At 42.0% G+C, this 144,179-nt stretch overlaps 1 protein-coding gene and 1 long non-coding RNA gene across 2 annotated transcripts; both read right to left on the minus strand.

Moving 5' to 3' along the window:
* Nucleotides 1–1,180: 1,180 nt before the first annotated feature.
* LOC121299113 lies at nucleotides 1,181–68,677 on the minus strand. The gene is made up of 5 exons (XR_005947365.1): nucleotides 68,489–68,677; nucleotides 53,772–53,860; nucleotides 31,448–31,579; nucleotides 15,031–15,186; nucleotides 1,181–1,220 (listed from the first exon to the last, which is right to left on the minus strand). It is a non-coding gene; the product is annotated as an uncharacterized LOC121299113 (long non-coding RNA).
* A 36,257-nt stretch (nucleotides 68,678–104,934) lies between these two features.
* LOC121299118 (alpha/beta hydrolase domain-containing protein 17B-like) lies at nucleotides 104,935–134,855 on the minus strand. Its single transcript, XM_041226674.1, has 4 exons — nucleotides 134,492–134,855; nucleotides 130,932–131,406; nucleotides 106,175–106,354; nucleotides 104,935–105,190 (listed from the first exon to the last, which is right to left on the minus strand). Exons 1-4 carry the CDS (start codon nucleotides 134,670–134,672, stop codon nucleotides 104,971–104,973), a joined length of 1,056 nt encoding a protein of 351 aa, XP_041082608.1. The 5' UTR covers nucleotides 134,673–134,855; the 3' UTR covers nucleotides 104,935–104,970.
* Nucleotides 134,856–144,179: the final 9,324 nt, after the last annotated feature.

The raw sequence follows: 144,179 nt of genomic DNA on the forward strand, positions 1-144,179 counted from the left end.
TAATGATCTGTCCCGCTGCTAGTATGGCAACGGGGCGGGGGCAGCACCTCTACCCCAGCTGGGGGCCAACCTTGGTCTCCATGGGGGGGAAGCAAGGTTGCCCATTGGGGTCGGCGCTCTAGGAGGTCATTGTCCCGGTCCTGGTGATAAGAGCTGGTGGAGCAGAGGGAGGAGGTGGGGCTCGCATGGTCCGTTGACCTGGCGTCATCAGTAGCCCAGTCTGGGCTGATACCAGGGAGTCTTCAAAGTCCTCGGCGAGTTTTACTGCCTGGTCCAGGGTGTCAGGGTTTGTGGCGCCGTATCCATGCTTGGGTCTTGGCAAAACTGCTCTATCACAATTGTCTCACCCATCTGTGCACTTGTTTTTAGCGCCGGGGTGAGCCAGTGTACCATGTGGTCACAGAGTTTCTGCGCGACCACCCTGGGGCGTATATCTGGGGACCTTTTATACTCCCTGACCCTCACACGGTGAGTGAAGGAGAAGACGGCGGAGAATGGCCAGCTTTACTAGGTCATACTGGGTGGCGTCGTCATCGCCCAACGCCTGGTATGCTGCCTGGGCTTCACCAATCAGACAGGGTCCTAGTTGGTTTGCCCAGTACTGTCGGGGCCATGACGCGGTGGTAGCCAACTGCTCAAATACCACCAAGTAAGCTTCAGGGTCATCCTTCCCCGTCATTTTGTGCGTCCTTGCCTTTGGCGCCATCATTGTTAGTTCTGCTGATGTGGGGGAGGTATCGCCAGCCCTACCCTCTCGATCAGTGTGGTGTACCTCTCCTCTCTCCTTCTCTCCTCCGCCTCCCGCCTGCTATCCAGCTGCTCCAGCAGCGCCGACAGTGCTGCGTAGTCCATCCCACTTCTGACAACCACGTGTGGCAAAGTGGTGAATACGTGCAGGTGAGTGCAGTGCAGAGTGGATAAATGACACAGACGATGATGTACAGGTGCAAGGGTGTTTATTAAATTAATTCAATGTCCAGAGCCTTATAGCAAACCTGCAAATAATAATAATGTTGGAAGTGGTACAGCGGCGTGTATCACTTCTGATTATAATCCCATGGGTTTGACCCATAACCCAAAGTCCAGTCCTTTCATCCACACAGTTCTGACAGTGCGTGATTTTAGTGCTCATGGTGCAAAAGACAGTTCCTGTAGTGGAAACGGTGAGTGGTGATATCTGGGTTTTACGCTGGCCTGCGGCTGCAGCTCCGGATCGTGCTCTGTATTATTGGTGAGAAACGACACACAAGACAAACAGTGTTAATACACAGACAAGCAGAACACTCACGGTTTTTTGTATAAACAAGTCGGGCTCCTTCTTGGGTATTTGGCTTAACCATATGCAAAAGGAACAGATCACAAAGCCACGCTCCCCTATTTATACCCTCGCCCATGACCGCTAGGTTAACGAGTGCATCCGCTCCTCCAATCCTCAGATGCCACGCCATTTACCGTCCGAGTCAGTGAGCTTGGGTGCCTTAGCTCCGCCCCTTTCCTAAACGGCCGACTTCCACCTACCCTTTGGAATAAATTGTCTTGCCATTTGTTTAAGGTTACTCTGTTCCTTCTTTCTAGTGCCCTCACAGGTCGGGAAGGAGATCTAACACCAAGTGCCATTCGATCTCTGTCACACAGACCCAAAGCCACAACAGAATCAGAAGACAAGTTTCTGAGAGTCAACAGCTTGCGTGATTGGCGGCTCACAGGACAACAGCTTCAAGCACAGCTTAACACTGGTCGAAGTAAGCAAGTCTCAGTTTCAACAGTGAAGAGAAGACTTCGAGCTGCAGGTTTGACAGGTCGAGCGGCAGTAAGAAAGCCATTGCTAAGATGGCAAAATAAGAAAAAGAGGCTTGCCTGGGTCATGAAGCACCACCAGTGGACTACTGAAGACTGGAAGAAGGTCTTATGGACCGATGAATGATCTGGGTCTCTTTTGCTGGATCCAGAGTCGGCTACTTGCACAGATTGATTAGCACCCTGAACCAAAATGGCTACCACAGCATTTTGCATCGCCATACCCTCTGGTATACGCCTAGTTGGTCAGGGGTTCATCCTACAGCAAGATAATGACCCAAAACATACCTCCAGGCTATATCAGAACTACCTTAGAAGAAAAGAACAAGACGATAGGCTTCAAATCATGGAATGGCCAGCACAGTCTCCAGACTTAAACCCCATTGAGCTGATTTGGGATGAACTGGACAGAAGGGTGAAAGCAAAGCAACCTACAAGTGCAACACATTTGTGGGAACTTCTGCAACAGTGTTGGGAAGAACTTTCCGAACAATATTTGATTTCCATTATAGAAAGAATGCCACGAGTGTGTTCGACTGTTATATCTGCAAAAGGTGGCTGCTTTGATGAGGCAAAAATTTAGATTAAATTTTGTTAAACAAAATGATTCCATGATTTCTTTTTTTATCTCCAATTGTTTATTTGTTCTATGCTTTAATTTCAGAGTACACTGAGACATTAAACTGTGTAAATTTCAATAAAAACTGGAAAATTGAAGGTGTTCTAAAACTTCTGACCGGTAGTGTGTGTGTGTGTGTGTGTGTGTGTGTGTGTGTGTGTGTGTGTGTGTGTGTGTGTGTGTGGTGTATATATATATATATATATATATATATATATATATATATATATATATATAAAAAATGTTATACTGTTATACTAAATATTATGTAAGATTTGTTTTAATTTCATTTTGTGGTATAGCTATTTGAGATAGAATAGATCCTAAAGTTTTTAGTCTATTTAGTAAGTTCGTTTTTTCAGTTAGAGAATGGATACCAAGCTTTTTTTATGAAAAACGAGCCAAAAGTATGCTGGCCTTGATACCAGACAACTCCCAGGACTCTGATGTTGATCTGAGTGATGACCAAGAAGAAGATCCAGACTACAACCCTCATCCAGAAGAACTGGATGATGACAAAATTTTTAACCTCTTGAGGAAGATGACGATGTGTTTTCTACTGTTTCTTGTGCACCATCTTCTAATCATGCTTCAACATGCACTTCTGCTCAAGCCCCTAAGAAGAGGAATAGAAAAGGCACAAACACCCTTGTAACAGTCTCCACGGAGATACCTGATGACCACCCTCACTCCAGCTCCAATAAGTCACAGTCCAGGGAGAGAAAGTTGATATCCCGACATTCCAGGTTCCTGATGCCCCCTACTCAGTCAAGTCCCCATATCAGTATTTCAAGATGCTATTTACTGACCAGATGATTGAGCATATTGAGCATATCAGTGAGTAAACCAATCTGTATGCTCAGTAGCTGGGATCCCCAATCAACACAACACCCAACAAGATTCAAGATTTTTTATCAGTGCTGCTTTTTATGGGTGTCTTTCAGTTTCCATCCTTGGATGACTGCTGGCACACTGATTCACGCTTCTCAGTTGTAGCTGATGTTATGCCATTTCTTATGCAGGTATATCCATTTCAATGATAATATGCAGTGTAATGACAGTCCTGACTGTTTCTACTAGGTCCAACCCATTTTTGATATGTTGCGCTAGCAGTGTCTCCTCATTCCGCCAAACAACAAACAGAGCATTGATGAGGTTATGGTGGTGTACAATGGGACCAGAGCTGGCAATCTCCAGCAATACATAACCAACAAGCCAGACAAGTGGGGGTACAAGCTATTCTGTCGAGCCAGTTCCTCTGGTATCATTCATGACTTTTTGCTGTACCAAGGGAACTCCACATTTTTCAATGTGTCATTGACGGAAACTGAGTAGGACCTGCTGGTGGGAGCCAAGGTAGTTACCACCTTTTGCAAGACAGTTGCAGAGCCAGCATCCACTGTTGTCTTCTGTGAAATTATTTTACTAGCTTCAACCTGATCCAAACACTGCATGCTAACTTGGGTATCAAATGCTTTTGCACTGTGAGGTCAAACCATACTGGTGGAGCCAACGTGATGAATGACAAGGATTTGTCATGACAAATGCATGGAACATATGATTACTGCTCTTCCAAGGGGTGATTGCACTTCACCGAACCTAAGAAAGCCAGAAAAGAAGTGCCGCTAAAATCCTAGAGTCCCAAAGCCAACACTTGATGTGCGATATGATAATCATGGTCACTGGCCAGGCTTCAGTGACCAGCGTGGCCGTTGCAACTTGTGCCCAAAGGGTGTGTCCCGCTGGAGGTGCTCAAAGTGTGGAGATGGAAAGCTTTTCCTGCATCTGAACAATAAGCAACAATGCTTTGTTGAGTACCACCAGAAAAAAAATAAATGTGATCCTTAATCCTACTTACTCTTGTATCCTATTTAATCAATTTATGTTTCCTTTTATTGCCTAAGGAGTGACATTTTTGTCAAAATGGCATATTATATATCAAGCTCTTGATGAGATCTATCTAGTGCCAAAAGGACCTAACTGAAATCAAAAACTGCATTGAATAAAGTGAGAAAGTAATAAAGACACATCTGCAAAATCTAGATAAACTTAGTGCCAGGAGGGCGTAACTAGCACACATACGCACTCCTGGTTCTAAGTGTTGCATTGTGGGTTGGCTGAGTGACAGCAGATGAATGAAAATGGCTGAAAAAAGCTGTAAAATAAAGCTTTGTTTAAAGCAATATCTAACTTTTGTGGATATTTCTCCCGGTTAAATTGAGGATTCAAGCAATGAATTCATTGCAGAATAAGAATAAGACCATGTCAATTGTAGAAAATATTATAAATTATATTTTACAACAGTATTTTTAAGTATTATTTAAGAAATATGACTGTATATGTGATGATTTATATTTTAAAGATACATATTGATTCATTAATTGTTATTAAATTGATGAATAACAAGCCTGGGATAGAACTAGTGAAGAAAACCACACTTATCTGCAATGGGTATTCATTTCAGTGTGTTATTATGAAAAAGCTAACTTTTAAGAAAATTTTTTGGTTCTATTCTTACTTTTTGAAGTTTCAAATTCAAAAATATTTTAAACTCTAATTTTCTTCATGCAGTGCATGTGCTGATAAATGGTAATTGAACACAAACAATCAAAATCTTATTTTTGTTCTCCTGTAAAGTTATGAATGTCACTTAAGCCCTTCTGGTTCTAAGCCCTCTAAATACAGTACTAAAACAATCAGTTTTATAATTAAACAAAAAACATTTATTTTTATTTTTAAGCTTCACTGAAGCTAGCAGCTTAAAAATACATTAGCCGACTTCGACCCTGGGGAAGACTGCTAAGGACTAACAAAAAACTACGGCTGAGTGCACAAACATGTAATTAGAAATGACCAAAAGCATGTAATTAATCGTAATAAGTCTAAAACACAAGCACAATCTGATAAAATCAGATATAAGTGATACTTATCTGTGCATAGATCTTATCTCAGGTCAGTGAAAGGTTCCTAATGGTAACGCACAAGGTAGCCTTGGCTTAGCCTTGTGGCATTCCGACTGGTCTGCAGTGTTGCTTTGCGACAGCTTTGGTATTTATACCCATTAGATAATGGTTACATTTCTTACTTTATAGGGAAAGTTCAGTTCCCTTTCAATTTGAAGATGACCAACAACCAATAATTTGGGGATATGCCTGCAACAAGGCAAGTATTTACTGAGCATTTTATGTCAGAGCTGCTGATAGGCCCCTCCGTGAGTGATGTCCTCGGTCCCGCCTACCGAGGGAATAAGTAGTCACTCTGTGGAGATCACAGTCTCTTTTGCTTCTCACAATCAGGTAGGTAAGATTGGTATAACTAACCTCTCCAGTTGCGTGATTGATTCTTGTAGCTCTCTGTGGCAGTGCGATTGCCCTGCACAGTGGTAAATTAGTGTTGGTGTGGTTTATATGTGGGAATGGGTTTATTTTGTGACGTTTTGGTACTTGATTAGTTTGATTGTATTATTGTTTACAGACGGGCGCTCGATTGAGACTTGCTGCCTGCTATGTTTGGTTGAGGGAAGGGCAGCAAGTGATTGGCTGTGCTGGTCCTCAATCAGCACGTGGGCGGGTCTCGACCGAGTGTCCGTCAGTTTAAAAACATCCGCGGGAGATAGCTCGGGGCTGCTGCAAGGCCTGCCGTTTTCACGGCACCTTTTGAGTTATAGTTTGGGGTATTGTGTTTTATTTTGCACTTTTTTGTACGGTTTACTGTATTTGTCCTCTGTGCGTTACCATCGCTGGTAACGTCACATGACCGCCTTTATTTTACTTTCGTTTTCTGTTTTTGTTAATAAATCCTGCGCGCCTGTGCCGGCGTTTCAACACCAACCTCTGTCTCTCTGTATGCTTGAACAGCGGCGACCCACACGCGTGACTCGAGGAAGACCCTGTCACGCGTGGTGTCAAAAGTGGGATTCACTGGCACTGCCCCAAGCAGTGCAGCTATAGAAGGAGCAGACGAGCCATGGATGCTACGCAGTTTGCGGCGATGATGGACCTCCTGCGCCAGACGCTCACCGCAGCAGTGCAGGGGGCGGCAAGACCCGCAGCTCCAGACCCCCAGTTGCAACGCCCCACAAAAATGACGGCCGAGGATCGACCTGACGCCTATTTGGAGGTGTTTGAAGCTATGGCGACCTCGGCCGGGTGGGATCCAGCCCGGTGGGCTAGTTACCTGCTTCCTCAGCTCACGGGGGAGGCGCAAGCAGCAGCGAGAACGCTGTCCCCGGAACGGATGATGGATTACCCCACGCTGAAAACCGTCATCCTTAATCGCGTGGCGGCCACACCGGAGGGGTATCGGAAGAAATTCCGAGAGGAGCAGTTTGCGGTAGGGGAGCACCCCGGAGCTGAACACCAAAGCCAGGGTGGTGGAGATGATCGTGGTGGAGCGCTTCCTGGAATGTCTAGCCCCGGAACCTCGGCTGTGGGTCCAGCGGCAGGCACCAGACACGCTGGACCGGGCGGTCGAACTTGCCGAGCAGTACCAGGCAGCGGAGCCAACGCCCGCGAAACTGCCCGGGAGGAGTGCGGCTACTAGATCGTCACCTCAACTGGCCCCAGAAAGGGCGAAGGGACTGGGGGGTAGGAGTAGTCCAGGATTTGGTCGGGGGGTGTCGGCGGGAGCTCCCGGCCCGGGTACTGGGGCAGGGTGGGGATACCCACGGGCTGCTGCAGTGTCAGACCGGGGTCTCGCGCGGACACCTTATCGGCGAGCCCCTTTTATGGCTCCTGTGTTTCCCCCTCTTTTCAAAACTTCGGGGAGAGAAGCCAGCCCACCGAGGTGTTGGACGTGCAGGGAGGTGGGCCACCTCTCCCGGGACTGCCCCGTGATGGAGTGTGACCTCAGCCGACCAGGTAGGCACGTTCAATTACCTCAGTCACTTCAGCACACGGGTTTTGTTATTCCTGTGACAGTGGATGGTACAAAAACCCAGGCTCTCCTGGACTCAGGGTGTGGTCAGTCTCTAGTACAGGAGAGCCTAATCTCACCGGGGCATAAACGTATATTGGGACGGGTGCATATTAAATGTATTCATGGGGATGTCCGCTCCTATCCCAAGATAAATGTGTGTATGACTATTGGCCAGCAGGTGACGCAGGTGCAGGTAGGATTATGTCCTCGATTGCCGGTACCAGTAGTTCTGGGGCGGGACTGTGAGCAGTTTAAAGATTGGTTGGCTGCTCTGACAGCCCCGTCTTCTTTATTGGCTAAGAAAGAGGAAGTAATTGGAGAGATTTTTCCCTTTCGCGATCCAGAATGGTTTTGCCATAGATTTAAACCCCGTAAAACTAAACGGGAGCGTCGGATCGCTAAGAATGAGGGCTGGCAATGGAGGGAGTCGGAGAAGTTCCAGGTGGGGGCGGTTGGTGAAGAGTCCGGGGGGGAGGTCGCGGAGCCAGCGCAGGGGTCTGGCTCGGCTGCCTCTGCTCGGGACCGACCTGACCCCGAGTTGGAAGCCATGGGAGCTGATTTCTTAGCTCGCTCCCGTGACTTCCGACTCGAGCAAGGGCGTGACGACGTGCTGGGCAGGCTCTTTGACCAAGCAGCGGTGGTTAATGGTCGGGTGGTCGAGCCCAGACGCGCCGCCACGTACCCCCACTTTGAAATTGATCGAGACCTACTGTACCGTGTTGATAAATTACCCCAGACCGGTGAAGTGCGTCATCAGTTGCTCATTCCTCAGCCCTTTAAGGAGGATTTGTTGCAGCTGGCTCACGCTATTCCCCTGTCTGGTCATTTGGGAAGGGATAAAACTAAAGCAAGGCTTGTGTCACGGTTCTTCTGGCTGGGGCTGGATGGCGATGTTAAGCGGTTTTGTGAGCGTTGTGGGGAATGTCAGAAGGCCAGCCCTAGAGCCGTTCCACGAGCCCCTCTGGTGCCTTTGCCCCTAGTGGAAGCTCCGTTTGAGCGTATTGGGATGGACATAGTTGGGCCACTAGAAAGGAGTGCGGCAGGATACACCCACCTACTTGTCATTCTGGATTACGCTACGCGTTATCCAGAGGCAATTCCCCTCCGATCTATGTCCGCTAAGTCTGTTGCCAACGAGCTTGTGAAGGTTTTCTCCCGGGTGGGGATTCCCAAAGAGATACTAACCGATCAAGGCACCAATTTTATGTCCCGGCTAATCCGCGGAACATGTAAGCTTTTGGGAATTAAGACCATTAGGACCTCGGTGTTTCATCCTCAGACCGACGGTTTGGTGGAACGCTTTAATAAGACCCTTAAGAACATGTTGCGCAGATTTATTCGTAGTGATGTGCGTTACTGGGACCAGCTGATTCCTCCCCTTCTCTTTGCGATCAGAGAGGTTCCCCAGGCTTCCACGGGGTTTTCACCATTCGAGCTGCTGTATGGGCGGAGACCCCGGGGCGTGCTCGATCTGGTCAGAGAGATGTGGGAGGAGCAGCAGGACAATTCGACCAATACCGTCCGGTATGTGTGGGACCTGCGCAAACGTCTTGAGTCTGTTGGGAAATGGGCGCATGACAATTTGCAGCAGGCGCAGCACAGACAGGAGACACAATATAACCGAGGAGCCCGGTTGCGCACATTTCAGCCGGGGGATAAGGTACTTCTTTTATTACCCAGTTCTGAGTCGAAACTCTTGGCTAAGTGGCAAGGACCCTTTGAGGTTACACGCCAGGTTGGGAAGGTGGACTATGAGATCTGCCAGCCGGAGCGACGGACAGAGAAACACATTTACCATATCAATCTTTTAAAGCCTTGGTTACAGCCAGAGGCATTGTTAGTGGCACATGCAGATGACGTCACGGACCTGGGACCTGATCTTTCTGTGTTGGCAAGAAAAGGGTCGGTACAGATTGCTGAGAATCTGACACCAACGCAGAAATGTCAGGCTCGCGGTCTGGTGGCGGAGTTTCCTGACGTGTTCTCTTCAGTCCCGGGGCAGACTCGAGTAGCCCATCATCACATTGATATTGAGCCGGGGGCGCTAGTTCGCCAGAGGCCGTACCATATACCTGAGCGTAAAAGACAGGTAATAAAAGCGGAAATTGACGAAATGCTGAGACTGGGGGTAATAGAAGAGTCCCAAAGTGACTGGAACAGTCCGATCGTTTTAGTCGATAAGCCAGACGGGTCAACTCGATTTTGCATTGATTTCAGATGAATCAATGAGAAATCGAAATTTGACGCTTATCCGATGCCCCGAGTAGATGAGTTGCTGGAGCGTCTAGGCACGGCTCATTTTATGACGACACTGGATTTAACGAAGGGGTACTGGCAGATACCCCTGACTCCGGAATCTAGAGAGAGGACGGCGTTTTCGACTCCCTTCGGGTTGTACCAATTCAGGACCATGCCCTTTGGGTTGCACGGAGCCCCCGCCACTTTCCAGCGGATGATGGATCGCATCTTGCGGCCCCATCAGCAGTACGCCGCTGCTTACATAGATGACGTGGTTATCCACAGTGAGGATTGGCCGAGTCATCTGTGTAAGGTAGCGGCGGTGCTGCAATCCTTGCGGGAGGCGGGGCTCACTGCTAACCCAAAGAAGTGTGCCATTGGGAAGAGTGAGTCGGAGTATTTGGGGTATCGAGTAGGGGGCGGCCAGATCAGACCGCTAGTTGCTAAGGTGAAAGCCTTGGCTGACTGGCCGGTTCCTACAACCAAAACCCAGGTGCGCTCTTTCTTGGGACTAGCGGGCTATTATAGAAAGTTCATCCCGAGTTTCGCTACGCTCGCTGCTCCCTTGACAGACCTCACCCGGAAGGCTGCCCCAAATACGGTTCAGTGGACGGAGTCGTGCCAGAGGGCCTTTCTCGCCTTGAAGCGGAGGCTGTGTAGTAAGCCAGTACTATGCAGCCCGGATTTTGGTAAGAGGTTCACCCTGCAGACGGATGCGTCAGAGACAGGTCTCGGGGCAGTGTTGTCGCAGGAGGTTCGGGGAAGCGAGCACCCAGTCCTGTATATCAGCAGGAAGCTCCTTCCCCGCGAGAAAAATTATAGCACCATCGAGAAGGAGTGTCTCGCGGTAAAATGGGCAGTCGAGTCACTCCGGTACTACCTCCTGGGGCGACACTTCACCCTGGTTACAGATCATGCCCCCTTAGCATGGCTTCACCGGATGAAAGATAGCAATGCCAGAATCACACGGTGGTACTTGGCCTTGCAGCCCTATGCCTTCAGGGTAGTCCACCGAGCAGGAAAGCTGCATCAAAACGCAGACTTTTTCTCTCGGGAAGGCATGGGGGTGTAAGATTTTCGAATGAACCGGTGGTGTCATTCTGAGGGGAAGGATATGTAACAGGGAGAGATCTGTGCTGACTCTGCTGGCGTGTTCACGGGCTGCAGGAAGAGGGCGGCAGTCGCCCAACAACCGCCTGTGAGTCATGGCAGTGACACGGGGAGGTGGGAAAGTGTGAGTGTGGACTTTCCCCCTCTCTGAATGGCCGAGAGGCGGGTCTTGGGTGATTGTCGGTCCTATAAAATAACGCTCTGTTGTTTCCTCAGGTCTGCCCACTTAGACGCGCTAAGGGTGCGGACACTTTGATTCGGGACCGGGAATCAGCGAGACAGAGAGAGAGAGCGGGGAACCCTTGGGCAGACCTCGGCGTATTGTGAAAGAGCAGGCGAGATAGCCGAGAGAGTAGGACGGTGATCCGGGTCGTGCGGGTAGCGGCGACCGGGATAACGCTGCCGAGTGCAGCACCTTTTATTTGTAGTTTTATTACTGTTTTATTTTCCCTTGTTCTTTTCGCCTTCTGTTTTCATTATTATTTCTTTGAGCACCTGCGAGTGCATTTGCAGTTCGTGTACCAGCTGTGGTATTTCCGTGGTGCTGTCTATCATCGTTGATAGGCAGCCCACGGTCAACAGTGCCCTCTACCGGAGAGAAAAATACAAGAAAAAAAAAAGAGCCGGTCTAAAATAAAACTGGGCACCTGTGTGGTGTTTCCCAAATACACCTGTCTGTCTCCTGGTCAGTGAATTACCCACACCCCTTCCACACTCTCACTTCTAATTTTTCTGTTAATTGCCCTGCAATTTTTCCCCGAAATAGGAAACTCGGCTTCTGAAGATTGAGCTGATACACTGTGCAACTCAGGTAAATTCAACAGCCTACATTGTTTGATGACTGTAGTCTGCTTTCCTAACCTGCAGCATCTGCTGTCTGTGTTTTTTTCCTTTGTTTTTTGCAGCTATATATATATATATATATATATATATATAGCTGCAAAAAACAAAGGAAAAAAACACAGACAGCAGATGCTGCAGGTTAGGAAAGCAGACTACAGTCATCAAACTGTCATCAAACAATGTAGGCTGTTGAATTTACCTTCTTCGCATTTTCCCACTTATGTGGGGTCTGCTTGTTTGCACAGATTTCTCCACTTCGTACGGTCTGCGGCGTCTCGGCAGGTGACTTTTGCGAGGCGCATGTCACCTTTCAGCCGATCCAGCCAGCGCGTAAATGGTCGTCCACGGGGCCGGCGGCCTTCCACATTCAATCGAGGGTGGTCTTTGCCATTGATGTGTCCTTGTTGCGGAACACGTGTCCATACCATCGCAGGCACGATTCCCTCATTTTCTCAGTGACTGGGGAGACTTTGAGTGTTTTTCGCACCTCTTCATTCATGACAAGGTTTAGTCTTGTCAAGCCGAGGGTCCATCGCAGCATCTTCATTTCCATGGTATGGAGTGCCTGTTCATGTTTCTTTGTCGTTGGCCAGCATTCAGTTCCATATAGGACCACTGGTCTGACCACTGAACGGTAGGCTTTGAATTTTAGGCACAAAGGAATCTTCTTGTCTCACAGTACTCCAGTGACCTGCCGCCATTTCATCCAAGTGGCACTGACTCGCGTCTTGGCGTCTTGGAGGGTAGTGCAGTCGGAGTTGACTCATGAGCCTAGGTACTTGAACTGGGTCACTTTGTTCAGTTGGACCCCACCAGCTGTGATTGTGCCATCGGTTTGATCACCACATTCCAGGTACTCCGTCTTCTTGATGTTCAAATTCCTTGTTGCATAGGATGTCTTTTGGCTTCTGCATCATCTTTCCATTTTCATCTTTGATGTTGATGACGTGTCCTAGGTTTTGTGTGGCGTGGTCGCATGCGTGGACGATTTTGTAGATCTTGCTTGCCCCACTAGGCATGTCCAGTTGGTCATAGAGATCCTGGTAGTGTGCCGCCTTTGCAGTCGCCACGGTTCGCTTTGCAGTGGATTTCAGTGCGCGGTATCGTATAAGATCGTCTGGGCATTTAGCCAGTTCTCGGCTTCTTGTTGATGGTCACCAGCCGGATCCTTTTTGGCTGTTGTTGATGATGATGATGATGATGATGATGATGATGGTGATGGTGATGGACTAGCTATTTTTAACCGGCTCCATCCTTGAGCTGGTAGCCTCGCCCATTTCTCGCAGCGTCCGGGCGAAGACATTGCGTTTTGCTTGCGGGGGACACCCTAGCATTTCCTGTATGTCATTGAGTTGTCGTGTGCATTTTGACGCAACAAGGAATTTTCTTCAGCCGGCTTGTTGCACGGCCTGTCGCTGAAGTCCATCCTCCTTTCACAGACAGGCTTGGGACAATCTATGGCGGAGTTAGCTATATATATATATATATATATATATATATATATATATATATATATATATATATATTATATATATGTGGTTAAAACAGGAATTTGAGTTTAGACTCAAAATATTGAAATGGTTCGCCTGGGGTTCACTAAATTATTAAAAATTTGTCAAAACTTTTGTTACCCTGTCCCCACAGACATTTGAATAATAAGTGTGAAATCTAATAATACAAGTAACCATTTGCCTTTATATACATGTGTGGTAATAAAAATAAAAGTGGTGCAACTTACACTTATTTCAAACCTAACACATGAAATGTTATTTCTGGGTGTAGGTTGCCATGGGATTTTCAGGAAGAAGCCTATAGCACTGGTATAGCGGTCAGCTGTAGGCACAAAACGTTTAAAGGTGCTTCTAGTGAGGTGTACAGGCCCATCATAGATCTGAAATCCCCTAATAGGGAATTTCCTGTCGAGGAGAACATAACGAAAATGGTTATACACACACAAAAACACACATACGCACGTACACAAACCCCACAACATAAAAACACACACATAGACCCAAAGCCTCCCCAGAGCATGTTAGCACTTAAGCCCCACATCAGAAAGAAAAAATAAATAAAAATGAATTACAAGGATTTGTCCTGCTGGTTTCAGTAAAATGTTCTTTCCTCCAGTGCAATGCAATGTCACTCTCTTCAGTATATCTGGTATGGCACTGCTGACTCGAAGAATAACAGCAGTGGCAGATTAAAGTTAACTGGAAACAGGGGACTGAACTGTTAGCTGTTTAGAAAATGTTAGCTGTTTATTATTCAATTTAGGTTTTGGTCTGGGTCCAATATGTATTTGTTGTTTGCTTTAAGTGCAGCTTAAAAGCTCTCTGCTATAATCATGTTAGTTCCTCCATGTATTTATTTTTGTTTTTAATAATTGGCACTGATAGCACTCTCGCCCTGTAACAGTAACACAATATGTTCATCTCAAGAAAATAAAAGGCAATAAAACAGTGGGAAATAAGAGCCTTGACAAACATATTCTGGCAACTTACTGTAATAGGCAAAACATAAATGGTACAAATCAGCCCCACTTCATTCAGGCCATTCCATGAGCATGTAACATTTATTACACTGGATAACCCCATCATCACCCCAAACCAGATACAGAAGCTGACAGATACGACACAGCCAGTTACCCAGGTGAAAAACTGCACTGCAGCGCTGTTTTTATTAAGCAAAAATAAATTAAATATTTAAACAAAAACACACTGCTCACAGAGTAACATAAAAGTTTAAACAAAACAAATCTTACCCACTGACACCAACAAGCAAAAAAAACAAGTATAGTGCTGGTGCTTCCAGCATGTGTAGCGATTGTTATCTTTTACTTATTACTTTTTAGTTTTTTATTTCTTTTTCTGCGCTTTCTCTCATACACGTTCCTCTCGAACACCCACCCCGAGCACGGAAAGCTGCAGGCTTATATACCGGTGAACATCTCCAGATTAGCAATAAAGTAATCAATGAATTATCTGGAGATGGTCACCTTCTACACGAATTTGGTGGATAGGCCTCTAAACCCCTTTACGCTGCCACATACAATAACAAACACAGTCGTATTGTTAAATCAACACAAAATGCATTTAAATCATACATTTTTTAATTATAATACACCATGTTTTAACTAAACACAAAATACTAACACCCATTTTAAAATAAACAAACAGTACATTTTAAATGATAATACAATTTACTTACAAGTAGGGCTTTGCCCTGACCCCTGTTAATGTGCAGGGCTTTTCTGATGCCCTGCTACAGAACCATTTTAAACACCAACCACTTGGAACCCAATTGCATTATAATAATATCTACTGTAGTAATCTATGTATTTTTTAGGTCTACTGCCTAACATATGGTTAGAGGTTTGCTTTCTTTATGCTATGTACTGGATGAAAGAAAAAGCTAAAAAAAAAATGTAGGCAAAACAGAATGGCCGTTTTCCATAGAGAAATGGCTGCATTATGTTCTCCCCATGCTATGAAATCTCTGCTGCTTACTTGTTCCTAGGAAGAGTCTTGATTTTGTTCTCGCTGCCTCCTGCTCCCCAGTACTTGTTCTTCCCGCCGTTAGTTCCATAGTTCTTGCTTTCCCCAATGAACAGCGATGCAGACACTTCCTGGCTTGAGCCTACGTCTTTTGGGACGCTTCCATAACTGCATTCAATATAAATAGGACAGGTGTCAGTGACTTAATTTTTCGATAACAATGCAGACAAAACTGCCCTAGGCAATATGATGAACACTGCAACTTTAATAAACATTTTCTACATTTTTATGACACTGACTAGATCTAGATCTACACGGTATTGATTCAGTCTGTCTGAAGCCCCAATTTGCATTTTTCTACCAGAATGTGGACCTTAAATGACTCTAGTGCCTTTATACTGTATATCAGCAAGTTCTAAAGGAGTGGGAGATTACTACCCACAAGCTTCAATTCATTCTTTGCACTTAAATGCAATTATTGTGTAAGAATTTAGTACCTTTAAGGTATTTCATAGTCCATTAAACACAGAATAATACACACATTTACCTTGAAAATGACAATCCAATGCCATTATCAGCAAACCTAACAAACTTAAAAGAAAAACATGAGTACAGAGATATTAGAATGCTTAAGATGTGCATCACATAAACATAAATTACCATGTTACATCATAGAGGACAGAACGTTCGTGGAGTACTGTAGTCGAATGTTTATGAGGATGGCCAAATGAAAAGTAAACGCAGCACTCCACGTAAATTCATGGAATTTAAATACTTGTTATATAACAAGTAGAATTTATGGCTAAATCTAAATTAAAAAGCTGGATTTAGGGAATTACTTTCTTGATAGCAGAACAGTACAATTTGAAAAGCCTTTTGTCGTGAGATGTGAAGAAATGCTATATATATATATATATATATATATATATATATATATATATATATATATATATATATATATATATAAATTATTAATCATAATTATTTCAATGAAATGGTCACCCAAAGCAAGGGGTTTTCAGTCTGAAGCCCAAGTCAGTTAAAAGTCTGAAATGTGTATAACACAGTGTTAGAACACTGTCCTAAGTATAAAAGTGTCTTTGTTAGATGTTCTCTGAGTTAACTAGCATGTTACCTAATTAACCTTTTGTCACCAATTATTGTTAACAGATGAGAGTCCATGATTACTATAAATATAGGTAGCATAGGCACAAGTTTATCATTCCTGAATGTAAGGGAGCAGAAAATGGCAAAATACGCTCAGTTAAGCAAAGAAAAAAGACAGTGTAATTACTTTAAGAAATGAAGGTCAATCTGTAAGACAAATCGCAAGAACTTTGCAAGTGTCTGTAACTGCTATGGCCAACACCATCAAAAGATTAGTATAAACTGGCACTCATGCAGACCTAACACGGTCAGGCAGGCCAAGGGTGACCTCAGAATCAGAGAAGTTCACTAGAGTCATTAAAGTCTGCGAAACCAGCGATTAACTGCCCCTGAAATACAAACTCAGCTAAAAAAAAAATAGAAGTACAGATGTTTCAACATCAACTGTTCAGAGGAGACTGCGAAAAGCTGGTCTTACTCGAAGAATTGCTGGAAAGCCTGTATGGGAGGGTGGCAAGAAAGAAGCCGTTACTCAAAAAGTACCATCTGAAAGCACGTCTGGAGTTTACCACAAAGCATGAGAGTGACCCAGCTGCGATGTGGGAAAAGGTTTTGTGGTCAGATGAGACCAAGATAGAGCTTTTTGGCCAAAACTCAAAGCGCTATGTGTGGCGCAAACCTAACACTGCCCATGCCTCAAGACACACCATCCCTACAGTGGGGGATTGGGCATCTTGTTACAATTGAAGGAAGAATGGATGGAGCAAAATACAGGAAAATACTGCAAGAGAATCTGCTTCAGTCTGCTAAAAAACTGAAGCTTGGGAGGAAATTCACCTTTCTGCAGGACAATGATCCTAAGCACAAGGCCAAAGCAACATTGGAGTGGCTCAAGAACAAAAAGGTGAATGTACTACAGTGGCCCAGTCAAAGTCCTGATCTCAATCCCATTGAGAATCTGTGGCACTGTCACAAAGACGGCTGGAGTGGCTGGCGTCAGACCAGAGCCAGGAAATAAGAGAGGTGGAGTTTGGTGGAGATGGGTGAACAGAACAGACAGAAAATAAACGGTTGTATTAAACGAAAAACAGAGGACACTGCACTGGTAGCCAGAATAAACAGACAAACAAAACGGACCAAAGAGACAAAACACAGTGAGCTTCTTTTAACGATTAATACTATTATTATTCTTCTCTTTACCTCAGTCTCCAATCCCGTTCTCCACTCACCGAATACACAACCCAGAGTGGGTGAAAACATGTTGCTTTTATGCAGCTGTATTGTGACTCGACTGCTACTCAATCATTCAATTGGAGTCACGGTACAACTGCACGTGAATTAATAAAGTGCAATTCCCCGTGCTCACATATTACATTTTACTTACATGTGAAGTGCTGTGCAATCCTCGTGCCTAAATACAAATATACATTTTCAACACTCGTGTTACACAGACCCATTTATATCCCGTGTACCAATGACTATACACCAACATTTAACACACCACACTCAACATATAACAGAAAATACACACAGGGGTGGACACTCTGTCACATATACCCCCCCCCCCCCCCCCCTCCTGTACAAAGCACACATGGCCTCAATGGCCACCTCCCCCCTTAAAAGCCCAAAAGTCCAGCACAAAGTTCTGGAGGCTTCAAGGAGCCCACAGGTCGTAAGGCTGTCAGCAGCAATGCTGACAGCGGGGTGGCATACTCCTGACACTCTTCTGCTGCTGGTGGCAATGCCGGCAGCTTCCCAGCTGACAGCGGAAATGCCATCAGTAGAGACAACTGCTGCAGTGGGAGCAAGTCTACTGACCTCCCCCACGATCTCCGGCAGTGAAACTGCTGCTGGGGTTGGTGGTCTCCAGACCTCCTCCCCCTTCTTCGTAGCCAGCAGCTCCCCTTGGTGGGGTTCCGGCCACAGTACTTCCTGCTGCGATGCGGAGCAACAGGCAACCCCAGGCGATGCAGAGTGGCTGACAACTCCAGGCGATGTGGAGCAGCTGGCAACCCCAGGCGATATGGAGCGGCTGGAAATCCTAGGCATTGAAGCGCCTGGCAACCCCAGGCGAAGCAGTCCCAGTGACCCCAGGTGATGCGGAGCAGCTGGCAACGTCAGGCGATGTGGAGCGGCAGGCAACCCCAGGCGAAGCATGGCAGACATCCATGGGTGAAGAGTGGCAGGCATCCTTGGGCGAAGCGAGGCAGGCATCCTTGGGCGGAGTGAGGCAGGCATCCTTGGGCAAAGCGAGGCATGGAGTCAGGACAAGCTGGGGTATGGGTGTTGGCCCTCTTCTCAACAACTGCGGCCGGGCGGTTCTTCCCTGTGCTTCCCAGTCCTGGTCGTTCTGGTGAAGGGAGAGGCAGCTCCTGCTCCTCTCCCCCTGATGATGATGGAAGCAGAGGCAGCTCCAGCTCCTCTCCCCATGATGGTGGGGGAAGTGATACCAGCAGACATTCATCCTCTGCTGGTGGGGGACGTGATACCAGCAGCAATTCATCCTCTACTGGTGAGGGAAGTGATACCAGCAGGTATTCATCCTCTGCTGGTTGGGGAAATGATACCAACAGGCATTCATCCTCTGCTGGTGGAAAGGAACCCAGCAGGCATTCACCCTTTGATGGCGGACAGGGACCCAACAAGCATTCACCCTCTGCTGGTGGACAGGGACCCAGCAGGCATTCACCCTCTGCTGGTGGACAGGGTCCCAGCAGGCATTCACCCTCTGCTGGTGGATAGGCAGGTATTTACCCTCTGCTGGTGGAGGAGGCAGAGGCAGCTCCTGCTGCTCTGCTTCTGGCGGTGGAGGTGGTGGAGGCAGATGCAGCTCCTGCTGCTCTGCGTCTGCCGGTGGAGGTAGCGGAGGCATGTAGTTTCCTGGCGGTGGAGGTGGGAGCGGCGTGTAGTCTCCTGCTGGCAGAGGTGGGAGCGACGTGTAGTCTACCCTTATTACAGGGGACTGGTGCGGCTCTCCCTCACTTGCAGGGGACTGGTATTATATATTTTGGCTTATATATTTTTTTTGTAAACCAATTTTTATTTAATTTTTTTCTAAAAATGCGGTTCCTGCTCTGGTCTGACGCTTGGAGGCGCTGTTGTCTCGGTTCTGACAGCACTTGTCACAAAGATGACAGGAGTGGGTGGCGTCAGACCAGAGCCAGGAAATAAACAAAGAGAGAGGTGGAGTTCGGTGGAGCTGAGCGAATGGCTTCGCTCAGCATTTAATGGGTAAACAGAACAGATAAATAAACAGACAAATAAAACGGACCAAACAGACAAAACACAGTGAGCTTCTTTTAACGATTATTACTATTATTATTGTTTTCCTTACCTCCGTCTCCAATCCCGTTCTCCACTCACCGAACACACAACCCAGAGTGGGTGAAAACAAGCTGCTTTTATGCAGCTGTACCGAGACTCGATTGCTAATCAATCATTCAATTGGAGTCGCGGTACAACTACACGTGAATTAATAAAGTGCAATTCCTCATGCTCACATATTACATTTTATTTGCACGTGAAGTGCTGTGCAATCCTCGTGCCTAAATACAAATATACATTTTCAACACTCGTGTTACACAGACCCATTTATATCCCATGTACCAATGACTATACACCAACATTTAACACACCACACGCAACATATAACAGAAAATATACACAGGGGCGGGCACTTCGTCACAGGCACTATTTGAAAATTGGGGTCCACAAGCGTCGTCCAACCAACCTGACCAACCTGGAGCAAATCTGCCAAGAAGAATGGGCCAAAATCACTCCGACACTGTATGCAAAGCTGGTACATACTTACCCCAAAAGACTTAAAGCTGTTATTGCAGCGAAAGGTGGCTCTACCAAATATTAATGTGTGGGGGTTGAATACTTATGCAAGCAAGATATTTCAGTTTTTTATTTTTCTTAAAAATATTTCCCAACATAAAACCAATATCACTTTACAATAATTGATTCAGTAATATGAGAGAATTGGTCAGGGGTCTGAATACTTTTGCAAGGCACTGTGTGTATATATATATATATATATATATATATATATATATATATATATATATATATAATATATGAATTTTTAAATTGCTTTATATATTTATTAAATATCACATGATTTACAACTACAATCTATACAGAGTAAAGCAAAAACTACGGTATGTATTGTAAGTAGGGCTTCTGATTTTCAGTGTTTTACCAGACTTTTCTATTCTCCTTTAAAAATGTAATTGATACGTGCTATTTGTTTATCTCAGTTACAACTATGAAATGCGTTAGTAGTAACATTCTTCTGTGAAATAACTAAATAACCTTTTAAATCGAAAGTCCTAAATACAAGGGCTTAAATCTCTGATACAGTTATCTTTCAAACTATGTTTAATCACTGTTCCAAATCAATCCGCCTGAAAATACGTAAATACAGTATTCATATTTTTCTGATTTTTGAAAAAAAATCTCCGTTCTTAAATTGTACACTTTCTCTGAATCTTGACCGTCAGTGTAGACCATACAGTAACCACAACAGCAATTAGTCTCCGGTTTGAACATCGAGTTGAAATCAAACAACTTGAAGCAGTCTGATTACTTTCAGCAACTTTATTTCAGCATATCACAGTAACAACACAGGCATGGTGCATCTAAGCCAGGAGAAGGAGGCTTTGACTTTATGAACGCACACTGTGAACAAGTTACTGAACAAACATTATTTTATTATTTACATGTTTTACAAACACGACCCTTGTTTGCTTTTCTGTAAGAGGTACCTGAACTGAAGAAGAGCTCCATGTAAGTAGAAGCTTTTTCATCCATTGCTCTGAAGCCCGACTGAAGGCTGACAGTGTTGCCAGATCCTCCCCAAAAAAACCTTTATATCTGCTGCACCCGTGTCTCTCACTCATATTCTTTGTAATGTGATACTTCTTAACAACTGTACGTCGCCTTGGATAAGGGTGTCTGCTGAGAAATAAGTACTAATGATGAATATATCTTAGGGAACAAAATTTTACTTTTGGAATATGCCTGCCACAGGTCAGGTATTTACTGAGCATTTTATGTCCTTTAGCATCCTCGGTCCCGCCTCCTGTTGAAACAAACAGTCACTTCATGGAGCTTACTTTCACTTTTACATCGAACCCACGGAAGAGACCGATACGACCTCACAACCAATACTTTTGGGACTAACAAAGCCGTTGCGAGGGAGTGTGAGCGGAGACAGCAGATGAGGGATGTCTCACTACTGCAAAAACTAGGTTTGTGATGCAAGCGTGCAATCTCAAGGACCCTTGTGCCTAATAACGGCATAGAGGGATCTATCACATTAAGTCGTTAGAACTTAGAGAAAGTATGTGGAGTAGCTCAGCTAGCCGCAGTACATATATCAATCAATGAGGCTCCTCTAAAGAGGGCCCATGATGTAGCTATCCTCGGGTAGAGTGCGCGGCCACCTGCCCAAGTGGTGGCAGGCCGGAATTAGTATATACAGTCAAAACTGCGTCCACAATCCAGTGAGACAGCCGCTGATTCGAGAGGACTTGACCCAGGGTCCTTACACCATAACAGACGAAGAGCTGGTCTTACTGACGCAGAGCTCTCGTTCCGCTAACATAGCTTCTCAACGCCAGGCAGAGGGAGTTTAGTCTCTGATCCTCCTTCAAAGAAAACAGAGGGAGATGGACAGCCTCTAGTTCCATTGACTGATTCAAGTGGAACGCCGTAACCACCTTAGGGAGGAAAGCAGGGCTTGTTCCTAACGACACCGTTTGCATCGTTCCAAACACGCATACAGGAGCTGTGCACTGACAGTCTATAGCTCACAGACCTTCTTAGTGGAGGGGATGGCCAATAAAAAAGCTGTCTTCATATAGAGATACTTCAACTCTATGGAATGCATAGGTTCAAACAGGACCTTAGTGAGAGCCTCTAAAACCACATCTAGACTCCACTCGGAGAGGGTGTCCTTTCCAGGAGGATGTACAGTACTGTGCAAAAGTTTTAGGCAGGTATGAAAAATGCTGTAAAGTAAGAATGCTTTCAGAAATAGACATGTTAATAGTTTATATTGATCAATTAACAAAATGCAAAGTGAGTGAACAGAAGAAAAATCTACATCAAATCAATATTCGGTGTGACCACCCTTTGCCTTCAAAACAGCATCAATTCTTCTAAGTACACTTGCACACAGTTTTTGAAGGAACTCGGCAGGTATGTTGGCCCAAACATCTTAGAGAACTAACCACAGTTCTTCTGTGGATTTAGGCAGCTTCAGTTCCTTCTCTCTCTTCATGTAATCCCAGACAGACAGACAGACTCGATGATGTTGAGATCAGGGTTCTATGGGAGCTATACCATCACTTCCAGGACTCCTTGTTCTTCTTTATGCTGAAGATAGTTCTTAATGACTTTCACTGTATGTTTGGGGCCGTTGTGATGCCTCCCTGATGGTATTGCATGATGGATAAGTATCTGCCTGTACTTCTCAGCATTGACGATATAATTAATTCTGACCAAATCCCCAACTCCATTTGCAGAAATGCAACCCCAAACTTGCAAGGAACCTCCACCATGCTTCACTGTTGCCTGCAGACACTCATTCGTGTACCGCTCTCCAGCCCTTCAGCGAACAAACTGCATTCTGCTACAGCCAAATATTTCAAATTTTGACTCATCAGTCCAGAGCACCTGCTGCCATTTTTCTGCACCCCAGTTCCTGTGTTTTCATGCATAGTTGAGTCGCTTGGCCTTGTTTCCACATCGGAGGTATGGCTTTTTGGCCACAAGTCTTCCATGAAGGCCACTTCTGACCAGACTTCTACAGACAGTAGATGGGTGTACCAGGGTCCCACTGTTTTCTGCCAATTCTGAGCTGATGGCATTGCTGGACATCTTCTGATTGCGAAGGGAAGTAATCATGATGTGTCTTTCATCTGCTGCAGTAAGTTTCCTTGGCCGACCACTGTGTCTACGGTCCTCAACGTCGCCCGTTTCTTTGTGCTTCTTCAAAAGAGCTTGGACAGCACATCTGGAAACCCCTGTCTGTCTTGAAATTTCTGTCTGGGAGAGACCTTGCTGATGCAGTATAACTACCTTGTGTATTGTTGCTGTGCTCAGTCTTTCCATGGTGTATGACTTTTGACAGTAAACTGTCTTCAGCAACCTCACCTAGTTAGTTGAGTTTGGCTGTTCCTCACCCAGTTTTATTACTCCTACACAGCTGTTTCTGTTTCAGTTAATGATTGGGTTTCAACCTACATATTGAATTGATGATCATTAGCACCTGTTTGGTATAATTGTTCATACACCTGACTATATGCCTACAATCCCTGACTTTGTGCAAGTGTACCTAGAAGAACTAATGCTGTTTTGAAGGCAAAGGGTGGTCACACCAAATATGGATTTGATTTAGATTTTTCTTCTGTTCACTCACTTTGCATTTTGTTAATTGATAAATAAAAACTATTAACATGTCTATTTTTGAAAGCATTCTTACTTTACAGCATTTTTTCACACCTGCCTAAAACTTTTGCACAGTACTGTAACCGCCAAGCACCCTTGAACCAACGTGTTGCTAAGATTCGGGAACACTGAGTCTACAGGGACATGGCACGCAGATATGGCAGCCACACTTTCAGCATAGAGGGGGAATTTACCCACTAACAGTTCTTGCAGGAATTGTAAAATGACTGCTATTGGGTAAGAGATAGGGTCATGACTCCTGGTCAGACACCAATCTTGAAAATTCCTCCATTTATACATATACAACGACCTTGTGCAGGAGGCCCTAGCATTTTGTCTTTTATTTAAATAAGAACTGCACATATTGGAAGGATGTATTAAAATGGATGCGAGTCTGGGCGGATATAGGATTTGGATTCGGTTCACCAAATCCGAAACCTACTAAAAAAATAGGTATTCGGGCAAAATCCAAAACCTAATCCTGGATTCGGTGCATCCTGAGTTTAAGATGTGATGTATTAGTCTATGTAAGCAATAAGGCATGGCAAGGTGTGTGATATACTCTAATATTACCACTCCCCGGGTGCGTTATTAATCATAAGGTGAATCCCGGGACGTGGCGATATTAGAGTATATCACACACCCTGAAGTGCCTTACTGCGCTTATAAAATGGGTTAACTAATCAACAATTAATTAATTAATAGAAAAGTTATTTTTTATCAAATATCCTTTCACCTAAAGCTGAGCTAAGAAAAAAATAGTTCCATATGCATTAACATTAAAAAAATGCATTAATTAAAAAAAAAAAAAAAAAAAACTTTCATAGATGTTGAATTGAACATCGTCATTGAAAGTGCATTTTTTCTTTATTTGATTCATTACACTTCTTGTAATTCTTGGTTTGTTCGTTACATTTTAAAGTAAAACACTACTGCTTATTTTCATCACGACACAGCATAAATGAGTCCGCCTTTAAATCATGCAGACCCTTCCTCGCAAGACAGGTGAGAGTGCTGTTTTTTTTTTTTTTTTTTTTTCAATTTTCCTTTGTTATCCAGGGTAGTAACAGGAGGTATCCATACCAGATTTGTGCTACTGCTTCACAGTGATGAGATTTAGCATGAATACCCAGTTACTTATCAAACTCACTTTGCACAACGTGGAGAACTACTGGACCAGTGTTAAGAAACAATTAAAAACAATGCAGGGCGCAGCAGAAGAGATGATACCATCGTGCCTGGACAATTTTAGTAAGCGAAGAGAAAGGTATGGCAGGAATTGTCAAGATGGATTTATAAATATTCTGCATCAGATCACACATCTGCGCAGAGGGTGGGACCAGTGACAGCAGGCAGGCAGGCAGACAGCCAGAGGAGAAGAACGTTAGGTTATTACCATAACCCTGGTTCCCTGAAAAGAATGACAACCATTACTGAATGGGAAGAGCCTCTCTGACCATCAATATAAATAAAAAAGCTGCCCTATCAGGGCCCTTTTGTGAGGAGGAAGTCCCTCCCACCTTCTGCTGAAGAGGGTCATCCTCACAGTAGCATATCAACATTTTCTTTCGAAGTCGGAGGTTAGCTGGGGACACGACCTCAAAGGGTAATGGTTGTCATTCTTTTCATGGAACCAGAGTTATGGTAATAACCTAATGTTCCCTTTCAAGTGAAATGACAACTATTACCAAATGGGAAGCTATAGCAAAGCTGTCTTGCCTCCAGATTACTGAAAGTACAGCCTCACGGCGATAGCTTCAGAGCCCTCATGACGCCTAAGGGCCCAGGGAAGGCCTTGCTCGGTTTGCAACTTCAAGGCAGTAAAAACATGCAAATGTCTGACTACCTGTCCATGCAGCAAAGCTAAGCAAAGCAAAGCTCATCCAAGCAGGCGCCATGAAAGAGAGCCCATGAAGTCGCTTGGCCCCTGGTAGAATGGCCCGTAATATCCCCCGGCATGGGGGAGTCCGTCTGTTCATACGCCAAGCGTATAGCATCTGCCACCCAGTGCACTAGAAATTGCTTTGATAGGGCCTGACCTATAGAGTAGGACCCATAGCAGACAACCAGCTGGTTGGACTGTCTCCAGGACGCTGTCCTATCCAGGTAACAGTGCAGAGCCCGGACCGGGCAAAGCGTGTGCTGTCTACGGTCCTCCTCTGACTCCTGTGGGGGAGGTCTGAAAGTTTCCAAAACCACTGGTTGGTTAATATGGAATGATGAGACCACCTTTGGTAAAAAGGCTGGGTTTGTTCTTAATGTTACCCGGGAGTCATTTCCAGTGAAAGCCATACATGTGTCATCAATGGACAGCGCATGAAGCTCACTTACTCTTCTGGCAGACGTAATAGCTAATAAAAACGCCACTTTGAGGGAAACAGGGCGCAGCTCTGCTGAAGCCATGGGCTCAAATGGGGGACCCGTAAGGACCCGCAGCACCAGTTCCAGATCCCACTTAGGGCCATGGTTTTCACGGGAGGACGGAGCTTCCGAGCCCCTTTAAGAAATTGCACTGCCAGGAAGTATGGCCCAGGGGACACAGAGTCGATGTTATCATGGCACACTGATATTGCTGCCAGGTAGACCTTCAGAGTGGATGCGCATTTTCCTGCATCAAATAGGTATTGTAATAATGCTAGGATTGTCTCAATAGGGCAGGTCACAGGACCGTGACCTTCAGCAATGCACCAGTCTTGGAAAACTTTCCATTTATATGAATACTGGGCTCTAGTGCTAGGAGCTCTAGCAGACTTTAGTGTCTCTACCACTGCATCTGGCAAACCTCGTCCGGATAGACGGCTCTGTTCAATGGCCAGACCCAGAGTTGGAGCTGGGCTGGGTTCGAGTGCCATAATAACCCCTCCGCTTGGCTCAGGGGGTCCGCATAGTGGGAGCTGCCATGGTTGGCCCCAAAACATGTTGGAGAGCAAACCAGGGGCGCCTCGGCCATCTGGTTGCGACCAGCAAAACCTGTGCTCTCTCCAACCTGATCCTCTCTAGTGTCAGGGGTAATAGCGGTAGCGGAGGGAATGCATATAACAGCCCCTGTTGCCAGGGGTGAGCTAGCGCGTCTACTCCCAGGGGACCAACGTCTCTCTCCATAGAGAACCATAGGGGGCAATGAGTGGACTCAGCTGTGGTGAAGAGGTCGACTTGTGTAGTACAAAACCTCTCCTAAATCTGTTTCACCACCTGAGGGTGCAGTCTGAGCTGTCTGGAGCTCCTCTGGACAGGAGGTCTGCTGCCCTGTTGTCCACACAGTTTCTGTGCGTCCAGGACAGGAGTCTCTGTGCTGTGTGGTGAAGGCCTGGTGAGCGCAGGCTGCTTTGGTGGTTTATGTTGGTTACCACTATAGTGTTTTCCATCTGGACCAGCACATGTTTGTGCGCTAACTGCTGGCGAAAATGGGATAACGACAGGCTCACTGCTTGCAGCTCTTGGGCATGTATGTGCGCTTGCTGCCAATGTCCCTTTCACTGACCTCTTATTCCTCTCCTGTTCCAGACTGCTCCCCAGCCCAGGCTGGAGGCATCTGTAGTGATCAATTCCCATCTGTGAGGGGATCCAAGGGGAGACCGGAGGAGCAGATTGCCAAGATGGAGCCACCACTCCAGTGTCTTCTGGCATTGTCTGGACATTCGCACCAGCCGGTATCAATCGTGGACCGGGTGCAGCTTGAGCATATTTACCCAGGCTTGAAGCAGTGGCATTTTCAGCAGCAAAATAGGGGAAAGATTCTCAAGGTGGCTGCCATGAGCCCCAACAACCTTTGAAATATTCTGACCTGTAGAAGAGCATCCTCTCTGAATTGGGAGAGTGTGACTTTCAATGATTGAACATGCTCACAGAGTTCAATTTGATCCCCAGGAACACTGTGGACTGAGACATTACGAAGTTGCTCTTCTGTTGATTTATGGAGAGCCTTAACTTCGTCACATGATCTATGACCTGTCTGGTGTGCGCCTCGGTGCGTGCTTTGGAACATGCACAAACTAGCCAATCGTCCAGGTAGTTTGAGATCTGAATCCATGCACTTGGAAAATGTGCAGGGTGCCAGCGATAGGCCAAACTGCAGCACGCAGAATTCATACACGTTTCCTTAAAAGACTAATAGCATATATATTCTGTGCATGGGATGGATCACAACATGGAAGTAGGAGTCTTGCAGGTCGATCAATGTGAACCAGTCACCCGGCTGGACGGAATAGAGGATACGCTGTACGGTCAACATGTTGAACTTCCTTTGTTTGAGGAACATGCTGAGGACCCTGAGGTCTAGAATAGGTCTGAAACCGCCTTCCCTTTTGGGCACCAGGAAGTACCTGGAGTAGAAGCCACTGAGGGCATCGCTTGGGTTTACCAGGTGCACAGCATTCTTCTGTTGAAGATTGGTGATCTCCTATTGAAGGAGAGTTGCGCAAGCCGGTTCGATGGTGGTAAGGAGCACACCCTTGAAGGGTGGCGGGCCTAAGCAGAATTGCAGAGACCCTCAGGGGCGATCTTCCTTGGGCTTGGGAGGGGGCACGTCTTTCTTAGGCCCCGGCCTCGGTCTCCAGCCGGAGAACTGCTTACCCCTGGCTGGCGGTGGTCCCTTACCACCGGCTCTTCTTCTGCCTGCTTCTGGAGCCTGAGGGAGCGGACGCCGGGTTGCTCCAAGATGAGTGAACCAGCTCCAGGATCTCCTTGCACAAGGGAAGGGGTTGTTGTGGGTGCACTTTTTGCTTTAACAATCAGTTCCCCTTCCCCCCCTGTTCTGCCGGCCAGGGAACGTTTGTGGCAACAGCTGCACGTTGCCTCATGGCGAAATATGAGGAAGGGGTATTACAGAGCCCCCCCGCTCCGGCCTGCCCAACTGAGTGGCGGGGTCAGATGTGTCTGACCTTGACGCTGTAAATGACAGCTCGTTTGGGCTTGGGAGTCTATGTGGAGCCGGGGATGGAGAGCTGGAGTGAGAAAGCTGGGGCTGCCCGGTGGTAGGGGGCAGTCTACCCTGAGACTCCAACAGGGTTTCCAGCATGGTCTGCTGGGCCCTCACTGTCTCAGCCGAGCTTTGATGTCTCTGTGCCGACTCCAAGGGAGTTTGCCTGCGCCTACGCAGGGAAGGAGAGTGTTACCTCCGAGGTGACCCCCTGCCTCCTGGGGAATGCCCTCTTGAGCGGTAACGCCTAGGTGGTGACCATCTCACCTCCATGGAGGGGTGCTTATGCTCTGCACTGGTGGTGGAGAAGGTGAGGGTGATCCAGGGATATGGGACAGCTCCCTGGTCACAGTGGCAGGTGGGGTGCCAGAGGACCTTTGGGGAGAGCCCTGCATCACAGATTTCATTCTACCCTGCCCCAAGGAGAGAGACTCCGCTGGGGAGAGGGCTGCCCTCCTGAGCTTAATTAGTTTTGAGAACCTTTGGCATGGAGAGCAGTCCAACTCAGCCTCCAGCACCCTGACTGCATGGTCTGGCCCTAGGCATCTGGCACAGGAGGTGTGTTCTTCCTGCCTGTGGAGCTTTGCAGCATACTGGTCGTACTGGTGGAACCCAGCGGAGGACCTTGTAGAGCGCACCGACATTACGCTGGCGTCGTGGGTGCAATGATCGATGTCGGTGCGAAATAAGCGCGGACGGTGCCGTGCTGTCAAATGGTGAAGAGTGTATCGGCATCAGTGCTGAGGAACCGCGGTTGGTGGCGAGCTGTTGCAGTCGGCGCTGAGGAGTGGAGTGGGTGCCGAATCAATCAGTGCCCAGGAAGAGCACGGTCGGTGCCGAGCAGTCGGTACTGAGTCAATCGGTGCCGAGGAAGAACATGGTCGGTGCCGAGTTAATCGGTGCCGAGGAAGAGCGTGGTCGGTGCCAAGGACGGTGCTGAGGGAGAGCGCGGTCGATGCCGAGAGGTTGGTACTGAGTCAATTGATGCTGAGGGAGAGCGTGGTCGATGCCAAGGAAGAGCGTGGTCGGTGCCAAGGTCGGTGCTGAGGGAGAGCGAGGTCGATGTCAGCGGTTGGTGCCGAGTCAGTCGTCGCCGAGGTCGATTCTGACCGGTGCTGAGTTTAATCAGCATTGGGGTCAACGCCGAAGATGTCCAACCGGTACCGAATCAATCGTCGTTGGGGTCGGCGTCAAGGAGGGTGTTCAAGCCTGTGCCTAGTTAAGTTGAGGTCAGGGTCGGCGCCGAGGAGAACAAAGTCGATGCTGGGCTGATATAGCCGAGTCAATCAGCGTCGGTGTAGAGGAGAAAAACAGCTGCGCTAGGAGAGCCTGAGGCTTGAGAGGGGCACGTAAGCCCGAGCTGGAAGGTAGCTGAGGCTGAGTAAATCGGCATAGAGGATGGCGTCGCAAGCCCATCAGGTCACCCTACAAAACCACAACAGCCAGCAACGGTACAACTACACAAGGCAGTAAAAAGAGAATGAAAAGCTAATCGGCAATCTCAGATAGAGGGGTCGAAACCAAGTTTAATCAGTAGAAAACTACTGATGCGAGATTAAGGCAACGAGCAATCTCAGAAACACTCGAAAGTAGTATCTTGTTGTGTATTTAATTAATTTATAGGTCAAAACTGCACAAATCAGCCAATTTTGAACCAAAGAAAGCACAGGACAATCTATGACCTGCTATGAAATGCTACTGTGAGGACAACCCTCTTCAGCAGGAGATAGGAAGGACTTCCTCCTCACAGCAGGGCCCTGATAGGGCAGTTTTTGTATATATTCTCAGTGACTGACGGTCAGAGAGGTTCTTCCCATTCCCATTTGGTAATGGTTGTCATTCCACTTGAAAATGAATGGAGAGACCGGGAGCAACAGTAACATAACATCCACTTAATCATCAAAGTCTTTAAGAGTGACCCAAATCTTTTGTAAAGGAGCAGAGCAATCTGAACGGTGAGTTTAACTTAATTCTATATATATATATATATCTATATATATATATAATATATCTATATATATATATCTATATATTATATACACACACACACACACACACACACACACACTTACTTTTGCTTTTTTTCAATACTTAATTAATCATTGGTGTCTGATTCAGACTCATTAGATAATTCACATACACTTCGGTTTCCCAAAAGGGCAACATTTACATAAATCTCGTCAGTCATGTTTATTGCAATAAATTCCAATATGCCTGCCTTTTTTTTTAATTATAGGGAATTGCCCCCCCCATGTGACCTGTTTTGACCAATCAGGATAGAGTATTTAAAATACCCATTTTATAATACAAAATATATATATATATTATAATATATATATATATATATATATATATATATATATATATATAGGATATATATATATATATATATATATATATATATATATATATATATATATATATGTTTGATGGGTAAATCTCGCTCCCCCTGCCTTAAATCACCGCTAAAATGACGCACCTTTCATATTTCTGCCCCAGAATGTAAATGATACTTCTGGTTTAGGTTTTGAAATCTCAGAGTATTGTCTTACGTTCAAGGGCATACACAGTCAGAAATCGTTATTAAAGTTGAATAAAATTTAAATCAGAGTATTGTGATTACTATGTATGTTTACCTGAGCATTTACACTTCTGATTGCAGAAAGATTGTGTTTCACTGATTAATATCCATTATACGATGAGTTTAAAACTGCAAAATTCACGTGCAGGGCTCTGAGCATCTTTCAATAGGCAGAATCGCCAACCGTCTGCTTCGCCCATCCTACTAAAAAGCACCACAGTACAGTGACAGTTTCCTCAGGTCTTAACATAATTATAACAATTGTTTCCTGCAACAATAACACAATGAGAACAACATTTTATAAAGAACATGTGGTTAGTTTTAAACATTACAACACTGAACAGAAATAAAAGAATGCATCTTACACAGAGTTCTTAATAAGAATGTCTCCTCCTCTGACCCAAGCACCCAGGTCATTGTTCTTGAAGGATACCAAGCTGTCAATGAGAGCAGCATCACAAGGTTTCTTTGGGTCAGTGTCTACATGAGGACGGAACCTGAAACAAATAGAAAAAAATATCACTATGACCTACCTGCAGTTAAAAAACGTAAAATGGACAGGTCCTCCATATATCCCAATTCTGATACTCTCAATAACTTGTTAAAAAATATCCCAACCAATTTGCATCGATTGGATGAACAATTCACTAGTATGTAAAAAAAAGGATAACGAATGTAGTCTGTCTAGAGCAGGGGTGTCAAAATCCAGACCTCGGGCCACAGGGTCTTCTGGTTTTCATTCCAATTTACGCTCTAATTAACATATTTGATCTAACTATTTGTTGAATTTGACATATTTAATATTTTTCAAGTTTTTTTTTTTTTTTACAGTTGATTGTTTTAAAAATGTACTTGATTCAAGGTACACTACCTATGAAACATTTTAAGGCCTGAAGAGAAGCATTAAATGTGTCCAATTAATCAAATAATTAGAGCAATTAAGTAACTGAGAGCTCGGGTGAAACGAAAGCCAGAAGACACTGCGGCCCTCCAGGAACTAAGTTTGACACCCCTGGTCTACAGCAATATGCATTCACAGTGGGGTATAATAAAGATTAGAAAATGGATCAGATCCTTTAACCTGATTGGTTAATATGTTATCTTTAAAACTGTGTTTAATCACTGTTCCAAATCAATCGGCCTGCAAATACGTACATACAGTGTTTGTGTATTTTACCTTTTTTCTGCTTAATGAAAGAAAATCTCAGTTATCGTACACTCTGAATGCTGTCTGTTGATGTAGACTATTCTGCTGCCTCGCTGTCCTATCTATTTAAATTTAGTATAGCAAAAAAGTACAAAAAAAAATTGAAAAGAGAATAGTGTTTGCTCTCAGCGGCAATACAGTAACCACAATAGCAACTAGTCTGGTTTGATTGGCAAGTTGTAGAAATCAAACAACTGGATGCAGTCCAAACTTTCAGGAACTTTATTTCAGCATATCACAGTAACAACACAGGCACGGTGCTCTCGTCTCTAACAAAGCCAGGAAGAAGGCTCTGAATAAACTTTATGAACATGCACTGTGAGCAAACAGCAAAATCGTGATTAACAGAGACAACTAGATATTTTTAATGAGTAAAACTTTTTAAAATTTATTTTGCTAATAAATGTCTTAAATATCTTAATGTCTTAAATATCTACAATATCTTAAATATTGAAACACAAACGTATCCATTTTCTAATAGCAAATGGATACCTTTGGCTCGGGACATATAACAGCACAAGACAGGCCTTACCAGACAATAACACCTCTTCTTTGGGTTTTATTGCTTGAGTTCTAAGAAATGCCAATGAGTTAAAAGGCAAACTACCAGTTTTATTACATACATGGCTTTAAAACATTTTAAAAGAACATAGTTAAAATGATATATTTATATCTAAATACCCTTTAACATTTTTGTTTTGCTTTCCAGTCTATAAAACAGTGTTCATAAACTCCTACAGCTGCAGCGAACAGCAGGGACATGCCTTTTGGGAAGAGAGTCTTACGTCAAGTATAAACAAGCAGGCATTAGAGCTTTTTGTAGAGCCAAAAGCAAAGCTACGTAAAAAATTTAAAAAAAAGCTTTGTGTTACAGCAGAATGCAGAGAACTACAGAAAAAAACCACTCTGGAAAGGTATCATATCAGCTAAAAGGTATTTTCTGCTGAAAAACACTGAACCCTTAACCCTGGGTTTGTACTGAAATGGGAAAGTCAGATAAACAACAGAATGCCAACACTAATCCTTCTTTTCTTCTGCAACAGGAACAGTTTAGCAGTGGCATCAGTTGGCTCTTGTGAGTCGTTTCTTTTGTACACTGTAGCCTTTTGGGTCTGACACAGCATAGCTAACATTTTCTGAAGGGATGTTGAATTAAGCTTTGCAGTGTGCTTTTCCTGTTATACTGTGGCTGAAACTAATTGAAACATTATGCCTTCTATAATACCCATCAAACCTGTCACAATTTAATGTCCCAGAGGCAATGGGATAGTACATTATGGCAGCACAGTAGACTGTTGTACTAGAAGAAATTGTATCTACTGTTTACAGGGTGATGAAAATTTTGTTCAGGTCCCATATATAGCATTTCAGTGGATACACTCTGCACCCTGGTGGGACAAGCTTGAAGATAAATTGTCTTAAATGTAACTTTAATTATATATAGGGCTTCTGTATCTCAGTTTTTATTATTTACATTGTTCAGTGTTTATTTTTAGCTATTTTCAAGTTATATGTAAATCAGGTTTTATTTCAAGGCTTTTGCTTATTATATGTTTTGTGATATTATTGTTTTCAGTTACTTTAAGTTTTTCTGTCACACTATAGTAATTCAACCGTACTTGCACACTTCAGTTGTACCTTCTTTCCTTTGCTGTCTTCCATGACAAAATTCTTATGGTCACGGGCACATTCTTCTGGGGTTTTTGTGTGTTTAGGCATTGTTTTACATTTCAACGCATTTTGCAATTCTGTTTTAAATTCCATGAGCGTGTAAATACAAGGTACTGTAATATAGCTTTAAATCTCATGAGCAAGAATATCTCGTTTTAAATCTTGCAAGTATGTTACAATCCTCCAATATGAATGTAGGAATTTGTTGCCACTCATTAATTTGGGTGGTTCAGAATGAGTCAATGCGAGATACAAGTCAGGAAGGAGGGACATTGGGCAATTTAATAAATGTTTTTCACGGGAAAAGAGGTCATCAAAGTGAATTTAGTAACCATTTCCAGTGTTTTTCCAGTGTTTATTGGCTATACACTGATTTCATTTTTTTGCACTGGGGGTGTTTCATTGTTTTTTATTGGTTATTATACAGTGCCTCTAGAAAATCTACACCCCATTTCAAAATTTTCACCTTTTGTTTCCTTATAGCCTGGAATTAAAATGCATTAAAATAGTTTTTTTTGTTGTTTGTTTTTTTTATTTATCTACACATCCTACCCCACAACTTCCAAGTGAAAAAGAAATTCTACAAATTTGTAGAAAAGTAATTAAAAACTAGATTGGAAGTTTCTAAAGAAACCTTGTCTGCCTTGTTTGGTTTTTTTGTATAGCATATAATGTTAAAAGTATGGTAGAAGTAGTTTCAATAGCCAGTTAGTTGCTCATACATGTGCAATAGTAAACATGAGTCTAACTGCAATAGGTAAAGTGATTTAAGGTGGAGTAACCAATCGCCTTCAAAATCACACACCGAGTTAAGTGGCCTCCACATGTGTTAAATTATAGCGATTCACATGATTTCAGGATACATTCAGCAGTTCCTGTAGGTTCCTTCTGCTGGGTAGTGCATTTCAAAGCAAAGACTCAAACATGAGTACCAGGGCACTTTCAAAAGAACTCTGGGACAAAGTTGTTGAATGACACAGATCAGGGGATGGGGATAAAAAATATCAAAGGCTTTGAATATCCCTTGGAGCATGGTCAAGACCATAATTAAGAAGTGGAAGGTGTATGGCACCACCAAGACCCTGCCTAGATCAGGCCATCCCTCCAAACTAGATGACCAAACCAGAAGGAGACTTATCAGAGTGGCTACCAAGAGGCCAATGGCAAAAACTACAGGCTTTTATGGCCAAGACTAGTCAAAGTGTGTGACAACAACATCCCAAGCACTCCAAAAATCTCGCCTGTATGGTAGGGTGGCAAGAAGGAAGCCATTACTCAAGAAAGCCCGCCCTGAGTCCCGTTTGAAGTATGCAAAAAAACAATCAGGAGATTCTGTAGCCATGTGACAAAAAGTTTTGTGGTCTGATGAAACTAAAAATGAACATTTTGGCCTAAATGCAAAGCATTATGTTTGGCGCAAACCCATCACCCAAAGAACACCATCCCTGCTGTGAAGCACGGTGGTGGCAGCATCATGTTATGGGGATGTTTCTCATTGGCAGTGACTGTGACAGTTGTCTAGAAGGGAAAATGAATGATGCAAGGTACAGAGAAGTCATTGAGGAAAATCTGTTGCCCTTTGCAAGAAAGCTGAAACTGGTACGGAAGTTCACCTTTCAGCATGACAACAAACGAAAGAATGCAGCAAAAGCTACACTGTAGTAGCTAAGCAACAAAAAGGTAAATGTCCTTGAGTGGTCCAGTCAGAGCCCCGACCTAAATCCAATCTAAAAATTGTGGCATGACTTGAAGATTGCAGTCCATCAACTCTCCCCAAGGAACTTGACAGAGCTTGAACAGTTTTGTAAAGAGGAATGGTCAAATATTGATAAACCTAGGTGTGCAAAGTTGGTAGAGACCTATCCCAACAGACTCACTGCTGTAATTGCTGCCAAACTTGCTTCCACCAAGTATTAACTCAGGGGGGTGGAGACTTATCCAATTATGATCTTTCAGTTTCGTATTTTTTATATATAATTTTTTCCTCTATAAAAACTTTTTTCCCCTTAACGATGTGGAGTATGGTGTGGAAAAAAATCCTCATGTACATGCATGAAACTCTGAGGCACTGACACAACAAAATGTGAAAAAAAGTTCCAGAATATATATATATATATATATATATATATATATATATATATATATATATATATATATATATATATTCTTTGCAAAAAACTTTGTTAATGCATCAGTTAGGGTTGATATTAAAACGACAAAAGTAGGGAAATGCGATGTTAGCGTTTTTAACCTTAACTATGCATCCCCCCTCCCCCAAACAATGGAAGGGGCAAGGCAACACAGCAACCACAGACAGACATCATCAGTTAAGATGAACAACATACAGCTCTCTGCAGATAACACAAGAGACATCCATCATCATGGTCCACTAGGTGTGTGACCTCTAAGTGCTCCCTAGAAACCTACTGGGAGGCTGTTGAGGTTGTCGGGGAAGACATACTGCATAAGGATGAATATTTACAGAATGCATGTATACGCTATGTGCCAGCATAGTCCTAAAATACCGAAGAATACAGAACATACTGGTATTACAGCACAACGTAGAAAGCTCAACTGTGACGTGAGGCCATCCCTCCCATTAAACGATATTCTGTTGCTTATCCAAACTGACATGACATAGCACATTCCACTCGCCCATGTAAACACAGTTTCCTAACAGTGTACCTCATACACTTCTAGTAAACTGTGTTTACATGGGTGACAATATCATTGTGTCATACATCTGTCGCATGGGTGTCCCGTTCTTAAAGAGCTCTCATTCCCCCTATCCATGTTACTATGAATGCTAATGCTAGCCCATCGCACTATATTCTGATACTCTTAACAGAGAATATTGTAACCAAGATTCATCACAATCAGAGAATTAGTTCTCTAGATGCATTTCCCAGTGTTTCACAATTCAATCCTGGGGACACACTAACAGTCTAGGTTTTTGATCCAACCAGCATATAATAATTTAATTTAAAATCTGCACTCCTTTATGTTCCAGTTAAAACACTCACATGTTCTGGGACCTAATTGTGCTGCATGCACCACCAGTCTACTATTTTCCCCCTTTTTTGAATTTATATATATATATATATATATATATATATATATATATATATATATATATATATATATATATATATATATATATATATATACACATGTGCTTGCAAAAGTATTCAGACCCCTGACCAATTCTCTCATATTACTGAATTACAAATGGTACATTGAAATTTCATTCTGTTCGATATTTTATTTTAAAACACTTAAACTCAAAATCAATTATTGTAAGGTGACACTGGTTTTATGTTGGGAAATATTTTAAAGAAAAATAAAAAACTGAAATATCTTGCTTGCATAAGTATTCAACCCCCACACATTAATATTTGGTAGAGCCACCTTTCACTGCAATAACAGCTTTAAGCCTTTTGGGGTAAGTATGTACCAGCTTTGCACACAGTGTCGGAGTGATTTTGGCCCATTCTTCTTGGCAGATTTGCTCCAGGTTGTTCAGGTTGGTTGGACGATGCTTGTGAACCATGATTTTCAAATAGTGCCACAGATTCTCAATGGGTTTGAGATCAGGACTGACTGGGCCACTGTAGGACATTCACCTTTTTGTTCTTGAGCCACTCCAATGTTGCTTTGGCCTTGTGCTTGGGATCATTGTCCTGCTGAAAGGTGAATTTCCTCCCAAGCTTCAGTTTTTTAGCGGACTGAAGCAGATTCACTAGCAGTATTTTCCTGTGTTTTGCTCCATCCATTCTACCTTCAAATGTAACAAGATGCCCAGTCCCTGCTGATGAGAAGCAACCCCACAGCATGATGCTGCCACCACCATACTTCACTGTAAGAATGGTGTGTCTTGAGGCATGGGCAGTGTTAGGTTTGCGCCACACATAACACTTTGAGTTTTGGCCAAAAAGCTCTATCTTGGTCTCATCTGACCACAACAACCTTTTCACATCGCAGCTGGGTCACTGTCATGCTTTCTGGAAAACTCCAGACGTGCTTTCAGATGGTACTTTTTGAGTAATGGCTTCTTTCTTGCCACCCTCCCATACAGGCCAGTGTTATGCAGAGCTCTTGATATGGTTGACTGGTGCACCATTACTCCACTCCCAGCCACTGAACTCTTTAGCTCCTTCAAAGTGATTGTTGGCCTCTCTGTGGCTTCTCTCACAAGTGTCCGTCTTGTCTGAGCACTGAGTTTTGAGGAACGGCCTTTTCTTGGCAGTGCCTGGGTGGTGTGATGCAGCCTCCACTTCCTGATTATTGATCCAACTGTGCTCACTTGGATATCCAAACACTTGGATATTATTTTGTACCATTTCCCTAATCTATGCATTTGTATTACTTTATCTCTAACTTTTGTAGAATGCTCTTTGATCTTCATTTTCCTTCACATTCATAGCCTTACCAATGATCCATCAACAGTGGGGTTTTTATCCAGAAAATGTGACAGCAACTTTAATGGTTCACAGGTGGAGGCCAATGGTAAGGTAATTGTGTCCTCGTTAGGGCAATTTCTTTCATCAGTGCAAACTGGGAGCATCCACAGCACAGGGGTTGAATACTTTTGCAAGCAAGATATTTCAGTTTTTTATTTTTCTTAAAAATATTTACCAACATAAAACCAATGTCACCATTATCAAAACTTTATAGATAATTGTATAGCGCATGCAATAGTTCCAACTGGTTTTAAGATAAAACTAAGCATAAACATGAAGACTACTGAAGCAGAAAGATTAAATATAAATCAGATATTGAAAGAGACTTCGTTTAAGGTAATGCAGGAAGCTAAATTGACATCGACAAGATGCATAAAAGAAATAAATAATGAAGTAGAGATAGTTATAAATGATATAAATTGCATGGTTCCTCCATCAGAAATTAGACAGTTACTTCATAAAGTAGAAAACCCTGAGAACAAAAAACTAGAACATTTGAACAACAAAAAGTTAATGAAATTACACAAATTAATAGATCAACCGGGATTACAAAATAGAATAGGTCTAGAAAAAATTAAAATTTCAAATCAAAACAAAAACGAGAATAAGGAAAACACTGCTGAAACTCTTTCGATTAGAGCAATGTGAGTATAACAGTTATGACGGTTACAGCACAGTTCAAATAGAGAAGGATGGAAACTGTTTCTTTAGATGTTTAGGTGTGGTTTTATATGGTTCACAAAATGATCATCGAACAATTAGACATAATGTAATAGGACTAATGGAAAACAATATAAAACGATATGAAATGTACATCGACTCAGTGACCCACATTGAAAAAATGAAATTAAGTGACTGCAGTATAGATTCTTGGGCTACAGAGGCAAAAGTTCTGGCAGCTGCAGACCTATTAAATAGGCCCATACATGTATACACTGACTTAAAGAATAAGGATTGTTTTAAATATGAAGGCACAATAGAAACTATTAAAAATAAGAACGATCCTATTAATCTTTTATACAACAATAACCATTTCTCAGTTATTGTATTTAAAGACACTGAAACCAGAGGAACGTCTGAAAACTGTGCCATCGTTAAGAAAGACAATCAAAATACATCTAACACAGTAAAAATAAACCAGTTTAAAGTAAACAAAAAAATGCAAAATAGAGAATTAAACAGGACTAGGACAGAGAATTCAAAACAGCAAGATAAGAGACCCAGAAATGGAAATGGTAACAAATACACTAAAAATAAGACAGAAGACAAAGTATTTAATTTATCAAGGAAAACTTTAATCACATCCCAAAAAGCAGTACTGAGTAAAGGACTTAAGTTTATACCGACTAAAAAATACATTGATAAAGATAAACTGGCCACCGAATTAAAGGAGTGGGAAAGACAAATGAGGTTAGCAGAATATTTTTTCAATGAAGAGATCTCCGATTCAGAGGGTAATTATGAGCATGGGATTAAGGTTAATAGTACAAGCACGTGGACTCCTCCGGATGGAAGAGACAAGTGGTTAGACATATATATTGACGTAGTTAAACAAGAAATTATAGTAGGACTAAAGAAAAAATGTAAACTTAATTTAACCAATATTGAAGAACAAGCTATAACTGAGTTGTTAAATGATGATGATATAAGTATAGGACCGGCAGATAAAGGATCGGGAATAGTGATAATGAACACAGAGGACTATATGAAATCTGTAGAATGTGAATTAAAGAATATGGATACATATGAAGAAGTTAAAAGCAATAGGATCAATAAATCAGTAAAAGAGGTTAAGGACATTGCAGAGAGACTATACAATAAAGGCATTATATCAAAAGAATTAAAAAAAAATACATGCAGCCACATAATGCAAGAACAGGCCTAGCCAGAGAATACAATTTTATTTTTGTAAAATCCTTGTATCCAAGTGTTCCTCATAAAGAAACTTGAGAAGCTTGTCAAAAAGCACTCGATAATAGACTAGATAAATCAATACCCACAGCAGAGGTGCTGAACATGATAAATGTAGTTTTAGAAAACAGTTATTTTACAATTATGGATAAAAATTACAAACAAAACGATGGTACAGCAATAGGAGTGAACTAATCTAAATTAGGAATGCATTTTGCCAGTACATACATGGGGAAATGGGAAGAACAATTACTTAGAAAATTAGAAAGAGAATTTTAGAATACATTCGGTTTGTAGATGATATCAGAGCGGTATTTATCCTCACAGATTAATTTAAAGCAGGTGATCCACTAATTTCTTACACAGGTGGAGTCCATCAACAAATTGTGGGACTTGTTGAGGTAATATATTGCACCTGAGCAAATTTAGGCTTGCAGTTACAAAGGGTATGAATACTTTTTTTATTTGATAATTTCCGGTTTTCATTTTTAGTAAATTGTTGAAAGCTTTTAGAAATTTTCTTTTGATTTTACATGGTTCTTAAAGCTTTGTAGATCAGTGAAAAAAAATCCTAATTTAATCTATTTCAAATTCTGAATCTGAGACTCTTAAATGTGAAAAAAGGGATGGAGGCCGAATACTTTTTCAAGGCACTGTGTGTGTATATATATATATATATATTCAACAACATGAAAAGGTAGACAGTCGGCCTAAAATTTAAAAAAGTATTATCGATCCTCATTTAACAGAAATGAAAGCTATACACTTAAATTCACTTGGTGGCTCACACACACACTCTCTGACAGGCACACAAAACTGGTACACATTATCAGTAGCATACAGAGTCCAAACCCCTTCCCAAGTCCATAACACAGTTCATGTCTGTTACGGTTGTCCCCTACTACATTACTGTAGTGTAGTGGGAGTGTAGTATATTGCAGTGTTAGGAAAACTCTAAATTCAAAAAAGAATATTTTTTTGCACTTTCAAAAAAATAATTAAAAAATCTATATTTTAAAGATTTGATTATATATATATATATATATATATATATATATATATATATATATATATATATACACATCTGGTAACCATTTGGTATCCAAATGAGTGCAAAAAGAAGAAAAGAAAAACAAGGCGGCCTTGTAAAAAAAAATAATTTGGACGACAAAAGTATAATATAAATATTTTTTTTTTTTTGTGATGGACACATTCTTTTTTCTTATAAAATGGGTCACAGAGGGGTGTTGATATTACAGTATATCATCATGGGTGGGCACTTTTTTCAAAAACTGGCAAATCACTAGCAGATTTCCATACACTAGAATTTAAAAACAAAAACGACAGACATGTTGGAATTTATCACAATAAACATGACCGACGAGATTTATGTAAATGTTGAATTTTTGGGAAACTGAAGTGTACATGAGATATTGAATGAATCTGAATCGGACACCAATGATTAATTAATGTAGTGAAAAAAAAGCAAAAGTATTCAAATAAATTTAGAACACGTCATTCTGATCGCTCTGTTCCTTCTCCCTAACTACGGCGTTTCCCTATCCTATTTTGAAAATCAATAGTTTAAAAAATATCTCCTAAACTTTTAGCTTTTCACAAGGTATTTGGGTCTCTCTTAAAAGAGTTTGGGGGTTAAAAGACGTTTTGTTGCCGTTGCCCCCACTGTCCGTTCTGCGGTCTGCCTGCCTGCTGCCACTAGACCCAACCCCTTCGCAGCTGTGTGATCTGATGCTGAACATTTATAAATTCATCTCGACAGTTCCTGCCATAGCTTTTAAATGTGTTCAGGTACGATGGTTTCATGTTTTCTGCTGTGCCCTGTATTGTTTAAAATTGTTTGTTAACACTGGTCCAGTAGTTCTCCACGTTACCAAGCTGCAAATTGCAAAGTCAGTTTGATAAGTAACCGGGTATTCCATCCAAATAACGTCTTTCTCGCCACTGTGAAGCTGTAGCACTAATCTGTTATGGATACCTCCTGTTACTACCCTGGATAACAAAGGATTATTAAAAAAAAAAATAATGCATCTCATCTGATACTATAGCAGGTCTTGTGAGGAAGGGTAGGCATGATTTAAAATAAAGGCCGTCTTATTGTGCTGCGTAATTTAAAGGCGTCCTCATTTGTGTTGTATCATGATGAAAATGGACTGTAATATTTAACTTTAAAATGTAAGGAATAAACCAAGAATTACAAGAAGTGTAACGAATCAAAACTGTACTATCAATGGCAATGTTCAATTCAATATCTGAAATTATTTTTTAATTAATGCATTTTTGGTTTCATTTTTTATGTTTTAAGGGACTATTTTTTCTAAGTTCAGGCAGAGGTGGAAGGATATTTAATAAAAAATTACTTTTTTTGTTAATTAGAACCTGTTTTTACATTTTGGGGGGGGGGGGGGGGGGGGGGGGGGGGGGGGGGGTGTAATATTGGTTGATCCATTTTATAAGTGCAATAAGGCACTTCAGGGTGTGGGATATACTTTAATATTCACAACGCCCCAAGCGGTTAGAGCCACTCGGCTTCGCCTCGTGTCTTATAACGCATCCGGGGTGTGTGAATATTAGAGTATCTTCCACACTCTGTCATGCCTTATTGCTTACGTATCAGACATTTATCCAAAAAAGTGAAACTCTGATTTTAAACAGCGGAGGTTGGAAATGTGAATAGCTTTTTAATGGATTACTATTTTTACACTAAACAAACACAGCTATACTCAGTCACCCTAATCTGTTCTATCACAAAAAAATCCATGTTTAAAACTCAAAACTCTATTGGCGCAGGGTGTGGGACAAAAATGGCAAAATGTAGTGATTTTTTGTGTTTTTTCACTATCTGTGATTGGAACATTACTGTCCACATCAAGAGATCTACCCAGGGAATCTACCAGTGCATACTGAATTTCAAGCAAATCTGTCAAACGACTCAAAAGTTATTAAAAGGAAAAAATTAAGTTTAACACAGAATCCAGGGTGAAATCCTAACTGCATATAAGGATACAGACGTGCTCAAATTTGTTGGTACCCTTACAGGTTATTGAAATAATGCTTCATTCCTCCTGAAAAGTGATGAAATTAAAAGCTATTTTATCATGTATACTTGCACGCCTTTGGTATGTCATAGAATAAAGCAAAGAAGCTGTGAAAAGAGAAATTAATTATTGCTTATTCTACAAAGATATTCTGAAATGGCCTGGACACGTTTGTTGGTACCCCTTAGAACAGATAATAAATAATTGGATTATAGTGATATTTCAAACTGATTTGTTTCTTTAATTAGTATCACACATGTCTCCAATCTTGTAATCAGTCATTCAGCCTATTTAAGTGGAGAAAAGTAGTCACTGTGCTGTTTGGTATCATTGTGTGCACCACACTGAACATGGACCAGAGAAAGCAAAGGAGAGTTATCTGAGGAGATCAGAAATAAAATAATAGACAAGCATGGTAAAGGTAAAGGCTACAAAATCATCTCCAAGCAGCTTGATGTTCCTCTGACAACAGTTGCAAATATTATTAAGAAGTTTAAGGTCCATGCAACTGTAGGCAACCTTCCTGGGCGCGGCCACAAGAGGAAAATCAACCCCAGATTGAACAGAAGGATAGTGCGAATGGTAGAAAAAGTACCAAGGATAACTGCCAAAGAGATACAAGCTGAACTCCAAGGTGAAGGTACGTCAGTTTCTGATCGCACCATCCGTCGCTTTTTGAGCGAAAGTGGGCTCCATGGAAGAAGACCCAGGAGGACTCCACTTTTGAAAGAAAAACATAAAAAAAAAGGCAGACTGGAATTTGCTAAAATGCATATTGACAAGCCACAATCCTTCTGGGAGAATGTCCTTTGGACAGATGAGTCAAAACTGGAGCTTTTTGGCAAGTCACATCAGCTTTATGTTCACAGACGAAAAAATGAAGCTTTCAGAGAAAAGAACACCATACCAACAGTGAAACATGGAGGAGGCTCGGTTATGTTTTGGGGCTGCTTTGCTGCGCCTGGCACAGGGTGCCTTGAATCTGTGCAGGGCACAATGAAATCAAGACTATCAAGGCATTCTGGAGTGAAACGTACTGCCCAGTGTCAGAAAGCTCTGTCTCAGTCGCAGGTCATGGGTCCTTCAACAGGTTAATGACCCAAAACACACAGCTAAAAGCACCCAAGAATGGATAAGAACAAAACATTGGACAATTCTGAAGTGGCCTTCTATGAGATCTAATCTGAACCCTATCGAACATCTATGGAAAGAGCTGAAACGTGCAGTCTGGAGAAGGCACCAATTAAACTTGAGACAGCTGGAGCAGTTTGCTCAGGAAGAGTGGGACAAACTACCTGAACAGGTGCAGAAGTCTCATTGAGAGCTACAGAAAACATTTGATTGCAGTGATTGCCACTAAAGGTTGTGCAACAAAATATTAGGTTAGCGGTCCCATCATTTTTTTCCATGCCATTTTCATTTGTTTTATTATTTACAATATTTCGTTGAATAAAAAATCAAAAGCAAAGTCTGATTTCTATTAAATGTGGAATAAACAATGGTGTATGCCAATTACTTTAGTCTGTTTCAAGTTATTTCAGAGAAAATTGTGCATTCGTTTTTTTGTGGAGGGGTACCAACAAATTTTAGCACGTATGTGTGTGTATATATATATATATATATATATATATATATATATATATATATATATATATATATATATATATATATATATAGATAAAGATAAAAGTGAAATTGCAAATAGAGAAAATAGATACTTAGTGATAAGAAACTCGTCATAAGAAACTAGAAGCCTTGTTTATGGTATATATTGCCAAAAAGTTTACACAATAAAATATGTAGGATAGGTACAAAATTATATAAAATAATACAGAAGCAGCTATCAAACATAACAAATAAAAAGGTAAATGAACCAATATTTACAAGACTTTCCAAAAAATAAAATAACAGGAGTGACCAACAATTAGAAAATTAGATAAAATACAATAAAGAAGAATAAAGGATGGTTAAATAAACTCAATACTTAATGCTTGATTGTTTAAATAGAAAGGAATAATAGATTGTTACTTCTTTGTTACATCACAAATACATTAATAGATTTTAGCACTGTAACATACCGGTATTTCATTGTAGGTTTTTCTTTTTTCTGAAAGTGTACAAAGTAGGCTACTTTAAGTTAATTAAATAAAAAATACTGTACTGTATACAAGCCTTTATGAAGGCAAATGGTTTTCAGTCTTTCTCTCCCAGTATAAATAGGCTAGACTACTTAGTTTGCAATTAGTTTTTGTCAGCTTAATCAGTGGAGTTTTTAACAAGTTGTAGGCTGTGTACAGTTCTTTATGAACTTCATGTCGGCGATAGTACATTATTATTATTATTATTATTATTATTATTATTATTATTATTATTATTATTATTATTATTATTATTATTATTAATTTATTTATTTATTTTTATTTTAATTTTCATGCATTTCTGTGGAGAAGTGATGTTTGAATGTTTTATAGGTGTGTGGAAGGGTGGTGGGTAATTCACTGACACAGGAGACAGACAGGTGGATTTGGCAACACCACACAGGTGCCTAGTTTTATTTTGGGGTGCTCTTTTTCTTTTAGCCCACAAAGGGTGCTGTTGGTCCGTGGTCTGCTTTACCAACGATGGTAAACAGAACCACGGAAATACCAAGCGATTGTACACAATACCGGCGCCCTTGCAGGTGCTTCGAAACAATAATTAAAAACAGAAGGCACAAAGAAACAGGGAAAATAAAACAGTAACAAACTACAAAGAAAAGGTGCTGCACTTGACAGCTATATCCCGGTCGCCGCTACCCGTGCGACCCAGATCACCGACCTACACTGCCGGCTAACTAGCCTGCTCTGTTGCAATACTCCGGGGTTTGCCCAAGGGTTCCCCGCTCTCACTGTCTCACTGTGTTTCTTTTTCTCCTGGCTGATTCTCGGTCCTGGACCAGAGCTTCCGCACTCTCTGCGCATCTAAATGGGCAGACCTGAGGAAACAGCAGAGCGTTAATTTATAGGGCTAACAATCTCCCCAAGACTCGCCTCTCAGCCATTCAGAGAGGGGGAAAGTCCACACACCCACTTTTCCACTTCCCCGTGTCACTGCCATGACTCACAGGCAGTTGTTGGATGACTGCCGCCCTCTTCCTGCAGAGTCAGCACAGATCTCCCCCTGCTATAAGGTGTTACACTGTACCACATTTCAAGTTCGTTTATTGTTTTGAAGTTGTGTTTTAAGTTACGTGCGATAAAATAAAGAATAAATGGAAAATAATGTTATGAATCTGATTAAAATGAGTCATATTTACATGTACACGTACGTATAGACCTATTGTCATTGTATCCAATTGTATTCTTACTCCTGTTATCTGCATACTCCAGTTATGTGCATAGCATCACACCGGTCCCAAACCTATGCAATTATGCAGAGTCGACTGTATATGCTGTTTAATACAGAGCATTTCCTTAGGCATTTCAGAATGTACAAGCTCTGTCATAAATTAGAAAACTCTGTGGGTTCATAAGGTAAAAACCCACCTTAAAAATCATATGGGACACAACACCATTAAGGAAGTAAGAGATGACTCAAGTTTCACTGTAATTGAATTTCAATATCATTGCCTTGTTAGGTCATCCTTTAAATGGAAGGAATAGAGAATACATTTGAGATACCCAGCACTGTAAAATCCAGTTAACACAACTGACCTGGGGACTGACACTAACAGACAACAGGTGAGCAGCTCCACCAGTAGGTGCTATTGCAAGGCAGTGGGGTTGAAAGGGCTTTGTGGTTGGGAAGAAGACACAGACACAGAAATACTGACCAAACAGTACCTTAATTCTATTTTTTCTCATATACAGCCACTGTTGAGTTCTCTGAAAAATATGCAAACATTAAATACACTTTACCATTCATTTTTAAAACATTAATTTGCAATATGTAAACTACATATGTCCTGTTAGTGTCCTGAAACCTATGGAAGGGAACATGAGTCTTATTCAATATATATAGCAATTGTCAAAGCTATCTGTGGCAGTGAGGGCTGCAGTTGTGACGTCAGACCAGGAAATAAAACAGAAACACAACCTCCTCTCTATTCTCCATTGCTCTGAGCCCGGAGTGGGTCTTTTCTACTGTGGCTGGAGCCTTAATTAACTATTAAACAATGACCTTATTAACGCTCCAGCCACATTCCCACAACAGGTTATATCAGGTCACACTTAAGACGAGAACCAGTCTTAAGTCATAAATCCAGCTGACAGGGGGCGGAATAGCAGACCAATGAAAAACACTTCATGTGGGCTCAGGCACTGTCCAAATTAACCCAACTATCCAATCACAGGGGTAGAAAGAGACCTACAAAAATACAAGCGTGACATTGAAACGACGCTCCTGACACAAAATCCAAGGCTCCAATACACAAACCAGTCTTTGAACTGTGATAACCTGGAGATCCAGCCTGCGAACAGCTGGGACAGAGATACTGTTTTCGGGCACTCTAATAAGAGAAAACTATTCTAGTGTTTGCCATGGTGTGGGAGTCCACTGCGTGAGACGTCTAAAATCCTAAAGTACTTGTAATCAAATCTCTAACTCACCGGAGAAAGAGCTGGATAAACATTTGAAGTCGACATAAATTGAAGTATATTCACTTTATTGAGCTAGCAGTGCTGGAGTTTGCGATGGAATATCCAAGACATAACCAAACAAAGAGTGCAAATATTAGTGGAGGAATTGCTATTTCAGTGGAATACCTAAATAGTTAATGACACTTGATTCTTTGCAAAGACATTTCTTTCGTACCCTGAAGTAACGATGAAACCCGAGGAAAGGCAGACCCCGGAACCTACCTGACCTTGCCGGCGGGCAAGCTTCGAGCGCTTGTATTGTTGAAGACACGGGACAGCTGGAGGAAGCAACGCAGATCCGTTAAGTATTCAATGAGTAGTGTTGTAATCCTTTTGTGAACTCGAGAATAAGCAGACCTTAAAGTAAAATTAATGTTTTGTTTTAAGTGGAATGTAAGAAAAGTATTATAGCTTTCAATTAATACTTTGAGTTAATGAGTTAATGTTTCATAAGGCAATTATTCTGCATTTAGAAGCTAGAATCGAAATTTAACTATCTTGATAATAGATAATTCTTGATAGGTTGTCTGGATGCAAAGAGTGTCTTTACCTCGCAAGAGTGAGAATTGCCTCCTGAACCAAAACTATATATATATATATATATGAAACTCATTTAACTTCGAAACGAAAGTGAATATTTGTGTTACTAATGACACTCCTGTTAAGACTAAACGTTTAGTTTAAATAATTCTTCCTTTCTGTATTATCTTAGTTTAGCTGTTGCACCTTTAATTTTTCCTTTAAGTAGTTTTATTTCTAATAAAACTGTTCTTTGTGTTCACTAGAAACATGGTCTAGTCTGATTATTTCAATAAAGGTGGGGTTCTACATGATTTGAATTCAAAACAAGGTATTCAATTATTACAATCTAAACTATTAAAAATACAAATATACCTGGCACACTACATACTTCATTAACAAACAGTACACAAAGAGAGAGCTGATGTGACCATTGGAATGGTAGGCTATCCCTTTAAATCTATTCTCTTTCCAATGCAACTGCTGTGAAAACCTGCCATTAAAGACAGTGTAATTTAGTCAATGGCACCGCTTGTAAATAATTCGTGGGAAAAGCTGTATCCTGCGATCCTCTTAGGTCTGCTTTAAACACCAGCCCCAGGCTTCAAAACACAATTTCTTTATGGATGTCTCTTCTGGGAGGATTACTAATTTTCTTTTCTTGCCTTGTGGATTCGACAGACCTGCAATGTAACTAATAAAATAAATCATGTATATTAAAATCTACAGTGGATTGCTCAGGGAAAATCCCTACTGTGTAGCACTGCAGTGCAATAACCTCTTCCCTGGTCTTAGGAACAGCTGCAGCAGAACAGGGAATTGTAGCAAAGTGGTTTGCAGTGTGCAGGTGTAGAAGTGATGTGATTATGAAACAGTCCTGAAAAAATAAACACAGTATAACACACACATGATCACAAGTTCAAAGTTAGTGCTAACGTGCAAGTGGTGAAATACAATTTATTTGTGTACAGTTGTGAAGTGTTGTCTGGATTGGTGCTAGCCTTAAGCAAAGCTCCCGGTACGTGATAGCCGTCTAATAAAAATTATAAAGTATATAATTAGACATGACAAAACAAGCAAACACTAAACACTCATGGAACAATTTTTGTTCTCCTTTAGCAATAGCAATTTGCTCTTAACCATAACAAAGGAACAGATCACCTAGCCACGTCCCCTTTTGTACCGTCAGTCACACCCCCTTGGTTAGTGAGTGCAACTGTTTCTCCTCCAATCCGCGGTTGCCATATCGATTCCCTTCTGGGGCGATAACTTGGTGTACCATAGTTCTGCCCTTTCTAGATCGCCGACTTCCACCTTTTCCTGGAATGAATTGTCAGACCATCCAGTGTGGAACACTCTGTTTCCTTTACATAGCACTCTCACAGGTCAGGAAGGAGATTTATAACCAAGATTCATTCTTTTTGTCACAGAAATACAAACTTTTCACAGTAGCATTAAAACAAATGGCTATTTGGAGCTTCTTAGACCTTATGAGTGTAGGCAGCTTTCTGGAGCCATCATTAGGATTTACTGTGGGCTGACTTAGTTGGCACATGTTATACTTTTGTCAGCTGCCCATTGATTTATAACATCAGTGCAACAAAGTGTTGTATCCACACAGTGCATTAATTAACCAGCTAACATACATATTTATATACAATTTCTATAAAATCAACTATTTATAAAAATCAAGTTTCAGTAACCTTAACACTCTGTAGATAGCTGTGAAAGATAGAATTAGCGAATAAGGGCCCACATTATGAATGAGGACCCCAAAAAGGTGTTTTTATCCATCGAACAAATGATAGGGCCATACTGCTTGGCCAAGTTAATGTTTCAAAATGCAAATTTCAGTAAGGTAAAATCTACACACAATTAAAGATTAACACTTCTCTAAATATGCCTTCCATTCTTTTAAAAGCCCCAAATTAATTTACAGAAGATTTTACTGTATGTAAATATACTGACAAAAAAGTATAGCAACACATTTTAGCTCAGCATAAAATTGTAGCACATCACAGGTAGATTAATATTCCTTGACAGAGAATATGAAGATTACCTGCAAGTCACAGATGAACACAGTGAGCAAACGCAGGCTGAGAACAAGACACACTCAAGTTATAATGCTTAATATTGGTCGTGAAGGAGGCCCAGGTAGCAGCGTTGCAGGTGTCCTGCATTAGGACAGATTTTAGTTTTGCCCATGTAGTAGCCATTACACTTACCGAATGGGATTTGATGGATCCTGAAGGTGGTTTCTTTTCGAGGCTGTAACAGAACTTGATATAGGATGTGACCCAATTTAAAATTCTGGTAGGATCCTTCTTGCTGTGGTCTCTGCCACTAGAAATGCTGTTTTCCAGGTGAAGAGTTTCTTTTCCCATGTAATCATTGGATTGAACAGTGGTCCCAAGAGTTTGCTGTTGAACAAACATTATCCAATCTTTGGCTGGCCCTAATGCCTTTGCATTCGCAGTAAGAATAAGAACAATGCAAAGCTACCTTGAACTATAAACACCTACATAATGCCTACCTGTGGTGGAGTGTCCCGCCCCTTTGTTTAATATTGTATTTATGTTATGATTTTATATGTATATATGATGGTGAAAGTCAATATTATTTGTTTATTAGCTATTGTTTGGCCGGACGAGTGAGACGCCGTCTGCCAGGTTATTGTTTTGTATTGTTTGTTTTAAATACCTCGTGGGAAAGTGACAGTCACATGTTCTTATATAACCCGTGCAAAATATAACCAAGGGATAATAAGATAATTGTTAAAATATGAAAGACTTGTAGCTTTGGCTCCATGATGAAGGCCGTGGTGAACTAGGTTGGAGACAGGAGGTAAAATAACTGAGGAATATAACAATTGTTAAGCGTGCTGGCTTAAACACCAGCACAATACTTATTTGTTACTTTTGTTTGTTTGACCAACGTGCCTTTTTGTTTACTGTGTTTTGTTTTGTTCAACTATTTATTTTGTTTGTTTAATAAAATGCTGAGGGCGATAGTGTCTCAGTTTCGCCCCACCATTACGTGTGTTGAGTCTGTGTTTCTGGTCGTCATGCCTGCAGCCATCACTATCACAGTATTTCATCAAGCTTACTCATGACTTCAAGATAATGTTGCATTTTACCCCCCTGAAAATAAATGTTACTATCTGTGTTAAAATTAGAAACTAAGTTATTCCCAGACCCAAAACCTTATCTGGAGTGCAGCTCCCTGGTGATTGGTGTATTATATGCACTGGTGGCTGTGCAGAACTAGTACTTCACTTTGTTTAAAGACTGGAAGAAGTGTTACAATACCAGGAAATCTGGAATGGTGGGGTTACAGGAAGAAAGGAGACACCTTATGAAGTGTCTCATGAAGTTTTGCATCCCTAACCAAGAGACTGATGCTGCAAAACAGCTGAAATAAATTTAAAGTGACCTGCCAGCTAACAAATTGTGACCATTCTCTGTGAGGTACACTTCCTGTGTGTATAGAACTGGGACCCAGGAAGCCTAGAGTCTATGTCGGGGGAGATAGATGATTTTTCCCCATAAACCAATGAGCCTAGGTACTGTAGAAGAAACACACACAAAAAAGGGTGAAACCTTGTGCTTGTGTTCCAAGGTTTTTTCCCAAACCAGTCGTCTATATAGGGTTAGACGTGGATGACCATGCTCGTTCAGCTGTACCTTTGTGAACACTGTTGTGCTGTAGAAAAGGAAACACCTAGAACTGATACTGATGGACCGTGACGGTATTGCCATGGTAATTTTTCTGAAATAATGTATTTGAAATAATGTATTTCTTCAGGACCCTGAGGTTGGTGGTAGGAAATGTCAGGAGGTAACATAGGCTTTTTAAGGCCAGCACTAAAGCCGGAATAGCACCACTACTATCACAACTTTAACCTGTATCACCCACCACGAGCACTACTGCATTCACCCAGGACTGTTGACCGTGTTTGTATAATTGTGGGGTGGATACGTTGTTGAGTTACTATTATTGCTTAGGTCTGCAAACCCACTGTCGGTCACCAGACCTGGATACAAAAAAACAAAACAATAATTTAATTAAATAATTATTTTCCAAACCAGATTAAACCTGTCTGTTTCATTACCACACTGCAATACCCCTGCACCTGCATCCACTCAGCCACCTTGTCACAATCACCCATTCCTCTGTTGAATTCAAAACCATAATGCTGTGGTACTGTGACAGAAATATATTTCTGGTTGTAAATCTCCTTCCCGACTTGTGAGGGCACTAAGTAGCGAAAGGGGAAGTCTTTGGATGGGTTGGCCTGACAGTTCATTTACTGGGTCGGGAAGTTGGTCAGCCTGGAAGAAATCAAGACTATGTTGCAGGAACGTATTGACCCGGAAGGTAAACGAGGTAGCAGCTGCAGGCAATAGAGACAGCTGCAATTGTTTACCAAGGGGTCATGCGTGATAGCATAAAGGTGCCGGAGAATCGTAAATCTTTTCCTTCACTTGGTTTTTGTGTGTGAGACTGGAAGGACTACGAGAGATGCAGAGAAAGCATTGTAAAATATTTGTGAGTGTTTTGTTTGTTTATTCGTGTTTGTTTAGTAACAATAACCAGATGGCTAAGCATGTATCTGGAGCTGTCGCCTAGGGCCAGCACAAAACCGGATCAACACTGCACTTCAATCACTATTTAAAATTGTTATCACCCACCACGAGCACTCCAGCATGCACCCGGACTGGTGACCGTGTTTTGTATTATTGTGGGACAGATAATATGTGTTATTATTTGGTTTGCAAAACCATTTATATAAATTTCCCTCCGTGCTTTACACATTGGTGTGTATTGCAGGAGATTCATTCTTTTGGTCACCAGACCCAGATTAAAACTACAACCTTTTCCAAACCAGATTACAATTGTCTGTGATTATTCCTGCACTGCATCACCTCTGCACCTGTTCACAATCCGCAGCCACTTTGCCACAGGTACCCAGTATGACTTTCCAAAAAGACCCATAGTCATCACTCGTGCCACAGTCAGTAGAGCAAATAATAGATGTAATTTGTAACGAGTTTAAAGATTTTCATTTTTTATCCTTGCTTTTGATTTACTTAATGAAACCAAGCGTCAATAAACTTTTGTTTTTTGTGCTGGGTTACAAGTTATTATAAAAGAAACAATTGGCTAATTAATTAAAAAAAAAAAAAAAAAAAAAAGAATGTCACTTCAGACAACTGCAGAGTTAATTACAATTTAGAAAATGGGTTTACCTTGAAGTTGGAATGCACTCTGTTGTTGTAGAATATCCCTAGAGGGGTGAGTTCTGCCTTTTTGTCAGGGGCCAGTCCATGAGTGTCTCCTGTAGAAAAAGGTACCATATTCCAGTATCCTTTTGGTTTAAACAGATATCGTTGTAAGCATTTATTTTATTTCACCTCCGTGTATGATCACATTAGCTTATATAAATCACAGCATGCTCTAAATTAACACTTGAATACTTCACAATTGTAAAGTAAATTATAATTAACTCAAAAAAGAACTGAATAAATCTCAGCTGATTCCCTGAATTTTGTGATCAAAATAAACCATAGGCTACCCCAGCAAAGTAATGTTTTTTAAAGTAATGCAGTAAAACTGCATAATTATGATGTTTTCGAGAACTAAAACAAACCTCTCACAGACCTGCATACTTGGATCATAAAGGCACATGATCACTGTTTAAAAAACATTTTAGACTTCAGATTATTATTTGACAAATACATTAAACATTCTCAGTAAGGCTGTCTTCGAGCTATTGGAACCCAAAAGACAGTCACACTAGTCTTTGCGTACCGTATGTTATGTAGAAACAAAAGTCCTACTGTACTCTTTCAATCTTTGAAAGATATGAACGAGTACGTAATTATATATAATTTGGATTATAAATGACAATCCCTTTGTTAAAGGAAACAATTTCAGTATGGACACTTGTGACGTCGTCGTAACATTGTAATTAAGTAACAAGCCGGATGGGAAATCCAGAAGGTCTTGTATCTCTGACGAGAGTGAATGAGTGTTTCTCACTTACTAAACACATTATTTGTGTCAATAATAGGAGGTTATCCTTTGGTGTATGTGTTACAAACATAAAATTATGTTCATTAATTTTACGTTGTCTTGGTTTAGTGGAACAAACAACGTGTACACAACTCATCTGACCTAAAAGTTCAAAAAGAACCAAATCATGTAAAAGTTAGTTGCACTGTGTTGAGTAGACTGGATTTGCACAAGAGATGACCCATAGTACGTCTTCAATCAAACATATTTCAGCGACTTTTCAAAAAAATAGACCGCACACCCTTTGTCATGCGAATTATATATGTGATGAGAAAAAGCTTTATATATCCTTGACTAGTCCCATGTACCGGATAGAAAGGATGATATATACATTATCTTTCCAGACGGGAGTCTATTTTGTGCATCAGATTTTAAACGTACAAGGTGGGATTGCATGTTAATTTTTCTATTTTAAAAAGAGAAAAACTGTGTCTGACAAGACTGTTCTGAGCACTCGTGAGATCAGAACTTGACTTGAATGGCAACAACCCTATATGTGGGTCAGCCTAGCTCAGTGTCGAACCAGAAAGTGCTCCAGGGTCATTCAGAATTCCTTAAGCTGAGACTTATGATTGGTCGATCCAGTCAGGATCCAATTTCCCAAACTTTACTGGATTTACATTGGCTCCCAGTTGAGCTTTGTGCACAAATTCGTGATTAGTGAGCTTAACAGTGTGACTAATCACTCTATTGTCAAGGAGAAAATCTATTCCGTGTCCCGGTGTTTGAACATTCTGTTGTCTGTGTGACATGCTGTGGGGATTGGGTTGTTAACACTGATTCCAGAACTTCAAAGGTTGTAGATAAGGCACAGGCCACAAACTGTGTTAACTCTTTGAAGCTCACCTTCCAAAATGCTATCTGATTGTCTGGCCTCCTAAGGTGTCATAAAACTTACCAAAGCCAAGCTATAGTGACTATGCAGTTGTAACATTATTGTGTTAAAAGTTAGTTAAAATGCTTTAAGAATTTTAATTACATAACTTGTGGACACAAGTTTAATAGTTATTTTAAGTAAGTTTCCCAATAAACCTGAAGGGTTTATTGTGTTTTAAATGAATATTATAAACTAATAACTATTTTTAAATATTATCCTTTGATTGTATTATGATGTGTTTTATATGCTTGTAATCGTAATTTTGTATAGAGAATGAAACTGAAATGCATATGCTTCTCTAATGAATCTAACTAAAGTTATATTGAATAGGAGGCTTAAATGATAATCCTTTGATAACTGAATAGGCAGATACATTCCATTTCTAATACACCCTTTTTGTGTTACACGCAACTGTCTATCAATTAATGTGAACCAATGGAAGGACCGACAAGGATTTGTTTACAGTACAAGGAAACGCCTATACATCGTGTTATTTAAACTCAAAACAAGGATTCTCATTTTCTCTTTCGCTCTCTGGATGCTCTTTGGATTCGCTCTTGCTCGCTGGATTTGCTCTTTCTACAAAACATCTCATCGCTCTCAACTCATTAAACTCTGAATTTATTCAACGAAGACGCAATGATGTAATTTTCAAAGCTGTCCCAGAGAAGATGAACTGCCTCCGGAATGACGAAAGCTTTTGCCTACAGTGCAGACTTACTTCACAGAGATACTGCACTGCGCTGCTGCCCAGCAAACTTATAGAGAGGACGACCGTGTTAAGAAGGTTATGTTTTAAACATCGCACCAACAGAATAAGTATCAGACTTATACTGTGTGTTTACAAGTACCTGAACTGAAGCCATGCTTTTGATATCGTCACAATATGTAATGTGCGCCTATTTGCTGAACATTGTACATGCGTACTTAGCCACATGGAAGCTGGTGCATTTATATGTAATGCGTGTCTCAACCAAACAAAGCTTAACGAACTATTAAGACTGCTTCCCTAATGCAGAACTCTATAACCAGAGAGCACATCAAGGATTAATTATGAACATTTAACAATGCATTACTTTTCTTTGAATGTTTTATTTTGTTTCTTCTTTATTCATGTTTTTTGTTTTTTGTTTTTAACTATGAAGCCTAACCTTTATTCTTCTTCCTTTTAGAATATGAATAAATGTAATAATAATTTGCATTGTTAGGTCTTATAACAAATACACATTTATGATTGATTTGAAATACTTAAACATACATAATATTAATTGTTAATCTCTTTTCATCATGAATCTAGGGATAATTGAGCCAGAATCGTTAGTTCTTATTGAGGCATTGTGTTTATTATGGTTAATAATTACATTATGAGCTATAATGGGTATTTTCTTTAATGGTAATTGGCGAGGACACACAACGTAAATATGCATGAAACTATCAGTAATTTCTTCACTATCTGACTGAGAAATTGTAGGTTTATAATCCTACTAGACATCTGAGGTCCTCGCACACCATGCCCCTGTGTCAGCCACATTTTAAACAAAAACGTTTTGGAGCTTGCGTGTTTGCGGTCCTTTGTCCACAGATTTGGAATGCTCTGCCTGTAGAATTCCACCTTACCTCTGACATTCCCCCTTTTAGACAGCTGAAAAGTTGATTTTAAGTGGATCACTGTGACAGAAATACAATGATGCTTGGTTTTAAATCTCCCTCCCGACCTGTCAGGGCGCTAAGCAGTGAGAACAGAGTTCGTTGTATGGGCTGGTCTGACAGTTCTTTCCCAGGGTTCAAGGGAAGTCAGCCAGCCTGAAAGGAGGCGAGACACCGTTGCAAGAACACATTGACATGGAATAGAAACAATGTGGCATCCGCAGATTGGAGAGGCAGTTGCACTCGTTTACCATGGGTTTTTGTGTGACAGCATAAAAGGGGATGGATAATCGTAATCTTTCCTTCGCTTTGGTTTGTGCATATGAACAGAGAAGGATTGTGAGAGACACCTTTGTACAAGGAAGCAGTATAGTGAGTGTTTTTGGTTTGTTTGTCTGTGTGTAATTATGTTGTTTATTCACCACGTTATACAGCTAACATGATTCCAGAGCTGTTGCCAAAGGCCAGCACTAAAGCCGGAATAGCACCACTACTGTTACAACTTTAACCTGTATCACCCACCACGAGCACTACTGCATTTACGCAGGACTGTTGACCGTGTTTGTATAATTGTGGGGTGGATACGTTGTTGAGTTATTATTATTGCTTGGGTCTGCAAACCCACTGTCGGTCACCAGACCTGGATACAAAAAAACAAAATAATAATTTCATTAAATAATTATTTTCCAAACCAAATTAAACCTCTCTGTCTGTTTCATTACCGCACTGCATCACCCCTGCAATGCATCCACTCAGCCACCTTGTCACAATCACCCATTCCTCTGTTGAATTCAAAACCATAACGCTGTGGTACTGTGACAGAAATATATTTCTGGTTGTAAATCTCCCTCCCGACCTGTGAGGGCGCTAAGTAGAGAAAGGGGAAGTCTTTGGATGGGTTGGCCTGACAGTTCATTTCCTGGGTCAGGAACTCGGTCAGCCCGGAAAGAAACTAAAAACATTCTTATTTCACAAGATATGCTAATTCAAAAAAAGGAAAATGTATTGTCAAATGCTGTGATACTGATTTCATGCTGTGTGCTGTTTTTTATACATGTATATTCGTGCCCTGCACAGTGCTCTGAAACCACTTGTTGCGCTATAAAATTTTAAATAAAAATAAAATAAAAGCTCATTTTGCAATCTTTTTTTGTTTAAAAAATAAATAAATAGCGCAAACCATATATGTATATTGGTTGGAATTTATTTTCTTATGTTGACATCTACTTTTGCATGTATTTTAGGCTATATATAGATCCCTGTGAAATGCTGTTTTATTATAGATACACATAAATATAATAACTCAAATAGATGTATGTCAATAATAGTATACATCATGTTTTAACTACATACATATTTTTTATACAACATTATAAAATGGGTCAAAACAGGTCACATGGGGGTGTGAATATTACAGCATATTCCCAGGGGATGAAAAGTTTTTTCAAAAATAACTTGGAGATATCCATGGAGAGCTGCAGGCTTTTTATACAGGTGGCCACCTTCTGCATGAGTTTTAATTAAGCCCATCCACGCTGCAAAAACAAAACAATAAAGGAAACACACGGCGGTTCGCCGTCACATATACACATATTAGTAAATAATAAATAAACATAAAAAAACTGCGGGGCGGAGGGGTCTGGAATAATCCATGGGGGTGGCCATGGTAGGAGGTCCTCCTCCCCCCATGTCTTTCTGGCTGGTAGCTCACTCTTCGGGGGCTTCAGCCAAACTGTAGCAGGGTGAACTGGTCTCCTGACACCCCCCCCCCACCTTCTTTATGGCCGCCAGCTCCCCTTTGTGGGGCTCCAGCCACCGTACTTCCTGCTGCGAAAGTGCGGCTGGGGGAGCTAGTCTCCTGACCCCCCCCCCCTTCTTTGTAGCCGGCAACCCTCTTTTCTGAGGTGCCGGCCCCAGTGCTTCCTGCAGTAGGACTAGTGGCTGCACCAGGCGGCGCAAGCCAGGCGGCGCAAGCCAGGCAGCGGCCCCAGGCGAAGCAGAGCCGGCAGCGGCCCAGGCGAAGCAGAGCCCTCAGCGACCCCAGGCAAAGCAAAGCCCTCAGCGAGCCCAGGCGAAGCAGAGCCCTCAGCGACCCCAGGCGAAGCAGAGCCCTCAGCGACCCCAGGCAAAGCAAAGCCCTCAGCGAGCCCAGGCGAAGCAGAGCCCTCAGTGACCCTAAGAGAAGCATAGGAGAAGCCAACAACGCCAGGCGATGTGGGACCTTCGGCAACCCCAGGCGATGCGGGATACTCGGCAACCCCAGGCGAAGTGGGACCATCAGCAACCCAAGGCGAAGCGAGGCCCTCTTTGCAGCCACTGTTGCCGAGCGGTTTTCTCCCATGCTCCCCTCAGCAACCTATGCAGGGACTGCTGAGGTCCGGCAGCATCCTGCCCTGTTCCCTCCAATGCTGAAGGAAGAGGCAGCTCTTGCTTCTCTCCTTCTAGCGGGGTTGGAGACAGAGGCAGCTCCTGCTGCTCTTCTCCAGGTGGTGATGGAGGTGGAAACAGAGGCAGCTCCTGCTGCTCTGCTCCTGGCAAAGGCGACAGGGGCTCCTCCCCTTTTGTCAGTGAAAGCAGCAGGGGCTCCTCCCCTTCTGACTGCAGTAGGGAAACTAGCAAGCATGCTCTCTCTGCTGGTGGAGGTGGGAGCGGCACGTAGTCCTCCCACGGTGGTGGAGGCAGAACCAGCAGGTACTCTCCTTCTGCTGGCGGAGGTGGGAGCGGCACACAGTTCTCCCACGGAGGTGGAAGTGGAACCAGCAGGCATTCTCCCTCTGCTGGTGGAGGTGGGAGTGACAAGCAGTCCTCCTATGGTGGTGGAGGCGGAATCAGCAGGCATTCTCCCTCTGCTGGCGGGTACCTGGGCTATGGACGTTCGGCCTTCCCCTTCTTGGGCTGTGGACGCACCGTCTCCTCCCACTCGGTCACAGGACGTTTGGGCTCCTCCCACTCAGACGCAGGACGTTCGGGCTTCTCCCACTCGGGCGCAGGACGTTTGGGCTGCTCCCACTCGGGTGCAGGACGTTCGGGCTCCTCCCCTCTTGGTGGCAGAACCAGCAGGTATTCTTCTATTGGGAGAGGGCAGTTGAGTGAAAAGTGCTCCCACTCCCCACAGAGGTAGCACTCCTGTGTCACCCCTAGGAAGGCTTCCTAACTGCTCTCCTCCAGTAGCTGTGGTGGGACCAGCAGGCACTCCTCCTCCGCTGGGGCAGGCTTGGGCTGAGGCTGTTCAGGATCTTCCCTCTTGGGCGTTGGCTGGGTCTGGTCTCTCACCCAGAACCAACCAGGCCCTGGTTCCAGGCCTCCTCATATTGGGAGTCGCCATAGGGGCAGTCCTCCCAAACATGCCCAAACTCACCACAGGCTCCGCACATGGGGACCCCTTCAGCCCTCCATTCTTCCTGCTCGGCTGCCCAGTCCAGGGGTCCAAACCAAGTTGGAGCCTGGGTCCACCACCTCTTCTGCTGCTGTGGTTGCTGCAGCTGCTGCTTCTCCTTCCCCTTTCCCCTTCTTCCTCCCACCTTTCCTCTTCTTCCTCCCATCTTTTCTCAAAAAAAAAAATTATAATAATAAAAAAAAAACGAAACTGCAGTACCCTTGTGCAGTACCTCTTCTGGCCTGAGTCCAGGAGGCGCTGGTGATCCCACCCTGACACCACGTGTGGCAGGAAATGGCATTGAGTTGACATCAGACCAGAAGGAGGAACAACAACAGACAGGTACGGTGCAATGGCATGTGTCAGTTTTATTTAAATAAATAAATAAATAAATAACAATAATTAAACAAAATAAATCTCAAACACAATAATAACAAATACGATCCAGGTAATTATGGCGGTAATTAAATCCTTGAGAGATTTTACTACCAGTTAAACGGCTACCGCATTATGATGCACCCTCATAGCTGAGTTGATGGAGCTTTGCACATTATACCAGTTTGTCCCATCATTTTTTTGTTTCTGGAATTCGGCATTCACATTGTTCATAGTAGACTGAGCCGCCCCAAACCCTGCTGCCTCAGACAGGATTTCTCGCTTACGCCTCCTGGGGGCATCATTATATTGGGGGGGGGGGTGCTATATTGCACGTAACGCGTGAGGGCATCCTTCATTTGATCTAGGAATATCTTAGTTAGAGACGGGAAACTGGAACAGTTGGTCTGGAACAGTTTCAGCGAGTAATTACAATGCACTGTGACTCAGTACCAGACCACATTCTCGATGAGCCATAATGGTTCCCCCACTTCTATGAGCCCATGTGGTGAAGGGGCGAAGGTCTGGGGACATGGGGGGCAAAGAGGTATCCGATGGATCCACCGATGCCATGTTCCCTTTCCTGTGACTGTAGCGGTCCTTATGTTACAACAGGTGTGGGTTCTGGCGATTTGGTCTAGGCATGTTTGATTAGTGGAGTTGTACACGGTGTACATGCCTAGCTGCCATATTCCATATGGGTCAGTAGGAGTGTACACGTGTGGGAGACTATATGTGATTAGCGGTTGCCTCCCCCTTCCTGACATTGGGGCTCTCGATATCTTATGACATGTATGGAATGATTGGATGGACGGTCATGGGGGAGAGAGGTATCGTTACGGAGCGTAGGGGCATCGTTACAGTTTTGGTCGAGGGGCATTCTGCCCCTAAGTACAGGGCAATGACCTGTGTTCCCCACCGGTCACACGTGTTGTCCCCGGGGATTGATCTAATGATCTGAGACAAAACATTTTATGGTTATACATTCGTTCCAGAGGATCCATATCCTTTTGCTCCTCTGTCCGTTGAGGGGAGGCCTGGGACCTCCTTGACCTATGGGTAGCAAATGCGCACACATACAATCTGCGCTGCCCTTTCTCCTGGCCTTATTTCGAAGGGTCCTGTTCCAGTGTTTTGGACCAAGATACCTTCATTTCCAGTATAGTCAGCGTCCACTACGCCGGTCCCAATGCATATGCCATGCTTAACTGCTAATCCGGAACGAGGGGCAATCCTGGCATAGCACCTAGGGGGTACTTTTATTTGTATATCTGTCAAGACAAGGCTTTGACTTCCTGGAGGCACCAGGTAGTCATATACGCTGTAAAAGTCAAGGCCAGCGGCCATTGGCGAGCCCCGAGTAGGCAAGTGCCCCGCAGGGGTCAATTTGACCACTTGGAGTACGCTCACTTAGTTTGTTATGCATGCCACTTTTAGTGGAGGAGGCTCGTGAATCAACCTCCTTTGGTAGAGCTTAGTCTGGGTTTTGTGCACCAATTGCCTTTGGTTTTGTTTTTGGATGCATACACTGGTTGGAGTGGTCATGAGCACCATGTAGGGTCCATTCCATCGGGGACTGAGTCCAGTCCTCACACTCTGGATGCTCATGACCTCATCACCTACCTCGTATTCCATCTGCTGGGTATGTTTGGACTCGTTTTCCTTTTCTACCTTAGCTTGTTGCTCTAGGGTGAAGTTTTTAAGGAGCTGTAGGTGCTCCCCCAGCTTTCGTAGGAACTTCACTTTGGCATCTTGGGTCAGGGTAAGGGTCCCATCATTCATTAGGATGGGGTCAATTGGTAATCTCATACGTCTCCCCGTCATTAGTTCGTACGGGGAGACACCGGTAGCTCGAGAGGGAGTAGCTCGGAGCTTGAGTAGCACCCATGGGAGGGTGGCCACCCAATTCCGGTTTTGTTCAGTTAGCCGTTTGGCTATGCTCTCTTTAATGGTGCGGTTCACTCGTTCCACTATCCCAGAGGATTGTGGGTGATATGATATGTGAAACCGCTGCCGTACTCTGAAAAGTCGGCATGTTTCTTTCATAATTTTCCCAGTAAAGTGAGTGCCTTGGTCGGAGTCGATCCAAGATGGTGTACCCCCAAAGGGGCAGTACTCTCTGCACCAAAAGTTTGGCTACAGTGAGGGCGCTACAGTCTCTGGTGGGGAAGATCTCTATCCACTTGGAAAATGTGTCGATCATCACTAAGCAATAGGTCTTCCTTTCAACTGGAGGTAGGGGCCATATAAAATCAATTTGCACATTTTCCCAGGGTCCACGAGGTGGCGTGGGACGGTGGAGTTGGGATTTTCCTGGCTTGCCTTTTCCTGTCACTGTGTCTTCTTTTGCGGCGGTGTCAACTATGTTGTTATGCTTCTCTTCTATGCTACTGTCATGCTGTTGGTGGGCTTTTACTTTTATTACTGCAGTGGTTAGGCCTTTCGCTTGTCTAGCTTCCACTTGCCATTAAATGGCTTCAATCAACCATTGGTGTTTAAGTTGTCCACCGGTTGTAGTAATGAAACCTCTCCTGGCCCAGGTGGCCATATAGTCATGTGCCACCCCAAACACATAACGGCTATGTGTATATGCTGAGGTCACAGTCGTCATGTTGCACGAGAGCCATGAGGAAGGCTATCATCTCTGCCTCTTGGGCTGAGCAGCCCCCTCCCAGCTTCCCTTTTAGGATGACGCCATGATCACCTTCATCAGGTGACCATGTTGCCCACCCAGTGACGAACTCTCAGTTTGGTATTAGATCCTGCGATAGACAAATCGTCTATACAGCAGGCAGTTCTCAAAACGCTGCATCCGCTGCCCTGCGGAGATTTACATCTGACCTTGGGTTAGTAGATGCTTGGCAAATATTCAATCCATCTGTTAAAGACTTCACTTTTTTCCACTAAATCCCTCTCTAGGATCGACTTCATTTTTGTCTCGAAATCTCTCTTTTCTCAACTACATGCTGCTGATATTTTACCAGTGGTTTTGTCAGATTATAGTGCAATGTGCTCTTATCTAGTATGTTCTGATACTCCAAATAAAGCCAAAAGATGGCGCCTCAACTCAACACTTTACTGCAAAATTAATCTTTTCGTACCTCATTCCAAGTTAAACTTGACAAATTTTTCACTTAATTGCGGGTCAGTCAGTGACTCTTGCATATTATGGGATGCAGTAAAGGGTTTTATTAGAAGTAATTCTACATTATTTGCATCTAATCTTAATAATTCCCGTCTGTACAAAATTAAAGAGCTTGAATCCAAGACTGCCCTCCTAGATCACACACTTAAAAGCTATTTTTTTTTTTTTCTGAAACCATTGCACTTGAATTAGATATCACTAGGAAGGATCTAAATATTTTGCTTAGATGGAGTGCAGAGGTCTTTATTCACAGGGCCAGACAGAATTATTTTTTTTTTGGCCAAGCCATCTTCTTGCCTTACGGCTTCGCAAAAATGAGAGCTTTGCTAACATTTCTTCTATTAAAAATGCAAGAGTTGATTCAATTTTTGATCCGGCTCTAATTAATTCTGAATTTTGTTTCTTTTATTCAAAATTGTATAAATGTCATGCCCTATATGATAATATCAATTGTAAACAATTTCTCGAAAGCCTCCAGTTACCTCCGATCTTTCGGACAGCGAATCAGCAGCCCTGGGTTCTCTATCTCTTTGTTTGAATTAAAAAATGCATTGCGAAGTATGAATAAGGGTAGAGCGAGTTTTTTCTCGCTTTCTGGGATCAGTTGAGACCCTTACTATTGGAGATGGTACAAACAGCCTTAGGGATGGGCTCCTTCAGCAAAGATGTTAACATGGCTAATATTTCATTATTACTGAAGAAAGATAAGGACCCTTATCTTTGTGCTAGTTACCGTCCCCTGTCCTTGATCAATTCTGATGTTAAACTGTATGCCAAGGAGCTCGCACATAGACTGGAAGGTTATATGACTAAATTAATTCACCATGACCAAACAGGATTTATTAGAGCCCGATTGCCTACGGATAATGTTCGCCGTCTCCTGCATATTATCAATGCTGCCATGAATACCAAAACTTCATGCACAGTTCTCTCATTAGATGCTGAGAAGGCTTTCAACTGTGTAGAATGGGAATATCTCTGTTCGGTATTGGAGCATATGGGACTGGGAAATAAGTTCATAAAAATTATTAAAATTTTACATGCGAACCCCTCAGCGATAGTGCTTTCAGGTATCAAATGTTCCCCACAGTTTTCTATGTCTAGGGGCACTCGACAGGGGTGTCGTCTTTCTCTGCTCCTGTTTTCCATATCACTGGAGCCCCTTGCTATTAGTATTAAAAATATGCAACATTGCATTTCGCTTTATGCTGATGATATGCTGTTAATTTTTGAGAATATTCCCCAATCACTCCCTGCCTTACTCTCTCTTTTCAATGATTTTAGCGCACTATCAGGATATAAGATTAACTGGTCTAAGTCGGCTTTGCTACCTTTAAATGTTGGAATGAGATATTTGATTTTACCTGCAAACATACTGGTGGTTAAGCATTTTAGATAATTTACCCATCGCTACACACGACTGTATTATCTAACTTTAATAATATACTTGGTACAATTGACATCGAGTTAAACAGATGGATGCTACTTCCTAACACGCTTCAAGCCTGTATTTCCATAATAAAAACGAATGTACTGCCACAGATCACCTTTTTCAGCTCGATGCTTCCACTTCCGTCCTCTACTGGTTATTGGACTAAATTGGACTCTGTAATCTCTACATTTTTGTGAAGGGGTTTGCAGCTACGTCTCAAACCCCATATTCTGCATCATGAAAAATCCACAGGAGGATTATCATTACCGAATTTCAAACTTTATTTCTGGTCATGAGTATGGCTTGAGGCCGATGCGCCTGTCTCCTGGAGACAACTAGAAGAAAATCTATTCTTCCCTCATAGATTACAAGACCTGCTTTATTCTGGTACTTCTCTTAAGCAATGTAAATTAAGATTTGGTCCTATTATCGCCTATTTGATCACAGTATGGCGAACGGTGGAAAGGCATATTAAAGTTGGAACAAAGTGGTATTCGCACTTGCCCATTTTTCACAATGCTGCACTTTTAACTAGTGGTCACCCTTTTGCTTTTCTGCAGTGGTCTAATATAAGAATTCACACTCTAGCAGATGTTATGAAAGACAACTACCTTTGAGTGAAGTGGAATTGATGTTTTGTATTTGGTAATGGCTCTTTCTACTACCAAAATAATAATAAAGAGTGTTTCTCAACCTTTTTGGTAACAACGCCCCCTAAGGATCAGCTGAGCTTAGTCATCGCCACAGAAAATAACAAAAATTAAGAAATAATTCATAAAACAAAAATAATTAAACTCCAGTCACTGGTATAATCAACATGTAGATACATACATAAAATGTGTACTACTGTGGAATACTGCCAACATATCTGTGTATATCTGAGATGTGTGAACCGGTTCCTTTCAAAATCGCGTACCCGGTTCCTGCTTTGAACCGACGAACTGGATACAAATATCAGGATTCCAGTTCCATTGAGTACTAGTATGGTTTTTTAGTAAAACTGATTATTAAAAACATTAATTTCTGTCAAAAATACATTGGATAACTATAATTGACACCTTCACACTTAGAAAAAAAAAAGTCTGCAAAATATTTATTACAGCAATTATTATTATTATTATTATTATTATTATTATTATTATTATTATTATTATTATTATTATTATTATTATTATTATTTATTTCCCTGGAAAATAATTCAGTCTCACTTTTACATGGTGATGAAAACATTTTGGGTAAAGTGAATCTTCTGCACCTTGATGGGATCATTCGCAGGACAACCCCAAGAAAACACAACACGATTTCAGCTATCTAAAAAAGTAATTTAACCTCAAGCCGATGGGGTCGTATTTCAGCTTGGGATCCTAACATACAGTATATACACTGACACTGCACACACCATGTGGTGAAATATTTTTTTTAATTGTAAGCTCTATGAAATTTGCAGTTAATAAGGTTCATATAAAAGCACATAATGGCTTTCATTGCTGCTGAGCACATTTGTAAACTCTGACTAATAAAAAGTTTAATTCAAAGGGTGAATAGACTGCACTAAAGTTGTCTGAGCATCGCAAATGCAACATCTTTTATGGATCACGACTTATAAACATTCCTTAGAGGAACATCATTTAAGGAAACTTCTTGTAGAAAATACATAGCTGACACCAAGCCCCCCTTTCCGCTCACACATTTACATACAGGGGGGTTTTTCTAAATAAGTTCAGATGTATGATTCCAAAAAGATTTCCTGAAATGCTTACTAAATAGATAACAATAAGAATTTACGTGAAAGTTATCTATTGTTATTCTTATTTGACTTTAAGTGGCAACAGGGCATAAATGAAAAGGTTGCTTCGTTCTGACGAAGCATGACAAAACTGGATGCACATTGCTGCAGCAACACACATTTCTGATTTGATGTTTACACAATCTTATAATGCACAAGTCAATGAGTACATCACTGGCACATTGTGTATAAGTAGCAGAGCTCTGCCCTTTATAAATTGGCAGGGATGGGGTTAAATTCCCCTACCTGCCTGGGTTTATTGTGTTCAGGTGGCTGGGGTTGATTAGAGTAATTAACAATCAATCAGCACCCAGCCACCTGACATAAAAGGAGGCCTCAGCTTCCCATTAGGGAGAGGAGGGAGCTGAGGAAGCAAGCTGGTGTTTGTGCTTGCTGTTTTTTTGGTTTGCTGTTTTTGTGGGGGGGGGGGTTGATCCAGTGAAGGCATCGCCCAGCCTGGAAACCGTTATTTTTGTAAGTTTTGTTTTGTGTTTTGCTTTTGGTGTTTAAATACCTTTGTTTTCGCCCTTGTGCCCTTTTATTTTGTGTTTAGTTGTAATAAAAGTATTATTTTTTTGAACTGCAGTCTGTCTCTGGCCCTTTATCCACTCACCAGCCTGTCACAGTAGTTAATCAACATTTTGAAATAAAAGTTGTCTTAAAATTTTAAAAACTACAACACCCCCCTCCTGCCCTCATGGATGAAAACGCCCCCCTTTGGCTTCAGAATGCCCCTTGGTGGCCAGTACCAGCCCCATTGAGAAATACTGACCTACGGTATATACAAAGATTAAATTGATCTTTGTTGTAACAGAACTGTAAAGTCGAGCCTTTTGTATGTTGCTCGTGTTGATTTGGCTGATGAAATGGAACACAGTCTTTATGAATAACAATTATTAATAGATTTTTGTTATTTCACTTGTTTCCTGTGTGTGCAACAGATAGCACAGGCTAGTAGATTGTGAGAATACTAAAGGTTTAGAGTAAAGATAATATACAGGCTCTTAGATTGTGAGAATACTAGAGGTTTAGAGCAGAGATAATGCACTGTACATGTTTTCAAGAGCATGGAGGTTTCTGTTTTGAACTGCAAAAAGTGCCTATGAAAGAAATATCTACATAACTATTTATATCTTGCATTTTCACACATTTATCATCATCCAAAAAACAACAAAATCTACTTCTGACAGGTAGTTAATGCAGCATGACACCACCCCCAACCCGTATCCATACGTAAACTGTTTTTCACTTACTTGCAGTCAGTTGCTGGCACTGGGATGTAGTTTCCATAAACTTTGTTCCTGATGGAAGTGCACATAGTGTCATTCCTGTCCATGGGCAAGAGCGTGTTGGGTTTGGTGACAAGTCCAAGGTTGTGGTACAGAGTGTTCCTTTGTTCAGTCCCATCCTCAAGGAAAAAACAATGTCCCAGTGTGTCATAGCCAACAGAGTCCTTTATCTGTGACAGCACAATGAAGCCATTTAGTGAACAGCAGTGGCAGCGTAACCACCTACATCTAAATTTGTATTATTGCATTCCCAGACAACTTACTAAGGTCACACAGTATTTGTTTTATAGTCACACTGCAGCTGCAATTCTTCAATTGTGGCATTACTGGTGATATACCTATATTTTAAATGAATATCTTGAAGTTAATCCTCAAGAAAGGTTAATGAAGTTTTTGATGGCATCTGAAGACAGGTTCAAAACAACAACCAAAAGTATGGCTTAGAAAGATATCATTTAACATTTGAAAGAAATCTGGATAACATTAGGCCCATTCATTTGCAAGGAAAGTCAACATAGAAATATTTGAGTCAAACTTCCTTGGGCTATATACATTATCCCACTGAGTGAATAAGACAGCAAGATTGATGAGAAGCAAATCAATTTTTCATGCAGTAATAACACACTCCTCTGTAGAACATATGTCTACCCCTCAGCATAATAGGAGCAGAGGGTATTTAGGTATGATCTACATCTGTCCTAAAGGGTATGTCTAATAAAATGTGTTACTAAGGAGTTGAATCTGCCTCTATGTTATTGAAGCGGCAGAGAATCCCAGCAGCTACACATGATTGGGATTTTACAACTGTCTGGTTAACACCTTTAAATACAGTAAAATAAAATATCTGAAACATCAGTTGGACCATAGATTTTATTTAACGTTACAAAACGTACTGTTTGTACGGTAAAGGTCTGTTTTGAGGCAAGGAGACAGTGGGACAACTTCCTGTGTGGACTTTCCCTAAAATGTACCCAAAAGTGAAATAATAACACGCTAGTATGAGGCCATTTCTCCTCATTCTAGCTTTCTTCAGATGAACACAATGGCTCACCAGAAGGCCAATAGTCGCGTGGATAGCGACACAGCGGGTGAACGAGTGATGGATTGCCAGTCCCTCCAGGTATGTTGGGGACCTCTAACCATCCCTCTCACCCACGTCTCCACAGAGATGGAAGTGAACAGGGTAACTCCCCTTCACCTGCTGACCCATGTTCTTCAACTCAATATGGCACAGGTGTACTGATGTGAAGTTCCCCAAAATCTGTAAGACACAAAACATTCATTCAGTCAATGGTGGTGTTCATTAGTTTTTCTTGTATTTTTATTGTTTATATTGTTTAAAATATTTAAATAAAAAATAAGCTTAAGACAGCATGGCATTCATTTGGGTACCAGTGTCTTAGTTGGGCCTCCACTCATTTTTTCACTCAAGAGGTTTAGTAAATGTATTTTAAAAGTATGAAGCCAAATGTTACGGACATATACAGCTATCTACACGTTCAAAACCTGCAATTGAGACACACTGCGCTGTTTTCTTTATCGTAAAAATGCCTTTCTGGATGTCTCAGAATATTTACATTGAATATATTATGTTTCTTTTAGTATCTCTAAATACCTGCAATTTTAAACTTAAATTGTCCATCTCAAATGTGGTATGTATTTGTGTAAAATGCTTTTTGAACCGTTATGTATGGCAATGGCCATTTCCTGTTTATTTTATTGAACGTGATACAGAATTTCCAGTTAATGAGTTTATGTAGGCATGTGTTAATGTTTCACAGAGTTTCATATCCTTGGCATGAGACACCAAACAGTATGTAAATCAAGGATAATGTTATATTTACTCCAGCATCTGGGATGCAGTATGGGCACTGCCATTTTTTAAATGACCACTAAAGTCAGAAACTGGAAAGCTTATTTATTTCTTACATTTGTGATAATTCACTTTTAAAAAGAATGGCAACTTAAAAATATTTTATAAATGTTAACATTAATATGTTCAATCATTAGGTCCTATTCACAAAACTTTAAGGAATGGTACATTTTTTTTTTTTTTTTTTTTTTTTGCTGTGTTCAAAAATTTAGATCAACACCTTGAATGCATGACGCACCCTGTACACCACATGATACCAGGTGAGCCACTCAAGGACCTTTTGGATGGATTATATCAAGCCTGCAGTTCACAAAGCCTTTCCAACTGGTTTAGGGAAGGCACTTGGAAAAAAAACACTTTAAAACCAGTGCTTAAACTTTTATGACTAAGGTGCATTTTTCTCAAAAGATTCACTTCTGAATTTTACAGAGTGCAGTCATGTTCAAGCTCCTCTCAAATTATCTTACCCATTTAAATATTTGTTTTTTATAACCAAATTTGTTTAGGTTCCAATTTGTCAAACACTGGAGGAAAAGAAGTACAGGGGAGAACTGCAATAATGGATTTGTTTGCAATTTGTTCCACTGAAATTGAGGAATCCACAGCAGATAGAATCCAGCCTTTCAGGTGTCAGCCTTGTTTTCTCAATCTCAGCATGATAAGCAAACACAATTCATTATTACTTAACTAACAGCACACGATAACAGTTAAATGGATTCCAACTTTCTGTGAGGGGTTACTTGTAATGGAAGAACCTGTGGCTTATTACATTATAAAGATGCTCTGCTGTACAACTCATTTGTGAAAAGGCTCTTGTAAGAGTTATTGAAATATGATACTGGATTTTGTTTCAGGAAATACCATGAAAAGAAAGCCCAATTTGATTCAAATATCCTCAATGAGTCACTGGTTGGGTAACACGATTCAGTAAAAATACTTTCCCCTTGACAAATAAAAGCTGTTATAAAGTTACAGCAGTCATAAGATCAGTCAGTGCTCTGCTCCTGGCAGTGGAGGCAGAGGCAGCTCCTGCTGCTCTGCTCCTGGCGGTGGAGGTGGTGGAGGTAGAGGCAGCTCCTGCTGCTCTGCTCCTGGCGGTGGAAGCGGTGGAAGTGGGAGCAGCATGTAGCCTCCTGGCTACGGAGGTGGGAGCGGCGTGTAGTCTGCCCTTGTTACAGGGGACTGGTGCGGCTCTCCCTCACTTGCAGGGTACTGGTGCGCCTTTCCCTCACTTGCAGGGGGTGAAACCAGGAGGCATTCTTCCTCTGCTGGTGGAGATGGGGACAGCAGGCATTCTTCCTCTGCTGGTGGAGATGGGGACAGTAGGCATTCTTCCTCTGCTGGTGGAGACTCGGGCTGTGGATGCTCCGACTCCCCCTTTGCGGGCTGTGGAAGCACTGACTCCTCCCTCTTGGGCTTTGGACGTTCAGGCTCCACCCACTCAGATGCAGGATGTTTGGGCTCCTCACACTCAGGCTGTGGAGGTGAAACCAGCAGACATTTTTCCGCTGCTGGAGGATATGGGACCAGCTGCCTTCCGGCGGTTCCACGATCTGGGCGCTGGACTCTCGTGGTCCCCTGGCCTGGGTGCTGGACTCTCGCGGTCCCCTTGTCTGGGTGCTGGACTCTCGCGGTCCCCCTGTCTGGCCGCTGGTACCTCCTATTCGTATTGCATGGGGCAGATGGCTAACATGTGCCCATACACCCCACAGGCAGGGCACAACTCCGCCGCCAGGTTCTTTAAAAAAACCTCCCAACCATCATCCCCAACCTTCTCCTGCCGTTGCAGCTTTCTTCTCCCACCTTCACCTCCCCTTCCTCTCCTGGGCCAGTTCCTCCTCCTCCTCCTCATAGTGGTGGAAGGGACAGTTGGCAAACAGATGGTTCTGGTCGCAGAGGGGGCACCCCGGCGATGGCTTGTTATATTGCCGTGGATGTCTGGCCAATAGGCGACACTCCTCCTCCCTGTCCTTCACCTCTTTATCTTCCTTCCATCCCATTTTATTTATTTATTTTATCGTAATCCAAAAACACTTTTTTTTTTCCCCCACACAAAAAAAAACAGTAGTCCTTTTTTTCCCCCCAAAAAAACTGCAGGTCCTGCTCTGGCCTTTGTTAGGAGGTGCTGGTAATCCCACGATGACACCGCGTGACACAAATGCGGCTGTAGTGGGTGACGTTAGACCAGAAACAGGAACCAACACAGAAGAAACATTTTTGATGAAGCTGAGCGCTTGCTTGAGCTCAGCATTTAATGATTCAACAAACAGAAAAATAAAAGGTTGCAAGACAAACAAAACACAGGACACGGCATTTTAGCCAAAATAAAGAGATTAAACAAAACAGACTACACAGACAAACACGGTAACCTGATATTATGATTTTCTTTACTATTATTACTGTTACCTCTGTCTCCAATCCTGTTCTCCACTCACCGAGCACACAACCCCGAAAACATGCTGCTTTTATGCAGCTGTACCGAGACTCGATTGCTAATCAATCATTCAGTTGGAGTCTCAGTACAACTGCACGTGAATTAATAAAAGTGCAATATCCAAAAAGTGCAATGCTCACATATTATTACATTTTACCTGCACGTGAAGTGCTGTGCAATCCTCATGCCTAAATACAAATATACATTTTAAACACTTGTGCGCATAACCCATATTATATCCCTTGTACCAATGACTATACAACAACATTAACACACAACACACAACACTGAAATACACATAGGGGCGGGGCAACATTGCCACATGCACACAAAAAGCTTTTTTTTCCATCTAAGGTCCTGGAGGTTATAGACTGGTTAATGGTTATAATGACTAGTAGGCAATGCAACAGTGTTCTCCAGAACGCTTCACTTAATTTCAGAATCTAGAATCCATCTCCCAGCCCTCTTTAATGCTGTGTGTTTCAAATACGACACCACCCTGATGTACATCATAAAATAACTTGGCCTGTACAGTCTTAGCCTAGGTAAAGCCTTGGTCTTGCAAATGGCAGTGATTTTGTGTCAAGGAGACTGGGCTGTGCTGTTCTGATAACACTTCTGTATAGTGTTGTCGAGTGACAACAGATAAAGCAGCTGTGTGTATACAAGCAAGCGTGAATAAAAAGATAAACTTGGCGGCCAGTGTTTCTTTGCACTTGTTTTTAGGCCAATGTATAGTTCACTTCCTGAGTCACAGGCTATAGGTCAGGCAGGATCCTATTACCTGTAACACAGGAAGTAAATGAGGACAGTAGCAAACATGTTGTGTTTTTGCAAGACATAGATTTAAAGGTATGGAAAATAGGTAAGGTAGTCCAAGAGTAGTGCTTTTCAGGGTCTGTGAAACCTGCCTTTAGTTTGGTTTAGTACAGTATGGTATGGATGCATATCTAAATGACCACTGTTCTGTGAGCAACTACAGTATTATTTGAGAACTATGTATGCTGCCTGTGTACCGTGTACGAGGAATTGAACTTTTATTAATTCACTTGCAGTTGAACAGAGACTCCAATTGAATGATTGATTAGCAATCAAGACTCGGTACAGCTGCATAAAAGCTGCATGTTTTCACTCCCTCTGGGTTGTGTATTCGGAAGTGCAGAACGAGTGAGAGACAGGAGACTTCTGATTAAAATAGCAATTGCTACAGCGTGCTGGAATTGCCCACATGGTACTTGTTTGTTAGGTTCGTCCACATCCGTTTTTGTCTGTCTGTTTGTTTGGCCAACGCGCCCTTTGATTTGTGTGTCTTGTTTTATTTAAATCTTTTGTTTATTTAATAAATATACTGACCATGATAGCGTCTCATTTTCATAGTTTTCTAGACACTTTGTTTATCTGAAGAGCTTTCATTGTTTCCTCCAAGGTTCTTACTAACTGCTTTTGACAGAACTCATGGGTCAAGTCCCTCTCTATCTCTTTGTTTTCTTGATCAACTGTTGCCTTCCTGTTCACCATATGCTGAAGTAGACAATGTGTTTGTTTGTTACAAGACTAAAGATTACAGCAATCCGTGAAAGGACTTTTCCAAACCCTGTCATCCTTTACAGCATCCTGGAACAGACTTTCTCCTATCAGTCAACAACGGCATCAAAAAACTAGCTTCAAAGTGCTTTTCAAATCTATCTGTTGAAAATGATGTCCCTATTGTTATTAACTTAAGAAGTTCCAAATTTCAAATTGTCGGACAAACTGGTATTGTAGTTGACTGAAAAAATTATTATTTCCGAATGGCCAGTCTAGTATTCTTCTGGTACTGCAAATCTATGTTTAGCAAGGTTTGATAAGCCAACTATAAATTGTGTTCAACTGTTGAACAACAAGAAAAGCAGGATATTGACAAGGGGCTTAAAAGTGGGTGCTTGTGCAGCTGGCTGGGTGCTTAACACAGTTGCTGAATTGAGATTCAAGACAGTCGCGTAGGTCTGTAGAAGTGAGAAAACCACCATCGAAAAAGCATGTCTGCATCCAAGCAGGTCACGATGGGATCAAGTCTACAGATGTCTGCATAATTTAGTGACAAGCAAGAGACACCCTATAGTGGCTCCAAATAACAGAAACAACCCAAAACTAGAAAAGTAACACCTGTTCCTATGCGCAGAATAGAAAGAAAAGTGGGGAGTTCAATGGGAAGTTCTAGAGACACTACTATTACTTGTCTTGTGCAGTAAATCAGTTCATTTATGTTAAAAACAAGAGAATGATCGTCACTAGAAGGTTGCATCTGGAGAAGGTTATTACAAAAATAGGTCTTAGATTTAAAAAAAAGAAAAAAAAAAAAAGTGGGGCTGACCTGTCTGATATTCAGATATTTTAGCTTTACTTACAATTCAAGCACCTAGACGTTTCCACACGGATAAGCTTTTTTTAAATACAAATGCAGAGTAATGAGAACGACGGCTTAATTAAACATCCCCTGAGCAACCCAGCATTAGCTCACTCCAACATTAAGTAATCTACTGTAGTAGCAATAGGAAGTACTGATATCAGAAAACCATTGCCCTATATTGCATTCCTGTGCTCTTGCACTGTATTCATAACAAATATATTAACCCTTTGTGGTCCTATGTCAGACCAGGTCCAACATTACAGTGTCTTGTTGATATGCAGTGCATTTTAAACCTGTTTTACTGTGAATAAAATTACTTTTAAACAGTGCATGTATAAACAGCTCCTGTGAAAATGAATTGGACCTGAAGCGCCTGACAGGTGCTGAATAAATGGACCGTAAAGGGTTAAACACATGCACACGCCTTTCTATAATATCTCGTGCTCTAGATCATTGAAATGAGACAAATTATGTTAGACAAGCATTTTCCAACCAATCAATCCATTAACTTTGTAGATCTGTCTTATCCATTCATGACAGTGACTCTTCTAAACTTCTAAAGGATACGTATTAGGCTGTTTCAGAGAACTTTTGAATCCTCAGCAACCCACTGGTGACTACACACGTTATCTGAAGTGAACCCCTCTACTGTACCAGTTAAGCAGTGTCCGCTGGAAAGCAATGTCAGAACATGGGTCACAGTGGTGGCCTTACATGAAAATTTCCAATCATTTTTGGAATTGTCAGCTCTTACCATCAAATAAAACATGCCTTTTGTGTTTAATATCCATTATTTTTTCACAGGATGGTTGATTTTAAAACATGATATTTATATGCAATGGAAAGTAGATCCCTCCATTTAGATTGTAGTCCTCTCTGCTTATCTTAAAGGATATTTTTGGATTGCTATTTACTTTTGTATTGATGGTGCAACTCTTAGTTTTTGCATATGAACAATTCTCTACTATTATAACAAGTAGGAGAACAGTAAAAATATATTATACACATATACATAGACTTCTAACACATAAAACAAGCTACAGTATTATTAGGCTGTTACATTTTTAAAAACATGAATAATTTAGTTATGTTTATATTAGGCTGGCTATCTGATTGATTATTAATAACAACATGAATATATTCATATTTATACCTTGTTTAAAAATGTACATTGATTCAAATGGCGTGGCACATTTCCATACAAGGAGGAGAACGGCACATTTCCATACAATCGATTCAACCATTTCATCGCTTAATATAAACAAGATAACAATCTAATAATCATAAAAAACAAGATCTCCCAGATACTTATAACTCTGTTAACTAGGGATTTCATCATGCGTCATTCTACACAACTCAACCAGAAAAGGGGCATTTTGTTTCCTGACCGTCTCAGATTTTGCTAGTAAAATTCACCTGGGGGTTTTCAGGCCCGCCGAGTTATTTCCCCTTTGAGCTGTGCCCTGGCAAAGGTCAACCTAAAGTGAGAAATTGACCCAGACCAGAAAAATCACCCTGCGCTAAACTTAGACACTACCATCATGTGTAACACCTCATTCGACTCATAATGAATAGGGCTTTCGAGAAAAAAAAAATAACAGGAGCACCTCACTCACTTTTGGCAAGTTTCCAGACAAGGGGTAAATGATTTATTTTATTCGAACTTCAGCCTAACCCTTTACCCTGTAGGAGATGCAGGTCCTAAAATGTCACTTTTTCACTTGCCAGGGCACAAGTTGACCTTTGCATTTTTGAACTCAACAGGCCCAAAAACCAACAGGTGAATTTTCTAACAAAATCTTAAGGGAATGTTAAGAGAAAAAGTCGGTATTTATGCGTGGATTGATTTAAAATTTAATTCAGTTAAGCACTTCAGCGTTTCAGCGGGCATCTATGCAAAATAGAAGCCTGCTAGATCTGGAAGATGATTGGCTGTCCGAACTCAATAATTTTTTAAATTATATATATATAAACTAAATATATACTGACTAATATCTTGGCAGTAAATTATTTAAGCGGTACAATTTCATTGTTGCTACAATAAACTTGGAGTCCACACTGGATAGCCCTGTCAATCATGGTACTGCATCCGGGGCTTAACTTCACAAACTTAGTTAAGGGCGGAAGCATTTAAAATGTTTTTTAAATAAGTCATAAAAAATGTAATGGATAAAGTCACGATCCACAAGAACCACAAGACTTAAGTGACCTAAGAAATTCAACTTAAATTACCCACAGAGCATTATTAAACTGATGAATATCCACTAACTTCCTGTTGGTGGTGGAACTCGACTGCGCATGCGTAACTTTTTAGTTAAAAAGTTAACAAAAATAAATCGTGCATGCACGAAGGAAATTCTAATAACTCGCTAAGTACTTTATCAATTTTTTCGGTTCCTAAAATACATATACTACTTCAATATGTGTTTCTGATTCTAGTCAATTCAATCTGTACTGTACCTTGTTTTCAGTCTAATTCCTGATGACTCAACTACAAAAATCACACTATCCAGTTAATCTACGTACATTCTAAAAAGTGTGTGCTCTGTTTTCTGTCAACTGTGTACTAAGTAGGCTAACAGTAAAAAAGAAAATGTGCTAAAATCATTTAATTTCAATTAAAAATAATCTTTTACTATTTTCACACTGTACAGTAATGTATAAAATACAGCACATGATTTACACTACAGTTACTAATTTGATTTTATTACTGTATTTTTTACAAAATTATTATTTTATTTTTTTAAATAAACTCATTTCTCCCTCCAGACATGTCCGGTTTAGCGAAGGGCTACTGATTATATAAACCTTTTTGATAGAAAAATATTTTTGATTTGTCGGTGAAGGTGGGGAGGTGGTCCATTGCCTGGGGCCCACACAAACCTGGCGATTTGTTTAGTCTTTTTTTATAGGAAATTCCCACACAGACTCACACAATCTGTATTATATCATTTAAAATGCTTTGGAAAGTTTTGAAAGCAGAGTGCTAGAATGACAAACTAATAGAAACTCAAATTAAAAATGTTTTTGTGTGTGTACAATCCAGTACAATCGCAAGGCGCCATTCGATGAGAGTGGCCCTCCTAGGAGGACGCAATCAGCGAGCGCCTCTGAGAAATCGGGTAGCCAAAAAAATGCACGCCACGGGGGCATGGCAAGCAGAAATAGTCGCTAGGAAAACCTTCAGTGTGGAAGATGATCTACCAGCCTCAAGCAGATCTTTTGGAAACTGCAAGATGGCGGGCATGGGACAGGAGATTGGATCATGACCATTAGTACGGCGTCAAGCTTGAAAACGTTTCCACTTATAGGCATACAATGACCTTGTGGAATGTGCCCTAGCATTCTGCAGTGTCCCCACAACTGTGTCTGACAGCCCTAAGGCTGACCAGCAGTCCCTTTCAGGAGCCAGACCTATAGTTGGAGCCTACCCAGCTCTGGGTGCCAAAGATCCCGGCGAAGTGGGATTTCCCAGGGCGGACTGTTCAATAGCTGGCACAGGGATGAAAACCAGATTCTGCTGGGCCATCTGGGGGCCACTAGGAAAACTGAAGCCTTCTCCGAACCGGACCTTTTCGAGAAAGGCTGGGAGGAATGGTAGAGGCGGGAATGCGTAAAGGAGCACTTGGGGCCATACGTGGGCTAGGGAATCGATGCGGAGTGGACCACCACAGTGGTGGAGGAAGTACCATAGTGGACAGGGGGTCGTCTCCACTGAGGCGAAGAAATCAACCTACGCCTTCCCGAAACGTTCACAAATGCATTCCACCACTTGAGGTTGGAGCTGCCACTCCGATGGGTGCGGGCCCTCCCTCGAGAGGAGGTCTGCCACCCGATTCTCCACGCCCGGAATATGCATCGCCCGAAGAGACAGTAAGTTCTGTTGGGCCCAAATCAGCAGCCTGAAGGCTAGACGGTGCAACCCCAGGGACCAAAGGCCATCCTGATGGTTGACATATGCCACCACTGATGTATTGTCTGTGTGGATCAGCACATGTCTGTTCCGCACCAGTAGGAAGTACTGGAGGGCAAGGAACACCGCTTGCAGCTCCAACATGTTGATAAGTAGGGACGTCCAACGGCCTGACCAGGGTCCGCTGACTCCTCTGCCTTCGCACACCACGCCCCAACCTAGAGTTGGAGGCATCCGTTGTCACTACCCTGCAGGTGTAAATCACCCCCATTCTGACTCCTTGACACAAGTGAGAGGGAATCCACCACCAGCGCAGGGCCGGCGTACATGCAAGACACGCTGTCAGTCGATGGTGCCTGTCATGTTTGGGATGCAACCGGAACACATTGAGCCACGCCTATAGCGGGCGCATGCGCAATAAACCCAGCTCGATAGCTGATACCGCTGCTGCCATCAGACCCAGAAGTTGTTGGCACAAAACAAGGGACACCTTTGATCCCTGTCGAAACAGGGAGAGGTGGTGTTGTAAAGCTGCTACCCTGTCATCCAACAGATATGCGCGCATCGTGGTGGAGTCCAGCCGGATCCCAACATACGTTATGCACTGCGCCTGTGTCAGACAACTCTTGGCATCACTAGATGCTCACTACCCGCTCCTTCACTAGCACCATGTGGGTGACCGCTCCCTCCCTCCCAGTAATCGAAGTAATTCATCACTCTAACTCCTTGCAGCCGCAAGGGGGCAAGGATAGCGTCTACACACTTTGAAAACGTACAGGGGGCTAGGGAGAGGCCGAACGGCAGCATGGAAAACTTGTACGCGTTGCCCTGAAAGGCAAAGCGGAGGTATTTCCTGTGCTATAGATGAATGGGAACGTGAAAATACGCGTCTCATAAGTCCACCATGGTGAACCAGTCACCTGGCCGGACAGCTTGGAGTCAGCATGTGGAACCCCTTCTGTTTTAGAAACCAAGTCCAGGATGGGACGAAAGCCACCGTCCCGCTTCAGTACCAGAAAGTAGTAGAAACCCTCTCCAAGAGAGGTACAATCTACGAGATGAATGGTGAGCTTGCCCACAAGCTTGCCACTTCGGTCTGGAGCACCAAGGCCTGAAGCGGGTCTGTTATGAATGTAGTCGTGACGCCGCAAAAAGGAGGGGGTCCCAAGCAAAACTGAAGCATGTAACTGTATTGAATGGTTGCAAGCACCCAAATGTTGAAGGTGCAAGCGCGCCAGTAGTGCAGCTGTTGTGCCGTCAATTGGGTCTGAGGCCACCAGCCTTTAGGGGCCCTTTTGGAACGGCTAAGGCTGGGGCAGGGCTAGTGAGGGCAGTTGTCTAGGGTGGAAACCCTGGAACCGCCTTCTCAGTTGTTGCTGCGTGGGCTGGCTACGGCCACGTCCACCATGCTGAGGGAGGGTCCTGCCTCTCGCCTGAGATGGAGCCTGTAGGCGGTGCATCATATGTGGTTGCGGTGAGTGCCAGCGGCTCAACCTGACCTGCACCGGAGCGAGGGGTGGGAGAAACGTGGCTACCTGCCTCGACGCCTCACTTTCCCGAAGGCTTTGTTGAAGGCTCGACTCCACTGCTGTGCTGAAGGTGTGGCCTGGACATATGGTCGTGTCCAACAGCGTGGCCTTATCAGCGTCAGGCCCCTGCGCCTGTGACAGCCACAGTTGTCTATACACAACTACTAGACCCGCCAGGCTCCGGAGATCTGGAGCCATGTGTGTGACAGCAGTCGCAGTTCCGTGGCCACCGGCTATGGTAGCGGGGCATCATGCAGAACTCCGTCCAGGTATGCAGTGTTTGCTAGGCAGGTGCTCTGGGCTCCTGCCACCTATGCTATACGGACGTAAGTCTCTGTGATCCTCCACTGCAGGTTCGGGCACACGGGGTCCTTGGGCATCCCTCCCACCAGTGAAGCCTTAATCAAGACTGCAATGGTGGAGTCCACATCTGGAAAACCGACCAAGCCCAGCTTCTCCGCCCCGTCCAGCGAGGCCAGAGGAGAACCATGTCTCAACTGTGCCAGTGCTGTAGCTGGGTGGTTCCAAGACGAATGCACCTCCTCTATGAAATCGGGGAATGCTGGTAAGGGTTGTGCTCGGGGAGCCATGTCATGCGGTCGAAGGACGGAATGGTGTGGCTGTTTGTGCTGTCCAGGGGACCTGCAGGTACCCTGCTATGCACCCCATAAGCGCGGTCATGGACCCTGCCAGTGGCGTCGCGCTAATAACCGAGGCAGCCTCAACCTCTATATCTGGAGGGAACACAGACTCCCCCACGAGGCAGCAATGGAAAGCGAGTCCTCATCTGAGCAGAAAGTCCAGTCGATCCGCTCGCCCTGTACTCCCCCGGCGGGGTCAGGGTGCGGGCAGGGATTGTAATCAGCTTAGGGGGTGAAGGGGATGCCACACAGGGGTCCACAGCCGAAGCCAGTGGGGCCTGCCACTCCAAAAGTTCCATGATACGACTGATCTGGGCTTTCATATTTATAATATCCCATGCCTGCCGGAACTTTTTCACCTGTCTAGCCAGAGATGATGGGCAGCGGCTGTGGGTCGAAACGGACACCTGAACACAGGAGATCTTCCCGGAGGGGCTCTCTGGCGGGGTCAGGAGGCATGAGTGGAAGGGGCCCACTGCGGGGGACGAAGAATGCCCCCCACGTGACTCTCTCCAGGCGGCTCGCGCACATGTCTCAGGCACCTTTTAGGTCTGAGGTGGCATGATTGTGGCCTAGGCACCACGCACACATGCTGTGCCTGTCCTCCTGTGGGACATTGGTCCCACAGGCCACGCAGGCATGGAAGCTAGCCCTACCAATCATAGCGCCGGGTTAGAAACCACTGTGCATTGTAAACTCTGTGTGCGTCGCGTGCACCGAGCACCGTGGGCAGAGGGTTAAAGAGCATGGTGTACTATGTACATCATGTGCACTAAGTACCATGCAACAATAAACACTGTGCGCACCGCGTGCACCAAGCACCATTGCACCGGGTAGCGTGTGCACCGAGTACTGCATGTACCGTGCAGCACTGGTATAATATGCATCGCGTGCACCGGGCTACTTCTTGCACCGAGTACCATGCAACGCCAAGCACTACGCGCACCGAGTACCGCGCCGAACTAGCCTATATTGGTACAGCAACAATGGGCACCATGTGCACCGTGGTACCGAAGTAGCATGGGCAGAGCACAACAGTATTAAAAAAAAACACTGGGGCCGCTAGGCACGGTGCCTACCCTGACCATGTGGTCTCACACCAGAGCAGCGCGTAGCGTACAACAGGGAGACCAGGCCGAAGCCGCGGCAGGTTATAGTCAATAAGCACCGTGCTCACCATAGTACCGAAGTAGCATGGGCAGAATCTTAAGCACCACGGTATTAAAAAACACTGGGGCCACTAGCATGGTGCCTATCCTGACCGTGTGGTCACATGCCTGAGCAGAACGTAGCGTACAACAGGGGCACAGGGCTGAAGCCGCGATGGGCGATTGACTTACACACATAGTAATAAAAAACGTTTTTAAATACAAAAAACAGTAAAATATTACAGGACAGATGGGGAAGAGCACTCTTTCTGTAGAATGAGCGACCTACACCAAAAGTGAAGGCCCGCGCAGACCGTTTACGTCTCAACCCAACAACAAGGGCAGCCTTGGTGAGGAGAATATGGCCGGCCCGGCGAAAGCAGCCGCGGAGCGGCTAACGCTCTACGTGAGTATGGGGACGCGCAGCTACAATCAAAACAAGGCGCAACCGTGGCCCGCAGGCGGCTGGTGGGCGAACTCGACAATGGGAACAAGGCAAGCCCGGTCCCATGGAGTAATAGTGCTCTCAGAAGTAAGGAAGGATGAAAAACACACACATTTCTTAACAATAATACTTACTGTACTAAGACAGAGAGACAGGAAGAAGCAGCCTGACATGCGGAACGCGCAGGTGCTGATAGTCAGAAATAGAATAAAAAGGCTTTGAATTTTTAAACTACTGATTCCGGGAAAAGCGGCGAAGGCCAGCTTTCAGCTCAAAGTGCAGGGGAACTAGCAGTAGCTTACGCAGCACTTTTTAGAAGAAAAAGAGGTCTCAATGCAACATAGAGGTCTTACCTTACCAATATGAGAGACGAAAGAAAATGTTCCTCCCCCTGCGTGACGGCTAAGTACCCTCGGGAGGTGGGACCATGGGGGTCACTGGGGGGAGGGGGCCTATCGGCAGCTTTGATATAGGAGCTCAGTGACACCTACCAATAGGCAGGAGTGTATCCCATAACAATGTTTGGTGCCATCTTCGAATTGAAAGGGGAATGCAAATAACAAATTACTGACAGTATATAAAGTTTGCAGCAGGCTGTCGAGACCAGCCGGGCTAAAGTAGCACCCACGCAGGTACAATTGCAGATGGTTAAAGGACAACTATCCCAAGCTGCAGCTGGGGGAGACCACCTTCAATCAGGAGGTCTGGGTCACGGACATCCAAGACCAGTTCATCCTGGGGCTGGACTTCCTTCAACAGGCGAGAGGGCAGCTAGATCTGGCAAAAGGCACAGTGACCTATGGAGCAGGTCCACCGCTCCTTCTAGATGCACCAACCACCTCACCCAGCACCACAGTTTTCATGGGAACCCCACCAAGGGCCAGCCCTTGCAAGGGCTCCTGTATAAGCCACGAGCAGAGTGAAAGAACAGCGACAGTCATCAGTACCACCCCCCCAGATCCCAGTAAGCAGAGCAGAGCATAGGGGGGTGAAAGAAACTGCAACAGCCATGCCCAGCTTGAAAGCCTTAGGAAGCCACCACAGTGAAGTCATGGAGGGGGTGTACCAGCATGACAAGGAGGGACTCCAAGAGCAGGAGAGCGACGAACTCCATGCCTTACTGCAGGAGTTTAAGCACTTCTTAGCAGTCAGGCCGGAGGATGGGGGATGGGGGATGGACTGGGATTGTTCAACACCACATCGATATCGACCGAGCCCCACTTGGTTGGGAATCACCCTCTCCTCCACCTGTGGCAGGTGCTGCAGAGGATCCAGGCTGCCAGACTGCAACTTCACCCAGCCAAGTGCCACTTGTTTAGGTGCAAGATCACCTTTCTTGGCTATCAGGTCAGTGAGGAGGGCATGGGGAAAATCTCCGCTGTGCAGCAGTGGCCCACCCTGGCCAACACCAGACAAGTCTGCAGCTTCCTGGGACTTGCATCCTATTATCGAAAGTTTAAGTTTCCACCATCGCCAGATCCATGCACCACCTCCTGGACAAAGTCTGTTACTTCCAGTGGGCCCCCAAACACGAGTTGCATCCTTCTAACTGTGCAATGCCCTAACAGCCCTTTCCACAACAGCCTCCTTCATCCTGGACACCAGCAACAAGGCTATCTTGTGGTGCTGTCCCAAGGCACCCTTGAAGATGGAAAGCGAGTCGTGGCGTACTTCAACCGTGCCCTCACCAAAGCGGATCGCAATTACTGTGTGACCCGGAGGGAGCTAATGGCAGTAGTAAAAGTCATCAAACACTATCGCCCCTATCTCCATGGCTGCAGTGGTTACTATGGTTCAGGGAACCCGAAGGATAAGTAGCCCGCTGGCTCAAAATGCTCCAATCCTACGAGCTGGACATCCAGCACTGGCCAGGAGTGAAGCACAGCAATGCTGATGCCATGTCCAGATGACCAAGCAGGGAGATGGGTTGTGGATAATGCGATCTCTAGGAAGCTAAGGAGAGAGGCACTGGAAGAATGGGACACGGTGATGGTGAGAGAGGTGAAGCCCCTATCTCCCGTTGAGTGGCAGGAGCAGCAGAGGCAGGACCCCGAGCTTGGTCTGCTGATGAAGTGGAAGGGGACCAGTGGCCTGTTTCGTCTGAAGCAGCCTTGGTCTCCTGCTCGGAGTTGTGGTCACAGTGTACCACCTGGGAACTGCGGGAGGGTGTCCTGCACTGCAGATGGCAAATCCTGTCCACCGGCAAGGGCCACATGCAACTAGTAGTGCCTGCCTCAACCCAGCACGTTGTACTCCAAGCCAACCATGGAGCGCCAGGGAGAGGCTACTTTGGCATCAACAATATGCTGTCCCGTCTCCATGACCGATACTACTGGGGTCGCTGCCACCACGATGTAGAGACCCACTGCACCGCCAAGAAAGGCCCCAGAGAACAGTCGCATGCCCCCTTGCAGCAGTACCAGGTTGGGGAACAAATGGAGAAATCGTTGTCATGGGTCCTTTCCCCAACTCTGACAGTGGGAACCTGTTCATTTTGGTAGCAGTAGACTACTTCACAAAGTGGCCAGAAGCCTACGAACCTATGCATAGGTACAGATTGCATATAGGCACTATAACAGTATGTGATCTGCTTAAGTTTGATTTAGAATCACTAACAGCCTGCTATACCTGTACCTGTAAAGGTTACAGCAGCCCTCATGTTCATCCAACAGGTGCCATCCGGACAACAGCTGGGGACAGATTAGGCACCCGTTAGTCTACTATGTCAAAGATATTGACTGATGTCACAGATGCACTTTTCTGTAGGGCAAGGCTGTATACTATTTCCAGTTGGTAGTGTGGAACAAAAAAAAACAAACACAAATATTATCAGTTGTCTGGCTTCCCAGACATGCTATGTGTAATAGATTGCACACATGTCGTAATATCCCCAGATTCAAGAAATGAAAACACCATCATTCTTTAACTGTGCAAGTTTTATATGATGCTTAATGTACTGTATTATCATGGATGTAGTTGCTAAGTACCCTGGCTCATGCCACTACTCATATATCATGGACAAGAGTGTTATGGCCATTCAAAAACATATGTAGCAAACGCATATTAATGTTTTTATTATGTTTTTTCACAAACATACAGTACATAAACATTCAGATATTGCATGCAAAGAATATGAATATTAATATTGCATCATAGAATACATTGTGATATTGTAAAGCCATAAATATTTGCAACCAATAAATATGGTGAATCACACCCAAAACACCTTCTTTTTTTTTTTTTTTTTTTTGGTGCAGAAATGTGAGCTACCTGTTGCAATATACGAAGCATGTATGTATTCAATGCAATCAAACATAATCAGGAGTCGCAAAGGGCGTTGCAAATAGGAGAAATTAACCTGCCCCTGTTGAAAATCGAGACGTATAATTAGGTGGCAAAAGAACTCGCTGCGCAAATACATTGAGACTATTTTCTCCTAAAAATGCACCTTCTGAAAATCAGGCTGATCGTATGTAGCAATTTTGCCTCAACACACAAACAATCACTGACATCTGCCAACTTTTTTAGGCTGACCTGGAAGAAGACATGCAGAGAGCATACTGTTTGCCTGTAGCACTAAGGGTACCCGCTGAACGAACATTTTATGCCTCTGGCTCGTTCCAACGTACTGTGGGTTACTGTGTACTGCAGACATAAGCCAGTCTGCTGTGCAGTGCGTTTAGTAAAGTGGGCAGGAGAATTCATCCATTTCCCTGTCTCTCATGAGCTGCAACAAAATACAAAGCAGGGTTTTCTTGGGAGGTATGGGTTTCCTGGTGTCACAGAATAGGTACCGTAGAACGGGGCTATTTGGGATTAGTGCCGAAAAATTATACTAGGTGGTGCTGTAGGCTACCACTGATGCTGCTCCAACAAAACTTGGATGGATTCATAAACAATATGTCTCCTCCCTAGAGCAACCATGTTTTTGAAAAGTTTGCTGTTCAGGAGGTATACAAGTAATTTATGTGAAAATGTGTCCCAGTCAAACTTCTGTTTATACAGAAAATACAATAAATTTGGTAATTTTTTGAATGTCACCATGAAATAGTAAAGGTTTGCTGGAAAAGTGGACATGTTGTTTGTCTAAAAAAGCCATGTATTTTATAGGCTATAACGGTGAATGTGAAGCTGGGTTATTATGGATAATGGATAAGGGTTATTTAGGATGCCAAAAAAATAAAAATGAAATTACCAGCATATGCGTGTGAAATACATACATTCAGATACTTGTGAGTAATGCTTATAATGTACCATAGGAAATCTGAACAAATGGTGGTGTTTTTTCCTCACTCCAGACTACCAGTGAAAGATGGTGCATCATTACCAATGAAGGTACTCCAATTCTCATCACAGCAAGCAGTACGCACCGTACAAATCGTACAGTGAAGCTAACCCATCGGAAATGATAAGGAAAGTAGACAGGGCAGATGAGTTAACGAGAGGTGTCAGAAAAGTACACTGTACCAAAGCACAATAAGCCGACGAAGCCGCAATCAAAACATGACTCGGAAGGCAGCCACTCAACACTGTTCATGCATGATGAAGAGCAATTGAATGTTAACCACCTGAATGTGCTGTCAGAATGGGCATTCCCTTTTGAAACAGTTCACCTTAGGCTGATGGCGAAAGGGTACCTGGACCGCCAGGGCCGCTGTTGTCCATAACTTAATGGCAACCTCCCTGGGAAGGATTGGGCGCACAATGTTTTGAAACGCAACAAGTAGTTCTTTCACAGCAACTGTCAGCAAACAGCAGCACAAAGTGGACCGCCCTTACAAATGAAACCATCATTTCATTCAATAAATCTCAAGGAGGTTCTGGATGGTGTCCTACCAACAAATATCATCAGTTATGACAAAATAAACTTGATGGACGACCCTGATTCCAAAAAAATTATTGTCAGCATTATGTATTCCGGTCCTGCGACTGGGCACCTCCTCCCACTATACAGGATATATAATCTCCAAAATGCCCAATCTCCAAATGGACAACAATACCGAAAACGATGGTAACAGTAGTACCAATAGCAGCATCATGTCAAATGTTATCGTAGAAATGCTCAGAAAAATGCACCATGAGGATACCGGTAACACCAGTCGAGGGCAACGAAGAAAAAGGTTGCACGTGGAACCAGGGAAAAGTGTGACTGCAGGTGACCTCCTTCCTCTAGCAACATCCACCCAGGCATGCAAATGCCCCTGAAAAGTGGTCCACTCACCTGATGTCACCTCAAGTTCTGATAAGGAAAGTTCTACAGCCTCATCGGTCAACTGCCACTTCAGTCTGGAGCATCGAGGCCTAAAGCGGGTCATGATGCCGCAAAAAGGAGGGTGTCCCCAACGAAACTGAAGCGTAACCGTATTGACTGGTTGTGAGCACCCACACGTCGGAGGTGCAAGCACGCTAGTAGGGTTGGGTCTGAGGCCGTCAGCTTTCATGGGCCCTGTTGGGGCGGCTGAGGCTGGGGCAGGACTAGCATGGACTGTTGTCTAGGGCGGAAACCCTGGAACTGCCTTCTCGGTTGTTGCTGCGTGGGCTGGCTATGGCCACTTCCACGCTGAGAGAGGGTCTTGCCTCTCGCCTGAGATGAGGCCTGTAGATGGTGCCTATGGTCACCTAGCAGAGCTGTACGCATCTGCACCAAATGCCAACGGCTCGACCTGACCCACGTCAGAACGGGGGGAGAGAGCACCGCGGCTACCTGCTTCGACACCTCATATTCCCTAAGGCTTTGCTGTAGCATCTCCTCCACTGCTGGGCCGAAGGTGTGGCTTGGTGATACGGACGTGTCCAACAGCGTGACCTTATCAGCATCAGGCACCCGCACCTGCAACAGCCACAGCTGTCTACATGCAACCACTAGGCCCACCAGGCTCCAGCCCAGGATTTGGAACAACTGTTCTACGGATGTGCATCTCCGTGATCCTGCACTGCAGGTTTGGACACATGGGGTCCTTGGGCATAGCTCCCACCAGCGGAGTCTTAACCAAGGCTGCAATGGTGGAGTCCACACGGGGAAACCTTGCCAGACCCAGCTTCTCTGCCCCTTACAATTGTGCTGGCGCTGTAGCAGGGTGGTTCCAAGAGCAATGTATCTCCTCTATAATATCTGGGAATTCTGGGAAGGGTTGAACTCTGGGAGCCACGTCATGTGGTCGAAAGACGGAACGGCGTGGCTCTATCTGTGCTCTCCTGGGGACCTGCAGGTACCAGATGCGCCCCCCATTAGCATGGGCACCGACCCTGCCAGTGGTGGCACGCTAGTAACCGAGGCAGCCTCGGAACTAGAGGCCGTATCAGCCTAGAATTCAGGCTCCGCCGCTACCTCCATATCCGGAGGGAACGCGGACTCCCCCCACATGGGGGTCCACGGCCAAAGCCAGTGGGGCCTGCCTCTCCAAAAGCTCTATCATCCGACTGATCTGGGCTTTCATGTCCATGACATCCGGTGCCTGCCGGGACTTTTTCACCCGTCTAACCAGGGGCAATGGCGTGCAGCTGCGCGTCGAAATGAATGCCTGAGCCCCAGAGGGGCTCTCTGCGGACGATGAAGGACGCCCCAATGCAACTCTCTCCAGATGGCTTGCAAGCATGTGAGATGTCGCAGTCGCCTTTTAGGGTTGAGGCCGCAAGATCGGGACCTAGGCACAGCGCACACATGCTGTGCCTGTCCTCCTGTGAGATATTGGTCCCACAGGCCTCACAGGCATGGAAGCCAGCCCTAGCCGTCATAGCGCTGGAAACCACTGTGCGCTCTAAACACTGTGTGTGCCGCGTGCACCGAGCACCGTGCACGGCGCTTGCGCCTGGCACCGGTGCACTGTGCTACACCGTTATAATATGCAGTGTGTGCACCGCTTGTACCGAGTACCGCATGCACCGGTTTACTGCTTGCACCAAGTACTGTATGCACAAATGCACCGAGTTCCGGGCAGAGCCAGGCACCACATGAACAGAGCGCACCGAGCGCATTGCGTGCACCGGGTACTGTGCCGCACCGGCACGCTATCCTATCTCGGTACAGCGACAATGGCCGCCATGCGCACCATGGTACTGAAGTAGCACTGGCAGAATCTTACACACTGTAGTATTAAAAAACACCGGGGCAGCTGTGCATGGTGCTTACCCTGACCGCGTGGTCACACGCCTGAGCAGCATGTAGCATACAAGAGGGGGACAGGGCCGAAGCTACAGCGGGCGATTGACTTACACACACAGTAATAAAAACAGTTAAATATTACAGAACAGATGGGGAGAGCACACTGTCTGTAGATTGAGCGACCTACACCATGGTGAAGGCCCGAGCAGCCGGCTTAAGTCTCAACCCAACAACGAGGGACGCCTCTGTGAGGAGTAGATGGCTGGCCTGGCGAAAGCAGCCACAGAGCGGCTAGCACTTTGCGCAAGTACGGGGATGCGTAGCTACAATCAAAACAAAGCCCAACGTTGTCCCGTGGGCTAACTCGACAGCGGGGACAAGGCAAGCCTGGTCCCGTGAAGTAATAGTTCTCTCCGAAGTAAGAAAGTGTGAAAAACACACATAATTCTTAACAGTAATACTTACTGTACTAAGACAGACAGACAGAAAGAAGCATTCTGACACGTGGAGCACGCAGGTGCTGGTAGCCAGAAATAGAATAGAAAGGCTATGAATTTTTAAACTACTGATTCCAGGAAAAGTGGTTATGGACAGCTTTCAGCACAAAGTGCAGGGGCAGTAGCAATAGCTTACACAGCACTTTTTAGAAGAAAAAGAGGCTCAATGCAACACAGAGATCTTACCGTACCAATTGTGAGAAGAAAAAGAGAATGTTCCTCCCCTGCGTGACAGTTATGTACCCTTGGGAGGCGGGACCAAGGGGATCACTGAGGGGAGGGGGCCTATCGGCAGCTTTGATATAAAGAGCTCAGTGACACCTACCAATAGGCGGAAGTGTATCCCATAAGGATGTTTGGTGGCCAACTTCGAATTGAAAGGGAACTGGAGACTGCTGACTACTGCCTGGGTCAGGGTTCCAGGACTCACACAAGAAGAAACTGCAGACACCGGAGATCTTGTGTATACCGGGGCGGGGTAGGATTCCAGAGGGACCTCCTGTTTAGGGGAGTAGAGCTAGCCGTTTTTACGGCACCTTTTATTTGTAGTTGTTTGTACTGTGTATTATTTGTTCTTTGTACAGCTTGCTGTCTGTGTCATCTGTGCGTTACCATTGCTGGTAACGTCTCATGACCTGTTTTGTTTTCTTTTGTATTAATAAATTCTGTGCGCCTGTGGGGCGCGATAAACGAACCGATCCTGCGTGTCACTCCACTCCACTCATAGACATACCCAAGCAAGTGACAGATACCCTTTTATAAGCAAAATAACCCACGACAGGGTGTGGTTCCTGGGTGGTTGAAGGCACAACATACCCAGTAGAACAACTGGTAAGCAGAAGTATTGTGCAAAAACGCTCCTAATAACCATAATAATCAGTAAACAGTAATTATCAAATAAAAATCAAACAACATCAAAACGTGTGCCATTATTGACTTGCCATTTATTGAAATGTTCAATACAACAGATCCCGGGGTTGCCTTCCCAACCACTGCACATTTTTCTTGTGTGCTTTTTTCTTTTGTTTTCTCTGCTTCCCTTGTGTTGGAGGAATAGTCACAAATGCATGTACAGGGATACTTTACACAGTCATTGTTATAGATCTGGCTGCCGCAGATGCCTGCTTCATTGCCTTGTACCCAGTACTGTGTTTTGATAGTATTTCGTCACAGCGCTGCCATTTCAAACCAAAGAGCTTCCCGTTTGCAGCCGGCTTACCTGTAAAGTAGCTGCATGCTCTTTTGTTTGTACAGTCACAAAGGTAAGTGATTAGCTTTTCAGGAACAAAAGCCAAAAAGCTACTCCAACAGAAAATGCAAACTCTCAAGTTCCATGGCGGGGTGCACATCTATGTAAACAAATGCAAAATCAAATGATGGAGGACTGGCATCTTCATAGGGATCAGTAATAAACACCCAGTCCCCTGCTGTTCTTGGCTCCACATCCTCTTCATCATCATCGCTGAGTGATAAGTCAGCATCACTGTCGCTGGTATAGAAATCCTCCAAACCAACTTCAAAATTTTCATCACTCCCATGTCGCTCTCCACATACCTTGCCATGTTTAGCTTTCGCTAAAAACTATATAAACAAAACAAGTAAAACTAATAATAAAACAAAAAAAAAAATAATTTAAAACACTATATATATATATATATATATATATATATATATATATATATATATATATATATATATATATATATATATATACTTGTACAAGTTGAATGACTTCCCACAATATATCTCAGTCTTCTAAACACACAGGTAGATTGGAGCTCTACACGACACGCAATTGGATACAAATGTCACCTGATCCTCCCCTGACTTTCATTGCCCTTTCCACAGTACTAGCACTACATTTGAGAATGAAACCTGAAATGCTAGATGGAAAAACCGCTGATAGAATAAAATGGGAAACTTGATGTACGCACATACAGGATGGTACTTACTGTAAGTAGATTTTCATTTGACGTACGTGAGTAAGTCATGGTGTTGAAGTGGTTAATGATGGAGATGACATGGAGGCCACAATGATGACAGACCTTACTGGCAGGCATAAAACATGCCGTTTGAAATTTAACCAAACAAAACTTGAAGGACTACAGAGGAAATCTAGAGAAAAAAGGAAGGCTGATACTTCATTAGCTGTGCACAAACATTCTCACATAGGCCATAAACATGGCTCTATAGGCCTCCACCAAGCTTCCACCTATGACACCGATTCGAGGGTTCAGAGATGTACAATGGAACTACAAGACACTCCTCTGCTGGCCAAGCTTGCACCTGGGGACATGATTGCTCTTGAGGCTAAGTACCACCTGAAATGCCTTGTGAAACTCTACAATAGAGCAAGAGTAGCTGACAGCACAGGTGCTGATGAGGATCCCGATGCTCATCTCCATGGCATTGCATTCACAGAGTTAGTGGCCTACTTGGAAGACTTCCACATGGAAGAGTGTGTTTCCCCAGTCTTCCAGTTAGCTGATCTGGCACAAGTGTACAAGGCCCATCTTGAACAGCTGGGTGCAGTTGTTGAGGGCCGAATTCACACTATGAGACTAAAAATTAGATTACTGTCTGTGTTTCCTGATCTAAGGGCACTGTAGCAGGGCGGTAGGAAAGCCCTGCTATTTATAGGTGTTTGTTTATTTTATAACTGGGTTTCCCCCTCTGTCCCTGTCTTATTTTGTGTTTGTATTATGATTTGGTTGTTGCATCTATGATGGCGAACCGCCGTGTGTTTTGTTTATTGTTTTAATATGTGTAAATATGACGGGATAGCCATGCAGTTTTGTTTTGTATATGTTTTGCAGCGTGGATGGGAAGCCCCATCCACATTAAAAACTTATGCAGAAGGTGGCCATCTCCCGAAGTAATTATGTTTTTAATTTATTGCTAATCTGGAGATAGTCACCTGCATAAATACCTGCAGCTCTCTGCACTCCATGTGGGTGTATAGAGGAGAGTACGACAGCGAGTGAGGAGCAGAGAAGAAGATATTAAAAACCAAGGAACAGTGAAGGCACTTGTCCAGCCTGACCTTAGGTTTTGTTATTATTTGTGTTCGTGATTTGTTTTAGTTAAATCTTTTATTTTGCTCTGTGAGTAAGTGTTCTTTTGTTTAAATATTTTATTTATTTTTTGTATTTCAAATAAACGGTGCATGCTGCACCTTTTGACCTGCAGCAACTGCCTGTCTGTTTTTGTTCCGCCTTCTGGCCTGACGTTACCCCAACGCCATTTCCTGCCACAGGCACATTCACAGGGGAGAGGTGTACTTTTCACATTTGATGATGACATTGGTGGTGCTCTTAGAAGGGCTTGTGACCATGACAGTGATGCAATGCATTTGGCAGCACAAGTCGTGCGCAGAGAAATGTTCAAGCAAGGATCCCAGCAAGAGGCTGTACCACCATCCCTGTTGGCTCTTGTGAACATGATACAGGAGGGTCCAAACATCAAGCATCTATCTCAGGTTGTCACTACATCCAGCACAATGGCAGCTGTCTCCATATCTCAGCTCCTGATGTTCAACAGTGTGAAACATGCATGAGCTGTGGATTCCTCTGGTACAGCTGGTCACAACCAAGACAGCGACACACCACTTCCACAGTACATTGTATTGTAGACCCATGCTGTCGCATGTAAGAGAATCCTCACATGACAGTCTTCTGCAATTGACATCTGACATAGCCACTGGGGTCTGCCAACATTTCACGATGGATGACGTAGTGTGTCCACCAAAAATGCATCAAGGAGTCTTCACGATAGCAGCAGTTGACAGCATTGACTACAATCCTAGTTCTGCAACATCAAAGAATTCATTTAATGGCACTGGCATTTCGCTTAATGCAGCATCCATCCCATCAGTTTGCAGGACTTGACCATGGTGAGTTGGTCATCTATCAAACCACTTCCTCCACTAGGTCCTCCACTACACAAATTTGCCACCAGCTGCCTTGAAAACCAAGCAGTTCAGTGTACCATGGGCCTGTGAGACCCCCCAACCTGCAGACTGTTACACAGGCTGTAGAAGCAGAGTCTGATTGGCTCAATACAGTGATGGCAGCTGTCAAGAAACAGCAGTTAGACAGGATGGATTGGGTATACTGGGCTGGCTACCATGCCGACATCGAGAAAGCAGTGACACTCAGTGACCATGATCTAACATTCCATGGCCATTGTCCAAGCAGCTGTTCAGCACCTCAACCCTGGTCAAGTCCCTGTTTCTGCTGCTGACCAACCATGATACACCGTTGCCAAGCAAATCCAGTGGACTTGGCTGATCACCTTTGGAGAGGACCACTTTGTGATGATGTTTGGCAGGCTACACATTGAGATGGCCATCTTGAAGGTAAGTCCCATGATTAAACACACAAGCTTAAGCAAAGATAATTAAGCAATGATGGAAGATTTCTGTCTGTCTTATGTAAAAACCAGTATGAACTGCAGCAATCTATATCTGCAGCAACAACATTAAGGATGCTTTGATCAAACATATTTATATTTGCAGGTACTGGGAGACTGGCTAGATGATAGCAGATGGACAAGTAGCCGACATCGCAAGCTCTGGTACAGCAGATTCCTTCATCAGAGCCAGCCATGTGACAAGTCACAGCTGCAAGTATCCACACACTAGTGCACCGAGCATATGCTCAATTCACTTTGCAGCAACTGCAGCAGAGACAGATGCTGTGTCCTTGGAAGAATGGTGTGCAATGAGAGCACAGCAGAGTGTCCAGTTCGATTACTGGTTGAAAACGCTGTCACTGTAGAGGCCCTAACTCCTGACCCTGAGCTTCCAAGCCCGTCAGACTGGGACTGAAGGAAGGACACCTCAGGGTGGCAACCACTGTGGACCACCCTTCCAGAAGCATCACAGTCATGTTGTGAACTTATTCAGTGTGGGTGTAAGAAGGGATGCACTGGGCAATGCAAATGTGTCAAGGCCACCCTCAAGTGCACTGCCGTCTGATTCTGTTCTGGAGAATGTCAGCACTAACCTAGTACTCAGATCATTGCTTAGACCTACCAGTTCCTCATCTCTTTGCATCTAATAAGTATCTTTGTGTCATCTAATGTACTTGTAGACCAAATGTATAATAAAATGGTTTATTTGTGGCATTCATTCGGGACACAAAAATGCACCTAAATCTATGTAATTTAGGGAGTTATGACCATGTTGTTATTACACATGGTGTTAAAATAGCAAATTATCATTGTCCAAGGTCACTGACCTCTCACAGTTGTCAGAGGTCAAATCCAAGATGGCTCCACATCTGACAACAAACCTTAGGGTATGTACAAACACTGGAAAATGTCATGATTTTGTCATAAAATGCACGCTACCTTTTATACATGAGTTTATCAGCTGTACTACAGAGCGTGCGATAAGAATTGTCTTACTGCACACCCTGTCGTGGGTTATTGCTTTCGTAGACGGCAATAGACTGTTATATTAGCAAACCTTAAAACATTCTCATTAGTCTATTTTAGTGACCTTTTAGATTGTGTAAATTACAAAACAAAATGTCCATGGTAAAAGCACAGTGAAGTGTGGTAAAGAATTGTTAATACACTACATGGTGAAGTAGAACTTTTACCTAACCATAAGTTGTTTTTAACATGATGGGTCATTATACATGGTAAGCAGCTTGGTAAAGCACTGACAAGAATGTTTGAATATGGCAAATGACTCGTGACTGACCTGAATTACCAGACAGACAGCTTTGTCCCTGGTGCCTTGTCATTTTTTTTAAATGATAGAATACATATTTAGATGAGTTAAGTGTGTCTATGTCTCTGCTTTTTGATTATTCAACTCCTAATCCTTCCATCAATGATATCAACTGTCTCTTTCATTCTAAGACTAGAATGACAAAAACAGATACTGTTTGCTAACAAGGAAGTTGTAAGACCAACTAACCAAGCAGGTCAGGGGCGGCGTCACGCTTGGGCCTGAGGGACCTGGGCCCACCCATTTTCCTCACGGGCCTACCCAGTTATGGAGCGATTGACAATTAAAAACACTTCACACCAAACCGTATCAGACTGCAATCCGTTGCGGTGAGTCTAGCTCATCCTTGTGGTTCAAAAAATATATCCGTCCCACCCACCCCAGTACCGTTGTCATGGTTATGAAAAAAAGATTGTTGATTGGACGACTGGGATATGAGCGCTTGCGTCTTCGATAGTATTTAACGCGTCGGCAGCAAACATACAGGAACTTTTATTTTATTGCAAGGCATGCGAGCAACCAGCTTTTGCAGCTGCTGTTTAGTTATTTATACTGTATAAATGGGTAATTGTATGTACAAAAATAACGTGATCACTTGTAACAATTGTAAGTCGCCCTGGATAAGGATGTCTGCTAAGAAATATAATAATACAGAACGTTTAGCCAACTTTGCAGTAAAACTGAGCTATATTTGTGTCTTACGCATTAACTATGTCCTGACACATTTTGTAAAAAGAAAACGAACCAACGATCAGCAAATGTGCCAGTAATGTAAGTACCTACATTCAATTTAATCAATTTGAATTCAGTTGATTGATGCAGCTGAGATGTATGTTATGCTCAACTTGTTCCTGTGTTGTTTTTGTTCCCATATAACTTTGGGAGTTAAATAAATAACACTTTTCTAAAGCTCAAAGGGAAGTATTGACCTTCTTTTAGTCAATGTATGAGAGCTTTTTAAATTTAAGCTCGCTTTGGGAAGTCAAATACATGTTTGAGAGCTTTTGTCAGAAAATCATTTTCTTTATGTGTGGTAGTGACTTGCAGCTCGCTAACGTTACAGAATTTGTGCTGCTATGCCTGTTAGTAGTAAATCGGATGTCCGACTGTCAAAATGTTGACAGTCTGTGAATATGGTGCTATTTCTGGCAGTATAGACTGAGTGTCCTCAGTACGCATGTTGGTAATTAAGTCATTATGTTTACATCATTAAGTCATAAATGGCCCGTCCATGAAAATCTGGGGCCCAGCCAGGAATTAAATCTTGCCGCCGCTACTGATGCAGGTGTAGCAGATTTAAAATAGTCTGATCTGCATTATACTTGGGTCATTGAAAATGCATATTGTAAGACTGGTAGCTGCAGAAATACTTTTACCATGCTAATGTATGGACATGGAGAACAAATGTCTCAGTCCTTCTGATGCAAAATTTTAATTAACCTTCATTACACTAACCCAGGGAAAAAGTGGATGAATAATATACTGTAAGCAGTGAGATAAGAGTCTTCTTATCTAAAATATCAACCCCCTGCATTTATTATTATTCACTGCTGAAGGGGCTGGGGCGCAGTGCAATGGGAGAAGCAGCATTTAAAGCTGATTTCCTTTGTATGTTTGTACTACAATATTTTGCCGTTCCAAACTTTTTAATAAAGCAGTTCCAGTTTGTTTACATTCCCAACATGTAGCTTGTACTTGCTCAAGCTCCCCACCTTTGAAACCAGCTTGTGTTACAGCTCAAAAGCAACATTATAAATACTATATTAAAAAAAAAAAAAAAACATAAATTCAATGACAAACGACACATTTATTGAGACATTAAAAAATACCTTGAGTTGAAACATTTGTCATTGAATGTAAGTTTCCTTTAGTATTCTAAATTCAGCACTATTGATAGTTATGCAGAACCTTTCTTTGACACATGGTGGGTTTTACCTTCTTAGCATGGGCTTATATGGTAATAACATTTCTTAAATATGCCAACATGTTGGGATTCTTTTTTATGATTGTGGCTGTGTTGCAAAGTGGCCACCAGGGGGACACAGACAACATGCATGTTTTACATTTTGTGTGGTACTGTAGCATACGCATTGACAACCGCTGAGTGAAGGAAAGAGGGCAGTCGTGCTCCCTGATAACCAAGAGCTGCAGTAACTTAAGACAGATCAAACACAAAGTCTCCAGGCTTCAAAACACCAAGTACTGCACTTATTAAAGGTAAAAGTTACACAGCAATTTTGCCACATAGCATTTATTTATTTTTAAACAGTGTTATACCATACTTAGTTATATATTGATTTAAAATTGAAACAACATCTTTAGAAACTAGAATGTCCACAGGCATAATAATATTAAAAAAAAAAAAAAAGATTTTGTTTACATTTGTACAATAATAATTTTGTTGGAGGAGTGGAGCACTTTGGGACTTTTTTCCTTACATGAAGATGGGGAAAATGATCTTCTTTTGGATGCAAAGAGGATTTTTATTAATAGAAATGATTTACATATACTGTATGTGAAGAGCCAAAGATTGGACAATAAGGGATACCAAGTTAATTGGGCAAAATGGGCAACAAACGCTCCATCCCCAAGTTATTGTTTTGTTAGGCCTGGGTATGTACAGCATTCTAGGATTTTTGGTTTGTTCTGTATTAGCCAACACCCATGATGGTACAGAACCAATGATTCTCTGGGCCATCAAAAATATATTTTATTTCCCTGAAAAGGTTTGCTACTTTGTTTCTTAAGTTTTACTAGAGAAATACTGCCGACAAAAACCATGAAAACCCTCAGGTGAGAAATAAAGTTGTCCAAAGCCATTCGTGGTCCTTTGTCTTAAAATTTTATATATAACATGGAATTCATCTTGTTTTGTTTCTCGAGGCCTTTCAGATCAGCAGATGGCAATCTCAGGATGTCAGAAAACAAGAAGCATATATATTCATATTGCCTCAGGATGCTATTCAGTCTCCTGTATTCGTGAGTGTTCAGCAATGATTGTGTAAATTAACTTTCATCAGTTGTATAGTTTGTAAATATTATATTGTACATTTAGCTATATGTGGTTGTTGGATGTTGGTTTTGTGTAAAAGAAAAACAAAATTCTGCTTGCTAAGAGGAGAAGAAAGTAACGGCTGATGCCAGGATCAACAGTGTGGACCGTGACGAAGCCCCCCCCCCCACCCCGACACCCTTCCCCCGCCCCCCCCCCCGTGGACCGTGACGAAGCCCCCCCCCCCACCCCGACGAGGAGACCTGTATATATATATATATATATATATATATATATATATATATTATATATATATATATATATATATATTATATAATTGTACTGAATGGGAGAACAATCATTCAATAATCCATCCCCCGAATTTTAGCCTAAGCTTCTAATTATAGCATTTAATTTACAAACAGAGGACTGTATGTACTCTGAGTATGTCTATGTATGCTATGTTGAAATATGGGTCGGTAAGTCGGCACTTTACAAGAACATCACACGTTGGCTTTGTGCTGAGAACATCTTGTGTTACTTTGTTTCTTTTTAAGATGGATTTACATTCTGCTGCATGCACACACTATTTTGTCTTGTTTGTGCATTACTATAAAAAGCTGTACCTTGTAACTGTGTGTCAAAGAAGCATTAGCAGACTGCCTACGACATATTATCAACATATTGTCTCTCCAGATACCTGCCTGAATAAAACTACTTTCTGTATCATCGACTCTTGGAGATTGAATTCATTTTCGTCCCTACTATTTGCCGTTGTTGGCAGGATACTGCACTGCAGTCTGAGATGTTACTGGTCCTTATGATGTGCATTTGCAGAGTACTACAAGGGTGAGTAATAGCAATTATGTTATTGTGTATGACACAGACCATCTTTTGACCGTGTTGCAGTGTAATTAAATACGGGACTTCCCTTGAGTTGTATGATAGTTGGTTTGTTTTTGATGTGTTTTTGTTGTGTAAATTGGCCATAGAGGATCATAAGTATGGGGTACTGAGATTCGATCATAAGGACGGGGTACTGAGGTTTGTCAGTACGGGGTACGGAGATCATAGTGAGAATCATAACTACGTGGTAATAACTTTCGTCAGTACGGGGTATGGAGATCAGATCATAAGTACGGGGTACTGAGGTTTATCAGTGTGGGGTATGGAGATCATAGTGAGGGTCATAAGTACAGGGTATGGAAATCATAGTGAGGATGATAAGTACGGGGTACTGGGATTCGTCACTACGTGGTACGGAAATCATAGTGGGGTAGAGAGGACTCCCTATTGACCGCTGAACTAAATAAGTATGTTGTAAGGATATGAAGTAGCTGAAATACTCATATTGTTTGTACTATGTTTGTATATGTATTGAGTGTCTCAGGTGATCAATGAATTGACAACTTTACTCGGCCTTGAGCATACCAACCGAACCTATCAATCACTGACTAATTAGACTCTTATTAAGTACAGTGTTTGATTGTGAACGGACTGCACTCGGCCTTGAGCATACCGCTTTTCAAACTCAGTAACCATCCACACTCAATAAAGGGAACTGCGTTGTACGTAAGGATCTTTTGTAAGTAATTGTCTGTTGAGAATAAAGATTTGAGAGAGCAACTCAAGCAGTTAGAAACAATTACAAGTACTACTTTGGTTGAAATTGCAATTGGAAATGTGTAAGGAAAACGCAATGCAACGACAACAATTGATGGATTGTCAGAAAAAGATAATTAATTTGGAATAAAGTTTGAAAAATGCACAGATAGCCTATTAAGAGCTATGGCAAGTGTCAGGCTTTGCAAGATCTATGCCTCAGTGCCTTGCAGATTCAGAGAAAAAGTGCATGACCTTATTTGGGCATAGGAAGTCTTTGTTCCTTTAGGAAGGAATCTAGTGAGTAACAAATCCCAATCGAATAAAGTTATTTCTTAGGATATTTAAGTGTAAAACATAGGGTATTTGTATGTTTAAATTATGTTACAAGCAATGGCAAGATACAAGGGAAAATAGCTATTTTCTGTTAAGAGTGCTGTTCAGTTGAACAGCTTGGTACTAGGAGAAAGAGAGATGAGATCAGCACAGAGAGAGAGAGAGAATGGTCATAGAGAGGTCACTGTTACACAAGCTGTTGGAATAAACTTTTAGAAAGAAAACAAATGTTTTTGAAGATCTGTACATCTGAAATACATGAAAACTATGTGTAAAGGTAATTCTGTTTAAAACAATTAAGGAAAGATGCTGTGTTAATGGCTAATTGTGGTTGTAGAGGACATGCAAAAGGAACTTGCTGGGCTAAGGGAGGTAATGCTGAGGGGAAAAGGACCTCAGCAGCAGTGTGAAATGCTAGTGGATACTGGAGCCAATATCTCTATAACTGATGTAGAAGTTCCTCTACTACTGACTATGTGATTATTGAAGGATTTGTAGGAGGAATGCAAGTTGCATATGCAACAAAACTGGTGCAGCTGAAAATTGAAGAACTGTAATTCATTAGAATTGTTTCATGTCAAAACGCATGAACAAAGTATTTTAGGACTGGATATCATGTCTAAATTAGGATTGATCATTGACACAGGAGGACATAGTGTGGTTTTGATAGGTCAGATATAAATTACCAGTGTGAAAGGCGCAGGCGACTAGCACTTCTGAAGTCATTTCATGTAAGTGAGTTGAGCCCAGAAGTACAACGGGTAGCTGAAAAGTAGCCGCACGAATGGGCGTGCCACAGCGATGACTGTAGGAAGGCTAGGGGTGTGGAAATCGCAGTGGAAGGAGAACCACACCCCCAAACGTCAGTATCCAGTCAAAGCTGAAGTAATAGAAGCTGTACAAGGCAGCATACAGGATCTGTTTCAGCAAGGGATAGTGAGAGAGAGAGTAACTCCCCTACCAGTGTTTATATACAAAAGGGAGACAGAGGACAAAGGGTTCACAAGACCCAGACTAAACTGTATAAACAATAATGTAATATGTGTCGTCTCATTGCAGGAGGAGCAGCGAGGAACGGAGGTGTACTTAACTAATTATTTTTCTCCACCAAAGTGAGCTCTAACAATTGCCGGTCTGGCCCAGAGGTGGAAAACATCCCACAATGGATAGGTATGACTAGACAATATCCTTGGGATGCAAACTACACACATGCCTCTCACCTCACAGGTAGAAGCTGACCCAGTATATGCTGTTAATCATACATTACACTTGATAAAATACCCTGTGGGGCTGCAATGATACACTTATACGCTGGTCCCCACACACATATGGTCCGGAGGATCCGTATAGGGTGTGGTTTCTAGGCATGTGGCAGCTTAATTGGGCTAAGAAGTGCAGAGTGAATCACGATTCGTCCTGAGGATAATGAGGGACTCAAAGGTCGGGTCTTGTTTCTTTAGGACGACTGATGCACAAGGAAAACAAATGTCCTGTGTCCACATACAGATGCACCTCCATCACAAGGTCTGATGGAAATTGCGGGACCTCTGGGTTTATTAGAAAACGTTATCTGACACCAGGTTCAGGTTTCTGTTAATTTATTCAATCTACCTTTTCTACTCTGTGTCAGCTGTTTATGGGTCAGGTTAACGATGCCATTAAGTAATATGTTCTACAAAGTATGGTCACCCCAGACAGAAAAAACAGAGATAGACAGCGGTGTGAAATCTTATCTGAAGTTGCTGGATGGTTCGGAGGTGCTAATTCTGAAAACAATATATTGAATGATGAGTTTCAACATTAATATGGTGACAGCACACATGTATGCAGCTAAAGAGTTAGCACAAGCTGCTAAGGCTATACACAGCAATGCTGAAGCTATAAGTATAATTTTAGGATCTTTTAGAGTTATTAATTGTGCTTATGAATAATAATGTTACTCAGCATGAAGAAAGCTGTTACAGGATGGGAACTGCTATGGTAAACCAATTTGAAAGGGATATTACGAATTCACTGTCCGGACAACTGCCAGTGAGTCATAGAACTCAATTATGAGCAAACACTGAAGATGGCTTAGGGATAGAATGGGCTGCTGAAGTATGGGACGCTGTACTCACCCATCCATTCCGGGGGCCCTTATGACACCACAAGCTTACAGCCGAGGGCAACGATAGCTGTCCCACATTTAGCAATGCAACAAGGTAATCATGTATATATGCTATCCACTGTAGGTTGGGTGGGTAATAATTAATGATATTGTTATATGTACTTGTGATGGGAAGCTTAACACTAAACTAATTTGCAATTGCTTCCTACTGTTAGGCCTCAAAGGCTTTGAGCAGGTCGTGCAGCAGAACTGTATTCTCTGGTGTATTACTTCTGATCACACTCACCTTTCCATACAACATAAGCAATGTTCCACCAATATCTCATACTACATAGGTTCTAAAACCATATATGCTTTACCATGCTTATATGTGGACTCTTGACCACTTAGCCCTCCTCCAAACGAAACAGAAGATGTAAACTGGACAATGCTCAACACGAAGCAATGATGGCTGAGGTACACAATAATATGGTGCAAGCTGACACCCAGATTATCAGATCATGCGCCTCTTCCTCAAGATGTGGTTTTGGACCAGGGGCAAAGGTCAAGTTGCCTCCTTGGTATCCCTTGTCACCCTTGTTCTGGTGCCGAATGCGCCTCACCCTCCGTCAATATCAATGCACTCAACAGGGGGCGCAGAAGACGGTCTCATGTTGGCCTTGTGGACTGTATTAGCCATGGGCCAAAAGTGGGGGTTAAAATAAATATTAGTTAAACAAGTAGTATGAAAATGCTTGAGTATGTCTGTGTAAGCTATGTTGAAATATAGATAGGTAAGTAAGCACTTTACAAGAACATCACACTTTGGCTGTGTGCCGAGAACATCTCGTGATACTTTGTTTCCTTTAAAGATGACTATACATTCTGCTGCAAGGACACACTATTTTGTCTTGTTTGTGCATTACTATAAAAAGCTGCACCTTGTAACTAAGTGTCAGAGAAGCAATAGCAGACCGCCTACGACATATTATCAACATATTGTCTCTCCAGATACCTGCTTGAATAAAACTACCTTCTTTATCGTCGACTCTTGGAGATTGAATTCTCTTCTTCACTTATTTCCTAATTAAAAAAAAAAAAAAAAGTAATATATTTATCTTAATGTTAGATTTTTTTTTTAAATTCATCCAGTATTTAAGTGGTCTGAGAAATGAAAGTAAACTGTAAGCTGATTGAATTATTATTTTTATTATTGTATATAGTTAAACAAAATATTAAAAAAAAAAATCAGCTTACATGAGATGTTTAAAAATGTTTCCGTATAAACTTGCTTCCGATATGCTGAACATTTGGCAACACTTGCACAGCAATTTTCTGAATTGACATTATAATTTCTACCGTACTTTATAAATGTTATGTAGTACACATACAGTTAAGTATTATAAAAATGAAAACAACAATTGTTTAACCATAATGAACTAAGTACAGAAACTAGTGACAGACCGACTGCATGATAGTATTCTAGATTTTTTCAACCATTACTGATGTTTGCAAACATTCCTTCAAAAAGGCAGCAAACATGATTTTCAAATAAACCCTCAAGTTTACATCATGTTTACCACATGCACTCCATAAATGACAAAAAACAGCAATTAAAACAAAATAAATTCACAGTTATAGGACATCTGAAGTCCCCTTTTTCAATTAATATATATATATATATATATATATATATATTTATATTTTTTTTTTTTTTTTTTACAAATTCACCAGCTCATGTGCAATAAACTGTTTTAATCTTGCAAGGTACTGTCCATAAAGCTCCACGTCATTATGGCCAGCTCCTTCCACCCATAATGGCTCCACTGGTCTTTGACAGCGGTCATATAGTGCTAGTCCATGTGAGAAATCTATAACTTCATCTTCTGTTCCGTGGATAATCAACACTGGAGAGGTAATCTTAGAAATTTTGTCAATGCTGCAAAAAAACAGCAAAAGAGAATTATAGCATTGTCAGACTTCAGGATACTGCCCATGCATTTTAGAATATCAATGAATAAATAGAAGAGCCTACATAAATGCATAAATAAATGTCTACTGACACATGGCATTTGGATATACGTTTTTTCTCTTTTATGATACTATTTGCAAAAGCAGTCATTATTAATGTATCTGCATTGTACAACCATTTAACATTTCTGTAATGAGATCTTGAGTGGGTACATTTTTATGTGGTTTAAAATACAAACATGTGCTGCTCTTTGTGAAGGACAAGGCTTTTATTAAACCCGTGGTGAAGGACAGTGGCCTAGTCTATGCAAAAGGAAGGTATGCACAGCGTCTGGCTACAGGAAAAACAAAAGGCAGCAACAGAAAAAATGACAAGCAGCACTAAAGATTAAGTAGTACAGTGGTAGAAGAAAGGACAAGGTAAAATTGGTAAACTATTCACAGGAAGAGGGGGAAAAAACAATGAAAAAAGGATTAAAAAGCAGAATTGAGATTTGAAATTTAGCTTCGTTTTTCAGGTGTTCTGGTCAGTGTATAAAGACGTTGAAAGGTAACAATTTTATGTGTAAATATATATTGCAACTGCAACATATATAAGTGTTGATTTTAAATTACATTCGATCTAAATAATTAGAAATGTGTCTGAAAGAGACACAAATTCCAAGAACTGAAGCCAACTGCTACTGAGTGAGCAATCTCTATTATTATTATTGTTATTATTATATTATTATTATTATTATTATTATTATTAATAGATGTCACCAAAATCTTTCTGGGCAAATACAATTATCCAGGCTGCTAACAGCAAGCATGACTCAACTGGCACAATTTATTGGGTGCCTACCGGCAACAGAACCAATAAACAGTTTTTGCACATGTACAGGCATTCAGCATAAAAAAACATTATTTAGTTTAGAGACTGCCCACAAATGCATGATAGGCACATACTTACTTTGGAAATGCGTCAAAACAGTAAGTCTTCCTTGTTTCTGGAAAAGCTACCCGCATTCCGGACGTCAGGGGAGAATGCAGAATGACAGCTGCACTCTCATATCGTGCAGCGAGGTCCACCGATGGTACTGTTCCTATACTCTGGCCATATATGATCACATTTTCAGGACGGATGCCATACCTATACAATGTAAAAAAAGCATTATGGGTCTATTCAATTTACCTAAATACAGTGGCAGATCTACAGTAAATATCATCAGTGTTTGGATGTTTAAAATAGGACCATTTGTTATAAAGATAAAGGAACGCTGCATTATTCCCCCCACATTTCAGAATGAATATCTCTATTATATAGTAGCATAGATCAAGGGAAGAACTGTGGTTACACAGCAAGTTAAATAGATACAGGTCTCCACCACTTACACCGTACAGAGTTATTTTGGGCAGCTATTTATATCGGACAAACAGTTTACCGTTTGCCATTCCCATTGATTTCAACATCAAAGGCATCGTTTATTGCGTGTTAAGCATGGTTTATATTTCGGGCAAACTCATCTGTTTAGATTTAAATAACAAACATACTGCTTTTATACTGTAGTAATCGCTCTTACTAATCTACCAATCAGCTGTTTTCACCTTGTTATCTTGCCATTCACAGATTTCAATAAAAAGGCAGCACTTTACTGTAGTAAAAGCCTGACAGATCGATCAATCAGCTGTTTGCACCTCGATCCTGAGCGATTACTCCTGTACTGTACTTTGGCTATTTAATCCCTGTACGCAGTGTCAGATTTATTTACAGTTTGAAAAAACAGCACTGACTGCAACAAGCATGGCTGAAAAGAGAAAAGCAATGAGCAACAGCACGAAAATTCAGTGTAAATATAATGTCTTTGTTAGATCCTGTCTGCTTGCTAAAGCATGCTTAGAACTCTGTCAGTCAGCAAACAATGCAGCACTGCTTCAAAAACCTGGGGACAAGGAATGGACCTGATTATGGACTGGGGAAGGGCATGGGAGTGCTCTGTAAATAATGTGTGTTTGTAAGCTCTGTTATTCTTGTTCAGATCTGTTAGCGTTCTGTGCGTTTTGGTGCATGTGTGACTAGAGCTGAAAGACAGCCAGTGTGTGAGTGCGTCACTGAGGGGGGTGGGAGCAGGTCTGACAAGGGCAGCCAGAGATAGGGAGTGTTGGACCAATGAGGGGAACCCAAATGGTAGACAGCTCCTCTGTCACAAGCTGTACCTTTCTAAACAAGGAACTTCGGGTAGCTCCCTAATAAAAGACGAATCGCAAAACAATAACATAGTACAGTAATTGTTACAGCTGAGTGTAGCGGTATTTAAAACATGACTCATTTATCCACCTTTTTACATATCCACCCTTACTCTGGTCCCATCGCAGGCAGATATGTAACGGATTACTGTAAATATTACATTCATATGTTTTAATATATCCTTTTTATTAGTGTAAGGAGGGTCTTAATAAAGATTTTTAACCTCACACACACGTGTTTGTTTTGATTACTGTACTGGTGATTGGGGGACATTTTGAATGCCAGGTTGTTGTGTGGGTGTTTATACCGTCCATCACTTACTGCGGATGAATCGCATTAACACAAACGTGCCTGTTCTAAGCGGTGGTGACTGTGGTTCTACATAAGAACAACAGTGATGTCATTTTAAGGCACCAATAGGTTTTGTTTTTCATGGGTAACTAGTTATCTACCTGTTCAAGGGACCTTAGGATTCAAAATGAAAGTGTACAAAGAGTTGCAAGTTTGATGGGGAAACCTATCTAAAGACTAAACAACAATGAAGGGTCCACTTTGTCAAATGCTGCAGATGTTTTAAATAATAATAATAATAATAATAATAATAATAATAATAATAATAATTGCAAAAAGTACATAAAAGCTGCTTCTCCACCAACCAAGGAAGGAATTCACAATACAGCATGAAGGAGAATTTTCACTTGTATTACCTGCTCTACAATGAATCCCCAGAGTGCAAATGGATCTCCCAATACTAATCATGACCTAGGAAACAACATCTAACAAAGAAAAGCTTGATACAAAGAAAAAAGATGTTGAGAATATTAGTACTAAACAAACATGGAAGCAGTTTGGGACACCTATATGTTCTCTACACCAGCACTGCCACTCGACGGAATAGCATATGCAATGTTTGAACAGCTAGTTGAACAGAGATGGCCAGTAAACATAATTTTGAGTGATCGATAGATTATCAAAAGCACAGATGCTAGGGTGCTAGAACTGAAAAACATAGACTGGAAAAACAGGTAAGAAATGGTACATGTACTGAAATTGTTCCAAGTGGCTACACTAGCAATGTCTCTTGTGCAAACCATATCAATATCTTTGGTACACCTCATTGCATATGGTCCAATAACCAATGAATTGTTTAGAGGACTCTGTTGTGTGTGACTTCAAGACCATCGTGGTCAGTGAAAGGAGCAGAAATTTCAAATAGACACCAACAGCAAGACAAACAGCACTTTATTAACCAACATTTGGTTGAAGATGAAGTCAGCCAGCTGAGAATTCTAGATTTTTCTAGATAGAATTTGAGCTACATTCCATCTTTATCATTCTCATTCTGAGATTTTGAGCTGGAGCTCTGACAATTTTTGGTTTCCTGTTAGTGTAACGCTCATTGTGGTCCCTATTGGCACAAGAAAGTAGTTTCCATTCTTTATACTGGTCGATGAGAGCAAAGTTATTTGTGGTCCCCGCTGAACAAAAAAGGAACATCATCAGATCTAGAATACACAGTCATGGCAAGCGGTTTGCACTGCCCATTTAGTTATTATTTTAATTAACACAGAATTACTATAAAACAAATACAGCCCGTCTCCAGTGCTTCTCAAACCCCAATGCCTTTTAAAATACTAGTTTAAAAACACATACATGACAAAATGGAGACAGGGAGATACCCATTTACATTTCAGCAGCTCTTTCTTTCCCATTTGTCTTCCTACCACCGGCTGAATCAGAGCGGCCCGCACCGGATGAAGAGCACAGCTGGGGGTGTGGCGCCAGGAGAAGCCGCGGTGCTCAGAGAGGGCGTGGGATGAGGTCATCCAGGGTGTTGACGAGTTGCTGCCGGAGAGAGTGCATTTGCTGGCAGTCCTGCGCCGCCAGAGGGACAGTATCCACTGTTGCTAAGGATGGAGCGTCATGCTGCCAGTGCCAGAGCCCCAGAGAGAGAGAGCCCAGCATCACCAGAGTGCCCATTGCTACCGCCTGAAAAAGGAACCCCACGCCAGATTCCACCAGAGAGCTCCGCTCCACAACTGCTGTCTGACAGTGTCCTGTATCACCCGGGAAACAGTGTCCTGCGTAGCCCAAGGGAAGTGCCTTACACTGCCAGTGACAGCACGCCGCGCTGCCGCCAGTGAGAGAAGAATACCTCCCACTGCCCGGAAGAGACTGTCTTGCACTACCAGCGAGAAAGTACCTTGTGCCGTCAGAGGAGCCCAGAGTTGGAGCTGTACTAGCTAGCCTCTGCCCCACTGTGTGGAGGGGGGGCAGTGGTCCCACAAGGCCCAGACCCAGGATTGCCGTCCAGGACTGACAGAACAGAAATGCAACACTCAGGTCTAATGGATTTAATCAAATCAGAGGTATCAAAACACACAGATCAAAAGAAATCATGATAAATTTTCAGTAAGAAACGTGACACACTGTCAAAATGAAACCATTACAAAGTTAGTTTCGGGTATGACCTCCCTGAGCATTAACACAATCCTGGCCGCTTTTCTGCCTTCCAGGACGTGGCCTGTCCCTCATTGAGCCAGTTTCCTGATTTCTCTGGACTAGTCTGCTGACTGTTGAAGCAGAACATCTCATTCTCCAGGCAACTTCTGTCACGGACCGGCCGCCTTCAATCACGCCGATAACAACTAGGCGATCTTCATTACTCAAGCGGGACGTGGTCGTATCTTTCACTGTTCTTGCGTTAATTAACCTGATGCGATCAAAAAGAAGTAAAGCACAGGTCTTTAGTTGTTTTTTCTCTGGAAAAAGTTGAGAAAACCTTTCAAATGGCCAAGTGAGACTCTGGAAAAAGTTGAGAAAACCTTTCAAATGGCCAAGTGAGACCGATAGGAGCCGAATGAAGCCGAAAAAAAAAAAAAAAGTGGCATATCTCATAGCCCCATGCACTACAGAGTTAACACGGACATAAACAAAGGAGATAGCTGCTTCTGCATCCTGTGCTCAAAGAATTTCACAGACATTTGCAGAGTTTTGAGATGTTATAGTAATAACATAATGACTTGGATTGCATTATTGAGGAGTTTGATGATAAAACGAGGGATCAGGAGAGGATTTATCAGTATGCAGGTCTTTAAAGAGGTATGTGAAAAATACAGCGAACAAGGGGTGGCGCTTGGCTGTAGATACAATATTGAGTGTCCTTTTGCAATTCAATGCCTTTTAAACCTGTTTTACTCTGAAAATATATATATATATATATATATATATATATATATATATATATATATATATATATATATATATATATATATATATATATATATATATATATATATATATATATATATATATATATATATATATATATATATATTTTAAACAGCGCATGTGAAAATAAATTGGACCCGATGTGCCTGACATGCGCTGAATAAATGGACTGCAAAGGGTTAAAATTATCTTTTTTTTTCAAATGGCTATTTATACAGATTCATTTTGGCAATTTTAACAACTCAAATAACGACCACTGAGCACGTGGCAGTTTTACAAAATCACATGACTTGCGCTCAACCTATCTGCTCACTAATTAAAATGTAAACAGCATCATGTATGTGCCTGTAGCAGGGCAAGGAGCATAAATAAACATGTGTTTATTTATTTTTAGAAAGGGGTACCCCTCCGCCCCTGTGCAGTTTATTATTTGTTTTGTTATATTATTATTATTGTTATGATTTATTGTATTTAAATGACGGCAAAAGCCGTGTTATTGTTTATTTGTATTTGTTTAAAAATATGTGATGGCGTAGTCGTAGGTTTTGTTTGGCTGCGTGGATGGGAAGCCCCATCCACATTAAAATACCTTGTGTGAATACGTGACTGTCAGCTAGTCATTATTGAATTAGCTGGCAGACACGCATAATGACCGCGGAGTAATGAAAGAATTAATGGCCAGTTAACCCCTCAGCCATGATATAAAAGAACGGCAGCTCTGGCTGCAAGAGGTGAGTGTACAGTGGAGAGTACGGAAGAGCGAGAGGAGAGAGGAAAACTAAACCAAAATATAGGCACAGTGAAGGTGATTGCTCATGGTTGTATTATTGTGTTCACGATTTGTTTTTGTTTAAACCTTTATTTTGCTCCGCGAGCAAGTGTTTTTGTGTTTAAATATATATTTTATTTTTGTTTAAATAAATGGCGCACGCCGTGTCTTTTTGCCCTGCAGTACTGTCTGTTTGTTTTGGTTCCTGCATCTGGCCTGAAGTCACATGGTGTCCAGCGTGAGATTGCAGCGCCTCCTGGACTCAGGCTACAGCAGGACAACAGATGCAATATTGTTTGAAAAGGATTTTTTTTTTTTTTTTTTGTGTGTGTGGAAAGAGGACGGTGAAAAGTGTATCATGCCTGTACTTACCACAGTGAGGCACTACAAGGGAGAAGGTGGTGTCCTGAAGGGAAAGGAAGGGCCACCTCTCCAAAAAGAAATGGAGAGTTACGAGAGCTGGCTGAGGGACCCCAGTGCCCCGTTGTGGCTAAGAACAGAAGGGAGACATCTGCTGGGGGACAGCACCCTGGATATCCTCTTTGTCTTCATCAGGCTAAAGCCAGAAGTCCAACAGAAGGCAATCGCAAGAGGATATCCAGGGCTAATGGAAGCCTTGCAGAAGATGACCTAGATCCCCCAACAGGGAGAAGGCCAAGCATCCACCGCCCAAGAAGGGGAAGCCTACAGGTCTAGGGCCCAAGGCACAAGCAGAGGGAGATTACCTGCTGTTTCCGCCTCCACCAGCAGAGGGAGATTACCTGCTGTTTCCGCCTCCACTGCCACGCAAGGATTGCATGCCGCTCCCATCACCACCAGCAGAGGGAAAATATGTGCTGGTTCTGCCTCCACCGCCAAGGGAGGACCTTTTGCCTCTCCCACCTCCACCAGCAGAGGGAGCATGCCTGCTGGTTCCGCCTCCACCACCCACAGCAGAAGACCTGCTGTGCCCATCTCCACCAGCAGAAGGAGCATGCCTGCTGGTAACCCCACTGCAGCCAGATGGGGAGGAGCCCCTGCCGCCTTCGCCACCTGGAGCAGAGCAGCAGGAGCTGCCTCTGTCTCCACCACCGCCAGAGAGAGAAGGAATCGCCTGGGGTCGCTGCCGGCTCCGCCTGGCCTGGAGTCGCTGCTGGCTCCGCCTGGCCTGGAGTCGCTATGAGCCACATTCTGAGTGATTCTAATTCAAATAAATAAACAAAAGTAGTGCTGGATATTTTAAGTGAAGCAAGATTTTATTCTCATGTACATGATTCTTGACCGCTATCTTTAAGAATTACACAAACTCAGTAGACTGCAGTAAGTAAACAGTTTCTGGAGTTTGCAAAAACAAAATTGCCAAAATAAATAATTTATTAATTTATTATTAAAAAGATCACATTCTGCAATCTTGTTAACTTTTAAAAGCACCATTGCCATTTTTGGGGTAAATTTAAAAACATTACAATACATGACGGTGGGACACTGCAGCTTTAAGATGGTCACAGACTCAACACACGCACACTTGAAACAAAAAAGAATAACTGCCAAAGCTCTAAGACAGACACATTAAAAACCAACCTATCACCGTACTGCCTTTAAACAATACACACAAAACAAATCAATAAGAAATTCATGTTGCATCAATCTCCAGTAACAGATTACTGTACACACTCATTGGACTTTATATTTTGAGCTAACACAAAAAACATTTTAGCTAAAATTGGTTGTAAGGAAGTGATCAGATGGCCAGTATGCCTGTTAAGCAGTTTTCACTGGAGACATGGATTTAACCTGCTGCACTGTGCACAGACAGATCTACAGCACATTCAAGAAAAACAGCACAGAATTTGGCACAGTTCAGTTGGATTTAAACCCTAAAACATGAACGTGTACAATTTTCCCCGAAAGAAACGAATTCCAGAAAAGCACTTACTACATGATTTAAAAGGCATAATGTTTTTTTTGTGCTCAAGTTTATGAATTTTGTAGCATTTCTAATGTATGTTGTCATAAGTGTTCGATTACTTGATCAAAGCGTTAGGTCTACCGGTAAAAACTCTCCCGACAAACAGAAAACATAGCCTGCACCATTGTGCCTTTAATTAAATCAATCCATCAGGTTTTACACAAGAATGGATTCAGTTTTGTAGCTACAGTAGTTGCCATAACAACAAACCATGACTACATTCTAAACTCACTATAGCAGAACAAGAAGCATCATTAACATCTTTGCCAGTGTCTAGTGTTACAGTTTGTTAGAGGCGCATGAATAATAAAACATTGTATCCAGTGCTTGAACAGAATGGCATATGACCACTGGCAAAATAAATATTTAAAACTGACCTTGTTTAATGTGTAAATTACCTTTATTTGAGCTGTTTAGAACACATTTTGTGGCACATTTTCCCATTAAACCTTCATTTGCAGTACAGACCCAAAAGTTGAATGAACAAGGTTTATTCCAAAGTGGAAAAAAAAAAAAAAACTGAAAAATTAGGGTTACAAAAAAGCCGAAATTAAGTTACTGTAGCTTTTCAGCTGTATACAACAGCCTTCAAGAATAGCTTTGAAACGAGATTGAAAATGCCAAGTATGCCTGTACAACCTACTTTGAGAAATCATGTTGCAGACAAATCTTAAAAAAACAGACTATTACATGAGAATAATAGTTAATCTGCTATCAAAAAAGTGGTGAAGGAAGTGTCAAAAAGTGAAAGACTGGCAATGAAGACAGGATTGGACTCTTCAAGAGAGCTGGGGGTTGAATATTTTTGTTACGGACCACTAGGGGAAGCCATTTTGCCTCATCTGCAAGGAGGCTCTGTCATTTTCAAAATGGTTCAATATTCAGAAACTTGCCATTGTGCCTACAAAGCAAAGATCTGCCTCAGTGTACTCGGCAGCTTGCAGTGCTTAAGAGCAGCCGTGCTTCAAAACAGAAAGTGCTTAAGTGGCGTAGCACAAAGAGATGTGGTGACTTTGGCAAGCTATTTCATTGCTTGGTTGCTTGCAAAAAATGCAAAGCCTTCCTCGGAGGGAGAATTAATAAGAGTGCTCTATCGAGTCTTCTGGGATTTTATTTGAGGAGTTCAAAAACCAAAAGATTCTCAGGATGTACAAAAAGCCTGTAACTCAGCAGACACAGTTTGTCGCTGAGACAATGGTATTTCAGACGAACTGGCCATACTTTTATTATTATTTTATTTATTACTTTTTTACATACTTCGTTAAAGTGAGGCATTTAGTGTAGCTCTGGATGAGTTGAATGACAACAGCGATGTTGCTCAGCTTTGCATGTGGATTTCTGGACCTGGCAGGATTACACAAGCATACACAAGGGATTGACTTTTTAAAAGCATTTTAGATTTTTCTTGGATCGCATGCTTTGTCAATAGAGAAACTAGTTTCTGTCATAGCAGATGGCTGTCCTTCTATGGTCAGAGTAAATCTTGTATTTGTGACACTGTTGAGATCGCACACACCTAACTTGTTCAGGGTGCATTGCATAATCCACTAGGAGCCACTCTGTGCAAAGCTAGACAAGGCTGTGATGTGCAAAGTGGTGCATATTGTTCATTTTATAGAAGCATGACTATTGCACTACCGGCAGTTTATCGAACTTCTGAATCAACTGGATATTGAATATGGGGACCTCATTACATGCTGAAGTACATTGACTTAGCAGGGGAAAGGTACTGGAACGTCTCACTGCACTACTGCCATCAGTCTCTCAGTTTCTTGTTCAGTGTTCTCATGCAGAGGCTGGGCTTGACGATGAACAGAACGAACAGAGGGTGCTGGATTTGGCATTTCTCACCGATCTCTCTAGTCATCTCAACAAGCTAAACTTGTGGAAAAATCACTTCCTACCTACCCTGATTGCCAGAGTCAGGAAATTCATGCTACAGTTACAGTTAATGTCAGCTATGCTGCAGTCTCACAATTTCACACATCCCCCCCCCATCTGAAAGAAGCAAGGAACTGCTCTGATGCCGGCATGACGGAGTACGATGCATCCGTTCTAGACTGGAGGAGCGTTTTGAAAAATGGTTTTCATCACTGTATGAGCTGAAGCCATTCGTGTCATTGATTACAAACCCGTTTGGATTTGACTTTGCTAACAGTGGAAACGTGTGCCAGAGGCTTGGGCTTGACAAGAAAAACTTCACATGCGTACACTGGATGAAGACCTCAACCAGCTGAAGAAAGAGGGTATTGCCCAACTATGGCAAATCTTTCCAGGCCATATTCTCTGCCTTTGTGCTGCAAAGCTCTTGTCAATTTTTGGTTCAACCCATACATGCGAACAAACTTTCTCTGCGATGGGAAACATCAAAAACAACAAACATAACAGACTGTAACCTCACTGCTGAGTTGCGCTGTGCCTGCATATGCCTTACTTTAAACTTCAAAAAGCTGGTGAAAAATAAGGTCACCCAGAAGTAATATATTGATGACTTGACTCTTCAATCCTTTATTACATATGTAATGTTTATATAATGTAATATATAGCTATTTTTAAATTAAAATGTATAATTTTGGCTTACAATTGCGGTAAAGGAGGTCTTGCAGCCCTTGGAGTTGTTTGGGGCCGGACCTGCCGCCCTCTTGTTTAGCTTAATTTCCCCACTACTTATTTAAATAATAATACAATATATTTTTTTTTACCATTCAAACAAAATCCAATATTCTTTAGATATGAATTATTCAATATGCTAAACACTTTTAAATGAAATGCACACATGCCAACCAGACAAAACGCAAAAGTCTAAACGCTATTCATTATAAACAGTTAAGATGAAAAGGCCTGGTCCTCATGTCATGGGTCCAGGTGTCTGCACACACATAGAAGAACGTTTTCTAAGACATGATTCAGAGTCATATACACGAGACAGACATAAAAATGATCTTGACTATGTGGTTACTTTTTATTTATATTTTTATATTTATATTTTTTTCAGTAAGATGACACGACTTTTTGTATTTTGACTCAAAAATTATGTTTGAGGTGACTCGATGGACTATGAACAAGAAGCAGAAAAGATACAGTAAGCAAGTTACCATGCGAATATAAGAGGTCTACAGTACCTTTAATTTTGTAAAAGATACCTACCAAGGAGAGATTTAATTACATACAAAAGCGGTAGTCCTGTTTTTCAGATCTGTGCTTGCATAGAAGGAACAGAAATCTTACAGCTTACATGCAATCCAATCTAAATAAAGAACAGTTTTTCTACCTTACCATTAATAAACACACACACACTGCATTTACCAGGTAACAGAGTTCCTACTATCATCTTGTTTTCAATGGACACCGGAAGCTGAAGTTCACTTAGACGCACTACATTTCCACTTAACTGTCTTCTACTCAACACACCTTATTAATGACAGAATTCTGGAAATCTAACATGTATGTATGTCCAGTATGTATGTATGTCTTGAAATGAACAGTGGCCATGTGCAGTTGCTGTGGGTGCCCTCGTCAATTGCCGCAATGCCCCTTAAAATCTATTCTAGAGGAAGATATTGGGACTGAGGATCTGTACTGCAATATTTTGCAATACCGAGAACAATATTGCGATGTACATTGGAATTCAACACTGAATGATGCTTATGTTGATTATTGATATATATCATGTTGATATATAAACTGTGCTTTTGGTCATTTTTATGGCATTTAAAGTATTAGAATGTAATATGACAACTTAAAGTCTCATATGAAATGCCCAGTAACTCATTTTTTCTGGATTCTCTGAAGTACGTGCATGTGCTATCAATTTAAAAAATAGAAAAACAGTGCTGGTTTGAAAGCTATTTAAAATTCTTTAATAACACTGATTTTAAATGTAATCTTTAAATTTGTATTATACATAATATTTTTTTCATTTTATATTAAACATGTTTTTCAAAAGTGCACCCTAGGAATATGGCCATAAACAAGAGTTTGAAGCTGCTTTATATTATCAGTGAGTGCAGAGACCCAGGGCTTGGAATAAATGACTGACTTTGTTTTTATGTTTTAATATGTAATACAAAAGCATAAATAAGTGCTACACATTTATTTAAAATAAAAACAAATACTGGTAAGTAGTGGTGCAAATCGGCACCCTAATTATAGTACAGTCATTTATCAAAGATAAACCAATGTATTAATGTTTTATGTTTAAAAGAGCGAACATTACGTTTTTTTTTTTTTTTTTTTTTTTAAAAACAGAAGACCAAATAACAAAAAACATTGTTGTGCATAATAGTTAAACAAAAACTCACAACTTCAATCAAAATAGAACACTTAAAAGAAGAAGTAATACAAAAGGAGTTTAACAACTGAAAAGAGTATGTGTGCGTCCGCATCAGATGTCCCTTTAACACTAGAACCGTCACGGTTATACTCATACCTAAAACTGCCACCGGCCGTCATTATGACGGTTACATTTTAAACAACATCAATATTAAAATGAAAGACAAACTATCGGATACAACTAAAACATTTTTTTCAAGCACATCAAACATCTGCACAGCCGAAATTCTGCAAGCACCGTCTGCTGAAACCAGAGTTTCTCCAGCTGTCTTGGAGTCTGCCGATCTCTTGGATAGGCGATTCTCTTCCACAGATAGAGAGGCAGAGGAAGACCGTGAAGACTGCTGTCTATGTGGGCTCTTTCCCTGAGCACGTCACCTACTGTCCTTTGGCACAGAGCTAAGTGGAGAGGACGAAGCCACCTCTAACAGAGGGTGATAGGAAAGCACGCTGCCCATGCAGCCACTTCGGAGCTACTACTTCCAGGCAACACAATTGAGACCAGAACTCCGGAGAACACCCTGATGGTTGATATAAGTCACCACTGTGGTGTTGTCCATGCAGATCAACATGCGTCTCCCTTGTATCGCAGAGGAAAATTGAAGCAGGGCCACCTGCTCCAAAACACTTATGTGGAGAATGGGTTTCAACACGCCATGCACCGCCTGGCCATTCCAGACAGCACCCCAAGCTAGGTTGGAAACATCTGAGCTCAACACCTCTCTCCTCATGACAGTGCCCAAAACTGTCCCCAAGCACAGGTGAGCTGGTTGTTTCCACCAGGTGAGAGCTTTCAAATAGTGACTGTGACTCTACTCTAGTCCCTGCTCAAAAGAGTTCACTCTACTCCCAGCACAAAAGTCTGCACTCGACTTAGTCTTTATGATAAAAATAAACTACATAATCAGTTTCGTTTTCAATAACCGCAGAACTTCTGCATACAAGCCCTGCCTCCATATGTGAGAAGAACACGTGACAACATAGAGACAGAGAGAAGAGCGTCAGCAGCATGGAAGGCAGTTCAAGAGTACCTGAGCACGTCAAGTTCACTATGGAGTAAACTCAGAGAGAAATTAGCAGTCTGCATCCTGCCAGCACTGAGAAATGCCAAACTAAAATAAACTGTTTAAAACAACTGAAACCATGTTTTGGTCTCTTATTATTTCTTACCAAGTATTAATAAGAAATGACTTATGGTGAGTCCATAGATTTGTATCTAAGTAAGCTTTAAACATAAATGTGGTAGAAAAAAATAAGGGTTTAGTGCTTGTTGTCTAGTTTAATGAATATTGATCTAAAAGTTATACTATACATAAAAAAATACTTGTTTTAGAAAAAAACATATTTTGTTAAAATTGTTAGTTGTTTTTAAAATCGTTAGTTGTTTTTAAAGTCCAAACTACCACTTGCGAATCCAAACTTGGGTACAAGCTTATAAAACTTAAAGAAAAACAAGCGCATAATAATGCACTGTACAAGACATGAACACAAAAAACAACCATCTGGAGCCTGAATAATTGTATTTATTTTTTTGCATTCCCGTAGCCTACAGCAATTGGCATGGCAGCCCACGGTACAGAAGATCAATGAAGCTGTTGCACGGTCATCTTTGTTTTCCAGAATTCCAGAATTTAGTTAATCAGCTCTAGATGTGCTCGATTAATTTAATACATATGGATTTGCATGCTGGATACAGTAGATGTTTTAGAGTTAGTTTGGTTAAAACTGTTTTGCTTTTTTAAACAATATACTCATAAAAAGAATGGGCAGACCAGACCAGATTTTGGGAACAGGCACAATCAACACTGCCAGACGAAAGGAGGTTGAGGACGGAACTGCACTGTTTTCAATTCATTTTTAAGAAGTGGTCTGTGTAAAAAAATGTTTTCCCTTTATGTGAAAAAAACAAAAATGACTTGTCTTGTAATACACATTATTATGCTAAACTCTAAGCCTCTCATTTCTTTATGTAATATTAAGTAAATTATTTTTAGAGTTTATTGATTTTGAACTGGAGAACATATGTGCGAGTATTCAACGGTTTTAAAAAATTCTGATTTCGCGTCAGTTGCGTTACTTGGACTGTTTTCCTTTGTAACTGATAAATATCACAAAATTTCCTTTCACATGGTTAAGGTATGTATTATATAATTACAGAGTTTTACTGTTGAGAAAAAGTGAAAAACACTGCTGGCATCAGTAAAATTGTAAATAAATGGTTAAGTGCATTCTTTTGTTTTGTGGTATCCATTACTGTACATCCAACACAATTCAGCATAGGTAAAAGGGCCTCTGTACTGTCAATAACAAAATCTGCTTATAATTAGGCCAAGGAATCGTGAATTCACTGAAACAGAGAGACAAAACACAAGGCAGAAACCGTGGACCTTTAATAGTGAACATCAGTGAGGCAAGTATGACCACATTATTGTGCATCTCAGTTTTGTATTTAATTAAAATGTCTTTTCTTTTTACTTATAGATTGCTAATCTCCTGTAAAATGAATCTGACTAAATCAAGTCTCGAACTGTCAGAACTAATGATTTGAATTGACTCGAGCCAGACAGGTGACTCGACTCAACTCTGACTTGACTCAAGCTTGGCATGTCAAAGACTCGACTCGACTTGTGTCCCAAATTTTGTAAACCAATTACAACACTGGGTTCTCCCATGTAAGGAAGGTATATGCTGCTGCAATCAGGCCCTGATGTCTCTGGAAAGCCAGTACCCTCACCGCTGCATTGGGCTGAAAAAGCTCCAAGCAGAGAGTTAGCCTCTGGATATTGTCGTCAGATAGAGTGATCATGTTTATGGAAATCAAGTTCGACGTCGAGAAAGCCAACCCTTTGAGTGGGCGTCAGGCGGCTTTTGAGTGGTTCACCGTGAAGCCTAGCCATTGGAGGTGGCTGGTGACCAGTCCCATGTGCAAAACTGCATGTCTCAGAGGAGCCAATACAGCATCCATGCACTTTGTGAAAGTGCGAGGAGCTAGAGAGAGGCTCATTGAGAGTACACACAACTGGACCTGGCAGCCACAAGTTTCCTTCGTTTTGTACAAGGAATGCACCAGGGAAAAATATCAGTAGGGGAGTTTTCATCTTGAAGCTAGCCACAGCGCTTCGGCAGAAGCATTTTGATTAGAAAACTGCAAAGCAGCAGGCTGCAGCAGTTCAACCTAGATTCAGTGCTAGACAAAGTGACACACGAAAAGCGAACCGTAAATCTATATTGTGGCCTGATTTTTTAGGGATATGACAGTAAGCGTCCCTGACGTCCACCATACGCGAGTCTGTCAGTCTGAATCAGGCAGACCCATCTTACTATTATTATTTTATTATTAGTAGCATTTTTTAAAAATCATGCAATACAGCTGGGCTGTGTGCGGTGCAAGCTTCAAAATGTTGGCAGGCTCATACTCTGCGTTGTAGTTTCAGCTGTGGAGAACTGGAAAAAATGGACATGGGTATGTATCGGAACCGAGTGGACTGAACACTACACTGAGTTACACCCATTTCATGTGAACTTCTGAGTACACTGAGTTGCGTGTTTTGGTGAAAATCCATTTTAGGATTTCTTGCTGATTGTTTCCCCAAGCATAAGCAACTGTCTGAAAGACTTATTACATATTAAACATGTAAAAAAAAAAAAAAAAAAAATTTTGTTTTATATTAAATTATGTTGATGCAGGACTTCACTTCAGACTTTCCTAGAGTTCTGTGTTTTGAAGTGGTGGCACAGAGCACAGCACGCATAGTTTGCATTATCAAATACTGGTAAGCAAGCTAGATCGGGGAACTCAGTAGAACAACTGCCTTTTAAGTGAGACCAAAAAATGTATTATGACTAAGGCCCTGTGAAAATCTAATTTTCACGGGCTGCAAAGACATTGTGAAATTAGCCTAATACCGCAATTTTTACAATATTCTTAAGAAATAAAAATAATTTCATAATTACTTTTATTTCATATAAAAAAAAATGCTATATGCCTTCATGTAATATTCGCCATGCACACAGTGCTGTGCAGTGATTGTCATATCACTATGCAATCCAAGTAGGAAATTAAAATACCACATACTGCAAACAAGAAAATGGAGGTCTCTAAAAAGGCAGAAAATATGTCTGCAGCAGATCACGTAAAGCATCATCCAGAAGCTTTACAAAGCAATGGAGATAAGCTCTTCTGTTTGTCCTGCAACACTACTGTAAATCACTACTGAAACTAGTCTGTTGACAGGCATTTGATTTAGATTCAAGAATTCACCAAAAGAGAAAGGCAGAAATCCAGAGCAGAACTGCGGCTACTTTACTTTCAAAGAAACAAAAAACGATGACTTCCATATTCCAAAAGTCCACTTGTTACATTTTCACCCGACAGAGGCATTTGTTTGTGCAAATATCCCTTTTGAAAAATTGGCCAACCAAAAGTTACGGAAATTCTTCAGACAGAGTGTAGCAATTGGTGGAGCAATTCCTTCATCCGCCCAGCTGAGACATGAACACTTACCTAAAGTTGCCGAGTATCACAAGCAAGAGATTATGGAATTGGTAAACAGTCTGGTTGCTTGTCAGTGGTCACACTGACAACTCGACTGATGCACAAGATCAGTAGTATGGGTTACACATTTCATTTGTTTTGCAAGACCTAAACGGTGAACATGCACTTGACGTTCTAGAACCGAAAGCTGTCCTGCAGATACACTTTACCTACAGGCTGTTAAATTACAACACCGTTTCACAAGCTACTGTAAAGTGATTGAATAACTTTGATGTTAATTTTGACGTCTGTGCTTTTATATGTAGATTTGTCGTTTAAAAAAAAAAAAAATTAGTACACGTAATTTCTAACATATTTCGTGCATATTCGAGAAATACGATAATGGGCACCAATTATGATTTATTAACTTAATATTGCAATTAAATAGTAAAACTTCTTATGAATGAAAGATGGAAAGTAGCGCTGAGCAAATCTGTTTTGAACATTCATTCTTATCTTCAGTAATACAAACCTTGATGTGTTTATAGCTTTTGTAAATGGATACATGATTGTAGAATGGCTGGTTATCCTTTGATCTTGGAATTTTGTTTTTGTGGATTATATTGCTATACCTTTTTATTCTTTGTTCTTTTAGACCAGGAAACACATGAACAATAAGCTGGTCCCTACACAAAGCTGGCCTGTATGGACGGGTGGCAAGAAAGAAGCCATTACTCAAAAAAGCATGTAGTTGCTACTGCATACATGTGGGAAATGGTTTTGTGGTCAGACAAGGCAAAATTTAACTTTTCAGTCTAAATTCCAAGCGTTATGTCTGGCACAAGCCCAACACTGCACATCACTCAGTCAACACCATCCCAACTTTCAAGCTTGGTGGAACCAGCATCATGTTAATGGGGATGCTTCTATTTAGCAGGGACTGGAAAGCTTGTCGGGACAGAGGGGAGAATGGATGGTGCAAAGTACAGGCGAATCCTTGAGGAAAACCTGTTTCAGTGAGCCAAGACTCTAAAACTGGTGAGGAAATTCACATTTCAGCAGGACAATGACCCGAAGCACAAAGCCAAAGCCACACTGGAGTGGTTGAACAAGAAGAGAATTGATGTTCTTGAGAGGCCCAGTCAAAGTCCTGACTGCTGATTTACAAAAATTTACGTCCATCGACGATCCTCAACAAACTTATCAGAACTGGAGTAATTTTCCCCATGAAGAATGGGCAAAAATGTCACCATCTTACTGTGCAAAGCTAGTAGAGACCTATCCAAAATGACCCATAGCAGTAATTGCTGCAAAATGCTTTCACCAAGTACTGACTTAAGAGACTGAATACTTATGCAACCAGTAAATTTCATCTTGTACATTTTCTTTGCAAGTTTTGCTGACATTTAACCTCCTCATCATCATAGAACAGTGTTCAGTTTAACCACTACAGCTCTGAATAAAAAAGTTTGTTTGAAAAACTGTGCATGGATTATTTGTAATTCAACAAAATGTGACATTACTGGGAGGGGGTGAAGACTTGAACAAACCACTATAAGCCCAGATGAAATCCTGCAGCAAATGAAAGCAGCTTTGATCTCCACAATGCTTCTGATCAAGTCAATTTGCTTGTTGTTGGTTACACAGATAATCAGATGTAATAATAATAATAACAATAATAATCTTTATTTTTAATATATCGCTTTTCATAGTGGACCACCATCACAAAGCGCTTTACAAGATACAAGACTAGGGTGTGTGAACTATGCATCAGCTGCAGAGTCACTTACAACAACGTCTCACCCGAAAGACGGAGCACAAGGACTGTAAGGTAGTCAAATGTTTGTACCAATAAAGAAAATGAACCAGGTAAAAGGATCAAATATTACTGTAACTTTTTTTTTTTTTTTTTTACAATATGATAATTTTTGTTTAGGTACAAACAGCATTCCCCCTAAGCTTTTTAGATGCTGAGAAACTTGCCGTTTTGACTGAGAGCGTAAATTATCAGTGAGAAACCTTCGGCCACGCATTAACTCTTTTAATATATTTTTGTTGCATATACAATTTTGAAACAATATTTCAGCAATTTTACCATTCATTTTAAATTTAAAACAAGACATTTATTGTGGCTCTGCCTCTGATTTTGAATCATCCTCTGATCCTATGCAGCTCTGTCGGTTGTTATCATAGACATAGACTTCATGCTTAACTGGTGGCCTGCATAAAATTGCTTCTACTGCATTAAACATCTGCATCTGTGCTGCCTTTAATTGTAACCATCTTTAGGGCTACTAATTGTTCCATTCTTGGGAATACAAAATTCAGTTTTTCAAAAATGGCTAATTCCATTTGTTCTCACTTTTTATCAACATATTAATAATTATATATGGCATTTTAACAAATATAATGTTGGTAGGTAAAGTACATTTAATAAATATTATCACAATTCTTTTTTTTTTCTTTTTTTCCCCCCCAAATCAGACTCTTTTTGTAAGGCAGTAAGTAAGGCACCTGAAGACACTTCAAACCTGTTATGTTTATAGATATCACTTGGCTCACTGCTGGCATTAAAATAAGCAGGAAATAAGAATTATATTACAACAGTTCAGAAAACCAAATGTCCAGCAGTTTTGATAATCATATTTACAGTCTTCCACTAAACACAGTTCAGTCTACAAATAAATGTGTTTTGAAAAGACCTGTTTAGCTTATTGCTGGCATTTACTGTGACAATAAAAAAAAAAAATATGAAGCAGTTTAGTAACAGTCCAGCAATGTCATGTCATGAAACCAACGGTGTGTAGCGACTACATCCTTTACACAGTAAAGCGATCAATTTCCTTTAAGGATTGACTAACTAGAGAAAATAGTTTTGAGCTCATTTCTTCATCAGAAAATGATAATTCAATTAAAAAATGGCCATGGTTTAAAATTGCTAATTATAGCCTCATTAAAGGCAGGTAGCGTTGAAAGAAATAAACTAAACAATAATGAAATATGCAATTAATTTAGCTTGCTTACTTCAGGAAAGCTCCGCCTCGAGTGCAGTACCTTAGGTCTTAGTTTTTCAGCACTGAAGGATTCAGTGCTTTGCCATTGTCGCCGTCTTATTTGCTTTCTTATTCTTAGTCTTGCTTACGACTGGCTTTATGATATTTAATGGTATTGACTCATACATGATCACACGAATTACAGCAAAACTAAGAATACTATCGCACCATCCTCATATAGATAATCGGACTTCTTTTAGCAATGTCTTACTGAAACATTGTTTTTTTTTTTTTCTTCGTTGGTGCAGCCACCATGTTGAGTTTCAGCAGAGACATGGAGTGAAGCTACATGATGAATAAACTCGCAAAAAAAATACCGGAGTATTTATACTTCTAAATAATGCAGGAAGATTGTGCTTCACTGATTTTAGTATTCCATTATATAATGAGTTAAAAACTATAAAGTTCATGAGCAGCACGAGAGAATCTCCATATGCCTGCTTCGCCCACCCTGTACAGTAGATTCGCTAGTGCCTGAGCGAGCTCTGCACTAATGTGACGTGCATTTTTACAGAATAAGCTGCAAGACAGACACAAATATGCTTATGTTAATGCTTTGTAAGAATGGTCTCAAAATAATAGATTTACCTCTACAGGCTGGAGTCTCGATTGAGATTGATTTTAATGATAATAACTTGCGAAAGTTAGTAAACTGAGTGCAAGGTTGTTTCCAGGTACTGAGAAAAATGTGTGCATTTTAGCCTTAGAAGGAACGCTGGATACAAATACATCTCAGAGTAATGTGAATACTTTTGAAGGCATCAACGTAAACTTGTGCAAGATCTTACAGTAGATGTTACTAATTCCGGTTTCACAGGGAAGGGTCAGTTGTAATGTATATACAGATCCTGACCCAAACCCACCTTCAAAACCCTCTCAGATGTTCAAAATACAGATCTCAGGAGAAGATAACCTGCTCTGAAGCAAAAAAAGAAGTATTAACCAACTCCCTGTTGGTGTTCATATCAACAAGAAACCCTTTTCTACATCCACAGTAGAAGGACCACTGGGTTACAGTCACAAGTTTAGACCCTTGATGTGGTCAGGTAAAGTGAAAATGGTTGCTGATTACTCATTCAATGAGGAGATCAGGTTTAGAAACTAGCTTCTGAATTATCCTTTGTAGCAGCTGGCAAGCCAGAGGAGCATACTGTATTTCACCCACAAGAAAAGCTTGTAAATAAATAAAAATCAATTAATTGTCACTACAGTGCTTGGAATTCCCAAGCCCCCTGCCAACAGGATGGATCGCTGACTTTAGATACCAACAGTCAATTCTGTTTAAAATGCACAGCTGCCAACCTTGTGGAATATAAAGCAGGAAGGCCCCTAAAATCTTTACTGGAATGGCACACAGCAATGGTACAGAACTTCATGACTGATGTGCACAATACCACTTTGTGTGTGTATGGTGCTTGGGTCTTGTCCAACAATTTTAAGTGCTTTTATACTCAAACAGCAGTGAATATTGAACCCTTCAGAAAATATACTTGAGAATATGTTAGGCACATATACTTGGTATACTATCTTTGAAAGTGAAAATAGTGTATGTACCAATATAAATTTGATAACTTTGAGGAACTATTTTTGGTTTGTGCTCATTTTTCAAGCTCTTGCAGAATTATATACGGAATGTATACTGTTACTTTTAAGAAATAATGATAGTTAATACTGTTTCAAAATAAAGATGTTCTTTGTATAGATTTATTACCGTTTATATTTGTTCTATCTTGTGAACATATCCGAGTTACATGTCTGTTTTCCATTAAAATTACACATCTGGGAAATACTGTAAAGCCATAAACATTTATGAGCCTTTAAGTGTTTATCGCATATGAAAAAAAACCTGCAAGCATTTGACACAAATATCAAATTCCATTAGAAATACATACTTTGTATATTGCAACAGGTTGTCAGCAAAACAAATATTATGGGTATGAGTCGCCAAATAGTTTGGTCGCAAATATCTATAGCTTTCCAGTATACGATTATGAGACAGAGTTATCCACTAAGAGCAACACAAAGGGTGAAGGAGTTCAAAAGCTTTCAAGACTTATTATGTGGATTAGAAACTGTATACAACCAGGCCAAACAGTGGGCTCTACTCAAACATTCAACAAGGTTTTCAAGTAGAATTGTTATTTGTCATTCCCATGAATGAGAATGTGGGTATTCAAATAGTGATTAATTCCACTATGAGAATGCATTCGACTAGCATCTCATCATATTTTCAATCAAAAAATAAAAATACCATCCATTTTTTTTTTTTTATGCAGTTACATTTATGTTTTTTTTCTTCTTTTTGCATACAGGTAGCTAAGCAACCCAGGTTTCCTTTTTGCCTTTGGTAACCCATCTGTATTTCTTTTTTGCATGGCCAACTTTCTTCTCTATTGTTTTGTGTCCAGAATGCGAACCTGCACTGTATGACTCACCCTGCACACCACGCGGCTGTGCTTTTACAAGGTGAGCCACTCAGGGAACCGAATGCTACTGTATTTTTAATAATAATTATAGATCACGGGTGTCAAACTCCAGTCCTCGAGGGCTGCAGGGTATTCTGATTTTCATTCCAACTTAATCTCTCAATTAATTTCACTGATCGAATTATTTGTTCAATTGGACATTTCATTTTTCTAGGCCTTTAACAGTTGAAAAAATGTACTTGATTCAAGGAACACGACCTATGAAACATTCTGAGGCTTGGAGATAAGTGTTAAAGCTGTCCAATTAATCAAATAATTAGACCAATTAAGTAACTGAGAGCTCTGGTGGAATGAAAGCCAGAAGACACTGCGGCTCTCCAGGAACTGAGTTTGACCCCCCCGTTACAGATTAATACCACCTGCAACCCTTTCAATACCAGGATTGTCATTTCAACTGCTGTTGTCAAATAACATCACACGGTTTCGTATACAAATATAGAATTTGATCCAAATGCCAATCTATACCATGAAAGCAGTCTATAAAAATCTTGTTTGAACATCAAAATAGGGTTGATGGTTCCAAATGCTGTCTAAAATACACCTGCAGCTTGACGTTAAACATGCGTTATGGAAAATGTAAATTTGCCATTAGATTGAAAAGCCTAAATTTTTACCATATAAAATCCAAGACACATTTATGAAGAGAAAGAGTTCATATTTTCACAATTTTATATACAGCTGCCCCTTTTGGCTCTTCTAATCCCCAATCTGTGATTATTTGGTTCCTTCTGAATCCCATTTCTACAGTAGGCTGTGTTTTGCACATTGCAAATCCTTAAAGACTTTGCCAAAATCCTTGATATCCTGCTAAATAAACTGTACATTTTTAGTGCTGCACTTCCTCAAGAAACTATTCTCACCAAAGGAAAGCCTTGGATAATAGTTATTTATCCAGACTTACAAATACAGTAGATATGAAATGTATTAAGTGCTGTGCATTTACAGGAAGCGCTACAGCAAGGGTTGTTGTAATTGTGGCCATGACTAGTTAAATTAGGGATTACCCAGCTCGCAAATGCTTTCTGCTTCAGTGCAGTACTTAGACCCCTTTGACTGGATCAAGAGCACTCAGGGAGAGACAGACAGACCTCAATTATAATCTGGAATTTAACTCTACGTACAGTCATTTAGGTTTCTTCTTAGGTTTTATAGAAGATGTATTATTGTTCTTAAAAGTTGTTGGATGTGTATATTACAGTAGCTGTTTACTGAAGTAGACCTATATTATAAATAATATCTTCCATGATTAACACGTCAACCTAAAAGTGAACTTGAAAAAAAAATAATCTTGCAACAGAAAAAAAAAGTGACCGTCTCGTGTAAAGTAAAAACAGGCCTGTTACAGTACTAGCACATACTGTTTAACAAACCCATAGGGAACAGTGAAAACAGTACCTACTGTACAGTAAACACACAGTGAAACTACTGTAGAAATCTCTGGACTTAATTCTAATGGCATCTTAGAAGCATCTATAAACCTTTTAAAGGTCTTCCCTGAAAATTACTTTTTGGGAGCAATTATAAAAAATAATGTACAGAAAATCTATCCTGCAAGATAACACTATGTAACACAATTTTACAGTAAATACAGTATAATCGTAAATCTCGAAAAACTACTCATATACTATACATGTCAATTTGGATTCATATGTTGTTTTTTTTCTGACTTTATGTGAACGAAAAGACACACATTTGCCCGTTTTCTCATTGGAAATAGTGATATTTTGAAATATCACTGTCCTGGTCACAAAAGCAAAGTTTGTGGGGAATAATAGCCATTTTCTATACTTTTGAGGCATAAGCAATTAGGAAATAACACTTACTACCCAGGAACAAAAAAAAAAAAAAAAAAAAGAAATTGTTACACGGTGTAATTATATCATCTGCCCAAAGATGAAACTTCTAAATTAATAAATCATTTCTTCAAATATTGGTATATTTGAAAAACAGTTACTTTATTATACTTCAATAAAATAAGAATACACGTACATTGATTTTTTTTTTAAATCAATTTAAAAGTGTGCTTTAATAGCTAATAATAAAGCCACACACACACACACACACACACACACACACACACTGCCATGCAACAAGAAAAAAAGGTTGTTAAATGTAAATGGAAAAGTAAACAGCTTTGCCTGGTTTATAAAATAACTTATATAAGCCACTTACATGCTCAATTATATGGTATCAGTACAGCTATGTTTCTAATTATACCATTATGTTTTTGTTATGCATAGTGTACTTATTTAATAGAGAAACTACATGATACATGCAGCACAGAGTTTATTTCTCTCATGAGGATGCTCAGTTTTACAAAACCCCAACAACAGCTATTTAAAACACAAAGGCAGATTTGCTATTTGTACTGAGGTCCTAAACCTTACTTCTAAAACAGAATACTTCTCATGAGCTATGCCTCCTGTTTCCTCATGTGGCAGAGTGGCACTGCAGTTTCCTATCAGAATATTAAGGATTCAAGCTACAGTACATGAGACTATAGATCGGCTAACAGCTTTTTCAATCCAAGGTGTACAGTACAGTAACATACTGCTGTGTAGTAATTAGAAGGTTCCCAACAGCCCATTTTGAAAATCTAATAACAGCTTGAAAATGTACTTTATGACTAAATTGTAAATTACAATAAAGGTTTCTTTTGGAGATTAAAAAAAAGAAAAAGCCTGCTAGAGCAGCCTCACCAATTCTAAACTGTTACAGGATCATGACAGTTTCGTTCAGTCACTTAGTGATTAGCAAGTTTATATGGGGGAGGCATATGATAACAGCTACTGAACTATGCTTTGAGTATTTTAACAAAACTAGGCCGTCAGGATCTTTTTTTTTTTTTTTTTCAAAAATGCAAAAATTACATTTAAGTGGGAAAAAAAAATGCTTTTAAGCAGTATTTTGTGTAAAACAGAGATACTCAACACTTTTGAAAATGGGTGTGGTTATACCACAGTAATTTCCCATGACAGTAAATAATTACTAAAATTAGATGTAAACCATTAAAGTCCATGGTCAAATGCCACTGCCAGGAAACTACTGTAATAGCTGGGAATTAAATGGGGGGGGGGGGTTCTCCAAGAGCAGAATGAATGTGGAGCTGAAGAGAGTCAATTACTTAAGTCCCCTGAGCAATGAACTCAGGGTCAGGTTACTACTAGACAGACTGAAAGGTCTCCTTACCGTGTCCTCAGTGCCTGCCAGGCAGCATCAATGTCTGCATAGAGGTTTTTCTCTGATGGCTTCCCAGAACTTGCTCCATACCCAGAATAATCGTAGGAGAAGATATTGCAGTTTATGCGAGAGCCCAGTCCAATGTAAAAGCTGCTCATCTGGCCCAAGTCCACAGCATTCCCGTGGGAGAAGAGCAGGGTAAACTTGGCATTTGGGGAACAGCGAACAAACATACAGGCTACTCTGTTTCCTCGACTGGTCCTGGTCATAAAGCACTCAATGGCATCCTTTTCCCTTGCCGAGTACTGCCAGTCTGCTCGTTCCGAGAGGTGCAGAGTCCAATGGCTGCCGCTCTCATCACACATCAGGGTGTAAGTGGGGTCGGGGGGCAGGAAAGCAAGTTTTGAGGCAATTTTGCTAGGACATGGAGGGCAGCAAAACAGGCAACACAGCTCACTAAAGGAAAGGTTATTCATTTTCTGTTCTAGAATACAAAAAAAATATGAGAGCGTCAACCTACTATATAAAGCTCTAACAATATCAAACTACATTATCAGACAGCACTTAAACAGTGTTGCTGGTGCACTGAAGCTTATAAAAGCCCCAAATTCTTTATACAACACAGTAAAGGCAGTAAATATCAGAGATAGGAATTTTAAATGCTTAAAAACGTACAATAATAATAATAATAATATCTTTATTTTTATATAGCACCTTTCATAGTGGACCACCACCACAAAGCGCTTTACAGAGGTAGGCTGTGAACTGTGCATCACATGCAGAGTCCCTTACAATAGGACATTGATTTAACATCTCATCTGCAGGATGGAGCGCAAGGAGGTTAAGTGACTTGCTCAGGATCACACAGTGAGTCAGTTAGTGGGATTGAACCGGTGACCCTCTGGTTACAAGCCCTGGACTTTAATCGCTGGACCACACTGCCTCCTACTGACCACTCTAAAGAAGTGATCAAATGTTTAATAATATGCAAGACGTATAACCGTTCATGTGACAAATTTCATAAAACGCATATTTATTTTAATATTTTTTTTTATATATACAGCAGTCCGCCACGTATCTGACTATATATAGAGGAGGCTGTGTGGTCCAGTAGTTAAAGAAACAGGCTTGTAACCAGCAGGTCCCCTGTTCAAATCCCAGCTCAGCCACGACACATTGTGTGACCCTGAGCAAGTCACTTAACCTCCTTGTGCTCAGTCTTTCAGGTGAGATGTTGTTGTAAGTGTCACTGCAGCTGATGCACAGTTCACACACCTTAGTCTCGTATCTTGTAAAAGCATTTTGTGATGGTGGTCCGCTATGAAAGGAGTAATGAATGAAAATAGAATAGTATTATTAGAATTAATAAAGATATATAGATAACATTTTGGGCAAAGTTACTGCTATTTTTTTTTTTTTTTTTTATATGAGCCTTTAAGAAAAAACTATTCTAAAAACATTATACTATCCAAAAATGTGTTGAATATGTATATAGTTATATCTCCACTGACAACTTTAATTACAACCGTTGTTTAATTGCAGAGTGAATTTAAATAAACATTTCATACTATGGTCAATAACTTTTTTTTTTACTTTGTAGTTGTCTTGTGATGTTAAAACGTTATTTGCTTATTTAGGGCTACTCAGAAAATATTAACCTGGGCTGTCAGCATATACAGATTAAATATAAAAAATGTGTGTGTGTGCGAGGATATGGTTTAAACGCTGACACGGCATAGCATTTAAACATTCATACAAATGTTCCAAACTTCACATCCCTAGTAAATGTGTGCCACTCAGAAAAAGCAAGCAACTGTACATTACACAAATTAAGCACTGCCTCGCCCTTTGTTAATGTCCCACAGAAATACGTGTACTGCATGCACAAGGAAGCAAAGTTCCACATTATGACAATAAAAAAGTACAGCATAGGCATACAACAACTGTGGTAGAATAAATGTTTCACATTTCAGCTTTTAATCAATCTTCTCCTTGTGACAAAACATATTTTTGTAATACTGTACTCAATACTTCTAACCCTAAACCACAATACATAAGTACCAAAAATAACTGAATGCAATGAATGGAAGAACATCAGCGAGTGTAAAACAATGGGTTTTTTTGATTACCAAATAGCCATATACCATTTTAAGTCTGTTTTTTTTTTTTTTTTTTTTATGGTCTTTGAGAAGCAGGTGCTACTGGAAGCAGGTGCTATGTCCTAAGTCCCACCCATTCTGAATACAAAGATCAGATATTACTGTACTACCTGTGAATAGAAAAGATTTGCGAGATGGGTTTAATAATTTGTTGTAGCACCAGTTGGTAAATCGATGCAAGGCACCTGATGAAAACAATAGGCTGGTGTTTGACACATTTTATGTACAAACTTTTAATTAACTTTTCCACAGCATAAAGACTATATTGTATAACAAAGAAAACTAGATGGCTTACAGTATGTGTACTTTAAATGAACTTGTACAGAGGAAGATATATGGATGGATTAGATACCTCTTTGCATTAATGTTAACTGTTCAAGCCATGTTCTGTACCTGGAATGGCTGCAGTCAATATCAATGTGCACAGAATCTACTGCTTCGACACTACTGGGATGAACTACTTTCACTGAAGCTCAAAAACAAATTACATTATGTGGTTTGCCAAAAGTCTGGGACAGCACCAACATCCTCTACCCTCCCACCAACTTAACTTCATCCCCATCCAGTAAGAATCTGCTCTCAAATACCATTTTTGACTGCTTCTGATTACTCTTTCATTTTGTTGTGTGGTACCTTCTGTTATAAATCTCAAAATAAATCAACTGCCTTGGGCATCATCACTCTCGTCCATTCGGTGAATTGAGTAATGATTGATGATACATTTAGGATTGTTACTAACAGGGGATTTATAAAATGTACCGAATCACTCTACTTCTTTGCTTATACAAAACCCATACACTCCATTCTTTCAAAATCACACCAGTGCAATTTCCAAATCAGTTTATTTATATATGGACCACAAGGAATGTGACTGTGTAGACTGTGTCGCCTGACCACAAAAGGCCCAGTACATGTATATGTACACACACACACACACACACACACACACACACACACACACACACACACACACACACACACTTTTTTAAAAGCTTTAGTTTAAAAGTTTTTCAAAAGGTACCGGCGTTGCACTATATATATATATAGATATATATATATATTATATATATATCTATATATATATATAATATATATATAAAACCGCCATATGATGTTGTAGAAGACCACAACACCTTTACAAAGAAGTTGTACTAGGTTAAGACTGAAACACACCCAAACCATCGATCTATAGATTGCATGAGTAGCATACACGGATCACTATTAGCCCAGGTAACGCTGAGATTTATATACTTCTAACTTGGAATGAGGGTAGCTAACTGTCTGGATATATCCACAGGGAGAAACAATAGATCACTATTTCCAGTTACGTGTGAATACCGTACATCTCATCCCCCATGTTTTTGTAATACATCAACAAAGTAATATAACAATAAAGGACGTTGTACGAACCCGGAAGTCCAGCAGCAGTTGAAGGTTGGAAAGGTACAGATAAAAATAAGCAGCAATAATCACAGTAACATACGATGTCTGGGGTCCGCTGTGTTCGCTCGCTCGATCTGCTGACTAACATTACAAACTGCTGCTCCTGAAAAACCCGAACTCGGCTCTGTCCCGCAATATAAGATAACATGTGGGGCAGTTCTCTTGGCTAAAACAATCGAAGAGTGACACACAGCTTTTGAGCCTTTAATTCAGTTAACCTATACCCAACCCCTCCAGTCAGACTCGCTATATCGTTTGAGGAACCTACAATTCAATAAACTACCGTATTAATTACTACCTTCTGTTTTCACGGCCAGCGTATAGGAGAGATATAAAGTCATTTCAACCAATAGAAAGGAAAAAAAATGACGGACAGTAAAACGTTCCAATAAAAATGAAGACCAAGCAAAAGTAGGAGGAGCTGGATTGACAACAACAGAATGATGCAGTCGCGTTGATAGATATCTAGAGTGACACAGAAAGTATCAAATAGGAAATTACTATGCCAAAGTACAAACCAATCGCTTAGAAGTAAGGCGAATCTTTTCAATTCGATGACATAATGCTCAAGCCTGTCAAGCACGCTCACAAAATGCGAGCCAATCAGATTTTCAGTGTTGGCAAAGCATTATTCAAAGGGAACCAATGAAAAAAAAACTCTACAGTTTTCTTCGTGTAATAATTGTTCGTGTTGTTATAGTGCAGATTGTCGCAGTTCTGCACAGAACCGCGGAGATGCGCGTTCTTCGTGGGCTGCTGTGTGCCGTCACCTAACTCCTTCCACATAAATCTGTGCATATTCTGTACAGCTCCAACGCAGTTACTGCGGGGCAGTGTTGCCAATTTAACGATTTTTACGCTAGTTATAACGACTTTGGGGTTTCCCTAGCGACAAAAACATTGCCAATGCGACTAGCGGCAAATCTAGCGACTTTCACTACTGACAACAGGGATTTTCAGAGAAAGAAGTCGCCAAATTGTATCATCACAACATAAGTCACACGTAGCTCAATACACCACGCTTCTCTCGTCCTGAAGTAGTACAGTGGTGGCGTTCTTCACGTAGTGCTGATTTCTGCAGTTCTTCACAGTTCTGGACAGAATCGCAGAGATGCGCGTTCTTCGAGGGCTGCTGCGTGACGTCACTCAACTCCAACCGCAGAAATCTGCAGATCCTGCACAGGGCTGCCAGATTAGCAGTTTTCCTGCCAAGTTGGCTTGCTTTGAAAACAGCTAAAGGGTGAATATTGTCTTTGGCGGGTTGGCTATTTTTACCGTGCATGTTGTTTTGGTTTGTTTTTCTATTCCTTTTGATTATGAGTGGTCATCAGTGCAGGACTTCAAATCACCACAATGCCAGCATACCGTCCCCCGCCCGCCCCTTGGGTGTTACTTTGTTCTGAAGCTCGGTATCCAATAAAAAGACAAATCACGCCAATGCCTACACTTGCATTCAGCAAATCCGGCTGAAGAAAATGGTGAACCCGCCTACTTTTTTCCTCAGGACTGGTTAATATGGAGATTCTTACAGATGATTGTCATTCGTATGGGTTTGACCGGGGTTCTTATTTAATTGTAAAACAGGGAGAAATAAAAAAAAAAGTGTTTTTATTTTTAAAATTTGTAACAAATTAAGAACTGTATCAATACAAATATAATTAGAATTTAGTATTTTATTTATTTTATTTATCGTTTCTTTATAATATTTGCCAGAAGCCCCGCCGACTACACTATGTAACACAATTTTTGTTCCTGGGTAGTAAGTGTTTTTTCCTAATTGCTTATGCCTCAAAAGTATAGAAAATGGCTATTATTCACCACAAACTTTGCTTTTGTGACCAGGACAGTGATATTTACAGTATAATCGTAAATCTCGAAAAACTACTCACTTCGAAATCTTTTGTAGTCATCTTTGTATTACTTTAGTATAAATACATGTTAATTTGGATTCATATGTTGTTTTTTTCTGACTTTATGTGAACGAAAAGACACACATTTGCCCATTTTCCCATTGGAAATAGTGATATTTTGAAATATCACTGTCCTGGTCACAAAAGCAAAGTTTGTGGTGAATAATACCCATGTTCTATACTTTTGAGGCATAAGCAATTAGGAAATAACACTTACTACCCAGGAACAAAAAAAAAAAAAAAAAAATGTTACACAGTGCTATTCACACCCAGCGTTTAGTATGTAAACTCACTGATATATTCAAATACTTAAAATGCAATCATGTAGAAGCCACTAACAACCTTATAGTGTTAACATAACTACATTCCAGCAGCATTGTTAAAAGGTTGTGTCAGTGGATATTAAGTAACAATTTTATTTTATAACACAATGCATGTATTGTACACCCCCAACAGAGGTTTGTGGTTAGTATAAAGTATAAAGCAAAACTGATATGCTAAACGTTAGAAAATGAACAAGCAGAAGAACGAATCTGCATTGAAAAACTGAATTGCATCTACCATTGTTAATAATAATAAAAACAATAAAATCCACTAAAAAGACCACATCCAGTGTAGCGCGCATTGTATTGTTATTCACAACTCGCCATTTACAAAAGATCCGGCGATTACTGGAAGTTTTACAGTGACAGAAAAAAGAAGGACATACTACTGGAAAAGTAAAGGCATATACAGTGGCTTGCAAAAGTATTGACCCCCCTTTGGCATTTTTCCTATTTTGTTGCCTTACAACCTGGAATTAAAATTGATTTTTTGGGGGTTTGTATCATTTGATTTACACAACATGCCTACCACTTTGAAGATGCAAAATATTTTTTTATTGTGAAACAAACAAGAAATAAGACAAAAAAACAGAAAACTTGAGCGTGCATAATTATCCCCCCCCCCCAAAGTCAATACTTTGTAGAGCCACCTTTTGCAGCAATTACAGCTGCAAGTCTCTTGGGGTATGTATCTATAAGCTTGGCACATCTAGCCACTAGGATTTTTGCCCATTCTTCAAGGCAAAACTGCTCCAGCTCCTTCAAGTTGGATGGGTTCCGCTGGTATACAGCAATCTTTAAGTCATACCGCAGATTCTCAATTGGATTGAGGTCTGGGCTTTGACTAGGCCATTCCAAGACATTTAAATGTTTCCCCTTAAACCACTCGAGTGTTGCTTTAGCAGTATGCTTAGGGTCATTGTCCTGCTGGAAGGTGAACCTCCATCCCAGTCTCAAATCTCTGGAAGACTGAAACAGGTTTCCCTCAAGAATTTCCCTGTATTTAACGCCATCCACCATTCCTTCAATTCTGACCAGTTTCCCAGTCCCTGCCGATGGTGTTCTCGGGGTGATGAGAGGTGTTGGGTTTGCGCCAGACATAACGTTTTCCTTGATGGCCAAAAAGCTCAATTTTAGTCTCATCTGACCAGAGTACCTTCTTCCATATGTTTGGGGAGTCTCCCACATGCCTTTTGGCGAACACCAAACGTGTTTGCTTATTTTTTTTCTTTAAGCAATGGCTTTTTTCTCGCCACTCTTCTGTAAAGCCCAGCTCTGTGGAGTGTACAGGCTTAAAGTGGTCCTATGGACAGATACTCCAATCTCCGCTGTGGAGCTTTGCAGGTCCTTTAGGGTTATCATTGGTCTCTTTGTTGCCTCTCTGATTAATGCCCTCCTTGCCTGGTCCGTGAGTTTTGGTGGGCGGCCCTCTCTTGCCAGGTTTGTTGTGGTGCCATATTCTTTCCATTTTTTAATAATGGCTTTAATGGTGCTCTGTGGGATGTTCAAAGTTTCGGGTGTTTTTTTATAACCCAACCCTGATCTGTACTTCTCCACAACTTTGTCCCTGACCTGTTTGGAGAGCTCCCTTGGTCTTCATGGTGCCGCTTGCTTGGTGGTGCCCCTTGCTTAGTGGTGTTGCAGACTCTGGGGCCTTTCAGAACAGGTGTATATATACTGAGATCATGTGACAGATCATGTGACACTTAGATTGCACACAGGTGGACTTTATTTAACTAATTATGTGACTTCTGAAGGTAATTGGTTGCACCAGATCTTATTTAGAGGCTTAATAGCAAAGGGGGTGAATACATATGCACGCACCACTTTTCCGTTATTTATTTTTTAGAATTTTTTGAAACAAGTTATTTTTTTCATTTCACTTCACCAATTTGGACTATTTTGTGTATGTCCATTACATGAAATCCAAATAAAAATCCATTTTAATTCCAGGTTGTAAGGCAACAAAATAGGAAAAATGCCAAGGGGGAGTCAATACTTTCGCAAGCCACTGTAAAAACATTGTACAAACAGAAGTTAAAAAATTAGAAAGACACGTTTAATAAAGTATGTTTTGAGACCAAAGGCTCAGATTCCCTGATCCCTTTTGGAGGTCTCAGTGGTAGTGCATAACAGCGCTGCATTGTACGCAGTTCACTTAATGCCCTCAGTACTCAATGTACGTGGTGTTCAGTACGAACAGTGCACGTGTGCACAAGTGCTGATACCTCTCCCACTCTAGTGCAGTAATGCACGTGCGGTACGGTACAGTGCACACAGTGTGCAGTACCTGGTGCGTACGGCGCTTGGGATGCACAGTGCAAGCAGTGCACTGCTCAACCTAACGTATAGCTCACAATGCTGCACGGTACCCAGGGTAAAACAGGATACTCGGTATGCACGGGGTTCAGCATACACTGTGCTCGTGATGTACATAGTGCACGGTGCACACATAAACTGGTTCTACACTAGTGCTCATAAGGTGCCCATGGTACTCGGCGCACGGTGCGCAGTGTTAATACCCTTGCTGCAACATTAGTGGGTGTACACACTACGTTAACACTTACCAGTGTTCAACGCAATGTAAGCAGTGCTTCAGTACTAATGCTTAAAGGCAGACCCATGTCAGGTTCTCATGCCTGTACGTTCTGCGATGCCAGTATCCCTCTGCGTGTGTTGCTTGGGCATCCTACATGCCACCATGGCCCTCAAGAGGGACGGGGCATGTAGTATCTGTGAGGCCTTTCAGCCCTGACTGAAAGAGGCCCATTTAGAGAAAGCCAGGAGGGCGAGCTCCGTGTCCTGCATGGCCGGACCGACAGAAGCTCTGGGTGTCCCAGGCGACCTGTCCCAGGAGACGGATGAAGCGTTCTAAGCAGGGGAGGGACATTATGGACCTCAAGGCCCATGTGGCCCAGGTCCTGGAGCTCTTGAGTAGACAAGTGCCAGCGCAGGTCCCTGTCCAGGCCTCACTGCAGCCCCAATTGCCATACCTCCCCTCCTCCAAGAGAGTGCAGAGAGTGGGGGTGGGAAGAGTCGCCTCATCTGGTGCAGGAGGATATGCTGTCCATAGCGACCTCAGGTGATGGAGTTTCTTTCTCCTCTGAAATGCAAATGGGTGAAACCCTTGCTGAGGAAGAGCATGTGATGTGCTGCAGCTTTTCTGCAGGTCCCCTGGACGCCAGTGGCAGAACCACGCCGGTCCGTTTTCCGGATACAGGCATTGGCTCCTAGCCCTCAAAATTTCTCGGCAGTCCTAGATTTCATGGAGGAGGTACGTTCCTCCTGTGACTGCCTGGCCTCGGGGCCTAGTGTGCTAAAACAGGACGCACCACTCGCTTCCTTGGAAGACGTGGATAAGCTCTGGTAAAGGCCCCACCAGTGGGTGGTCTTGCTAGAGACCCGGCGTGCCTGAACCCTGATTGCAGGGTGACGGAGACCCATTTAAAGCGAGCCTATGCAGCAGAAATGCAGGCAACTTGCTTGACTAATACAGCAAGTGTGCTGACCGCATATTTGGATGGTGTACTGCGCAAGGCCCCACTCCCTCAGCCTGTGGCCACAGAGCTGCGTTTCCTGTCCAGGGCGAGCCCTTGGCCAGAGCCTGGCTAGCTTGGTTGTGGCTCTTAGACAGCTGTGGCTGACAAAAGCCAGAGTCCCTGATGCGGATAAGGCCGCATTGCTTGACGCGCCCCTATCCCCAGGTCATACTTTAGGGCCAGCTGTGGAGGAGATACTTCAAAGATCCCACCGGGAATGCGAGGTGTCCCGTCAGGTGGCCATGTTGCTCCCTCCCGTGCTTCTGCATGGAGTAGGTTGAGCCACTGGCGACTCCCCAGACACCAAAACAGTCCCAGTCCCCACAGCTCCTCTTGGTGACCTAAGGCATCACCTACAGGGCACATCAGCAGGTAAATGAACCAAACCGGCAGGCAGAGGGAACGCAGGTCGTGGTCAGTCCACAAACCAGCATCATAGGAGGAGTTTTCAGGACCAGGGCCCTAAACACTCACTCCAAACTGCCCAGCCCCGGCCTCAGCAGCCTGAGTAGGGCCCCTGAAGGCTGGCAGCCTCAGACCCCCTTTTTGACACAACAGCTGCAGTACTGACGGGCTTGCAACTCAGACTCCTGGGTGCTTGCCACCGTGCAAAATGGCTATGCGCTTGAGTTTCGATTGGGACCTCCTTCCTTTTGAGGTGTCACAAATACTTTCATGCTAGACCCTCTACAAGCCTCAGTACTTCAGAAAGAAGTGGCTGCCTTGCTGTGCAAGCGAGCCATTCGTCTCGTAGACCCCATCTCCCACAGAGAGGGGTACTACTCAAGGTACTTTCTGGTACCTAAGAAAGACGATGGCTTTCACCCCATCTTAGACCTGAGGCTCCTAAATGGCTTCTTAAAAGAAAGGAGGTTCCGAATGCTGACGCACAGTCACATCTTCCAGTCCGTCCGGCCTGAACTTATGAGATGCATACTTTCATGTTCCCATTCGTCCAGAGCACAGAAAGTATCTGCACTTTTCCTTTCAAGGAATCGCGTACGAGTTTCTCGCCTATCTCGACGACTGGTTCATCTGTTTTCGTCGCAAGAGGGAGCACTGGCCCACATGACGGTTGTGACGGAGCATCTGGTCAGGCTGGGCCTCACCATAAACGATGCAAAGAGTCGACTTACACAAGTGCAGTGCAGCACGTACCTGGAGCCCTGACTGGACTCCACTACAATGCGCGCGTACCTGTCGGACGACAGAGTTGCAGATATTCAGAGGTGCCTCTCCCTGTTTCGACAGGGATCGCAAGTCACCCTCAGATTGTGCCAAAAACTACTGGGTGCTCACATGCGCCCCCTGCAAGTGTGGCTCAATGCATTTCACCTCAAAACAAAACACAACAGACCCCGTTGGCTGACTGTCTTACGAGTGCTCAGCAGCCCTACACTGGTGGAGAGTTCCCTCTCACCTGCGCAAAGGTGTGCAAATGGGAGTAGTACTGAACCGTCAAGTGTTGACGACAGACGCTTCCAATCTGGGTTGGGGAACGGTCTTTGAAGGCAGAGGAGTATGGACATCCCTGCACATCCCTGCACATAAACATACTGAAGTTATAAGCGGTATTGCTTGCTCTCCACCACTTCCTCCCAGCTGATCCGAATGGACAGCAAACAGTGGTGGAGTATGTCAACCACCAGGGAGGCCTATGGTCCCTGTGGTTGCATCGCATAGCTTTCAAGCTGTTGTTATGAGCTCAGTGGAATCTGCTGTCCCTATGGGCAACATACATTCCCAGAGCAGTGAACTGGGCAGCGGACCTCCTCTCCAGGAGCGGCCCACATCCATCGGATTGGCGATACCACCCTCAGACAGTGGAACGTATCTGGGAATGGTTCAGGAAGGCACAGGTTGATCTCTTTGCTTCGGCAGAGATGACACATTACCCCCTGTGGTACTCCCTCCACCGCTTAGGCCAGGGCTTCTCAAACTTGGTCCTGGGGACCTCCTATGGCTGCTGGTTTTCGTTCCAACCGAGCTCTCAGTTACTTAACTATACCCTTACTTGAACTGATAATTTGCCAAATTAGACCTTTTTACTTGTTTTCAGCTCTTGAACAATTGCATATTTCAAATTAGCTGTAACATTTGATAAGTAAGTTGAACTTTGTTTGGATCTCCTCAGTTAGGCGAAAGGCTCTGTTTGGAACCTGGAACCGGGCAGGGTCCAGCTATGGGTCTGGCCCCTGAAACGGACCGCTGACTAGCCCTAGGGCTATCAGACTTGGTTGTGGGTATGATGCAGAGCGCTAGGGCAGACTCCACTAGGTCTTTGTACACCTATAAGTGGAAATATTTCCAAGCTTGTTGTCTGTCTGGGAACCATGACCACATCACTTGCCCTGTGCCAGTCATTTTGTAGTTTCTGCTCGATGCTGGAAGGTCACCTTCCACCTTGAAGGTGTATTTACACGCTGTTACACTGGATTGTGGAAATATACTCGATTGCGTATAATGGTGCTGGCTTGCCCCCACATGGTTGGGTAGCCGCATAGTCCACTAAAGGGTTGGCTACATCTTGGGTCCTTTTCAAGGGTGCTTCAGTGTCTGACATTTGTACTGCGGTTAGCTGGGCTACGCCGCATGCTTTCTCTAGGTTCTACCGTATTAATGTGGTAAACCCTGCCTTGCCTTCTGTAGGCACAAGGGTCCTTGAGGGTGTAAGTTCACACCACTAACCTCTGGGTTAGACAGTGCTTGTGCGTCCCTCATATGCTGCCGTTCCTTCTGCCCCGCCCGTGTGTATTTCTGTGTTATATGTTGCGTGTGGTGTGTTAATGCGCTGTATTGTAGTTGGTACACGGGATATAATATGGGTTATGCGCACAAGTGTTTAAAATGTATATTTGTATTTAGGCACGAGGATTGCACAGCACTTCACGTGCAGGTAAAACGTAATAATATGTGAACACGGGAAATTGCACTAGATTAATTCACGTGCAGTTGTACCAAGTTGACAATTGAATGATTGATTAGCAATCGAGTCTCGGTACAGCTGCATAAAAGCAGCCTGTTTTCACTCACTCGGGGTTGTGTGTTCAGGGCGAAGGAACGGGTGTGGAGAAGGAGAATTAAAATAATAGTAAGTTTAGTATTCGTCCCTGTGTGTCAGTGTCTGTTTCATTTAGTGATTGTGCGTTTTGTTTGTCTATTTATTTTGGCTACCAGTGCCGTGTCCTGTGTTTTGTTTTGTGCAACCTTTTATTTTCTGTTTGTTCATTTATTAGATGCTGACTACAAGCAAGTGCTCAGCTTCACCAAAACTCCACGTCTCTGTGTGGTGTCTCGCTTCTTCCTGGTTTGTGACATCACCAAGCACCTGCACACTGCGACCATCCTGTCATAGTCCCTCATATACTGCCATTCCTTCTCCCTCGCGACGGCTTTGGTATGCATTATCCCATATCTAATGTAGTGAAGGTTGTCTTCCAATTGAAAGGGAATGTTAGGTTACTTACCATAACCCTGGTTCCCTGAAAGAGAACTGACCACCACCTACGAGGTCACTTCGGTCGCCCTCACGGGTTTGATGGAAAAAGAGGAGGATCTTCCTGTGAGAGACAGTTTTATTCCCTCGGTGGGCGGGACCGAGTGCGTCAATACCTACCCGAAGGACAGGAATATCACATACCTAATGTAGTGGTGGTCGTCTTCTCTTTCAGGGAGCCAGGGTTACGGTAAGTAACCTAATGTTATGAATAATAATACATTGCGCGTTATACTGGATGTGGTCTGTTCAGTGGATTTTATTGTTTTTATTATTATTAACTGTTATTGCAGATGCAATTCAGTTTTTCAATGCAGATTTGTTCTTCTGCTTGTTCATTTTCTAACATTTTGCGATCCTTGTTTACTTTTGCTTTATACTTAGGGG

The sequence above is a fragment of the Polyodon spathula genome, chromosome 2 (genome assembly GCF_017654505.1).
Source record: "Polyodon spathula isolate WHYD16114869_AA chromosome 2, ASM1765450v1, whole genome shotgun sequence".
In the NCBI taxonomy this organism is placed as follows: Eukaryota; Metazoa; Chordata; class Actinopteri; order Acipenseriformes; family Polyodontidae; genus Polyodon; species Polyodon spathula.

What these genes read in the sequence shown, in the direction of transcription:
- LOC121299118 (XM_041226674.1), bottom strand. Translation starts at nt 134,672, where the DNA reads ATGTTATCTTATATTGCGGGACAGAGCCGAGTTCGGGTTTTTCAGGAG. An exon ending in AACTGCTGCTGGACTTCCGG is followed by an intron (nt 131,407 to 134,491) that starts GTTCGTACAACG and finishes TTTGTATTCTAG; the next exon opens with AACAGAAAATGAATAACCTT. An exon ending in TGGCAGGCACTGAGGACACG is followed by an intron (nt 106,355 to 130,931) that starts GTAAGGAGACCT and finishes TACATTGTATAG; the next exon opens with GTATGGCATCCGTCCTGAAA.